The sequence below is a fragment of the Thrips palmi genome, unplaced genomic scaffold (genome assembly GCF_012932325.1).
Source record: "Thrips palmi isolate BJ-2018 unplaced genomic scaffold, TpBJ-2018v1 HiC_scaffold_16, whole genome shotgun sequence".
Lineage (NCBI taxonomy): Eukaryota > Metazoa > Arthropoda > Insecta > Thysanoptera > Thripidae > Thrips > Thrips palmi.
In genome coordinates this window covers 6,835,625-6,971,714 of record NW_023144625.1, presented here as the reverse complement: position 1 = coordinate 6,971,714, position 136,090 = coordinate 6,835,625, and the positions used below count along the sequence as shown (strand labels likewise).

At 59.3% G+C, this 136,090-nt stretch overlaps 9 protein-coding genes across 13 annotated transcripts; 4 read left to right on the top strand and 5 right to left on the bottom strand.

Annotated features, from left to right (window-relative positions):
• Nucleotides 1-64,652: 64,652 nt before the first annotated feature.
• Nucleotides 64,653-90,970, top strand: LOC117642956 (protein prickle-like). Its single transcript, XM_034381592.1, has 6 exons — nucleotides 64,653-64,905; nucleotides 79,986-80,228; nucleotides 87,408-87,611; nucleotides 88,170-88,533; nucleotides 89,090-89,687; nucleotides 89,772-90,970. The coding sequence occupies exons 1-6, from the start codon at nucleotides 64,654-64,656 to the stop codon at nucleotides 90,346-90,348; spliced, it is 2,238 nt and encodes a 745-aa protein (XP_034237483.1). The 5' UTR covers nucleotide 64,653; the 3' UTR covers nucleotides 90,349-90,970.
• A 765-nt stretch (nucleotides 90,971-91,735) lies between these two features.
• Nucleotides 91,736-93,037, bottom strand: LOC117642330. The gene is made up of 3 exons (XM_034380411.1): nucleotides 92,753-93,037; nucleotides 92,457-92,650; nucleotides 91,736-92,367 (listed from the first exon to the last, which is right to left on the bottom strand). Exons 1-3 carry the CDS (start codon nucleotides 92,939-92,941, stop codon nucleotides 92,022-92,024), a joined length of 729 nt encoding a protein of 242 aa, XP_034236302.1. The 5' UTR covers nucleotides 92,942-93,037; the 3' UTR covers nucleotides 91,736-92,021.
• Nucleotides 93,038-93,208: 171 nt separating this feature from the next.
• Nucleotides 93,209-96,623, top strand: LOC117642328 (BRCA1-associated protein). Of its 2 annotated transcripts, XM_034380405.1 has the most exons (11): nucleotides 93,210-93,439; nucleotides 93,626-93,892; nucleotides 93,974-94,133; nucleotides 94,209-94,398; nucleotides 94,484-94,737; nucleotides 94,825-94,968; nucleotides 95,052-95,199; nucleotides 95,281-95,406; nucleotides 95,488-95,592; nucleotides 95,661-95,816; nucleotides 95,887-96,623. In XM_034380405.1, exons 1-11 carry the CDS (start codon nucleotides 93,358-93,360, stop codon nucleotides 96,052-96,054), a joined length of 1,800 nt encoding a protein of 599 aa, XP_034236296.1. In that variant the 5' UTR covers nucleotides 93,210-93,357; the 3' UTR covers nucleotides 96,055-96,623. The 2 variants fall into 2 exon arrangements, with proteins under 2 accessions (XP_034236295.1, XP_034236296.1); XM_034380404.1 differs by having other exon boundaries at nucleotides 93,209-93,439; nucleotides 95,281-95,592.
• Nucleotides 96,537-100,574, bottom strand: LOC117642329 (D-2-hydroxyglutarate dehydrogenase, mitochondrial-like). Of its 4 annotated transcripts, none has more exons than XM_034380407.1 (9): nucleotides 100,553-100,574; nucleotides 99,198-99,275; nucleotides 98,945-99,121; nucleotides 98,657-98,854; nucleotides 98,388-98,581; nucleotides 98,142-98,310; nucleotides 97,780-98,066; nucleotides 97,492-97,663; nucleotides 96,537-96,886 (listed from the first exon to the last, which is right to left on the bottom strand). In XM_034380407.1, the coding sequence occupies exons 2-9, from the start codon at nucleotides 99,265-99,267 to the stop codon at nucleotides 96,621-96,623; spliced, it is 1,533 nt and encodes a 510-aa protein (XP_034236298.1). In that variant the 5' UTR covers nucleotides 99,268-99,275; nucleotides 100,553-100,574; the 3' UTR covers nucleotides 96,537-96,620. The 4 variants fall into 4 exon arrangements, with proteins under 4 accessions (XP_034236298.1, XP_034236297.1, XP_034236299.1 ...); XM_034380406.1 differs by lacking the exon at nucleotides 100,553-100,574 and adding an exon at nucleotides 99,705-99,915; XM_034380408.1 differs by lacking the exons at nucleotides 97,492-97,663; nucleotides 100,553-100,574 and adding exons at nucleotides 97,079-97,247; nucleotides 99,705-99,915.
• Nucleotides 99,382-120,492, top strand: LOC117642955. The gene is made up of 10 exons (XM_034381591.1): nucleotides 99,382-99,390; nucleotides 102,334-102,864; nucleotides 102,929-103,175; nucleotides 113,363-113,579; nucleotides 113,674-113,808; nucleotides 114,142-114,296; nucleotides 117,558-117,638; nucleotides 117,887-118,096; nucleotides 118,434-118,987; nucleotides 120,357-120,492. The coding sequence occupies exons 1-9, from the start codon at nucleotides 99,382-99,384 to the stop codon at nucleotides 118,961-118,963; spliced, it is 2,115 nt and encodes a 704-aa protein (XP_034237482.1). The 3' UTR covers nucleotides 118,964-118,987; nucleotides 120,357-120,492.
• LOC117642447 (superoxide dismutase [Cu-Zn]-like) lies at nucleotides 109,307-112,152 on the bottom strand. The gene is made up of 5 exons (XM_034380684.1): nucleotides 112,048-112,152; nucleotides 110,443-110,509; nucleotides 110,307-110,355; nucleotides 109,959-110,122; nucleotides 109,307-109,752 (listed from the first exon to the last, which is right to left on the bottom strand). The coding sequence occupies exons 1-5, from the start codon at nucleotides 112,059-112,061 to the stop codon at nucleotides 109,483-109,485; spliced, it is 564 nt and encodes a 187-aa protein (XP_034236575.1). The 5' UTR covers nucleotides 112,062-112,152; the 3' UTR covers nucleotides 109,307-109,482.
• LOC117642954 (bifunctional endo-1,4-beta-xylanase XylA-like) lies at nucleotides 119,673-121,328 on the top strand. Its single transcript, XM_034381590.1, has 2 exons — nucleotides 119,673-119,693; nucleotides 120,357-121,328. Exons 1-2 carry the CDS (start codon nucleotides 119,673-119,675, stop codon nucleotides 121,326-121,328), a joined length of 993 nt encoding a protein of 330 aa, XP_034237481.1.
• A 587-nt stretch (nucleotides 121,329-121,915) lies between these two features.
• LOC117642446 lies at nucleotides 121,916-123,998 on the bottom strand. Its single transcript, XM_034380683.1, has 2 exons — nucleotides 123,788-123,998; nucleotides 121,916-122,894 (listed from the first exon to the last, which is right to left on the bottom strand). The coding sequence occupies exons 1-2, from the start codon at nucleotides 123,929-123,931 to the stop codon at nucleotides 122,463-122,465; spliced, it is 576 nt and encodes a 191-aa protein (XP_034236574.1). The 5' UTR covers nucleotides 123,932-123,998; the 3' UTR covers nucleotides 121,916-122,462.
• Nucleotides 123,999-125,016: 1,018 nt separating this feature from the next.
• Nucleotides 125,017-130,924, bottom strand: LOC117642952 (YLP motif-containing protein 1-like; the record flags this gene model as incomplete). Its single annotated transcript, XM_034381589.1, has 10 exons — nucleotides 125,017-125,764; nucleotides 125,903-126,037; nucleotides 126,307-126,340; nucleotides 126,752-126,852; nucleotides 126,935-127,068; nucleotides 127,424-127,614; nucleotides 127,700-127,842; nucleotides 129,761-129,929; nucleotides 130,388-130,647; nucleotides 130,730-130,924. Coding segments are annotated over 10 exons (1,545 nt in total), but the record flags the coding sequence as incomplete, so codon positions are not given.
• Between the last annotated feature and the right edge of the window lie 5,166 nt (nucleotides 130,925-136,090).

The window sequence follows — 136,090 nt, the reverse complement described above, 5'->3', positions numbered from 1 at the left end:
CCACGCTCAGGGTCCAGGAGCTCCGACCAGCCTCCCTGGAATGCGTCTGGAGTGTCTGTCCAGCGACCTTCCGGGCCCGCTGCTGGACTCCGGGGAAGTTTCGAAAACAGTTGTCGGTTCGAGAGGTGGAAATAAACATCCCTCTTAAAGGTGTAACCTCACAGACACGACAGACAAAGTTTTTAGAAAAATCAAAAGCAGGAAAACTTGTTGAAAATGATACGCGTACATGCCAATATCTAAATAACTTTTAAAAACCTACACAAAACAAAAATTTGTTTTCCTCCAGAGTGAAACCGTTGAGACACCCTGACCTGACTGCCTCGACCTGGAATCGGTTATCCTGTTTATGCATATTCTTCCAGAGTGGCCTTGCAAGGACCTCCCATCCGGCTGCTCGAGTTAAAAATGGCTGCCGTGGCACCTCATCCCAATAACTAGCAGCATATCTCGCATTCCACCACTCCCCGACAAATTACATGCAGTTTTGTGTCGCTGCCGTGTGGGCCCCGTGCGGGGCTGGCCCCTCGCGGCGCTCCTCGGCGGCCCCGTCTGCGGGGGCCTGCAGGGGCCACTTTAGTGGACCGGAATGCGCACGCCCCGGGGCCGGTGGCGCGGCACGCACGCCGTTGCGTGGGCTACACTACGGGGCCCAAATGTTTACGTTGGTTGTTGTTGTTGCTGCTCTGGACCACACGCCGCCAGAGGGCAGCACAGCGCGTGCGGCACGGCAAGCTGTTCGTTCAACTGTGGCAAATAAACACAGCGGCCATGGTGAATATCTCGCGTCAGTAGTATGGACGCCCCATCGTTATCCTCCGCCATATTTCCTACTCGCATCAGTCGTATGGACGCCCCATCGTCACCTTCCGCCATCCTTGCTTCTCGCGTCAGTGGTATGGACACCCTAGAGTCACCTGCCATCATCTATGCTGATGCTGCTCGCGCGCTAGAAGTATGGACCCAACGTCTCCCATGTTACTTGCGGGTCAGTAGTAGGGACGCCCCATTGTCGCCATCCCTGCTCGCAAGGTGATTCACCGGCCGGTCGCGCCCACGCCCGGCCGAATGTGACAGCAACAGGGCCTGCCGGTCTGCCACCGCCTTCTCGGAACGAGAGAAACGTGTCGACGCATCGCGCTGCTCCGCTGCCTCCGCCTTGCACAAGTTAACGAAGCACACGCCGCTCGTCCTGGACAACGGCGAGGACCTTGGATCCGGCCGTCCGGCCGACGACAGGCGACAGGGCGCGCTCCGGACGGCTAGGACCGGCTGGCAGTGACTCTGAGAGGCCGGTGTCAAGCCGCCGACTGGTTCCAGTCGAGCTATTCCCAGCGATAAGCAAATGTAGGCCGATGGCAGCTCCAGGAAACAGCGACCGATAGGCTCCGTGATGAAGTCATTCGCTAGGCCCGCAGGCCCGCGGGACGACGAGTCACTGCCACGGTGCAGGTAGCTTGCTCAAGAAGCGTCCCTTTCAATCCACACGCCGACTTCCTTCATTTCCCCCGCACGGCGGAGATAAGGCAGATAAAGGCGACCACCCCGGAGCGCGTCGCCCGCCCGCAGTTTGGAGGAAGAACCGCGCAGCTCGCACCGCCGAGTCTCCAGTTGCGGCAGTTCCAGTCGGCAGTAATTCGCGCAGTAATGACGCTCCTCGCCCAACAGGTCCTCTGTTTTGTTCACGTGAACCGCGGCCATCACGCCGGACGCAACCTCCCGGCACGAAGGTTGCCGAAGGCGCCCGGAGGAACCCGAAGGCACCCGAAGTTCCCACATACCGGTTTATTCGGCAGTGCGGGGCAGGGCTCGCCCCTGGTGCCTGCTTATCGGACGGGCTCTGTGTTGCACCGTGGGTCCTCTTCGGGTTATAATTGCGTGAGCTTGTTTGTCGGGGAGCAGATCTGCCCTGTTTGTGTGTGTGTGTGTGTGTGTGTGTGTGTGTGAATAAGCGCCGCCTTCACCGTTTACCTCGATCCCCGCATTCTTTTGCGCGGCGTATACTCCAATCCTTTCCCTGCCCCTGCCTTTGATAAAGGCACGACGAAAAAAGGAGAAAGAAGGAGTTAAAAGCCACCTTCTCTACGTGGATCGCGGAGAGATCTCCCCAGAATCTCGCCGATCGTATCTCTGTGTGTGTTGTTGAACCGGCCGAGGCTTATCCAGCCTCGCGGTTTGAGGAATGGTTCAATGCGGCACCGCCATGCTCCGCGGCGTGGAGACATGGCGGTCTAGATGAACATGGAGCTGTAGGACACGGCGTGACATGACAGGAAGACATGAATCTATCCTGCTGCCGCCGTCCATCCCGTCCTTCATCCTTCTCCCTCTTCATAAAGGGTGTCCGAAGATGACTAATCTAACGTTGCCTTTGTCTGTCTGCAGGTGAGCTGGACCTCCGGCTGGATGCTTGCACCATCGCGGTGAGCCAATCTGATGCAGGACACGTTCGCGTTTACCGGTTATGAATGAAGGCACCCCTCTTTGTACGGGATGCCTTGACACACACAAACACACACACACACACACACAAACGAACACAAACACACATACACAGACGTTGTGCGAGTGTGTTTGTGTCGCGATATGAGATCTGGTTGGTGGCGCGAGCCAATGCCGCGCATGGCAATGTGCAGGTGGCTCCATTCGTGTCATAAACGGCGACCGATATGGCGCTGACCCACTGACAGAATGGAAACCGGAAAACCCGCTTGCATAGATACTGTCTCCTCTTAGGCCCGCCGTATCGGCCTGTGCCGTGGCGTTGGCCGCTGTTTTCAGCCCTTCACGACCGGCTGCAACGACGGCGTCTCCAAGAACGAACGGTAATGGCGACGATTTGAGTCTGTTTTAACGGCCAAAGCGCCCCGTCTGATTACCGTCGCTCATCCTCCGGCATGGTTATAGCCCTGACGAATTGTCGGCGCCGGGACCTTTTCCCAATTAGAGGAGGGCCTTGAGGAACCCGCGGGACCCCCAGTGAACCTCAGGGACCCCCAGCGGAACGCGCGGGGGAGGCAGAGCAGCGCGACCCAACGGGGTTCCCCAACGGGGTTCCCCAACGGGGTTCCTGAGGGACCCCCACTGGGACCGATGCTGTTCGGGTATCGACCTCCTACTGCCCACGGGCCGCAGTGGTGCGTTCCGAAGGGCGCATGCGTCATTCTTTTGTGTTTATCCTCTACATTTTCTCGTAAAACAAGCGAGAAATATTCTGAATGTATTTTCGCCACTTTCCCTGGAGCTGCTCCTCCTCGGCTGCAGTCCCTTGTTGCTGTCGAGCCGTAAAGTCCGCCTTGGTAGCGCCCTGCAAATAAAGCACCCGGACGATAATTGCAGGAGGCTCGGCTATCGGCAGATCCACACGAGTGCAACAACACGGCCGGTTGGGTAACACCGCGGAGACTTGAACGCTGGTGGCAGGCGGAGCGGCGGAGCGGGGAGGGGCCCAGGCCCGGCCCCAGCGTCGTGCCGTGCGCGCTTCGGCCTCGGCGCTGGTGTCCTTTCGAAAACGTTCTTGTCCGCCGCGCATTTTGCAAGTGTAGGCCCCGAGGAATGCTATAACGCCTCCCAAAGGGCTCCGTGATGATTGCTGCGCCACGCCGCGCCACGCCGCACCACGCCGCCCAGGGACCAGGGCCCCGGGCCCCAGGGAGGGGCGCCCGTCATAAACTGACCGACCGAGGGCTCCGGCCGAGCGCGGCCGCCGGGCCGCTGCTCCCGGCGTTGTCCGGAGCGTCTTCCGCGAATGCCAAGTGAACTGCAATGTGAATCTGACGCTCCGCGGGGGTCGCAGGTGCGACAGCTGCGCGCCCACTTCGCGAACAGGTCGCTGACGACGGCGCTAGAGCTGGCTCAGCAAATGGGCGTTCGGGGAAGCGAAGCGACCCTGCGGGCGATCTGAATTTGGCGACCGGCGGCCGTTACGGTTACGCTATCGCGGCGACGCAGGCAGGTAGGCAGGTAGAAGGACAGGTGAGGGGAGGGGCTGGAGTGCACGGCGGTGTGCGTGGCCCCCTCCAGGACCCCGGCACCTCGGCGGCGGCTCAGCGCCGCGCCAGCCGCGCCAGTCGGCTGCGAGCCTCCGCCTGGCCACGATCGCCGCCGTGTCCGTGCACGTCGACAGCGTGCTCCGCGAGTTGCCGCCGCGAGTGCCGCACCTGTGGAGGTGTCCGTCCCAAAGTGTCGCGTGTGTTTGTGTGTGAAGTGTGTAGCACCGCAATCGGATTACGTTCCTGTGGCGGCGCCCCAAACGGATTACTCTTTGACACGGGATTACCTGGCGATTGCGCCAAGATGAGCGTAAGTGGCTCGGATTACGACACCCCGGGGACGCGCTGGAGCGTCAAAGGGCGACCCAGTCCACCCTGCCGGGGGACACGGCCTCAACTGCGCAAGGATTTCCTCCTCAGTTGCGGCCTCCTCCTTCGGCACGGTGCTGTGCGCCTCCTCGGGGTGGCCGCCAGACCGGAGTCCGGGCGACGACGACGGCACGCTCGGGGTGTGCTTGTGCAGGAATAAATTCCCACCACTTGCCTGCCGTCGGTTTCGAGCCGGTCCGGTCCACGAGGTGCGGGAGCAAGTGCGACGGGTACACGGTGCCGGCCGGCGTGTTGTGTGCTTCTTTATTTATGCACGCCGCGCGGCGCTGCGTGCGAGACCGGGCTGGGCTCAGTATTTCAGCGCCTCTCGTGCCAAAAGCGTAATTGGATGTGTTCCTGTTCCGGCCGGCATCGTAACTCGCTCGCCCTAGCCACAATGAGTTGCGGGGAATTTGGGAGCAGATTTGCGAGAGCAAAAGAAAATAAAAATGAGATCATTCATTAAAAGTTACTCTGCAAACTGAACAGAGAATACGGTTGACTCCTCTGGAGAGAAGTGAACCTTGAGGTTGACTCCAATTATTGCCTTGCCAAGCATGCTGTAAAAATATTTACATGGCATGTCCACACTAACGCGCCTCTGTTATTGTATTTGAAAGGATGGTTGCAAATTAGAGAGTACTTTCCATGTACACACTTATTTACAGCACGCCTGTCAAGTAGACGTCAACCTTCTGGTTCACCCTCCGTGTTCACCCTTCAGTTTGCAGAGTACGTTTCTTGTTACATTTTACGTGTAACCAACTTTGAGAGCGCACTTACTGGATATTGGAGTTAGTGCGCCCTTCATTGGCTCGCCTGAATTTCTAGCGAAGTCATTTTCCTCCTCGAAGCCCGAGTCCGGCTGCTTTCCATTTGTAAAGCTAGATTTTTCCCGGCTCGCCTCGGGCGCTGGAGGGAGAGGCGCGCCTTCCAGGGCCCTTCCAGTAATTGCTGTCCAGAGATAATGTAAAACAGCTCTCCGCGACTCACTGGGGCTAAGATGAGTAACTTGTCCCGTCAGCTCATGCGGCGGTTGCCTCTCTCAGATTATGATTGTTATTACGATTTGTGTGTCGGCTGTGCAGTAGAGACCAATTCGTAGAGACCATGGGACGACTCTGGCGTGACGAAAGTCACATGTTGGAACTGTTGCGCACGCGTGTGGATAGCACTTCCCATATCAACATTACCATGAACATGGGACTGGCTTCGCACCTCGGCAGATAAACAGAAGCCTCGTTGGGCCCGGCCCTTAAAAATCTCGGCCAGGTCGTTTAAATGTTGGCGCGATAAGCCGTCCAAATGCAAATGTGTCAGTGCCCGCCTTTTTCATAGCAAGGGAATCTGCGGGTTTATGCATCCATCTCACTCGCTCTCGCGAGGCGTGTGGGAAGCCACTCTCCGGCCCCACATTAGTGTCAGCGGTGTCATTCTTCCAGAGCATAACGTAAAAAAGTCTCGCAAACTTCCAAACCAAACGATCGAAAAAGCCAGTCATGCAGTTTGAAACAAGAAACCGTTCCCGTTGTAAATCTGTTCCATACTTTAAGAGTGCCGCCATAAATGAGTGGCGAAAATGTGCAAACGTCAGGCTGTCGCGTTGTAAAATACTCATTGAATTATATTGATTGAAAGCGACAGGGACGAGGGGACTACCGCCGCATTTTGAAGCCGAGCCAGGGCGCCCGTTCCGTTAGAGTACCTACGCGGTGTCCCGCGTGGTACGAGCCGCAGCGATGCTCCTCAAACACACGACACAGCGTGCGGCGCGCGCAGTGGCGTGCCGGGGCGCCACAAAAAAGGCAGTCATGTTTTTGCGCGGGCTGCATGCACACTGCAGCTGCTTTCTCCGCGAGCTGCGCCAAGCTGCGGCGGGCTTCGTCGCCAGGCCGCGCTGGCTGGTGACTCGCCGCTGTGCCTCGCCACCGTGATAGGCAGGGCTAGGAAGGCCGTGACAGTCACGTGTGCGAGAGAGAAAGGGCCATTCCGAAGAACGGGCAAAATTTGGCAGTACTGTACTTTTTGTCATGACTGAAATTTTTCGTTCTGCATTATTTGTTTAATTTTGGGAAAACAATTCAAAAACTTAGGGTTGAAAGAGATTTTTCACGCTTTTTTTTTACAGACTTACCCTTTGAACTGAGGGCTAAAAGAGTTTTCCTTGGGCTTTTGTTTTTGTTTCTACGGACTTGTCCTTTGAACTGGCGGAAGTATGAAAAGGGTGGGAGGTTGGCATGCGCTGATAATTCAAGAACAAAGTGCAAAATTAGCGTCCCGTTTAGTGCTTGCCGCGCGCCGCCTCCGCCAAGTAGGGCTGCCTGCAAGATGACCGTCCTTCATACGGCTGCCCGCGCGCGGTCCCGTTGCCCCACTGTAGGGGGAAACCTGAGGGGGAAACCTCCGCCGCTGATTATCTTCACTATACTGGCCTTTGCAGCGGCGCTAGCGCTAACAGCGCATGGCTTACAGTAGCAGACTCGCCGCCCCGGGGACTGCTTGCTTTCTCTGCGTCGGCCTGCCGGCCCGCGGCGACCGGCCGCTTTGATTTTGAGCGAGCAAACCCTCGCTTGCTGCAGTGCAGACTGTCTCCGAAAGTCGTTTTCGTCGCGCTCTCTCTCTCTCGCACCCGTACGGGACGCCCCATGAGTGCGAGAGAGAGAGAGAGACAGCGACTCTCGGAATACCAGAGTGCTGCGGAGGAGAAAGGTGCCGTGCGGCCAAATCGACCGCTCGATGTCGTCCTCGGGGACGAGGGGGCCTTTGTAGGGGACGGTTGCGTCCGTTTGGCTCGATGGAGCGAGGATGTATCCGCCGCACAAGCAGCATAGCTTACTCCGCCGAGCAGCGTGCGGTTGCCAAGGCTTTGCTTTCGAGTGCGGCAGCCAAAGTCCTCTCCTCGGCGCCCAGCCACGCTGCAAAAGATGATGTCCCTTGGCTGTGTGTGTGTGTGTGTGTGTGTGTGTGTGTGTGTGTGTGTGTGTGTGTGTGTGTGTGTGTGTGTGTGTGTGTGTGTGCGTGTGTGTTGGGAAGTGGCTACGCCCCTCCTCCTCCTGCGCGCGTGAATTCGCGTGTCCGGGGCCCGGCCGCCTGCACACTGATTCCGACAGCCGTCTCTCTCGCTCTCTTGGGGCGTGCCGTCGTACGCGAGGGAGACAGAGCGGCGATAACGACTCTCGGAATCAGTCTGCGCTGCTGGCCGCTTGGCCGGGCGCGGCTGCGAGCCCTAACTACGTGCACCCGCTCATACATATGCTTGATGAAGTGTATCCTGTGCTCGCTGGCCGGGCCTTGCGCCGTGCCGCCGTGTCCCGCTCAAGTGGAACAGTGAAAGTCACTGGCCGCGCCACCGCCGCGCCCGCAGTGCCTGCAAGTGGCCGGACTGCACTGCACTGCACTGCACGCCCCCGGGGCCCTCGGGGGTGTCGCTAATCTGCGGGGCACTAATCAGATTGACGTCGCGGAGTGCACCAGTGCGCCGGGCCGGAGGCAGAGCGTGTCTGTGCCTCTGTGTGTGTGTGTGGAGGGGGGAGGGGCATGTCCGAGGGGGGAACAGCTTTCCACATTCGTCGTACAAAATTTGACCACATTCCACATTCAGGAGGCAAAAACGCCTGTAAGTAGGCAACATGTGTGGCAAAAACGCAAGAAATCTTGCACATTCTTGCACATTCACACAATCATTGTACACAAAATTTTACAGTGGGTCACCCCTCGGGCATGTCCAATATTTAGTCACTCCCTGGCAGAAACGCCTTTCCCCGCCTTTCTCCTCAAATATGGCAAAAAAATAAAATTTGCAAACCGAAATGCAGAAGGAATATTTAGTAGAAAATTAAACTTAAGAGCCCCTCCGCCCCCTCAAAGAGAATTCACATCAAAAAGGGCAAATTTGGCATGCCTAAATGCTGAAATTTCCATGTGTTTACACCCCTGACCACGCTCGTTCTTTTTTCTCATCGATTGCCTTGCGATTGCCGCGGGTTAGTCATACAGTCCTTGCATTATTTACTTGGCGTGAAGTGGGGGCCCCGTGCTAGTATCCATCATGGACAGCGAAAATATGGGCGTCGGGCCCGCGCGTGTCGGAGAGTGTTACAGTGTCACAGAGTTACATTGTCACTGTGTCACAGTCCGGTGTTAGATTGTCACTGGGTCACTGCGTCGCAGTGTTACATTGTCACTGTGTCACAGAGTTACATTGTCACTGTGTCACAGTGTTACATTGTCACTGCGTCACAGTGTTACATTGTCACAGAGCTACAATGTAATTGAGTTACAGTGTCACAGTTGTCTCAGTGTTACAGGGTCACAGTTGTACACTGTTGCAGTGTTGCGCCACACGGTATGAAGCCCGGAAAGCGAGAGTCCGTTTTGCGTGGCGATAAGAATTTACAGCGCGACACGGAGAACACGCGTCGCGACGCGGTGGGCAGGTGGAGTTGGAGTGCGTGCCAGCACGATGAGGCGAGGGTTCGATTCCTCGTCGATCCGGTTTCGCGTCGACATTTTTTTTTAGCGGCGTTTTCCGGCCCTTTTGTTGCATCCGATCCCACTCACCCCAAACCCTGCCGCAATCCCTAACGCGCTCCCCGGAGGAAACAGCACGGCGAAAATTTAAATTTTGTCGTGTTGCGCCGCCCCCCGGGGCCGTCGGCCGCGCCGTCCCCCCCTTCCCCCCTTTTCTTTCCTTCCCCCCTTTAATTTTGGGGCCGTTCCCGGACGCACGCCTGGCCCCAAAAAAACGAAAAAAACGCGAAAAAGGGGGGGGGACCCAGGGCCCCGACAACGACACGCAAAGCGACACGCATCCCGGCTCTGTTATGCGCGCCGCGGACACGTCGCGGACACGTCGCAGACACGCGCGTGACATCGGCGCGACGCGACTCCTGTAAAACCGCGCCGCTCGGCATCGCAACGGGAATCATTTCCGTTTTATTTAGATGTTGTGACCGACCGGGCCGGGACTCGAACCATTACCTCTCGCCGGGGGTTCGCTTGCTCGCGCCGCCTCGCCGTGCTGTGCCTTGCGAGGTGTAAATCACGCCCCACACCGTAAATCACAATTTAGCATCGGGAATGCGGGTCGCACTTTTGGCAGCGGCTTCTAGGGACGACGGAACGAAAAACAGAACCGAAGGCGTCGACGAGAGAAAAAACGGGCCTGCTGTTGTGTTGTGGACGCTTCGCTACTGGAAGGGGGCGCATCAGGTGTCTGTGCTGCGCGGTGTGCTGCGCGGTGTGCGGTGGTGACACCCGGAATTTCATTTCATTCATCACGAGGGGCGATTTGTAAGGGAAAAGCGCGGCGCTGAATGGAGGAAGCATTGAGACATCCATCAAGCGATGACGTGAAAGGCGACATCTTCCTTCTGGGAGAGCCTCCTCGTGACGCGGGCACCGGCCTGCCCGGCCACTGCCAAGAGGTGCGCAAAGGGCTGCCTGTCGCCATTCGTCTCGGGCGCAAGAGGTATAAAAAAACCATAAAGAAACAAAAAAAAACATAGCCTCAAAAAACAGCACAAATTGAACTTAAGAATCGAATTTATACGATTACTTGTAGTCACACATTATTTTTAAAGGCGTGCTTTTTTTGCAGTAGTATTCTGATGTTTGCACTTTGCTTTTATCTCATTTTTTTTAGTTTTTCGTTGGGGATTGCGGTGCTGTGAAGTTTAGGGCACTCTTCGCAGAGCGGCTGAGGGTTCTCCTGGGTGAACTCCTCCGCGGAGAGACGACTGGGCCCCGCGTCGCTACGCCCCGCCTAGATCCGGCGGTCTAAAACCTTTTAAATCTTGTGGCGCGTCCAGCCCAGGGAAGACGCCTTTCCTCCCGAAGGCCTTCCCCATTACTTTTAGAGAGAAGGCCGGCAGAACACCTGGCGAAGGAAAGGTCAGCATATAACGTAACGTGCACACACAACAGGCACACCAACAGGAACCCCAATACCACGAACGCCGTAAGGCCTCGGGGCCGGACTTGGGCGGCCGGTGTTCCACATTAAACGCACCAGTTTCCTTTTGAGTGTGCCTTGTGTCGGGTGTGTATGCGACCTTGCCTTCGACCAATGGTGTCATGCTAGTGTATCTGCCAGCATTGCTTTGATGGAATAGCGGAGGCGGTAGGAATCAAGGTAGACGGCAGTCATTTTGCGTATAAAGCCTAAGACCCCCTTATCGACACCTGATTTGAGTGTACGCGCCGCGCCGCGTTCTTTCGGCCCGGCCGGGTTGAAAATTCCTTTTAAATCTGGTGCGCGCGCGTCGCCGTCCCAGGGAAGACGCCTTCGCCTTCCCGAATGCCTTCCATTCCACTTATTATTATTTATGAGAGCAAGGCCGGCAGCCCTGCCGGACCAAGCGAGGGGTCATCAATATACAACGTAACGTGCTACACACACACACACACACACACACACACACACACACACACAAACACACACACACACACACACACACACACACACACCTACGCGCCGCCGTATGACCCCTGGCTGCCGGACTTGGAGCGCCCTGTGTTCCACGTCTAAACTGTATCAGTTTCGTTTTGTGTGTGTGTGTGTGTGTGTGTGTGTGTAGGCGCCAGCATTGTTCGGTTGAATGGGCGGAGGCGGGTACGGCCCCACATCAAGGTACGACGGCCGTCACTTTTACGTACAAAAAAATTAATGACCGCCTTATCGACTAGACTAAGTGTTACACTTTGGGAAAGCGTTTCTTCCGCGGCGCCGCGCGGTGTAAGAGTAGGCAGGACGATGAGGCATGTAATGCGCCGACTCATCGTCTTGCCGGGGTTCAAATACCGCGGCCACTTTTAATTTTTATTTTTTTTTGCTGGCGGAGGGGTCATGAATGTGTCCCTTGCCTTGTGCAATGCCACTACACCGCTTTGAAACGGCGTCTGCACGGTGCTGCGCCGTGTTGCAGTGGGGTGGGGCTTCGCCGGGCGTCGCTGCAGCAAAGTGAGGAGCATGTCGTGCAACAAGTGGCCCTCGCGCGGCGTGGCGCGGCGATCGGCGCCGCCTCGTGTCGCACCTGTTGCATTTTGCAAGGCGGCGCATGCATGCGCCTGCACTTTAAAGGCCCAATCGAACAAAACGCAATTATAATGCAGTGGAGGCAGGCCGAGCGAAGAGCGGGGTGCGGCCGCATGGAGCCGTTATCAGTGCGTGCGTGCCGAACCCTCTCGCACTCGCAGCAGTCGCAGCACAAGCAGAGAGGAAAAAGAGCTTCGAAACTGTTTAAATTTTGAATTTTTCTTGTTTTAAAATTTGTTTTGATCGCCATTTTATTGTCATTTCCCCTCCAAAAAAAATAAAGTTAAAAATGGCTTTCAAAAATTCTGGATTGATAGAAATAAATGCTGATTAATATTTATGTCTGATCATTATTTAAAAACTTTTATTTCTGTCTAGTCTATCCAGTCCTTTTTTTTTTTCGGAAAATTTGACGGGAGCTGAAGTTGTGGCGAAGCGAGGCAAACGAGGCTCGCGGCGTTTACGCGGCTTGAAATTGGTCGACGAGTCGCGGATGGGGCGGCGCGGCTCGCTTGATGCGTTTCAGAAATTAAAGAGTGCGCGGCGCGGCGGGCCCCTCGGCGACAGGCGGACTTGAGAGTCGTCTTCGTCGCTCCGTCTCTCTCGCACCCGCGCGGCACGCCCCATGAGTGCGAGGGAGACGGAGCGACGAGAACGACTTTCAGCCTGCTGGCTGGGTCCGTGCCAGGCGAGCGTCGCGCCGCTGCTGCCCGTGCTGCTGCCTCAAGCGGGGAAACAAAACACCGAGAGGACGCGAGGAAAAAGTCGTCCCTGGAGGAAACCCTCTCATCACGTGTAGCAACAGCGCGGAGAAGGCAGAAAAACGGCGGGAACAAACATTTTCCAGCGCCGAGGCGGGTATTTGAACCCATGACCATAACCATGCAGGGAACGGCTTAAGCGATGACGCGCCTGGCTTTCATTCCGCTCCGCTGCGCTCCGCGCTCCTGGGCAGTAGTTTAGCCTGCGAAAACAGCGAAAAAAGCACAATAAAGTCATCAAGCGAGGCGGCGGGATTCGAACCCACGACCATACGCTTTGGAAAGTGGCTCGCAGTGCACCTGCGGCGCGTCGCGTTATCGTCCGGGTGGACTCGGCTCGTTTGCGGTGACTTGTTAGGCGGCGAAACGGGATCCGGGCTGCCGTGCCGCGCGCCGTGTGTCTCTGACGTCTCTGCCCTCTGCGTGTTGGCTTCGTCTGTGTGCAAACCAACGTTTAGCACGCGGTCGCTCAAAAAAAAGGAGAGCACTTTAATTATTCCGATAATCGGCCCGGCTGGGCGTGGCCGGCCGCGTCACCTATGATGGGTTGGCAGCCCTGCCGGCCTGCAGGGCCCTGCCGCCTTGGCGCTCGGACACGCGAAGGTTGGCGGCGCTGGAATCCCTCTAGCAGTCCGTCTCCATGTTTGGCACTCCTTGCTTTATTGCCCGTTTCGAAATGACGTGGAGCAGCAGGCTGAAGTCGCTCCGTCTCTCTCGCACCCATACGGGGCGCCCCGTGAGTGCGAGAGAGACGGAGCGACGAAAACGACTCTCGGAATCAGCCTGCTGGGCTGCCACTCCGGCCACGCCGCGCCACGCCCACGCGGCCCGTGTCCGTCATGTGTCCGGCACGCTTGTGGCCAGCAGACCGATTCCGAGAGTCGTTTTCGTCGCTCTGTCCCTCTCGCATCTACACGGGGCGCCCCATGAGTGCGAGAGAGACAGAGCGACGAAAACGACTTTCAGAATCAGTGTGCCGCCTGGCGGCGCCTTTATGCCCTGTTTTGATCTGTTCGTAAGCCGCCCCGCCCCGCCCCGCCCCGCCCCGCCCCGCCCCGCCCCCCGCCCCGCCCCGCCCCCCCCGCCCCGCCCGCCCCGCCCCGCCTCGCCTCGCCACGCCCTCACGATGCACTTCTATCGAAATCCGCGGGGTATCACGACGCCGTCGACGGAAGCGGTTCCGCGGCGTTCTTCATACTATTTTTCCCCTCATTCTTATTTTTTCCCCGGCGCGTTGCGGTGGCGGCGGCCCTACGGTGTAGGCGGCTTATTGAGCGCTAATGCGATTGGCCGGCGCGGCTCGCCCTGCCCTGGCCGGCTCCTCAAGGCGTATCGGAAGCCACCACAAAACGGGCGGCGCGCCTTGAAAGCCCCGAAAGCCCGCGGCGGCCCGAAAGCGCCCGAAAGCGGCCGCACCGAAAGCCCAGCTTGTTAGGCCCCATTGAGCGTTTTCCGCCTCGTTGCCTCGTGTCGCCACGCCGCGCTGCGCCCATTGGCCGCGCCACGCCGATCCGTCCGCCCGACGGCCACTCCGGCGAGGAAGTCATATTTCTGGATTACGGCCGGGGTTTCGGTGGCCGCCGCCGCCGTCAAATTGTCACAGCGTAAAAATCGGCTCAAGTGAACAACCTCCTCCAGGGCCTGGAGCAGCTCGCTGGAAGTCCAGGACGACGCGGTCGGAGCGCGGAGACGCTGCTGCAGACTGACTCCGAGAGTCGTCTTCGTCGCTCTGTCTGTCTCGCACTCGGGGCGTATACCGTCGAGGTGCGAGGGGGACACAGCGACGAAAACGACTCTCGGAATCAGTCCACCGGTCGCATCCCGCTGCGCGCGCCGCGCCGAGCTGGTCTGATTTTGTTATTTATTCGAACTGGTGTGCGCGTTCGCTCTGCTCCTGCTCTGCTGGGGGTTCGGTCGGGCCGACTTTCGTTTTTACAGTGCCTGGAACAGCTGGATCGGCCGGAGATCTGGGGCAGGGGGGTGCGCGCACTGCGCACCTGCACTGCAGGCACTGCAGGTGTGGGGGCGATTCGCGCGGCGATAACGCGATAGCGCCGTGGCGGCCAAACAAATTAATTGATTAACTTTTCAGCCGCTTTTCTATTTCCGAGCGCCTCGCTTCCTCTCATCGACCCGTCCACCTGCCGTCGTCGGCTTCGCTCTTCGGAACGAGGATGGAACGAAGGGAGTCTTAAAAACTTTGGGGTGATGGTTTCCGAATTGCTGCGTGTCTGCTATCAGCTGGGACAGCGGTGCGACGCAGCAGTGGTGCGGACTGGGGCTCGCATTGAGTTTCGCCACCTGCCAGTAGCGAAGTCACATGACAGAATATCAATGTCAAGCAGCCTGCTGCTCCACGTCCACGGTCAATCAAATGCAAGGTCCACACCTTAAAGTTAATGTTTTTCTTTAGTTTTTAATTTCATTGACGGTGTGCTGCTAGTTTATTGCCGCAGCGGCGCCGTGCCCCCGTTCGCGGCCGCCAGAAGTAGAGGGCTCAGACGGTCGGACACTGCGGACGGTATTTCTAGTTCGCTTTGGAGCCGGTAGCAGCGCCACCTGTGTCAAACTGGCGGTCACCAAAGAGAGCTCGATGACAAATTAGTCGCAAACTGCCAAAACAAACGGCATTCTTCGAAAAGTAGTGCCTATCTGATGCGGCGGAAAATTATAGACATCCAAAGACCATGCGGTGAATCGGGAGGCACGCTTAGGCTCTCTTACTTCAAACTTTGTCCTGTGCGGACAGGCGGACAAGCCGTGTCCGCCCCGGCCCGCCCGACACAACTCGGGCCGGGCCGGGCCGGGCTCGGATCTGCTCCGTACGCGGGCTGGCAAAACGCGCCGATGTCCGACCGTCTGAGCCCTCTAGCCAGAAGTGACCCGTCCCCTTGGTCGTCGCGGCCGACGCAGCAGACTGATTCCGAGAGTCGTTTTTCGTCGCTCCGTCTCTCTCGCACCTACACGGGACGCGCCGTGAGTGCGAGAGAGACAGAGCGACGAAAACGCTCTCGGAATGAGTCCGCTGTGGCGGATTTCCTTTGCGCCCCTCGCGCCGTGCCGCGTCGCCTCGCGTGCAACCGGTTCATCCGCCGCCTGATTCTGGCGGATCGTTTCGTCGCTCCGTCTCTCTCGCACTCACGGGAGCGCTCCATGAGTGCGAGAGAGACAGAGCGTCGAAACGATCTTCCGGAATCTGACGGGCGCCGCTCTATTTCGCGTCATTTCTCGCGCTAATTCGCGCGTAAATCAAACGGGCCCTTCGCGCCGTGAGACGACTCGACGATGACGACGGCCGTCGCCTTCTTGACGTCGTCGTCGTCCCGGTTCTGCAGACTGACTCCGAGAGTCGTCGCCCTGTCTCTCTCGCACCTATGCGGGACGCCCCGTGAGTGCGAGAGAGACAGATAGCGACGAAACGACTCTTAGGATCAGTCTTCTGGTCGTAAAACCGCCGCACGCGCATTCCGCTGCACTGCAAGGCGAGAATATCGAGGCGGGTCGCCCTCGGGGCGGACGTGCCGCGCGACGCTTCGGACGCGAGCTGCCGGCCCTCTTGTCTCTCTCGCACTCATGGGGCTTTCCTATGGGTGCGAGAGGGACAGAGCGACGAAAACGACTCTCGGAATCAGACTGCTGGCCGGCCAAGGGCGAGGGCAGAGGGCCGCATCCTCGGCAGTGACATCCGAGCCCTGCGTGTCCCTGCTCCGGGCAGGCCGGGCCTAAGCGCGCGGAAAACAGCCAGTGCACTTGCGGGGCTTCAGGGCGGCGTTATGTCGGCGCGGCCGGGTCCGCCGGGTCTGGCCCAAAAGACGCACCGCCCACGCTCGGCCAGGGGGAAGTCCTTTGTCTCCACACGCACGCGAGGGGGGTGCAGGTGGCTTCACCTGTGGGCAGTGTCGGAGCACTTCCGCAGGGCCGACGGACAGGGACCAACAGACAGACGGCCATGCAGACAGACAGACAGACAGACAGACAGACAGACAGACAGACAGACAGGCATACAGACAGACAGACAGACAGACAGACAGACAGCCCGGGTGGAAGGATCTGCAGTTTAAACTATATTGAAAAAATATAGATTTTTTGTAATGTTCAACTTAATTTTTAAATACTTTTTTTCATACTTTAAATTACTGTAATGTATTGTGTAATTGCAGGTAAAGTGTAGTTCAACTACAGTTGAAGTGTAGTAAACTACAATTAAACTGCAAAAAAACTACCAGTTATTTCGGACAACTATAGTTTTTGACCCAGGTTGTCCTAGTCTTCAGATCAGTTGACTATAGTTCAAAGTACAGTTTTACTGTAGTTTAATTACACAGCCAGAGTTAGTTCAAAAGAGAAGACAATCTGCAGTTTCAAATTTTGGTTCAAAATTCAAAATTTTTAATTTTTGAACCTTGTTTTGAGGGGACTCTTCCTCCCTCTGACCCCTTAGGTGATTGACTTCATGTTAATTGTGTGTTTGGTTTGGATGTTGCCGGGAGTTGAACCTCGGACCCATGGCTTGTGAAGCAGAGGCCTTGACCACTGCACTACTGAGCTTCCTTGTGGATAGGGGCTTGGCTACTCGACCACATGGAAAGGCCGGCTTTCCTCAGGAACTAGAATTTAACTGCTAGAAAACTACAGTTTTACTGTAAGCCACTCTGTACTGGGAGTGAAATTCACTTGTCCTAAATGTAATTTATAATGAATTTGTCTCAGAAACCAAGACACCATGGAGTGATTTAATTCAGAGAGCCTTCAAGGTCTTAATTTTCAACGACTGGAGTCGTTACCTTTTTAACTTCTGAGACGCACTGTCCTATAATGCTTTCTAGTTTTACTTGTGTCTGACATTTTATCATCCGGTCATAATGAATTTGATGCCACTTAGTTTGACCTTGTTTGGCGTCAAGCTGGCTAAAATTTGTGGCTTGTTGATTTCCACGATACTTTGTCACATGCTACCTGACCAATACGGAACATTATAAAATAAGAAAACAGATAACCAGATAGTATTTTAAAAATTGGTTACATCCAGCCATATGGGTTTTTTTATATGAAGTTTAGTCGTGTCTTCTAAAAGTCTGCAACGTCAAGTATTTCAACGTAAACCTTTAAAAGAAATAACTGAAACTTCTAAGAGATATTTCCTTTTCAATCCTTATATTATTTTAATCACTCAATGTAATTGTTTTTGTTTCTTCATTTCAAGTTGCAGTGCTTGACATCTTAAACTATCCCTTTAAATTTAAAAAATTACTAAAAATTTGTTGTAAACATTCAACTAGTTTGTCATTGTGTAAAAAGGTATGAGCAGAAACTTTATTTCCTTTGTAGATCCTGCTGCAGATATAAGTGTAGGCGGATCTTCAGTAGTGGACTTTTAAAGTAGAGTAGTTTTAAAAAAACTTTTAACTTCACTTTTTAACTGCAGATAGTACTTAATACCTGGTCAATAAATAGCAGTTCAGTTAGAAAGCAGTTTGCATACACAGCAAACTACAGATCCATGAGCAAACTGAAACTGGACTTATTCTGCACTTTGTTCTTACCAAAAACTGCAGTTCAGGAACTGTAGTTTTGGCACTACAGTTTAAACTGCAGTTTCACTATAGATCCTTCCACCCGGGAGACAGACAGACAGACAGACCGGCGGCGAGGTGTACGTTTTGGACGGCGGCCCCCAATGGGCGTCCGCGGCCGGCGCGGCTGGCGTCGCGCTACCATGGCGCGGGTCAGCCTGCGGCCGCCCGCCGAGCGATTCGCTCTGTCTCTCTCGCACCCTGACGGGGAGCCCCGCGAGTGCGACAGAGACAGAGCGACGACGCTTCTGAACGGCTGCGGCTCGCGGCCTCTGCGGTGGCGGCACGGCGGCCGTTCATGCAGGCAGCGCTGCCCGCGGTTTCCGACCAATATGGCGCGCTCACGTGGGAATAACAGCAAAAACAACAACGTGCCCAGAGGGCGGCGGAGATGATGTGCGGGGGAATATTCGAAACGCTTTGTGTAACGCCGCGCTAGAGGGAAATTATCACCGTCACTCAGCCCGGCCGCCGCCATCGCAGAGAGAAAGAGAGAAAAAGATTGGAATTCAGCTTGTGGCGTATAGATCCGTTATTGTTGGCGGAATTTTGCTGTTCTGGATGTTTGTTTTTGATATTTTGGGGCGTGCCCCGCGCAAAGTGGATGATGAGTAGGGGCGACGTCGGCCTGATCGGTATCCCGACGATTTTGCCGCCTTTTCCGAACGTAACGCCTTGTTTGTGTTTTCGGATCGCAGTCATCCCTTGTTGATCCCTGCTCGCGAGCGGAGAGCGAAGGAGAGAAGGGGAGGGGACCTCATGTCGTGTTTGGCCCCTTGACCAATTAACGATATGGGGAGGGCACAAGGTGTGGCGGCATCGTCTCTCTCTCTCTCTCTCTCTCTCTCTCTCTCTCTCTCACTCTCTCTCACTCTCTCTCCCTCTCTCTTCTCTCTCCTCCTCTCTCTCTCTCTCCTCTCTCTCTTCTCCTCTCTCCTCTCTCTCTCTCTCTCTCTCTCTCTCTCTCTCCTCTCTCTCTCTCTCTCTCTCTCTCCTCTTCTTCCTCTTTCCTCTTCCCCCCCCTTTCCCTTCCCTCCTGCTGCCGGGGGGGGCCCCCTTCCGCGCCTGGCTCCCTGGCCGCCCTCCCGCGGTCCCGCCCAGGGGCCCCGTGACCCCACCCCCCCCCGGGCCCCCGAGGCCCCCGAGGCCCGGACCCCCCCCACCGGAAACCCCGGGCCCCGAGGAAAAACCCCCCGCCCCCAAGGCCGGGGCCGGGCCGCACCCGGAAGGAGGAAAATTGGGAACCCCCGCAAGTCCGGGGTGGCCCAATGGGGGTTTTTGGAGGAGGGGCCCCAAGTAAGTGGGGAACCCGCCCGCCGGATCCGGTTGGGCCCTTTCGGGTCGCCTTTTGTCCGGATTGGCCCCTGGGGACCTGTCCGGCCCAAGGCGGGGGGAAGGGGACCTGGGGGCCCCCGGCCCTTCGGGGGGGCCGGTTTTTGGGGGTCTCCCTCTGGGCCGGGGGGGGGGCCTCTCCCGGGGTCCCCGGGGGGGGCCGGGGGGGGCCGGGTCGGGGTTTTGGGGCCCCTGGGCCGGTTTCTCGGATCTGGGGTGCTGCGCGGCGCTGCGCGGGAACGTGGGAGCGGAGCTAAAAACCGAGGCAATCTCATTTCTTTCCTCGACGCTGTGCAAACTTGACCGAGTGTACAGTGGGGGCACGGTAGGTACCGGCTAAGGCGGACCGGGCGGTGTACAATCACAATCCGCGGCGCTGCTCGCCCGGCGGCTACCCTGGCTCGCTCGGTAGCCATTTTCCAAAGTGGTCCGATCAGATGACGTCACTTTTGCTTTTTGGCGACTCCTGGGAACGTACGCAATGGCATCTCGACGACCTCCGGGGATCTTTTTTCCCGGCGTCGATCTTGTAATGCCGCAGACGTCGGCCTGTCTCTCTCGCACCCGCACGGAGCGCGCCACGAGTGCGAGAGAGAGAGAGAGAGAGAGAGAGAGAGAGAGAGAGAGAGAGAGAGAGGACCTCCCTCTCGGAACGAGTCTGCTGCGCGTGTGGTTAGCCTCAGAAGTGACGCCGATGGACTGGGTGGCGGCACACTGTGGCGGCAGTGGTGGCGGCAGGACATCTGTGTTGCCTGCTCGTCAACTCGCGAGGAATCCTGTCCGAGGCAAGGTGGCCCACCGCCCGGTATCCTTCCTTTTTCCCTTGCCTTGCTGCGTTGGCAACACTGTTGCAGAAGTACTAAGCGGACTAAGCGCGCTTTGGCGGTCGTTGGCTGGGGTAGCCTGGGGTCGCCCGGTGTTACCAACCTTGTATAAATAATTCAGCGCGATTTAGCCCGGCGGCTGCATTAGGCTTATCGGCGCATCGGTTGGCAGCCCCGCCGCGAGGCTAGATAGCGCCAGATAGCGCCGCCCTTTGGAGACTGCCGACCCGATATGCGTCTTTGTCCGGTATGGGCGAAGCAGGCGAATGCGGGTAGCACTCAGCGTGGCTCTGGACCGCACAGTGGGCCAGAAGACCGGTGGAGGCGGACAAAACTCCAGACGCGTTTTGAGCTCCAGAGTCGCTAAGCAGGCCTCGAACCGAACGTGTGACCCCACCAATGGATCCCTTTTGGAGGGCAATCCCTTGGAGGGGGGACACGTACGGTTCGAGGCCTGTTTAGCGACTCTGGAGCTCAAAACGCGTCTAGAGTTTTGGCCGCCTCCACCGGTCTTCTGGCCCACTGTGGACCGTTCGCCTCGGCGCGCGGCCGCGCCCGGCTCGGCCGGGTCACGTTCACCCCGCCTGCAGACCGATTCCGAGAGTCGTTTTCGTCGCGCTGTCGCCCTCGCACTCATGGGGCGTGCCGTATAGGTGCGAGAGAGACACAGCGACGAGAACGACTCTCGGAATCAGTCTGCTGGACGCTCGCTCGGGTACATGGCGCCTCGGGCACCGGTGGTTTCATTATCCACGCATTTACCGGGCCGAGTTCGGGACGGGCGAGACAAGGCGCTCGGGATGGGTCGGCTCGGCTCAATTTCGTCTGGAACAGTCTGGGAAGGCGAGGCCGAGCCGAGGCCGTCTGACCGGCCAGCGGCCAGAGCTTGGTGGAGGCCGTGAACGTGGAGCCGAAGCCGCTTGTTGATTCATGGAGGCAACAATGGGCGCTCCGAATAGTCTCACCCGCCATGAGTGCCTATGCCTGCACCGCCCCTGCACTGTGTGTCTCTGCCTGGCTGGCCAGCAGAATGATTCCGAGAGTCGTTTTCCTCGCTCTGTCTTCCTCGCACTCGTGCGGCGTCCCGCCTAGGTGCGAGAGAGACAGAGCGACGATAACGACCCTCGGAATCAGTCTGCCCGGCTTCTGCCCTCCGAACGGCACAAAGACGCCAGAAGCGGGGCTGGCGCAACGCCCTGGCGTAACGCCCCGCTGCAGATGGACGGACTGATGTGTCCACCTCGTCGATTTTATCGCACCGCTCCTCTGTGTGTGCGTGTGTGTGTTTTGGTCGTGTGTTGTGTGTGGGGTGTTTTTCTGTTGTTTATGTGTGTGTGTGTCTGTATTTTGTGTGTGTGTGTGTGTGTGTGTGTGTGTGTTGTGTGTGTGTGTGTGTGTGTGTGTGTCTGTGTGTGTGTGTGTGTGTGTGTGTGTGTGTGTGTCTGTGTGAGTGAGACTGAATGGACAGCTTCACTGTGCTGGGTCACGGGCGCGCTTTCCCACGAGCGCACGCACACACCGACACGCACGGCGAGCGAGGCAGGTAACTCAGCCAGAGACGCGCCTCGGAAAAGCACTTTTACTTGATGCTCCGGAAGAGGCGTTGCTTTTCCTCAGTGTCTGCCAGGAAGAGAGGCAAAAAGGATCACATACACACCGGTGTTCGGCGGGCTGCATTTCCCCCTGTTTGCTAAACAGAAGCAGCCACTCCACAGTAGAGTCCACTACAGCTGTGGCGAAGTTGCCTAGTAGGCAGGAGGAGATGCACCCATCCTAAGCACGCGTACAACTGTGCTGTGCTTGTGTTTGTGGTTGTTGTTGTTGTGGTGATGTTTGGTGTTGGTGTGCGTGTGTGTGTATGTGTGTGTGTGTGTGTGTGTGTGTGTGTGTGTGTGTGTGTGTGTGTTTGTGCTAATTTTTGCCTGCTCCAGCGGCGTTGGTGATGGTGGTTTTCCTTTTGGACCCGGCAGTCACATGAACAGTCGGCAGGTTATGGCCGTGCCGAGTCGCCCCGCGGGAGGAGAAAAAGTGTCTTTGCGCACCGCCTGCAAGACCGCCGTGCTCTCTTTGCACCTGCATGAGCGCAGCCCGCTTTTTGCAGTCGATATTACTTACGTTGCCATCATCATGCCCGGCGATTAAGATGTCTGATGCCTGGCGGCCTGTCAGGACGGTCGCGCCGCCGGGGCCGCCGCCGACTAGAGCGTCGCTGGTTGGTTGGACTTTCGAAAAACCCGGCGGATATGAATTTGCGGGCCGCGTGAGTAGGGAAAGGATAGTGTGACCGGAAACGGCGGACTGATTCCGAAAGTCGTTTTCTTCGCTGTCTCTCTCTCTCGCACGCATACGGGACGCCCCATGAGTGCGAGCGAGACAGAGCGACGGAAACGGCCCTCGGAATGAGTCTGCAGGGAATTGCCGAAGGGAGCGTCCGTCCGCTGTCCTGACGCGGCCACTCTTTTAATCAAGCCGTGGGAACTGGACAGGTGCTGCAGCAGGTGCCTGCGCAGGTGTGCCACCCCGCCCCGCCCCACCACGCCCCACCCCGCCACGCCCCGCCCCGCCCCGCCTCACCCCGCCTCACCCCGCCCCGCCCCGCCGTGCGGAGCGCGGACCGATGCGACACCTTCGGAGACATCTTGATACCATTGTCTCTCGCGGTGTCCGCGTGGGCCGTGGGAGCGGGGAGGCGGCGCGGCGGTCCGTCAGAAAGCAAGTTCGGAGCTCGCGGCCACGGACTCGGTGGACAGGAGGAGCGCGATAGCATCAGCAGACTGAGAGTCGTTTTCGTCGCTCTGTCTCTAACGCACTCATGGGACGTCCCGTGTAGGTGCGAGAGAGACAGAGCGACGAGTGCCCCGCCACGAGGAGGGACTCCCCGCCCCGCTCTCAACACCTACAATTCGTTCCGGCAGCGCCTCGCCGCGCCTCGCGCCTCCACTGGAGGGGATTATGCGCGAGGCTCCGTGCGCGTTCGGCCTGACATGATGTGGAAAATATTTGGAGGTGTTGAAACGGGGCGCCGCCGTCCCGGGAGAACTAGCGAGAACGGGCGCCTTGTTCTAGTCCCGGGCGACGTGTCCGCGGCTTCCCGTCCCGGGCGGACCGGACGGCCGGGAAACACGTGTAGCGGACTCTCACGCGCGCTTTTGCGCGACTGTACAGCACCGCCTTGCCATAACTTGGTGGAGGCGGCCGTCATGCGAGGCCTGCAGGGCGGTGCGCATTCCGGCCGGCACCATCGGCACCCGGCCAGCTGTCACCAGGGAATGCACGCGCCAGGCACGGCCACGGCACGGCCACGCAGGACGGGCCGCACTTCATCTTTACGACCCACCGCCGGCCCTGGTGGACGTGGAGGCCGTGGAGGCCCAGGTGGACATGGATATCCTGGTGGCCGTGGAGGACGTGGAGGACGTGGAGGCCGTGGTGGTCCTGGTGGACGTGGAGGCCGTGGAGGCCCAGGTGGACGTGGAGGTCCTGGTGGCCGTGGAGGCCGTGGAGGCCCTGGTGGTCGTGGAGGCCGTGGAGGGCGTGGAGGCGCTGGTGGCCGTGGAGGCCGTGGTGGTCCTGGTGGACGTGGAGGCCGTGGAGGCCCAGGTGGACGTGGAGGCCTTGCTGGACGTGGAGGCCCTGGTGGCCGAAGCATAGTGACAGTGGGCCGAAAGACTGCTGGGGGCGGTCAAAATCCTAGGCGCGTTTTGAGCTTCCGGACTGGGAAGGACTGTGTGACCCCACCAATGGATTGCACTTCGAAAGAGGAATCCATTGGTGAGGTCGCCCGCTTTGTTCGAGTTCCATATGGCGATTCACGAGCTCAAAACGCGTCTAGAGTTTTGGCCACCTCCACCGGTCCTCTGGCCCACTGAGCGTGGTGCCACGGTGGCCGTGCTGGCCGAGGTGGCCAGGCGATAGTGCGCCGTGACAGGTGCGTTGCTTCGCGTCGCTTCGCGTTGCGTCGCTTTGTGTGGTCCGCCGCACCGCGGCGCTGCGGCCGGCGTCCCATTCCGAACCGCGCCGTCCCTCTCGCTCTCGCGGGGCGTGCCGCGGGGCACCGCGAGGCACCGTGGGGGTGCGAGAGAGACAGCGGCCGTCGGCGTGCCGCGCGTTCCAGGCCGTCCGGAGCGCGCTAATGGTGTGACCGGCCAGGGCGCCTCGGAGCTTGCCTCGCTTGTCGCGTCGGATTCTCGGAAATTTGGCGGCAAAATTTATGAATGAGCGCGATGCCGGGCAGGCATGAGGCTCCAATTAAAAACTGGAGCGGCCGTCTGTTCGGTGTGGGCTGGCTGCTGTGCGGCCGCCTCGCGTGGGGGCACACTAGCAGCGCAGCAGCGTCGGCGAGTAGGGAAATTTGTCGCGCAGGACCACACACCGGCCAGCGGCGTCCGTCTCAACGAATGAGAGCTTCAATAAAAATCTCCACCGCATTCCGGGTCGCCCTGCTTGTCTGCCTTGACCAAAAAAAAAATCCTAAATAAAAGTCGAAAAATAGCCGGCAGGCCCGGCGGCCGGGATTCCTTGGCTGCCTCGGAATGGGGCATCGACTACCGGACGTCCTTGAGGAGGCAACCCTTCGGGCAACCCTTCGGGCCCTCCTCGGCGTTCCTCGGCGGCATTGGCAGTGCAGTCGCAGGGGGTTGCTTATCGGGCCGCCCCGCAGTCCTGCCTTTATCGGCAGGTATGTATGGCTCCCCAGAGGCGCCACGGCCGGGCACGCCGACGGCACGCCGACGGCACGCGGGCCATGAAACGGGCCGCCGGCGCCAAGACGTCGCCTGCGAAAAAGATGGAGTGCTTGTCCGGCCCCGGGAGCGCGCTCTGCAGCAGACTGCCTCCGAGAGTCGTCGCTCTGTCTCTCTCGCACCCATACGGGACGCCCCGTGAGTGCGACGACTCTCGCAGACAGTCTGCCGGGGATGTGCTCTGCAGCCTCCTCTAGCTTGCGCTAGCTTCCTTCCCCTAGGAGAGGACCGACCGACCGGTCCGGCACACAGTGGGCCAGAAGACCGGTGGAGGTGGCCAAAACTCTAGACGCGTTTTGAGCTCCAGAGTCGCTAAATGGGACTCGAACCAAACGTGTGACCCCACCAATGGATTCCTCGTTCGGAGAGCAATCCATTGGTGGGGTCACACGTTCGGTGCGAGTCCCATTCAGCGACTCTGGCGCTCAAAACGCGTCTACAGTATTGGCCGCCTCCACCGGTCTTCTGGCCCACTGTGCGGCACGCCGAGGCGACAAATTTATTTATATTTGAAACTGGCGCGCGCTGCTGCGGCACATGGCGCTGACTTCGGCGGGCTTTACGACCGCCCTGCCTATAACGGGAAGGATAGCTTATTCCCAGTTCGCCATCGCATTGGGCGCACTAATTTGTCGCGACGACGCCTCGGCGGACTGCGAGTCGTCGCTCTGTCTCCGTCGCACCTTTACGGGGCGTCCCGCGAGTGCGAGAGAGACAGAGCGACGAAAAGGACCCTCGGAATCAGTCTGCCGAGGCGCGGCGCTAATCCCAGGATCGCCTTGGCCGCGGCAAAGCCGAAGGCAAAGCAAAGTACGAGTTACGATCCGCCGAACCGCCACTGTGAAACCCGAATGTTTTCAACGGCAGAGGCGGGCAGAGGCGGGCAGAGGCTGCCCCTGCTTGCTGCTGACTTTTGACAATGCGACGCGCACCTCCATTGTGAGGCGACGGGAGTGCGGTGCGTTCTCGTGGGAGGTGTGGCACTTGTGTGGCACCGGAGGTCGCTCTGTCTCTGTCGCGCTCGTGGTCCTCTCCGCAAGGGTGCGAGAGAGACAGCGACAAACCGATGTTCTGAATCGGCCGGCAGGTAGGCGGGCCGAAGCGCTGGCCGCCCAAGTGCCCAAATGGACTGCTGATGCATTCAGTGGCAGCCTGTGGCAGTGACACTATCTGAGCCGCCAACTTATAGACGCCTTTTTTTCCGCCCCGCGCCGCTAAAAGCCTCAGTAGGTGGAGACGGATTTTCGCCCACGGACACGGCAGTGCCTGGCAGCCTGACCGCCGCTAACCGGTGTGGAATTAAATGCCGCAGGCCGACACGACGGGCTGCATGGCGGCATGGCGGCGGCGGGGAGCTTCCTTCAAAATTTACGCCTTCTAGGATGACGAGCGACGGCACGGCCGCGCGGCAGAATGATTCCGAGAGTCGTTGTCGTCGCTCTGTCTCTCTCGCACGTTTGCGGGGTGCCCCGTGGGTGCGAGAGAGACAGAGGACGTCCTGGACGCGAGGAACCGGTCCCGCCGAATAAAAGTGTCGCGCGGACACTGATCCCTATCGTCGCCAAGCAGGCCGTCTCGCTGGCTGTCGAGCGTCGCGGCGACGCGGCCGCGGCTCGCGCCTCCTTCACCATCACCGAGTGGCATCCCCAAGGGCATCCCAGGCCAGCAGACCGACCCGGACAGTCGTCGCTCTGTCTCTCTCGCACTCATGAGGCGTCCCTTACAGGTGCGAGAGAGACAGGGCGACAAGTCTGGTAGGAACCCGCCATCGTGTTAGTATGTATCGTTTCCGCCCCGTTTTCACCAGCGGGTCACCAGAGCGCTCCAGGCTGTCGGTGTCACCGTGTCTGCTGCACTTCACCTGCAGTGCAGTGCACCCGGTCATCAAGGCTCGCCTCTCCCTCCCTCCCACTGGAAGCGATCAATCAGCAAACTTGATCCCGCTAATTTGGCCGTTCTGTCGGTGGTGTGTGTGTGTGTGTGTGTGTGTGTGTGTGTGTGTGTGTGTGGGAGGAGAGAGAGAGAGAGAGAGAGAGAGAGAGAGAGAGAGAGAGAGAGAGAGAGAGAGAGGTGAGTGTGTGGTGTGGGGGTGAGTGAGAGAGAGAGAGAGAGAGAGAGAGAGAGAGATCCTCGCGAGTCTCCGTGTGTGAGAGCACCGCGCATCCACACGGGTCCGTGCGTGTGTAGGGCACCGCGTTTCCAGCGGTGTGTCTCCAGAAGAAATCCAGGCCCCGTAAATCATACGCTGATATGTTTTAATTGATCTCCTAGCAGCCCGGCCGGCTGGCCTGGCCGGCACGCTACGCCTCGGCATACCAGGACGAGGGTCTGGCCTAGCCGTCCCAGCCGGGCACGCGGCCCGTCTGGAGTCTCCAGCCGTCCAGCGAGCCTCGCGCTCCGGCCCCTCCAGCGGGCAGCTGGCTCCACTGACACAGAATTCATTTATTGTGCAAAAGCTCGGCGGTCTTGATGAGGGAAGGGGTCGCAAAAAAGTCCGTTCCTCGAGGCACTAATGCGCACGGCCTGCTCGAGGCTGCTGCCGAGCGGTTTGGAACAGCAGTTTGTCGCTCTGTCTCTCTCGCGCCCTTATGGAGAGGCCCATGAGTGCGACAGAGACAGAGCGACGAAACGCCGCTTCTGAATCGCTTCGCCTGCTGGAGGCTGCCGCCGAGCGGTTCAGAGCAGCGGTTTGTCGCTGTCTCCCTCGCACCCTTATGGAGAGTCCAATGAGTGCGACAGAGACAGCGACTAAACGACGCCTGGTGGAGGCAGCTGCTGGGGCGTGCCGGAGTCGCGCTATGAATGCACTCACACGTCTAATGGATTCAACGGGACCGAAAGCAAATACCGGCCGTGTCTTCGATTACCATTCGCAAACGCCTTTCATTGGCGGGATAATTCGCATAGCCTCGCGCCAGGCCTTGCGCGCGTGCCGCGATAAGGATCTGTTTCTAGTGCGCCAGCATGCGCCGTCGGCGGCGACAGTGTGCCTTCCTGCCTGCCGACGCCTGCCGCACGCAAAGGTGGGCGCGTTCGTCCCGCGCCGCCCCCGCGCTCCAGCGCGCCCCGCCCCGCCGCGCCCCGCCCCGCCCTCGCCCTTTGACATCTCGGACAGGGCGGGCAGGGCTCGCTGCCAAGGCGAAGGCCACCAGCGCAGTGGAGTACACTCCGTGCAAAAATCTCCTTCAACTCGTGCGTGTGCCGCCGCACGGTGGGCCAGAAGACCGAGTGGAGGCGGTCAAAATCCCGGTTGCGTTTTGAGCTCCAGAGTCGCTAAATAGGACTCGAATCGAACGTGTGACCCCACCAATGGATTGCTCTCAGGACGAGCAATCCATTGGTGGGGTCACACGCTCGGTTCGAGCCCTGTTTAGCGACTGTAGAGCTCAAAACGCGTCTGTAGAGTTTTGGGCCGCCTCCACCGGTCTTCTGGCCCACCGTGCGCCGCGGGCCGATGCGGGGCGGTGCGTGCATTCCCGATTGAGAGCTCTCACGCGGACGCAGCGCGCAGCGAGTGATAACAATTTGTAGACGGCCTCCGGGAAAGTGCGTGGGAAAGCGCGGCGCGGCGTGGCGGCGCGTGTTCCGCTCGGCGACGCGCGCTAAGAGTCCGTGCCGCGCACTCGCGCACGCAGACGCCGTGTCTGTGTGTGTGTGTGTTGGTGTGTGTGCGTGTGTGTGTGTGTGTGTGTGTGTGTGGTGTGTGTGTGTGTGTGTGCTTGTGTGTGTGTGTGTTTGTGTGTGTGTGCGTGTGTGTGTGTGTTGGTGTGTGTGCGTGTGTGTGTGCGCGTGTGCTTGTGTGTGTGTGTGTGTTTGCCTCATTCCTGCTTTCGATCCCAGGCGCCTCTAATGACGGCAACTGGCTCTGCATGACCGCCCCGCGGAGTGCGCCGCGACGCCGCGTCGTCGGGGAGGTTGGCCGGAGGTTTCGTCCGAGAGTCGTGTCTCTCTCGCACCTACACGGCACGCCCCGTGAGTGCGAGGGAGACAGAGCGACGAAAACGACTCTCGCGGAATTGGTTGGCAGGGCGGCTAGGACGGCCTGGAAAAGGCGTTTCGCGCGGCCGGGCCGCCGTCTCACAGTGGGCCAGAAGCCGGTGGAGGCGGCCAAAACTCTAGATGCGTTTTGAGCTCCAGAGTTGCTGAATGGGACTCGAAACGAACGTGTGACCCCACCAATGGATTGCTCTCCGAACGAGGAATTCATTGGTGGGGTCACACGTTCGGTTCGAGTCCCATTTAGCGACTCTGGAGCTCGAAACGCGTCTGGAGTTTTGGCCGCCTCCACCGGCTTCTGGCCCACTGTGCGTCTCCCTGCCGCCTTGCCGACGCTCTTGGCGATGTGGAGCAGGACGTCCGCCACCATTAGCGCTCTCCCACACTCGGGGCGGGGAGCGAAGGTCGCGGCCTGGACTCGGGCGGCCGGCTGGACCCGCGCGTGTGATCGGACGACGGGGTGCGTCCACTGCGAGTTGCGAGTAGCGCCACCCGAGAGTCGTCGCTCTGTCTCTCTCGCACTCGCGGGGCGTGCCATGTAGGTGCGAGAGAGACAGAGCGACGACTCTCGGAATCAGTCTGCAGAGGGCGCGGCGGTCCATACGCCCCACGTGGGCGGGCAAGGCAGGCACCTGCACTGCCCGCGCCCACCACCTCCGTTGCTCACTTTCGCCGCGCTGCCCTGCGGGTCCCTGCGGCCGAGCGGCAAACCGAATGAATCATGAATCGGCGGCCCTAGGCAGCCCTAGCGCCCAATCCCGAACTGCCCGGGACGCCCCGTGAGTGCGAGAGAGACGACGCTGTGTTGGGCTTGAGACTGCCGCTGGGCTGGACGTCGGGAGATTTAGGGGCAGCCGCGTGTTGTCCTTGTTGTTGCCCGGCGCGTCTCGACACTCGGCGGCGCTGCCCTGCGGACTGATTCCGAGAGTCGTTATCTCCGTCGCTCTGTCGCTCTCGCACGTATATGGGACGCCCCATGAGTGCGAGAGAGACAGAGCGACGGAGGCGACTGCCCCGCGGCGGCGCGACGCGGCGGGTCAAAGGAGCGCACGGACTGGCCGTGGCGTCCGCAGCGTCTGTCCCGACTCCGACGTCCCGACGTCCACGCCCGACTGCATTCTGGGCCGCAGGAAGGAAGACGGGGAAGCTGTGGGAACGGCTAGGCCGGCGTGGCGTGGAGCAGCCCAGCCGCCCTGACCCCGGCAATACCCCCACAAACACGCCTCGCCCGAGCCAGGGTCATTTGAAGCAAGGGGTATCGGTGGCTGTTTTCTCCGTGTTTCCGCCCGGAGCAGCCTACTCCCACTGCAGTGCGCCTGTTGTAAAGCCAACTTGGGAAGGGCACACCTTTCTCCGTCTCTCTCTCCCTCTGCCTCTCTCGCTCTGTGTCTTCTAACACACACACACACACACACACACACACCACACACACACACACACACACACGTGCACTGCATACCTGGCTAAGTACGTCTCTTGTAAGGTTTACAGCGTGCGATGGCATCTCATTGTCCGTAACTACCGTCTTGTTTGTGATGGATCGCGGTTGATGTGGCACACGTCCTGCCAATGCGCCCCGGCCGCCCCGGCGGCCGCCCCGGCCATGCTGGCAGCCACTCGCCGGCCGGCAGCCGCGCTGGCAGCAGGGCGCGATCGCCGGGAAACGCATCAGACTCGTTAGCGTCACTTCGTGGGACTTCCCTCGTCCGTCGTGCCGCCGGCGCACAGTGCGCCAGATCGAGGACCGGTGGAGGCGGCCAAAATTCTAGACGCGTTTTGAGCTCCAGAGTCGCTGAACAGGACTCGAACCGAACGTGCGATCCCACCAATGGATTGCTCTCTGGACGAGGAATCCATCGGCGGGGTCACACGCTCGGTTCGAGTCCTGTTTGAGCGACTCTGCGGAGCTCAAAACGCGTCCGGGATTTCGAGTACCTCCGTCCCACTGTGTTGCAGGGTGTGGGGTGGAGCGATCTAACAGTGCAGTAGCATGGGTTTCGTCGTCTGGGGTCCTCGGGGTGCAACGGTCAGCCCGTGGGCGTCGGGCTGCACCCCGCCCCGCCACGCCACGCCGCCCACCTGTGCCTCTTGAACTTTCGAGGGCGCTGCCGAGGCACTGGAAGGCACTGCCGAGGGCGGAAGGGCCTAAGCTGCGGCGGCGTCATTAGAAGCTGGCCGAGGCGAGGGCAGGCGAGGCTTGGCGGCGAGGCCTGCCGCGTCAGGCCCTCCGAGGCCGAGGCCAATCCGGAGCCCTGCTGACGGTGTGGTGAATTGATGAAGTGGTCTGCCCTGCCGCGCCTCGCCGCGCCGTTCTTCCTCCTGACCCCGGAGAGCACCGCTGCCGCTCTGTCTCTCTCGCACTCATGGGGCGTCCCGTAGAGGTGCGAGAGAGACAGAGCGACGAGAACGACTCTCGGAATCAGTCTGCTGGCGGAGGGAGCCGCTGCGATCCAATCGAACAGCGCGATCGGCGTGGAGCCCAGGCGAGCCCAGGCGAGCCGAGGCCTCGGCAGGTCGTTTGGGAATGACTAACGAGACGCCGCTGTGTGCTGTATTGACCGGGAATCGTGTTTTGTCGACACGGGAACGCTTTGATGAACTGTCATGTTCGTCCGAGTCATTAATGGGACGCGACCAGCCACCGAAACGGCCGGCAGTTCTGTGCAGGCCTGTACGCGTTTTGAGCTCCAGGGCCTCTCGAATCGAACGTGTGGCCCGACCGATGGATTGCTCTCCGAACGAGGAATCCATTGGTGGGGTCGCACGTTCGGTTCGAGTCCTGTTTCGCAACTCTGGAGCTCAAAACGCGTCTATAGTTTTGGCCGGCTCCATCGTTCTTCCAGCCCCACTGTGTTGGCTGGAGAAAATTATTGGACACTGAAGTAGGCAAACCGTAGCCAAGGACGCACCCAGAAGCGAATTCCTCGCTCCGGCCCCTCCTTGAGGGGGACAGGTGACGCGAACGCGCTCCGGGCATGTCCAGTGTCCAGACCCAGGCGGACAGCCAGTCCAGCCGGAACATCCGGATGTGTGTCAGGCTGCGCTCCGCGGGACACCTGACACCCAGCTCTGACGCCCAGCCTGACACCCGGCAGCATCCTGCTGGCGCTTCCTCTTGAATCCCAGTTATGAGCTTTTTCCCCTTCGCCTTCGCACCGCACGGGGCTCGCCAGCAGACTGATTCCGAGAGTCGTTTTCGTCGCTCTGTCTCTCTCGCACCCACAGGGGCACGCCCCACGAGTGCGAGAGAGACAGAGCGACGAAAGCGACTCTGCAGTGGCAGGGCGGAGGAGGGCGGACGGAGAAAAACTCGTGTCCTCCATTCTCCGCGCTGGAATTACTCTATCGCGCGCGGGAAAAGGACGACTCGCGGGCTGATGAGTAGTTGGCGCATTGTGGTCGCCCGGTGCAGTACACTGGCGGTGGCGGGGCCCTCTAGGCCAGCCGGCTCGGGCAGCACGTGTCGCCGGAACAATGAGCTTTCACGTGTCGGGGCGTTGAAAACGGCCCTAGATCATGTTCGCCCGCGGACTGATTCCGAGAGTCGCTTTCGTCGCCCTGTCTCTCGCGCACACGCGGGGCGCCCCGTACAGGTGCGGGAGAGACAGGGCGACGAAAACGACTCTCGGAACCAGTGCGCCGCGCGCAGTGCTTGCAACGCGCGCTCGTTCTTGCAACACTGCTTGCTTCGGCGGCGCGGCGGTGCTTTGTCATTGCGACGATAAGTTGCTTTTCTCTCTGGCGAGGAAAGGGGTCCGTCGTGAGCGCTTTCGCAGTGTGGGCCGCCTGGCCGGGCACACGGGGCCAGGAGGCCGGTGGAGGCGGCCAAAATCCTAGACGCGTTTTGAGCTACAGAGTCGTTATACCAATGGATTGCTCGTTAGGAGAGCAACCCAATGGTGGGGTCACACATTCGGTTCTAGTCCCATTTAGAGACTCTGGTGCTCAAAACGCGTCTGGGATTTTGGCCACCTCCACCGGTCTTATGGCCCACTGAGGGCTGGCCTTTGACCACGCTCAGGTTGTTCATAACAAAATCCACACCGCCTTGCGGTTTTGCCTATTTGTTCTATTTCCCGCGACGCGCCTGCTGCGAGGCCCGACAAGCCCTCGCCGTGTTCGCGCTGCAGTACAGTTACCGCGCGCGTGACACCGTCGTCGCCGTGTTGGCGGATCAGTAACTTGTGGCATCAGTGCGAGCAGGGAAGGCCGCTCCGGGGTGGAGTATTGCCGGCTGCTAAAGTGCCTCACACTCTAATCCTGACTCACTTTTCGGTCACTAGCGTTTAACAATAGTTGAATTTTGAACGGTATGGTAAGCGGTTTGTTCAAGGTGCAATCAGCTCGCTTGCCACGCCTCTCTAAATTGGACGGTTCAGTCGTTGCTGGGACCGAAAAAAACCGGCCATAGTGTCAGATACTTTCCGTCAGGTACGGTGCGAGAGAGACAGAGCGACGAAAACCGATTTTCTGAACCGCTCGGCTACACTCTAAATATGGGGTGCCCAGAAACTGGGCGCCTTTGTCGCCCGCCCCACTTTTTAGGGTGCCAAATGTCGCCCAGTTCCTGGGCACCTTTGTCACCCATGGCTCAGCAGCGACTGACGTGCCGAAGGTGCCCAGAATCTAGGCACCTTAGTCGCCCAGGATCTTGACACCTGAGCATGCTCCACCATGGGAGAGGGCCGGTTACTGTATGATTTGTCCACCCCGAGACTGGGTGACAAAGGTGCCCAGAAACTGGGCGACATTTGGCACCCTAAAAAGTGGGGCGGGCGACAAAGGCGCCCTATATTTAGAGTGTACTTATCTCCCTCCGGTTCGCGGTGCCGCGGTGCAGGGGTTGGCAACGCCTTGCACTGCCTTGGCCCTCGCGCTGGCCGCCGTAAACTAGACGCCTGTGCCGAACCACTCTGTCTCTGTCCAACGCGAGCAAGCCGCGGAACCGCCGCTAATGCGTCGTGCGCCGCGCTCAACGCCGCCGAACTCGTCCCAGTCCATGGTCTCTCTGCACAGCCGGCGCCGTGGCTCGGCCCGCTGTCAACACGTCCTGCATGTCCTCCAACAGGAATAGCCGCCATGTGCGACCGGTCCGGAGGGCCTCGCCGCCAGCCGGGCGCACGCCGTGCACCGAGCACCTCGCCGCCGACCGCCATGTGACGCCGCCGCCGCCGACATGTCCGTCAAGTTCCACTCGCCGCTGTCCCCCACGACGGTGGGGGGCGGGCACGGCGCGGGCACGGGGGGCATCGTCATGTGCCGGCAGTGGTGGCGGGTGTGCTGGATCTACGGCGACCAGGAGAAGTACTACCGCCAGCTGTACGGCGCGGCCAAGCGCCACCACGACAAGAGCGTCAAGCAGGAGGCGCTGGCGGTGACCACCACCACGGCCTCCTCCAAGCAGCTGGACGCCTACACCACCACCACCACCACGACCACCACCACGGCCTCCCTGTTCGCCGCCTCGCTGGACCGGCCGCCGCGCCTGCACTTGCAGGGCCACGAGATGCAGCAGCTGCGGCAACACCTGCAGAGCAGGGTGCAGCCCGAGTGAGTAGCCGCCTTGTCTTGCAGTGCAGCGCCTTGCAGTGCAGTGCCAGCGCGCGGCGCCCGCAGCCCGAAAAGGCGCGAGGAGCGGTTTGTCGCTCTGTCTCCCTCGCACCCGCATGGAGAGCCCCGCGAGTGCGACAGAGACAGCGACGAAACGACGCGCGGCATGAGCGATGGCCGACCGCGAGGGCCACTGCCACGGCCGCACTCCCTCGCATCGCGTCTCTATTAGCCCCGGGCGGGCTCCAGATGAATGTGGGGGCCTGTGTGTGTGCCTGTCCGTCTGCCTGTGTGTGTCTAGATCGAGTACGTGTAGCGTTGCCAACATCACACTACACGGCTGTGTGTGTGTGCCGTGTCATCACTTCCATTTGTTTATCTGCCAGGCAGACTGGTGCCTTTGTCTGTGTGTGTCTGTGTGTGCCTGTATGGGTCTGCGTGCTCTAGTACTGCCCTGTCGGCCCGTCCAGGTAATCAGCGTGCAAACTTGTACAGTGCCGTGTACAGAGCGTCCCGCTCCATTCGTTTGGAACGTCGCCAAGAGACGGGGTCGCGATGGGGGCGCGATCGGCGCGACGACGGCGACCCTGCGCACAGTGGGCCAGAAGACCGGTGGAGGCGGCCAAAACTCTCGACGCGTTTTGAGCTCCAGAGTCGCTAAACACGACTCGAACTGAACGTGTGACCCCACCAATGAATTCCTCGTTCGGAGAGCAATCCATTGGTGGGGCCACACGTTCGGTTTGAGTCCTATTTAGCGACTCCGGAGCTCAAAACGTGTCTGGGATTTTGACCGCCTCCACCAGTCTTCTGGCTGGCCCACTGTTGGGTGTCCCTCTCGGAAACAAGATGGCGGCCGTTGACTGGAGCGCGTCGTCGGTTCGGCGAGTGCGCCATTATTAATTTGGCCGTTTGGCATAATGGGCGAAACGCGACGACGGCAAGACTTATCGTTAAAATCTCATTACGGCCATAGGCGAGGGCCACCTCGTCCGCCGCGCAGCGCCGCGCAGCACGCCAAGGAGTAGTGTTATGTGATGACAGCCCCGCACGGCCAACCGGTATTCGGTGGGTCAATCTTTGCCGTCTTTTCCCGAGCCCCCAAAAGTGCCTAAAGCGCGAATCCCCCAAAGCGAAGGGGCCCCAGCCTGCCCGCCGCCGGGGCTTAAAAAACTTTGGTGGAACCCGTCGCCCCGGGGCCCCAAAAGGAAAGGTTGGCAAAGGGAGGGAGGCAAACCGCGTTTTTAAACGCCGGGGCGCGAGGGGACAGAAAAACCCGTTTGGTGGGCCCGGCCCGAGGGGCCCGGGGGGCCCCGGAGGGGCGAGAAGAGGAGCGATTAAACGCTCTTCTTCCGAATACACTAAGGTGGCGCGGGGCGGACGGGGCTGCTCTCGGCTCGGCCGGGCAGGGGCCCAGAGGGGCGTCAGGGCTGGGCGGGGCGGGCGGGGCGTGGCGGGGCGTTGCCGGGGTTGTCTGAGCGGGGCGGGCGTCGGCGTTGGGCGGGGCTAATGGCGGGGGGGGCGGGGCGTGGGGGTGGCGGGCGGGGCGGGGCGTGGCGGGGCGTGGCGGGGCGGGGCGGGGCGGGGGGGTGGCGGGGCGTGGCGGGGCGTGGCGGATCAGCCTGCACCCCGCTGCCGTGTGGCTGGACGCTGTCCGACGCTGTCCCGGCCGGTGGTCACTTCGTCTCTGTCCGTCTCCGCGTGACCCGTGTTACCTAGTGTTACCCATGCAGCCACCGCCGCCGCGCCGCTCGTGTCCGAAAAGGGCGGTTGCTCGCCGCTTTGCTAGTTCCACGCACACACTAAATCCTTGCGCACTATTTTGCAAATGCGTAAAATTATGCGTAACATAACGCTTCTACGTTTTTCTGATTTTCGTTTCGTGTGTACCGCCGAGCTGAGGCAGCCAAGAAGGAGCAGCCCGTCCCACCATTGCGCGGTCCCCTTGCTCGCTTCGCACAGTGGGCCAGAAGACCGGTGGAGGCGGCCAAAACTCCAGACGCGTTTTGAGCTCTAGAGTCGCTAAATGGGACTCGAACCGAACGTGTGACCCCACCAATGGATTGCTCTCCGAACGAGGAATCCATTGGTGGGGTCACACGTTTGGTTCGAGTCCCATTCAGCGACTCTGCAGCTCAACGCGTCTAGAGTTTTGTCCGCCTCCACCAGTCTTCTGGCCCACTGCTTCGCCGTGCTTCGCCCCGGCCGATTGGACGGGTGCGGGTTCGACACCCGTCCCGCTCCGAGTCCTGCTCCGCCCTCTCCTTGGCCTTCCCGGGCCCCGACGCCAGGGGGGCACCCGGGGGCCTGACCCCCCAAGTTTTGGTGCATGGGGGGGCGGGGGGCAAACATTTCGGGCAAAGCGAAAATAAATTAACGAGTTTTAAACGCGCCGCCGCAGTCCAGAGGACCACGACAAACACCCAACGCTTTTGGGACAGAGTCGCCCTTACTCCAACCAAAGTGTGACCCCAAACCCTGGATAGCTTTCGGACGAAGGAATTTATTTCCGAAGAGGTTCTTTGGCTCATACCCTTTTCCCCCCAAAAGCCTAGAGTTTTGGCCATTCTGGCGGCGTTTTGGCCCCAGGAGTTAGGTCTTTTGCCTTTCCAGGCCCTTTCATTCCCCTGACGGTCAAAACTTCAAATCGGTCCGAAGGGCCCGCCAACAAAATGGAATTCCTGTTAAGGACCGCTCCCCGGACCCCAAAAAAACTAATCAGGGGCTTTATTCAGCTGGGAAACGGCCTTTATTTGTTCCCATCCTTTTGGGGGTTTTGGTTTTGGCCGGTCAGAACGGTCAGGTTGCCAGGTCGGTCTAGGCGGCCGGGCATTTTGAGTGTTGCAAGACCTGCGTCTTTGTTGACATGCATGTTCACGTTGAGCAAATGACGCTACACAAAAACGCCTTAAGGTAGGCAACCCTCAATACAGAGCGCCGCTTGCACCCCCCTGGAATTCGAACGCGTCGACGCCCCTGCTTGGCCCTCTCCGCCCCCGCGCCGCCAACTTGGCAGCCTCGCTGACGGCCTGCCCGGCCTGCCCGGCCTGACGGTCGGCTGCCCAAGTATTTGCATGTTGCATGTAGATGCTTCCCGCCGCGGCGGCCCGCCGGGTCTAAGCCCAGTCAGCCTGCCCAGTCGGGACGATGCGAAGCGAAAATAAAATAAGACGAGTTGTGTGGGCGGCGCACGGCGCGCAGTGGGCCAGAGGACCGGTGGAGGCGGTCGAAATCCCGAACGCGTTTTGAGCGTACAGAGTCGCTAAGTGGGACTCGAACCAAACGTGTGACCCTACCGATGGATTGCTCTCGGAGCGAGGAATTCATTGGAAGGGTCACGCGTTCGGCTCGAGTTCTGTTTCGCGACTCTGGAGCTCAAAACGCGTCTAGAGTTTTGGCCACCTGCGCCGGTCTTCTGGCCCACTGTGCAGTCTCAGGTGCTTTTGCCTGTCTCGCAGGTCTTGCAGTGCCGCGCGCCCTCCTCGGGGCGCGGCGGGGTCAGCGTGTCGCTGCGGTCCGAGGCCGCGCCAGACACGTGTGGTTGCCATGGTTACCGCGGACCGCTACCCGCGGCACCACACTGGAAAGGGAAACCAATCAGGAAGCGACTTCATTCCGCTGGGAATCTTCACTGTTTGTTTTCCGATTTTCATTCTGCTTCCAATCCTTTTTTGCGGTGTACTGCGTTTGGATCCGTCCGAAGCGGTGGAGGCACTCGCTCCTCTGCATAGAGGACATCGGTGTGGCTCTGCAGCCCGCGCAGAGGACCGCGGTGGAGGCGGTCACACCTCTAGACGCGTTTTGAGCCACAGGGTCGCTAAATGGGATTGGAACCTGTGACCCACCAATGGATTGCTCTCCGAACAAGGAATCCATTGGTGGGGTCACAAGTTCGGTTCGAGTCCCACTTAGCGACTCTGGAGCTCGAAACGCGTTTTGGGCGCCGGCGCCAGTCTTCTGGCCCACTGTGCGCACCTCGCCGGGGGCTTCGGCCGGTCATCGCCGTGCTCGGACGCCGTGGGGCCCGCCTGCCTTGCCCGCCCGCCCTGGGGGGCACGGAGTTCAAAGTTAGTTCTCAGGGGCACTTGCCAACTTGCAGCTTCCCGGATGGAAAGACGGTAGCCCTCTTGTGTTCCGCACCGGCTCAGCAAAGAAGCCCGCGGTCGGAACTCAAGCGGCAGTCCTGCTCTCCGGGTCCCCGGGTCCCCAGGTCCCTGGACAGGACTTGGGCGGCGGCAGATCCTTCAAGTCGACATGTGCGGTGGTCCCGGCGGTCGCGGGGGTCGGGGCCATTAGAATGCCGATTCATAAACGTCACCGACTCACGACCCCTGCCTGCCCCTGACGCCGTACGACCCCGCGTGGACACGCCGGACACTCCCACCGACACACACACACCACACACACACACACACACACACACAAAAAAAAAAAAAAACACACACACACACACACTCGCGCACGACATACGAAAAAGTATGAAATAGCTCAAGTCCCATCAATCTGACGATTCTGTCCAGCTAGGCCTGTGCGTGTGTGTGTGTGTGTGTGTGTACTTTTTATGACGTCGTTATGACCAACCGCCCACTTGATGCACTCTATCGGCGAAATGACAGGTAAACGTCGTGCCCCACAGTAATGCGGCTCACACACACACACACAATTCGCATGCATACACATACACATTCTCAAACGACGAGAGGCATATAGAGAGAGAGGGACGGGGAGGGAATGAAAACTGGAACAAAGAAAGTTAGCCGTCATTTGTAAAAAAGCAAAAAAAAAAGTAGCAGCTTTGTTGCACGGATGAGTGCAGCATGGATGCGGGAACTGCGGCTCCTGCAATTGGCGCATTTTCCCACCCCATCCCATCCCGTCTGTGGTGTGTGTGTGTGTGTGTGTGTGTGTGTGTGTGTGTGTGTGTGTGTTCACCTGCCTCCCGCACGCGCATTTTAATTGCTTCATTACCGCAGCTGGAAAAAAAAGTGCGGGGAACTTTTGCAGCGGGGAAGTATCGCTAAACCTGTGGACCCCGTCACACTGCTAAAAGTCGGCGACATTTCTCTAACGGTACGCCGCGCGTATGCATGCATGCGTCCTTGCCCTACACTGTAAACTCAGGCCGGGAAACTTAAGCAAAGTGCTTGCTTGCTGTTCTTTTTATATTTTTTATTTTTCTGACGAGGCCGCCACATACAGTTCTTTGATTGCGCCGAAGCGAGGTTTAATTGCGCGGGCTTCCTGCCTTCGTTCGCCCCGCGGTCCTTTGGGGAATCTTAATTTGGAAAAGATGGTCCTCGCTGCCCAGTGAAGGGAATATGGGGCCCCATACAGAGCACAGCGAGGAAATTTCTAAAAAAAAATATTTTGTAGCACGTCACCGAACTTGGAGACTTTGTGAGCAGGCTATTTTCATACATTTTCGCCAAGTCGTAAACCTCGGGCGCTTTCCAATAATAAACCAGCTCACACACTCACACACTGGCAGTGTGCAGGCTGGTGCAGCCCATTTATCGATAATTAATTCGGCTTCATTCCCAGCCGTGCTTTATGGCCCGTGACCAGCTCAATATTGGTGTCCGCCGTTTCGGCGATTTACTGCGCGAGTTCTCCCCAATTTGTCTCCGTATTTATTTGTTGCTGCGCTGCCGGTGGCGCCAATACGACGCCAATGCCGGCCAGGTGGTGCTGGGTCAGTGCGGCTGGCTCCAGCTACACTGCTCCGACTATGGCTAACTTTTGATTTCGTGCCGTTCCACTTTTTTTTGACGTGGCGGAAAGTTTTGATGAATGTTGTCGGATTCCGATTCACCCCTTGCCTGTCATCGCGTCGCGCCTGATGGACCGCCGCCGTGGGTGACCGACCCTCCGCCGCAGGTGCCCGAGGATGCCCGAAGTGGTACCTCCGTAGTGGTACCCCCGAAGTGATACACCCGAAGTGGTGCACCCGAAGTAGTGCACCCGAAGTGGCGCACCCGAAATGGTGCACCCGATGTGGTGCACCCGATGTGGTGCACCCGATGTGGTGCACCTGAAGTGGTGCACCTGAAGTGGTGCACCCGAAGTGGTGCACCCGAAGTGGTGCACCCGAAGTGGTGCACCCGAAGTGGCACACCCGAAGTGGTACACCCGAAGTGGTACTCCCGAAGTGGTACTCCTGAAGTGGTGCACCCGAAGACACCCGAAGTGGTACTCCCGAAGTGGTGCACCCGAAGTGGTACCCTCGAAGAGGTACTCTCGCAGTGGCTCCCTCTGAGCGGTACCCCGAAGTGCGGCCGAGCGGCCGTGGTACCCCCGCCGGTCGGACCGGGTCCCGGCAAATAATCGACTGGATGGAGTCGTAAAAATATCGGATGCTAACCGCCACCTGCGCCGCTGCTGCAGAGCGCGCCAGAGCCCGAGACCAGGGCGGCCCAAATGATCAGTCAGACTGGCCCGATCGCTTCTGCCGGACTGGATTCTCGTTGCTGTTTGGCTGAAATCGATTTGGAAGGCGAGATTCTGACAATGATGATGATGGTGGCGTCCAATCGTTTCAATCAGAGACAGGTCCTGCCTGTTTTTACTTGTTTAATTTCCGTGGTGAAATGCGTTTGGCGGCCTCCCACGACGCGCTGCTGTTTTTGTAAGACAAAAACGAACTCGGCCTAGTTGCGCCCGTGAGCTTTTGCTTTCAGCAGCAGCCCATCATGCAAATTAAGTAGGCCTGGTGTGTTGTATAGTGTAGGCGGCGCGGGAAGGACGAGTGGAAAATTCAAAAGGGAGGAGCGAGTAGTAACCCGTCACCTGGTTGCTGTTTGTGAGGCAAACCTGGCTCGATGCACACGCGATACAGACGGAGGGCTTTTACTGCCTGCAGACTGAAGAGTGGTGGTTTCGTCGCTCTCGCACTCATGACGCGTTCCATGAGAGAGAGAAAGAGAGAGAGAGAGAGAGAGAGAGAGAGAGAGAGAGAGAGAGAGAGAGAGAGAGAGAGAGAGAGACCAACCGCGGTATGCCGCGTGCGCATACTGCCTGTAAATCAAGGTCCCGGTGCATTGTGGGACCGTCCCTTCTCGGCGCGCTGACTCAGCAAGCGATACATCGAACGAAAGCGTCTCGTAAGTGCGGCGCGAACGGCCCAAATCGGTGTCACTCCGGCAAGTGAGAGAGAGAGAGAGAGAGAGGGAGAGAGGGAGAGAGAGAGAGCATTGAAACTAACGTGCCTGATTTAGAAGGAAGGGTACACGTTTGGCCACGGGCCCTGTCCTCCCACAACCAAAAAATAAATAAAAGTTTGCAGTCCTTTCTGTTCGCTTTGCAGCTCAGGCGGTGTGGTCTATGATGGCTCTGGAACGGCCCCCTTGCGGGATTTTTGGCGCGGCGCCGCGGAGAGTGAAGAGAAAATGGGAGAGGCTGAAGAAAAAAAGTGGGCAGGTAGAAAATGAAGTTTTGGGCCGTCCTCTGCGTTTGGAGCAACGCGGTTGGCCACGCCTCGCCAGCAGGACGTGCTGCACCGTGCCGTCGGCTCATCCGGCCAGATTCGCAACACCCGGACGGACGAACAGACAGACAGACAGACAGACAGACAGACAGACAGACAGACAGACTTTGGCGGATTGAAGGCCACCTGTTTTGATTGCACAGATTTGCATGTCGGGGTGGCGACGCGCTTCGTCCCGCCGACGGACGACGTGGTTCGGCTTTCTTCGGGGACTTCCCTGGCGTCACTTTTTGTGTGACGGCGTCGTCACGCGGACGTGACGGGGGCGTGGCGTGACGGCCCTGTTTGTTTGGGCCGCGAAGGGGTAATTCCATCGGATGACTAAACACCACCTGACGCGGCCCCGCCGCGAGGGCCCCGCGCTACGCTACGCCCCGCCCGGCTCAGGCCGCCGCGCGCGCTCCTACAATAGACACTCTCGATTCCGGAAATTTGTACCCGTGCGCGGTTCGGCGCGGCTCGGCGCGGCTCGGCTCGGCGGCCCGAACGGGGTCACGATGGAGCCCCTCGGATTATAATTCGAGTCTATCATTTGGATGCGAGCCGCGCGCCGAATGGCCGCTTTCGAACGCAAAGTGACGGGCACGCCAGCCCGAAACCCGAAAACAGGATCGACGCCACGACACCCTAATAATTCCATTGTCTATTGTGGTGGCCGCGGTGGCCCTGGTGGCGGCTTTGCCCATGGCTTTGCCCGGCAGCCCGTGGCCGGCCCTTGTGCTGCCATTACCGGCCTGGACCACCGGGACCACCCAGACCACGCCGCCCACACCGCAAGGCCCGGCCCCGTCACGGGCGCCTTATTTTTAACACCCCACTGCCGCTCGGCACACAGTGGGTCAGAAGACCAGTGGCGGTGGTCAAAATCCCGGACGCGTTTTGAGCTCCAGAGTCGCTAAATGGGAATCGGACGTGTGACCCCATCAATGGAATCCTCGTTCAGAGAGCAATCCATTGGTAGGGTCACCCGTTCGGTTCGAGTCCTGTTTAGCGACTCTGGAGCTCAAAACGCGTCCAGAGTTTTTGCCGCCTCCACCGGCCTTCTGGCCCACTGTTCGGCGGTGGTTTTCGAAAACCGGTGCTGGTTCGCAGTGATGTGGGTCGCCGTTCCTGCTGCGAACCCTCCGCGCTCCGCCCTCCGCGCCGCCGAGCCCTGCACGATATGGGGCACTAAGCCATTATGCAAAGGGCTGGCCCTTTGTACTGCTCGCCGTGCCGGGGGATTCCATACGCAATCAATGCCTGCGTTATTCCCCGTGGAGGCGGTGTCGCGCGCGTGCGGAGCATGGCGAGTGCACGGCGCGGTGCATGGTGTGGTGCACGGTGAGGCGCATGCTGAGGTGCACGGTGAGGTGCACGGTGTGGTGCACGGTGACGCGCATGGTGAGGTGCACGGTGAGGCGCATGCTGAGGTGCACGGTGAGGTGCACGGTGTGGTGCACGGTGACGCGCATGGTGAGGTGCACGGTGAGGCGCACGGCGCGGTGCATGGTGAGGCGCCGCATGGTGAGGTGCACGACCAAGGGTCGCGTGCTGTCCGCCGAGTGCAAGTCACCCCGCGCCATTGTGCCCGACAACTCGTTGGAGCCCTACGCCCTGCCCAAGGGCCTCTCCTGGGTGGCTAGGCGCATGGCGTGGCCGTGGCGGGGCTTGGCCTTGACGAGCCCCGGTAGCATGGCCGCCCCGCCAGGCCGCCCCAGGGTAAAATACCTACAGTCCGGCCAGGCAGTACACTTCGATCTGAAAATCTCGCCGCATTATGTATTCTCTCTCTCGATCGACCAGTTTCAATTTTTTAAAGTTTTTTTTATGTCTTTATCATAGTTTTGCGGTCCAGTTAGAAGAGGATTTACGACTCTATCTAATGTAGTTTTTTTTATCAGATGCCCCGGTAGTCTGTTCACTCTGCTCCTCCGTGGTTTTTCTTTCGGCGGCTTTTTTTTTTTTCAGTGTGTCTGCCGGTCGTATTCTAATGGATTTTATCGTCATATCGTTCGGCCGGCCGCACGGAGGTAGCGCTGCCTGGGCTGCCTTGGCTGCGTTCGCTGCGGGCCAGATGGACGTGTCCGGAGCAAACCCCCTCATCTTTACACCATTTTAGCCCGACTTGCCCCCGCTGCTTGCTGCCGGACTTATCGCCGCATCGCATAAGAGCAGAGCCCGTCAGGGGGCGCACCCTGCCCCACCCCGCCCTGCCCCGCCCCGCCCCGCCGTCGTCGAATTTGTTGGGCAACGTTTGGCGAGCCTTCACATCGACACATCCGTAATGATACACATGCCGGTCCCTTTCACAAGCGGTACGTACGTCGCGGCACTGCGCGGTACGTGAGCCGCATTTGCATTCGAGAACAATCGCCGTCATAATCGATACTTCGAGATATCGAAAGCGCGCGCGCGCGCTCGGCGCAACAACGCTCTGCGTCGCCTCGCTCCGCCCGCCTCGGTTCGATTCCGGAGCGCGGCGGCCTGCCCCTCGCCTGCAGCTGGTTGCATTTGCGACTCGGACTCACTGGGACGGACGAGTGGAGGGGGAGCGGCACGGCACGCCACGGCAGCTTAATAAAGTAGTACCAACTAATTGCGTGAATGAGATGCACGTATGCATTGCTGCCAACCTGCTACCGTGCGGCTGGCCGCGTGTACAGAGGACGTTTGTTCATTTGTTTCTCGCTTCCAGCTGGCCAAGGAGGGGAGAGAGAGAGAGAGCGAGAGAGAGAGAGAGAGAGAGAGAGAGAGAGAGAGAGAGAGAGAGAGAGAGAGAGAGAGAGAGAGAGAGAGAGAGAGGCGCAATGTCGGGAAGCAAGAAAAATGGAGGTGGCAATGAATCCGGACGCTCGTCCGTTCGAGTGCCGAAAACGCGGCCCCGCAGATGAATGCCACGTAATTATATCGGCCCGTGTTAAGCTGCGGGGGTCATAATTGTTTACGATTCTCCCTCTCTGTCCGTTTGTCGCGACATTGGCGTGCGTGAGAGAGACGAGCGACGGGGAGCGGGGTCCGGGGACGCCCCGGACTGGTCCCTGTGGTCTCGGCCTTCGGGCGAGAGATGCAGGGGACGCGCCCAGCATTCTTGATAAATTACAGAGGGCGCCGAATGGAGACTGGAGGACTGGAGGGGCATGAGGCCGGCTGGAGTGGCTGGACGTGCCGGACTGTCTTCCGCGCCTCAAAACCGCTCAAAACGCTGGCGCGGTGCGGCGGGGCACAGTGGGCCAGAAGACCGGTGGAGGCGCGGCCAAAGTCCCAGACGCGTCTTGAGCTCCAGAGTCGCTAAACAGGCCTCGAACCGAACGTGTGACCCCACCAATGGATTCCTCGTTCGAAGAGCAATCCATTGGTGGGGTCACACGTTCGATTCGAGTCCCATTTAGCGTCTCTGGAGCTCAAAACGTGTCCGGAGTTTCGACCGCCTCCACCGGTCTTCTGGCCCACTGTAAGGCGCCCTTCCGCGGCCAGCTGGGTGGCTGCCTCATCTCCATACAGCCCCGCAGCCCCACGCCCTTCGCCCCGAGGCCCTCCGTCCCCCAAGGACACGCGGCCCCTGTTGCAAAGCCGGGCCGATTAGCCTGCTGGAGTCTAATAATCATAATCGAGCAGACGCCCTCCCGGCCTGGAGGCCTGGAGGAAGGAAGGTAGCCCGTGCCGCCACTGTGCCGCCGTGCGCCGCGCTAGGGTTGCCAACTAGAGGCAGGCCGGACGGCAACCCTAGGAAGGGCGTGCCGCGCGTCACTCGGATTGGATTCTGCTCTAATAAGCGGCCCTGTTCACTTAGGCTCCTACGCTGTGATTAGCACCGTGGAAGCGTCGCGGCACGGCGGGGGGGACTCACGACGTCCACGGCACCGGGCACCGGCACTGGAAAAAAAAGGGAGGTGGACAGTATTTTTTTTTTTTGGTGTTGTGTGTATTTTGGCTGGGATGCTGGCGCGGTGTTTTTAGTAGCACTTAGTGAACGGCGGGGCGGGCTGCCTGGCCGGGCTGCCTGGGACACGCCGGGGTGGGGGCTATTTCTCAACCTGTCCGATGCACAAGGTCTCGCCGCCACGCCCCGCCACGCCCCGTCCACTCCGGGTCCAGGCTGACCGTCGATACGGGACCGCGACGCGGAGCACCGAATTTCCACCCGCAGGCTGCCGGCGACGTTTCGGAGGTTCGGAGAGCCGCCCCCCAGTGGGCCAGAAGACCGGCGCAGGCGGCCAAAACTCCGGACACGTTTTGAGCTCCAGAGTCGCTAAATGGGACTCGAACCGCACGTGTGACCCCACCAATGGATTGCTCTCCGAACAAGGAATCCATTGGTGGGGTCACACGTTCGTTTCGAGTTACTCTGGAGCTCAAAACGCGTTTAGAGTTTTTGGCCGCCTCCACCCGTCTTCTGGCCCACTGTCCGGCCCAACCGAGCTGGCTGCCTGGGGACGACAGTGGCGCCACCTGTTGCGGCCCGCATTACCGCGGCCCTGGCTGCCAGCCCCGCCAGCCCCGCCGACCCCAGCATAATAACGGCCGACCGACACAGTTCACTTGGGGAGTCGGCCCGGCGGACTTCACCTATTACATTCTATCGTGCCGAACTTGCGCCGCCGAGCCAAGCGGCCCACAGTGGGCCAGAAGACCGGCGGAGGTGGCCAAAACTGCAGACGCGTTTTGAGGTTCAGAGTCGCTGAGCGGGACTCGAACCGAGCGCGTGACCCCACCAATGGATTCCTCGTTCGGAGAGCAGTCCATTGGTGGGGTCACACGTTCGGTTCGAGTCCCATTTAGCGACTCTGGAGCTCAAAAGGCGTCTAGAGTTTTGGCCGCCTCCACCGGTCTTCTGGCCCACTGTGCGGCCCCTAGCGGCGAGCACTGCGGAGTCGACGCAGTCGATGACGGCGGCCAGATACGGAAATATGGAGCGAGTTGGCGGCGAACTTTGGCTGAGGCAGAACGCGCCTCAATAGACCCTGGCTTGGGCCGTTTGGCTCGGAATGCCGGCAATAACCCACCATAACTGCAGTACTGACGTAACAAGCAAGCGAAGACACTCGTTTCGCAGTGGGCCAGAAGACCGGCGCCGCGGCGGTCAAAAAGCGCGTTTAGAGCTCCAGAGCTGCTGAACAGGACTCGAACCGATCTTGTGACCCCCACCACCAATGGCTTGCTCTCCGGACGAGGAGTCCATTGGTGGGGTCACGCACGTTCGGTTCGGGTCCTGTTTAGCGACTCTGGAGCTCAAAACGCGTCTAGAGTTTTGGCCGCCTCCACCGGTCTTCTGGCCCACTGTGCGTTTGCTGAGAGTCCGGCCTTGAACCTTTGAACCGGGTCCACGTTGTCCGCTCGCTTTCCGACGGTCGTGTAGCGGTCATTGTCGCAGGTGGCGTCCTCGGCGTCCTCATCATACGCGCGTTATTCTGAAATTCAAATGCGGCTTGCGTCCGTTTCGTCTTCTTGTTTTACGCCGGTGTAATTATTTTCTGGTGCGTGCGTGTGTGCGTGCGTGCGTGAGCGTGCCCCTGGGCCTATGTCGGGCCTACGCACGCGCGGTCGCTGCTGATGGAGGCCTCTGCGCTGTTCCCCCTTTACACACACCTTTTCCGGCCGTTCAAACCGGTCGCCCATCTCTCTCTTGCACAGGGTGGCTGCCCCCCCTCTCTCTCCCACTCCCTCTCCGTGTGTTCCCACAGGACTGAGGGAGAGAGAGAGAGAGAGAGAGAGAGAGAGAGAGAGAGAGAGAGAGAGAGAGGGAGAGAGGGGGGGGGGGGATTCCCACCTGACACCCCATCGATGCCCGTCGAAGCCACCGCCGCATCCATCATGATCTCCGCCACCAGCAGGCCGCATTCCCGGTTACTTCTGTCTCCCTTTTTTCGGAAACCCTAATGGCGTTTAACAGGCGGTGTAAGTGAGACAGCCGGAGGGAGGTCGGCCTGCATGTCGCCTGCATTTCCTGTTTCCCGTGTGCGGAATTTGTGTCGGTGGCCGAGCCGCCCGGAGGAAAACCGAGACTCCCTCGTGTGCATGCTGTGTGTGTGTGTTTATTCTGCGAGGGCTTTCGCGCTGGAGGGGGTCTTGTGGGTCGTGTAAGACGTGCGGACCTGGAGGTGCCCACTGCTACCGGCCACCACTATTGAAACACACGGATACATGCACACACACACACACACACACACACACACACACACACGGAGTGCAGGCGCTGCCCTGGTAACTGCACCCCTGCGGGGCGAATGCACTTATTTTCCGTCCCCGCGTGTAAACTGGACCGGTTGGCGAGCGGACTGCATGCACCTTGGGCTGCACTCGGCCGCGCCGTGCCCCGCCCTGGCGAGCCGGCCGCGAGGAGGGGCTAAGCCTGCACGGCCTGCACGGCGAGCACGGCGTCTTTGTCGTCGCGAAGCGGGAGCCAAAGGATCAAAGTCATCACGGCGCGGAAATTTATTGCTCGCTCTGATTGCACGCTTTGCTGCAGACTGCAGCCTTCTTCGTCGCTCTGTCTCTCTCGCACCTGTGCGGGGCGCCGTACGAGTGCGAGAGGGACCGAGCGACGAAGACGACTCTCGGAATCAGTCCGCTGGATGGATGAAGCTGGCTGATGCTGGCCTGCCGCGGGGAAGTGACCGAGGCTCGCGAGTTAGCCCCGCTCTAAACAAGTATAATCTAACGCAGGGGGGGGGAGGGGAGGGAGAGAGAGAGAGAGAGAGAGAGAGAGAGAGAGGAGAGAGAGAGAGAGAAACGAAAAAAGGCAGGAAACTCGTTGACTTTTGCAGTTGCTTTTCCTGGAGAGGCCTGTTTGTGTGTGTGTCTTTGTATGAGTATGTGTGTGTGTGCGGTTAGAGCGGTGCGTCTCTGCTGTTGACACGCAGCCCGCTGTTTGTTTGGCAGCGAGCGGTACCTCTTCCTTCTCTTCCCTCTCTCTCTCTCTCTCTCTCTCTCTCTCTCTCTCTCTCTCTCCTCTCTCCTCTCTTTTCTCTCTCTCTCTCTCTCCCCTGTCCTCCTCTTTTTCCTTGGCGCCTGCAGCTTGCGGTGTAGGCGCAGCGCTGCTCGGCGGCGCGGCCTACCCGGAAGGGGCCCCCTGTGACGCAGCCGGCCCGCCACACTCGCCTGCGCGGCGGGCCGGCCTACGCTGCAGGCGATTGCGATTGCGATTAATGCCTGGACCACAAGTGATCGTCTGGCTTTCGGGCCCGCCCGGTCATGTCGGTGATACACCAGCACGTGACGGGGCGTCCCTACTGAGAGGAGTGGTTTTCTAGGCGCTCTGGGCGGCCGCTCTGTCTCTCTCGCGCTCCTGCGGCGTTCCCTGGGGGTGCGAGAGAGACGGAGCGACTAGTCGCCGTCTCGTCGCCGTGGCAACGGCGTCGTAAAAGCCCCCGCGTCACGGCGCGGGCGGGCTGGCCAGACCAGGCCGGCTTGCAGTGGTGTGTATAAACCGTGAAAGCGAGCAGTGTGTGTGTTCGGAGCACCGCGGCTCCGCCACTGTGAGTCTGGAGCCGAGAGAAAGTGTCAACGGGAAGCTGGAAGTCGCAAACGCGGAAGGCCGGGATGACGCGCATACGGCACTGCCTGCAGTACTGCAGTGTGCCTGCAGTGTCGCGCGGGGAAAGTGAAGTGGCGTGTCTCGCGCGTCTCCACTGACAGAGTCCTCCTGGAAAAGCGGGTTTGGCGACGCACAGTGGGCCAGAAGACCGGTGGCGGCGGTCAGAATCCCTGACGCGTTCTGACCTCCAGAGCGCCGGTCTTGTAGGCCCCAGTGCGGCGCTCCAGCGACTGCCGATATCGTTGTGGCGGCCATGCTATCCGCAGGACGCTAAACCGCGCAACCTGCGGCCGGACTGCGAATAGCCAATATCGGCCGAGCGGCCGTAACCCGCCGATAACTTTCCTCGCCAATACCGAACGGACGGACGGACGGGGTGCATAACGCCAACGGGGAGGTGCACTGTAAGAAGACGCCCCCGCAGTGCGTTTCCGTAAGAAGAAGGAGAAGAAGAAGAGGAAGAAGCGGGGGAGGGGGAGAAGGAACCACTGCGTGTTTCCGGCAGCGTCTCCAAGCGAACTTCGGCGGTTAAGGGCGTAGGAGCGGGTGGCTACTCTGAGAATGGTAGCATCCGAGAGCGTTTTCGGGTGCATCCGCAATCGTCTGAGGCCGGGGCCCCGATGCCCCGTAGACCTGGTTCGCAGACAATGCACCCTCGGCCGGCTGTTTATGGCCGGCCTGCCGGAGTGCGGGTGAGTGACACCCCGGCACGGGGCTCGGCCTGGGCCGCACGGAGCAGATCGCCAGCTTTTCGTGAGCTCGGGGCCGGTCTTCAACTCCAAGTCCAAGTTTCAGGTCAAAATCAAAAGTTTTGACCAAATTTGACAAAATATTTTTTGAGAAGTACTGATTATTTCTATATAGCTAAAAAAGTTGTTTTCGTTGCTCTGTTAAAAGTGGCCGCAGAAACTTCATTTTTAGATGGAAAGATCAAAAATTTCATCCCGAGTACAATGGTGAACATCCCATGAGTGTCAAACGACGCGTTAGAAAAATTTTAGCTTTCAGGTAGCGAAAGGATCGCCTCCCTTTTGTGTGGAGAGGCCTGCTTCACAATGGGCTGCGCCGAGGCGACGATGATGACAGGCTGATTTATTACCCCCAGGCCCAAAATACAAATTTTCAAACGAGCCTTTTCGCGTTTTTGGAAAATGCGGCAATGGATTTGTCGTTGAAAGCTGGGTCTAATGGTGTTTGAATTTTTGTTCTACGATAATTTCTACCAAAATCGCGACGAAAATTGGCCAAAACTGGTCGGGGCCCGGTGCCGCCTGCCTTGCAGACGGCTCCTCGACGGCTCCCCTATTGTCCGCCCGGCGCGTCACCCCGGACCCCGACTACCTGCCCCGCGCTCCGCTGTGCGACAGAAACAACACATCGGCCGAAGCAGCCTGTCTCTCTCTACTGGTGCAGGACCTTCAAATCTGAGTGATTTTCTAGACCACACGACGCGAGTACCACACCTTCTAGAGGAATGGAAAAAACTTGCCCGTGCTGACAAAGGCATGGCCTAGGGGATGTGATGGTCCATTTTTTCGCCCTTTCATTAGATTCCGCTCGGGAGCTTCCTGAAAATCACTCATTTTCAAGGCGTTCCAGGTACGTTCCTAGACGATAGAGCGCAAATTGGAGTAGACCATCCCCTGCATACAGTCCCTGACAACATGTGTGCAAAGTTTCAAGACGCTGCGACCCTTGATTTCCCCGTCGTGTGGTCTGGAAAATGTAAAAAACCCCCAAAAATTTTCGAATTTTGGGGCGTCGCGACGCCGAAACTATGCGTCGCCGGGAAAAACGGTTTGACATGGTGCCTTACCACATCGATCACTATCAATTGGTGAAAAAAAAAATTTGCGCTCCTACGCCCTTAAAAACACCTCGCGTTGCCCGGCACCCTCCCCTCGCCCCTCCCCCTTTCTCGCCACCCATTCGCACTTTCGCGGCTCACGGCACAATCCTATCAACTTTTCAATTATCGTAAAACAACGCCGGCAGAGCAAGAGAGAGAGAGGGAGAGAGAGAGAGAGAGAGAGAGAGAGAGAGAGAGGAAAGGACACTGCGCGGCGCGGACGTGTTCTCTTTTGCGTTTTTCTTCTCAAAGAGACGGGCCCGGTGCGGCCGGCCGCCGAGATCGGAAGCGCGCGTAATGTATTCGTATTCAGATTGGGGTGATCAATACTTTGACGCGGCCGCGCCGCCTTGCTCGCAGTGCAGCGGTCTGGGCAGCGGCCGAGCGATATCATAAAAAAATCAAAGCGAACCGTAATTTGGGCTGGACGGCTGATAGGCTAGCGTATCGGGGGTTACTAATGAGGGGGGGGGTGGAGGGGATGCCCCCCCCCCCCCCCCCGCCTTTTATTTACCATTTCTGTGCTGCTCTTGTCTGCGGCCGATATGGCGTGGCTCTTTGAAAAGAAATACACTTGCCAACGCGTCCCGGAATCAATCCGCTCGATATCGAATCAACTCCATTTTTTTTTTCTCGAACGATTTTATCTCCTTTTTTTTCTTTGACCAGTGTCGTTCGTTGGCCTGCGTCTTTTTTTTTCTTCTCCCAGCGTGCATCTGCGCTGATCCTCGCTTTTATTATTGCACCCGCTATCTGCCGCGGCCTGCCTCGGAATCTAGTAGTAGTCGGGGGAGCGCGAGGAGGGCAGGGAGGAGGAGAAGAAGAAGGCCTTTATTTATGACACAATTCGTAAATCTGCCTGGGAGCGACCACACCATCACCACTACCACGGCCAGGGCACGGTCAGGGCACGGCCAGGGCACGGTCAGCCCAAGGCAGTCCACCTGTACGCCTGAGTGCTAATCCAGTGACATCACACACGCACACACACACACACACCACACTCTGCAGATGGTTCTCCCTCTCCCCCCTCCCTCTCACCCCCTCCCCCCTCTCTCTCTCTCTTCTCTCTCTCTCTCTCTCTCTTCTCTCTCTCTCTCACTCTTTTTCCCCTCTCTCTCTCTCACTCTCTCTCTCTCTTCTCTCCCCTCTCTCTCTCTCTCACTCTCTTCTCTCTCTCTCCCACTCTCTCTCTCTCTTTTCTCTCTCTCTCGCTCTCTCTCTACCTCTCTACCTCCAAGATACTGGCTGCCGGCCGACTCCATACCGCTCCCAAATTTGATCGCTCCAATTTGGTCCCGTGAGCCAATAAACAATCAATCACACGGCAGCGCTGCGTTGCGCTGTGTGGACCCACTCGCTCACACTGTGAAGTGAAGGCGGCAGTCGGCCTTTCTGGGAGCCGAAAAGGAGAGGGCTCCGGGCGCCGCCACGCCGCCGGCCTCTGTCTCTCTCGCACCTCCTACGGGACGCCCCGCGAGTGCGAGAGAGACAGAGCCACGGCTCTCGGAATGAGGCTGCCGCTCGCGTTGTTTGTGGAGCTATCCATTATTTTTGCCGCCGCTTTTCCTTACGGTCGAAGGTCGCCGCTGCTCTACATTTCATTGCGTAAGCGGCGCCGGCCGGCCGACCGCCGCACTGGAGAAATTGTGATTAGGCCGCTGCTGCTCATGAACCCCGTGTGGAAGCGACGAGGTGGCCATTCATCTCGCGGTCCCTCCGTCTCCCTCGCTCCGCCGCGCCCCTGCGGCGCGCCGCTGCGAGTGCGAGAGAGACGGAGCGACGCGACTAGCCCCGCCGCCGCCGGTCACGCGCACGACGAGGACGTAGGAGGAGAGCAGCACGGCGCACGCCACAATGCAGCAGCCGGCGTGTCTCATCAGCCCGCAATTTGGAAGTGAGATTGGCCGGCCTGGCGCTGCAGTCGTCTCTCTCGCGCCCGTGGGGCGTCCCGCGCGGGTGCGAGAGAGACAGAGCGACGAGAACGACTCTCGGAATCCAGTGTGCCGCCGGACGCCCGCTCGCCACTGGCCGCGGGGTTGGCACCACTGCTGCCTTGAGAATGCGCGGCCATTACGAATGCAAAGAAAGGGCGCCGAGAAAAATGACGAAGCTGGTGAACCGGGCATGCTAATGCCTCTGTGTGTGTGTGTGTGTGTGTGTGTGTGTGTGTGTGTGTGTGTGTGTGTGTGTGTGTGTGTGTGTGTACAAACACTGCGAGGATTTTGGAGCGAAAACCAGCGGCCGGCTGCTGGTAATAAGATGTAATGGAACACTTGATCCCGGCCGTGCGGTCGCCGAGCGAGCTTTGAAGCCGAGAGTCGGTTTCGTCGCTCTGTCTCTGTCGCACCCACACGGGACGCCCGACGAGTGCGAGAGGGACATGGCGACGAAAACGGCTCTCGTACTCAGCCTGGAGCAGGCGCCGCCGCCCTCCTGGACTGCCCCGGACTCGCCCCGCCCCGCCCCGCCCCGCCTCGCCCCGCCCCCCGCGCCCGCGCCCCGCCCCCCCGCCCCCCCGCCGTCGCACCGAGCAGGCCTCCAGCCAGGCCTGCCCGGGCCGCGCGGCTGGCCAGCCTGCCCGCAGCGAGATCAGTTTCTCTGTCGGCTCATGGCTTTCGCTTTGTGCGACAACATGAGGAACGCGCGCGCACAACGTGCAACGTGTGTGTTTCAAGCGCCGCCTACACCGCCAGGAAATAACGGGCTCACTACACTGCCAACTCGCAGTGGGCCAGAAGACCGGCGCAGGCGGCCGAAACTCCAGACGCGTTTTGAACTGCAGCGTCGCTAAGCAGGACTCTAAGCGAGTGGGTAGCCCACCAACCGATTCCTCGTTCGGAGAGCAATCCGTTGGTGGGGTCACACGTTCGGTTCGAGTCCCATTTAGCGACTCTGAAGCTTAAAACGCTTCCGGGATGTCGACCACCTCCACCGGTTCTTCTGGCCCACTGTGCGACTGCAAGGGCCGACATTTTTCAAAGTTTCTCGCGTCGAATGTGTGTGTTAGTGTTTGCGAGTGTTTGTGTGACTAACTGGCTGCGGTTTTGTTTGTTGCAGGTATGGGACGAACGTGTACCAGGACCCGGCCGCCATGGAGTGAGTACGCGGTGGCGATGGCGCGATCGGTGGCGCGATACACTGGCAATGACACGACGCGACACGCTACAGTGGGGCCGTGGGTGTCGCGACACTGTCGCCCCGCGACACGCCCCTGCCGCACGCCACTACACTCGACAGCTGACGACTGATTTCGTCGCTCTGTCTCTCTCGCGCCTATGGGGACACCCCATGAGTGCGAGAGAGACAGAGCGACCGGAGTCAGTCTACAGTGTGGCGGGGCTGCCTATCCCCGCGGCGGAACGTCCACTGAGGCCGACGTCGCCCACCGGCAGGCCGGCAGCACACTGACTCCGAGAGTCGTCGCTCTGTCTCTCTCGCACCCATACGGGAAGCCCCATGAGTGCGAGAGAGACAGAGCGACGACTCTCGGCGTCGGTCTGCAGGGCCCACATGTCGTCCGCGGGTCCCACGCAGCTCGGCCGGCAAGGCTCCGTTCCCGCAGGCTAGGAAACGGCGTCGGCGGCGCGAGCGGCTACTGCTGGAGACTCACTCCGTCTCTCTCTCTCCCTCTCTCTCTCTCTCTCTCTCTCTCTCTCTCTCCTCCCCTTTCTCTCTCTCTCTCTCTCTCTCTTTTTCTCTCTCTCTCTCTCTCTCTCTCTCTCTCTCTCTCTCTCTCGGCACGACCCGTGAGTGCGAGGGAGACGGAGCGACCCGCCGCGCTGCTGCTGCTCTGCTTCGCCTCCTCGCAAATTAAAACAATCGCCGGTGGGCGGGGCGGGGCGCGGGGCGGCCCTGCGGTGGGAAGCGGACGACGCGGCGGCGCGGCTCGGATTTCAAAATGTGGAATTGGCAGCGCATTCGCCGACACGTGTCCCACTGATTGGCCATGCAAATCAAGCAGGCGCACTGTGAAAAAAAAAGGACGGAAAAAGTACGGAACGTTCCGCACTTTTTTCCGTACCCTTTACAGGGGTTTCATAGGAGCAAGTAGGGAAACGTTCCGTCCCTTTTCCCCGTACCTCCGTACTAAATTTTTCTGTACCATTTTCGTACAAAAGTACGGAATTTTTTACAGTGCGGCCTGATTCCGGGAGTCCATCGCTCTGCCTCTCTCGCACTCATGGGGCGTTCCGTATGGGTGCGAGGGAGACAGAGCGACGAAAACGACTCTCGGAATGAGTGCGCTGCCGGTCGAGACTTCCGCCTGCCGCCCACGCCGCCGTCGACGGCCTAGCGCCGCCTAAGCGCCGCGGCGTGCGATACAAGAGCCTATTAACTGCCGCGCGAATTCTTTTCGCATGCTTTGCAAAGCGCCGCCAAGCGCCGCGGAGAAAGAATACAGCACGAGATGCATCAGGCCCAGCCACTTCCCACGACGCACAAAGGGGACGGACAGAGAGCGAGAGAGAGAGAGAGAGGGCAGAGAGGAGGGGGGAGGGAAAGAGAGAGAGGGAGAGGAGAGGGGGGGGGGGAAGAGCAGGGGTAAGTAGGGGAAGTGAAGGGCAGGGTCAGAAAATGACACACTCTCATCCTAAATTTGGCATTTTTTTAATATTCATTGACGATTGTGCACAAAAATGGATTTCTTTTAAAAGCTGAACAGATTTGTCAAGACAAAATTTGATTATTTTGTTAGTGAAACAAATAAAAATGTTAATGTGCGTATTAATGTGCACAATCGTCTTTACTTCATTAAAGAAAAACTCAGTACGAGTCTGAGAGTGCACCTCCCTGTGGCCCAGTGGCTGACACGAGGCTGACATTACGACATCCAGGGATTTCGTTCTCAGATTTTCATTATCGGTGGAATAACGGGTTGAGGAATGGCTCAAAGTCAATGTATCAACTCGACATAAGGATGTCAATTTTCTCACCCCGTGGACTCTTCTTCCCCGACTTACCCCTCCGTGTGTTAGGTATGGTTCGCCTGGTCACACAGTGGGCCAGAGGACCGGAGGAGGCGGAGGCGGCCAAAACTCTTGACGCGTTTTGAGCTGCAGAGTCGCCAAACAGGACTCGAACTGAACGTGTGACCCCACCAATGGAATCCTCGTTCGGAGAGCAATCCATTGGTGGGGTCACACGTTCGGTTCGAGTAGCGAGTAGCGACTCTGGAGCTCTAAACGCGTCTAGAGTTTTGGCCGCCTCCACCTGTCTTCTGGCCCACTGTGGGTCGCCTTCTCCGAGCGGCCAACGAGACGCTAGACTCTTGAAGGCGCCGGGGTCCGTCCGCCGCGCGTGGTTCCAAAGCGCGCCTCTCTCCTCCTTCTCGGCGGCCTGCTTTATGTCCGATGCCGATTGGCGATACTCCCAGTGCAGGCTGCAGCCTACAGGCGGCACCGCTGCGGGCACTGCGCGCCGTGGCTGCTGGCTGCGCGCCGCGCGCGCGGAGATCCGAGATCCAAATCCAGAGGCAACTGCGCGCAGTTCCGTTCATTGGGCCGCGCGGCCGCGAGGTGCTCTGCAGGCCGATTCGGGGAGTCGTTTTCGTCGCTCTGTCTCTCTCGCGCTCGCGGGGCGTCCGGGATGGGCGCGGGAGAGACAGAGCGACGACTCTCGGAATCAGTCTGCTGCAATCTGCAATGCCCATGTGGGCTGTGCTGGCCGACTGGACCGCGCAGTGCAGTGTGCAGGGCTGCCCATCTTGGGGCGCCGCGTGTGATAGCGCCCCCTGACCCTGAGTGGGGCTCCCCCGCCCCCCCCCCACCCCACCCCACCCCGCCCCCCCCCACCCCCCCCCAAACCCCCCCCCACCCCCCCACCCCACCCCACCCCGCCCCACCCCCCGCACCCCGCCCCGCCGTACTCCCGGGGAAGGTAATTACGTAGCCGGAGCCAAAGCGGTGTGGCGCAAAGGGAGGACTGCGAAGAGTTCTCTCTTGGACGGCACTCGAGTCGCGTGCGTGCGCGCGCGTGTGTGTGCGTGTGTGTGTGTGTGTGTGCGTGCGTGCGTGCGTGCGTGCGTGCGTGCGTGGTTTTGTGTGTGTGGTGTGTGTTTGCGCGTTTTAAACGCGGCGGAGTATCACTCCAGAGCGCAGAGCCACTGATCTGTCTCCCCGGCCACTTTACGGTCGTTCGTACTCGGGGCGCTCAAACGCCTCCGCGCGCCGTGCCCCTAGCAGCCAGCCGTCCAGCATGCGGTCCCCTTACAGAAATGGATTTGTGGAAGGGGGTCGATAAGTGGTACTGGGGACCACTTTTTCGCCCCTTTTCATCCCCCTTTTGACCAAAATCACCCACTGCGACCCTCTTCGTTCATTTTAACCCTTCGTGACCCCGTTTTCCCTCTCAAAGAGACGAGGGGCCCTTTCAGTACCCCTTTTTGCTGCTCAAGCTCAGGGGGCCCTCCAACGGACGTGGCCCCCTTTTTCTTCACGCGAAGGGGGTCCAAAAAGGGGTGCCTTTGACGCGACAGAACGGTGCAGGTGATGACTCTCCATGCACGCCACCAAGTTGCTATTCAGAGGAGTGACGGTCACGATGTCGCGGCTTTCCAAGTCCTGCAAAGTCCTGGTTTCTATGAGAGGATGGCGTTCATAATTAGAATCTGGTTCTAGCCTCAGGTCTATCGTAATTTTTATATTCGTGCGAATTATTGTTTCTGTAACGGGGAAAGAAAACCCCGGACCTGGACCCGGGGGAAAAGGGAAGGGGGGGGGGGGCGATGTCGCAATACTCTTTTTTTTCGTTTTCGGATACGCGCCCCGGGAAGGAAAACAAGCCCGGCGTTCTTAGTCCAGACTTGTAGAAGCATATGGGCGGCGCGCGGACCCTCTGACAAGAGAAGCGCTATGGCTCAGGTGTAAAGTGGAGGTCTCATAACAGAAAGGTCCGAGGATCGAATCCCGACCACAGCGTCGCTTCGCCTACGCGGAGCATGCCCCGCACACTTTTTTGGCACTTTCTTTGGAACCCACCTCAGACCCCCTTTTGGACCCCTTTCTCGCGGTTAAAAGGGTGTGTGCGGCTAGACACCTTTTAGTGGTGCATCTAGGAGGTACCGTGAGAACCCCTTTTTTGACACACTTTATCACCCACTTTTAGCACCCAACAACGACGTGATCCATTTCTGTAAGGGATCGTCTTATTCAACTGTCCGCGGTTCAAATACCCGCGTCGTCCCGTCTTTCTTTCTTTTTTTTTCGCGTCCCCCTTTTTTAACAACCGTCCGCAGACTGTCGCGCGGCGTGTCCTTCGTGGCAGACACCCTCCTCTCGGGCCGCTCCGCACAGTGGGCCATAAGACCGGTGGAGGCGGCCAAAACTCTAGACACGTTTTGAGCTTCAGAGTCGCTAGGAAGGCCTTGAACCGGACGTGTGGCCCTACCAATGGATTTCTCGTTCGGAGAGCAATTCATTGATGGGGTCACACGTTCGGTTCGACTCCCATTTAGCGACTCTGGAGCTCAAAACGCGTCTAGAGTTTTGGCCGCCTCCACCCGTCTTCTGGCCCACTGTGCTCCGCCCCCGTTAGCGTCCCCTCCGAGGGCGGCCCTTCGGAGCCCCGCCAGGGAGGCCCCCGCAGCCCCGTCAGCGCATTATGCAAATGAGCCGTGGGCCCCGCCGGGGCCCCGCGGGGGGTCAAGGCTTCTGTCAGCGCGCGAGGGAAGAAAAATCTGTGCGCCGTTGCTGGGCGGTCGCTCGGCAGTCGCTCAGCAGTCGCTCAGCGCGGCCTGGCCGACGCCGGCCGCCCGACCGCGACGACCACCAGCGTGCGGAGCCCGGCGAAGCCGCGCGGAGCCGCGGGGCGCCTCGAACCGCGGCCAGCGATCGCCCGCACCGCCAGCTAGCCTAACCAAACATTACCGAATCCTAACCTAACCTGCGCTCGCGTCCCGTCCCGTCTCTGCAGCCAGGCGCGGATCCTGGGTTTTTCCAAAAAGGAGGGTAATGGTGATTTTTGCCCGCATAGAGGAGCAAAGAGGCGCGTGTTGCCAACCTCCCAGGCGGCGGCCTATCCAGTACTCAAGGAGATGTGACTACCCCCATCACACACACACACACACACACACACACACACACACACACACACACACACACACACACACACACACACCATTAAATCCACGCCTGTCCTCAGCGCCAACAACGATAGGCGAATTTGTGTTGTCTGGACTGTCGTTGCAAAGCTTCGCACCAAGCTTCGCACCGCCACGCTGGATTCCCGAGGCTGGACTCTCGTCTTAACTCAAACGAGGCAAAACGGCGAGGTCCGCTACACCGTTAGCAACCAGGCACGCGTGGCGCCGCGCCGCCGCTGCTCCGGCGTCCTCCGGGATCGGATTTCGCAATGGCGTGTCACTCCGTGGGCTGTTCCCGCTGCACAGCGCCACTCCACTGGAGTGCCGCTCCGAGTCGGGTCCGCGCGCTGTGTGCTCCACCAGCAGACTGATTCCGAGAGTCGCTCTCGTCGCTCTGTCTCTCTCGCACGCACACGGGACGCCGCCGTGAGCGCGAGAGAGACAGAGCGACGAAAACGACTCTCTGAATCAGTGTGCTGGAGCAGTGGTCGATTGCTCGCCTGCATTCCGGTCGCGGTGCCGCGGTGCACGACCACAGGTGGGAACGAACGGCGCCCGCCACGCCTTTATCTAATCAGAGGCGTTATTCTCCGGGCGTCCGTGCCGCGCCGTGCCGTGCCGTGCCGTGCCGTGCCGTGCCGTGCCGTGCCGTGCCGCGCCGTGCCACGCCGTGCCACGCCGTGCCTTGCCGGCCGGGTCGTGCCGCCCTCCTCCTTGCCCTGCTCTCGCTCGCACTCAATTTACTCCGCAGCCTGTCAGTCGCACCATCAATACGCACTGCAGGACGACAAACGAGAAGTTGAGAGCGGGGTGGGGGGGGGGAGGTAGAAGTGGGAAGGGGGGTCTGAATGTGAACCTTGTGCGACGCAATGCAGAAACAGCAGCCCGGCGTAGTCATCATGGACCTCTGTGGCATTGAAAGATGACCGGGCGGAATGGCCCGTCGGGGCGGGGCGGGGCGGGGCGGGGTGGGGTGGGGCGGGGCGGGGCGGGGCGGGGTGGGGTGGGGCGGGGCGGGGCGGGGTGGGGCGGGTTGCGTAAGGGGAGTCATGACGTAGTGGACGCCGTCCTCCAGCAAGAAATTGCGTCCCAAATACCATAATCCCAACCAAAACCGTCTCGCAAATTTTCGTCCGCCGTTTCTCACGCTAGAAAGTCGCTCTATTTTTCCGCCCGGCCTCGCCCGCCCGTCTTGCTTATTCTGGGCCAAACTTGTTGTGCCCTGCCGGCAGTTTCACAGTGCTCGCTGCATTAGCGAGGGGCGCTTAGCAATTCATTGAATTTCGCCCCCCGGACGTTATTTATTCAATTTGGGCCGCGACTCCCACACTGTGGCGAGGCGGCGTGGCACCGAGCTTTCAGCGTGTAGCGGCGCGACGAGGCGCGGCAGCACCGCGTTGACGCGCGCCCGGGAACCTCGGAAATTGTTTCACAGAGCGGCAGCGCGGCGGCAGCGGGGCGTGTTTGTTCCGAAACTAGTGGCTGGCCAGTCAACGCCGTGTCCACCGGAATCCCTTACAGGGCCGCGCGCGTGAGAGCCCCGCCCCGCCCCGCCTGGGGGTCCTAATGTGGACAAACAATTCACATGGAAGGCCCTTGGCTGGCTGGGCCCTGCCTGCCCTGCCTGCGCGGCGCGGCCGGCCTCCTCGGCGTAATGTGTGTACTGCGGTGTACTGGACGTGTTTTCGAGGCATTATCATAACGCTAATTGTGCATGTTCGGTCGGACGTCCTGGCCACGTCGTCCCGCCTCACGCGGAACGCAAAGAAACGAGCCCCGTGCACACGTGCGTATACACTGCGTACCTCGCCGTGTGTGCCCGGGAAAGACAATAATTAGGCTAAGCAGTAAATTTAATTACGCCCCTAATAAACTTGTCGCGGTAATGAAACTTAATTTTTTTGTGGTGGCGTAAAAAGGGCGGGATTTCGGCGAGGAAAAGCAGCGCGCGGACTCGGGATTTGCCGGGGTGCAAAAACATGCGCTAGAGGGGGAGCGGGATGTAAGTCTTGTTGTTGTTGTTGTTGTTGTTGTTGTTGTTGTTGTTGTTTTCCCCTTTCCTCCGGAAAGCTCTTACACGCCTCGTCTAAACGGCAGACAGAAGCAGCAGCAGCAGCGGGGGCGCGATACCAATCAATGAGCTGCACTCGGCGCTCCTGAAAGGAGTCGGCCGGACGGACGGACGGACGGCAGACAGACAGACAGACAGACAGACAGACAGACAGACAGACAGACAGACAGACAGACAGACAGACAGACAGACAGACAGACGGGCGGACGGGCAGCTTCCTGGACGCCCCCGCGGCCCCGCGCTCACCGAGTTCGTCGTGGAGGCATCAGCACACAATGGCGAGCACGCCGCCAGCCGGTAGCGCGTGGCGCGGCGTGGCACGGCACGGCACGGTGTGGCACAGCCTAACACGGCACGGCACGGCACGGCCACTAGAAAGGCGCCAAGAAAAAGTCGCTCGACTCGACGGCGGCCAAGTTCACCTCGGTCACGTTGCCCCACTGGAAGGAAGGTGCGGGGGAGGGGCAGGGAAGGGGGGATGTTGCTGCTGATTCGGGTATTGAAATTTGGCGCGCGTAAAGAAGGAAGGAGGGGGCGTGTCTAGATTAGTCGCGTCTCCGCCTCGGAGACCTGAGAGGGGGAAGGGGGGGGACTGCAGAGTGACTCCGAGAGGCCTCTTCGTCGCTCTGTCTCTCTCGCACCTGCACGGCACGCCCCGTGAGTGCGAGAGAGACGGAGCGGCGGAATCAACCTGCTGCAGGTGGCATTATCATATTTGATGAACGGAAGGAAATGCGGTTAGGTCGGGCGGCGAGGCGGCGGCCGGGCCGCGGCGAGAGTCTGGGTCGCAGTGCGGAGCAGCCGAAGCAGGCGAAGCAGCCGAAGCAGCCGAAGCAGCCGAAGCAGCCGAAGCAGCCGAAGCAGCCGAAGCAGCCGAAGCAGCGAAGGCAAGCAGCCGAAGCAGCCGAAGCAGCCGAGCAGGCAGCAGCAGCCGAGCAGCCGAAGCAGCCGAAGCAGGCGAAGCAGCCGAAGCAGCCGAAGCAGCCGAAGCAGCCGAAGCAGGCGAAGCAGCCGAAGCAGCCGAAGCAGCCGAAGCAGCCGAAGCAGCCGAAGCAGCCGAAGCAGCCGAAGCAGCCGAAGCAGCCGAAGCAGCCGAAGCAGCCGAAGCAGCCGAAGCAGGCGAAGCAGCAGCCGAAGCAGCCGAAGCAGCCGAAGCAGGCGAAGCAGCCGAAGCAGCCGAAGCAGCCGAAGCAGCCGAAGCAGGCGAAGCAGCCGAAGCAGCCGAAGCAGCCGAAGCAGGCGAAGCAGTGGTGTAGAACAAAGCAGGCGAATGCAAAGCGAGAATTAATATGAAATGGGTCGGGTCGGTCTCGCTCGCTGACTTCAAGGGCACCGGCACGGCGGTCCGCTGAAGGGAAAGGGTTGGCGGAGAAACGAGGACAGTTTTCTTTTAGGGGCTGCCCCGTCGTTTTCGTTACTACACCGTGGGAAGGAAAAGCGACTGGAGGTCGCCGTTGGACCGCAGCCAGTTTTTGTCTCTCGTGTGACCGTATTTTGCAGTGTGGACATCGATTTCCGTGTCAAGCAGTGCGATGTGTCGGTGCACTGTGAAACCAAACGTGGACAACTCCACACTTCCTGGTGTGGAGTAAGTCTCCAAGTCTCCACACTTGGAAGTGCAGAGTTAGCAGCCTCCACACTTCAAGTGTGGAGCAGCTCACATGGCCCCTATCTCTTAGCATGGTGCAAACGTGGACAACTCCACGTTTGAAGTGTGGAGACTGCAAACTCTGCACTTCCAAGTGTGGAGACTGAAAATTCCGCTCCTCCGCATTTCAAATGTGGAGTTGTCCACGTTTGGTTTTACAGTGTGGGGAGCACCGAGACCGATGTCGGGGTCCTCCTCCAAAACGAGGACGATGACGGGGGATCTCTCCTCCAAGATGAGTCCGATGGCGGGGGTCTCTCCTCCAAGACGAAGGCCGTGGCCGAGGCCTAGCCGAAGGGTCGGCCAGTGTGCCGCCGAGTAAATGGATATAATTCCCGCTGTCCGCCCACCAGGCCAGGCCTCGGCCCTCGGCCAGCTCGGCCTCGGAAGCTTTGTGCCCTGGGCAGTCCTGGGCAGCCCTGGGCAAGCAATGCGGGCAGGCCCGGCCTCCGCTCGCCTCCGCCACCTCCGCCGCCTCGGCTTGCTGCCCCAGTCTTGTGTCAATATTGTTCGTGGTGGTCCCCGCGGGGGGACGCGGTGGGGGCCGTGGGGGAGGGGGTCTCGGAGTGGCCGGCCGACGTCCCACCGGATGCTGCGACGGACCTCGGCCACGCCGCCAGCCAGCCAGTGTACACAACACCCTGGCATCAATCCGCCGCCCGCCCAGAGCCAACACAACAACCCCGGGGTTTTTGAGGTCGCCTCGGCCGGCCCTGTCGGCCTCGGCCTCGGCGCGCCCTCCGCCACGGCCTCCTCCATGGCCTCGTCAAGCGCAGTGTCCTCGACAGACCGCCCCGGGGCGCCGGGCGTGCTCATCTAGAGGCCGCGGCGCTCCGCCCAGAGAGACGCTAAGATGATGAAGCCGACTTGAGGAGGCCCAATGGGCCGCCATCAGCATCGGCCACGGCCACTCCGTCGCCATGGCAACGCTTTTGTGGGATTGGGGCCCCGGAGCGGACGCTTATTCCGAGCGAGTCGAGCCACTACAGCGGGGCGCCGACAGGGTGACGTGTTGACGCGGTCAGCGCGCAGATTCACGAGGGAGGGGAGAGAGAGAGAGAGAGAGAGAGAGAGAGAGGAGAGAGGAGAGAGAGAGAGAGAGAGAGAGAGAGAGAGAGAGAGAGAGAGAGGAGAGAGAGGAGAGAGAGAGAGAGAGAGAGAAGAGAGAGAGAGAGAGAGAGAGAGAGAGAGAGAGAGAGAGAGAGGGAGAGAGAGAGAGAGAGAGAGAGAGAGAGAGAGAGGAGCGTGGCGTGGTGGAGCGCCCGGGGGGTAGGCAGTCCCGCTGCACGGGCGCGCATACGGGCGTGCCTAAGCGCTCGAGTCACGGCGCCGTGGGCCTCCACCGCCACCCCGGCGGGCTGGGGGCTGGGCTGCCCCGACTCGACTCCCGACCGCGGTGTGCCCGGCCCGGCCCGAGTTTGGCCAGTTTGCACAGCCATGCTGGCGCGCCGTGCCTGGCCCTGCCTTGTCCCCCGAGTGTGGACAGAAAGGGGAAAGGCGGAATGAAATGGTGTTGGAGTTGTTTCCGACAAAGCCTCTAGTTTCCTCTCTGTCTGTTCGCAGGAAGGCGTGTCGCAGCTGCCGGAGCTGCCAGTGCTCGACGCGCGAGGGCGGCGCGCCACTGCCGCCGCTGCCGCCGCCTCCGCTGCCGCCGTCCGTGGGGCTGCCTCTAGCGCCGCCGTTGGGGCTGCCGCCCCGGCACGCGCTGCCGCCGCCCCCGCCGCCCTCGACGCAGCACAAGCCGCCGCCGCCGTCGCCGCCGCCCATGCACACCCCGCCGAGCGTGCCGCTGCCCGCGCCGCCGCCGCCGCCGCCCCTGGCCGCCAACATGGTGCCCAACAACCTGGGGGCGCCGCCCCACGGCCACACCAGCGGCACGGGGCTGTCCATGGCGCAGCAAAACATCTCGACGCACCTGCCCGCGCTGCCCGCGCTGCCGGGGCTGGACCCCGCCAAGGGCCACCTCGGCCCGCCCGGCCACCTCGGCGCCGACCCCCAGCGCCACTCGCAGTCCGATGACGACTCGGGCTGCGCCCTGGAGGAGTACACCTGGGTGCCGCCCGGCCTGCGCCCCGACCAGGTAAGCAAGCACGACTCTCGCTCTCTCGCTCGCAGTGGGCCAGAAGACCGGCGCCGGCGGACAAAACTCCAGACGCGTCTTGAGCTCCAGCGTCGCTAAACAGGACTCGAACCCAGCGTGTGACCCCCACCAATGGATTCCTCGTTCGGAGAGCGATCCATCGGTGGGGTCACACGTTCGGTTCGAGTCCCACTTAGCGACTCTGGAGCTCAAAACGCGTCCGGGATTTGGAAAGCCTCTCAGGTCTTCTCGCCCACCCACTGTAAGACGGACACGGGCGTGATGTGCGCCTCGCCGCGCGCCACGCACGCCGCACGCTCCGGCGAGCGTGACATTGTGGCGTGTTGCGCGTTCCGCGCGATGCTCCGCGACGCGTCATCGGCTGCTCCCCGTGCTCTACATGCACGGCCAATGAGCGTTGCGCAACTTTATTGCCGCCGTTCTCATCGGGCCGCTCGCCGCGGCTTGCCGCTTTCGCCACGGACTGTGCGTCTCGGCGCGGGAATTATTTAGTAGTGGCGTGGCTCGCCGAGTCTTAGCAGGCCTCTCGGCCGAGGCCGCGTTATAGCGAGCTAGGCCAAGTCGGCCGGCTACTGTTCGGCCGGAGTACACGGCCTCATAAACGTAACAACAAATTATTTTTACTGCCGCGGCGTGGCGGGGCGGGGCGGGGCGGGGCGGGGCGGGGGCAACATGCGGACGCCAGGTGGGCTATGGGCCGAATAGCACCGCACTAGCACTGCCCTGCAGCTGCGGGCCGGCAGGTGCGGCTGGTGCGGTAGCGGCTGCGGCGGCTGCAGCCGTGCGAGGGTCAGTGTGCAGCACACTGTGAGCGGCCCGAGCAGCATGTGTAGCGGGGCTATAGCAGCGGGGCTGACGCGGTCCCTTCCTCCAAGCTAGCCCAACAGTCCGCCTTACAGTCGTCGCCTCCTGTGACTCTCGTGGAAAATGCCTCCAAATCCGAGAAGCAGGCCTGTCTCTACGATATGCGAAATGGGAATTGCATCTGTGCCCTATCTGCTCTGCTTATACACGATGATTATGATCCTTCCCCTCCTCAGAAGTAGGAGAAGACAGAGAGCATGCCGCGGGGCGGCGTCGGCGGGGCGTTCTGCTGGAACTGATCAGTCTCGCCGTTTTTAGAGATGGAGCGGGGTGCGGTGGGGCGGGGCGGGGCGGGGCGGGCGGGGCGGGGCGGGGCGGGGCGGGGCGGGGCGGGGCCTACAAACACTTAGTAGCACTGCTCCCGATGCGTCCGGCCGATAGGGCCTAGGCGTGACGGCAGCGGGAAGCCGAGTGGGCAGACCCGCCCCGCCCCGCCCCGCCCCGCCCTCCGCTGGACCCCTCCCGGACCAATCAGGACGTTATCAGTAATCAATCGGAGACTTGCTGATTCGTTTCGCTCCTGTAACTCGCGCGCGCGCGTGCGTGTGTGTCTGTGCGTCCGTGTGTGAGATGGGGGCGGCTTGTAGGGCAGCATTGCAACACCACACACACCAACGGAGACGGCCGCGCATGCCGCTTCCTCCTCGCACTAGTGTCCGGCGGCAGACTGATTCCGAGAGTCTTTTCCGTCTCTCTGTCTCTCTCGCACCTACATGCGGCGCCCCATGAGTGCGAGAGAGACAGAGCGACGAAAACGACTCTCGGAATGAGCCTGCAGAGCCAGTGCTCTCTTTACGTCGCCTCGCGGTCCGACGGCGCGTGATCGAACGCCTTCCTGAACGCCCTTGATCATGGGCGGGGCGAGGCTGCCCTGCCCTGCGAGCGGCCTCAGCAGCGGCAGCAGTTTCGAAACGGAAAACCGGCGCTATCATTGGAGATCGCACGGAGCACGCGTGTGCGGGCGCGCGGCGCACCAACACACACACATACACACTTACACACTTACTTACTTACACACACACATACACACACACTGTCAATCGGGGCCGGCGGCGGCAGTAAATAGTGACACTTTATGACCACCTGAGCCGTCTGCCGCCGCGGGGCCGCCTTCACCGCGCACGCCCGGAGCGTGGCGTGGTGTGGCGTGGCGTGGCGTGGCGTGGCGTGGTGTGGCGTGGTGTGGCGTGGCGTGGCGTGGCGTGGCGTGGTGTGTCGTGGCGTGGCGTGGTGTGGCGTGGCGTGGCGTGGCGTGGCGTGGCGTGGCGTGGCCCCCCCAGCAGACTGATTCCGAGAGTGTCGTTTTCGTCGTTCTGTCTCCCTCGCACTCATGAGGCGTCCCGTAAAGGTGGGAGAGAGACAGAGCGACGAAAACGACTCTCGGAACCAGCTCGCTGCTGCAACACACACGCGCGTTGCGCGTGCGCTCGTGCCTTGGCGCTCCGTGTAAGTAGTGCGAATGGACTCAGGCGGTCGTCGTCGCCCGGCCCTGCAGTGCCCTGCCTTGCAGTGCCCTGCCTTGCAGTGCCCTGCCCTGCGCAGTCCCTTCGCGTGATCAGCGACGCCGTCATCAAAAAGGCATCAGCCGCGCGGCTTTTCAACGCCTCGATTCATTTGGCGCGTCACGCATGCCGCCTGCAACAATAACAACAACAACAACAACAACAACAACATCGCTCCTCAGCGTAATTCCTGCATGGGGTACTCCATAGTTGTGATGCCACGGGGTGAACTGGAAAATCCTAAGTTCTGATCACGCGACTTGAGTCGCCCAAAAGTGTCCATTTCTCGATCGTTTTCTTAGAGGCTGTATTCGAACTTGGCGCGCGAACTTCGACCGTCGCCTGATCACAACACCGCGAGCAGCAGCAACTCCTGGTGGTGATGAGTGACAGCGAGGCAAGCCACCATAACAGAATCGCGCGACTCGGATTTCGGGGCTTTTGTTTACCTCCGTTTTCTTTTCTCTCTCACTCTCCTTAAATTCCCTTGCCCAAACAGAAATAGGCAACCGACGGACCGGCGACGTAACGCCTTATGGCGCGTACGGCCCTGCAGACTGATTCCGAGAGTCCTCTCCATCGCTCTGTCTCTCTCGCACCTACACGGGACGCCCCATGAGCGCGAGAGAGACAGAGCGACGAAAGCGACTCTCGGAATCAGTCTGCTGCTGCGCTGCCCCGGCCGGCCGGCCGGTCGCCCGGTAAGTCGATGATGGTTATAATAGAGCCCGATGGCCTCGCCATAAATTTACTGGCCATTGCATACAGATGTATCGCCCCGGACGGCTCCATCTCGTCGTCCCGCTGACTCGCGGACGCGCGGACACTACCCCCCCCCCTCCCCCATTCTGATTTATTCCAGTGGCGTATTACGCCCCGCGCGGTATGATCCGACCGACGCGTAATATAAGACAAGTCGGCGTCCCCGCGGCGCGGCTCGCGGCTTCGAATCCCCCCATTGCGTCATTCATTGTGGCCCCTGATGAAAACGGAGCGTAAACGAAGGATGAACGGGGAGGTAAAACGAAGCATAAACGAAGGACGAAAGTAAACGCTTGTTTCGGCGGAGCTTAAACGAAGCATAAGGCTTCGAGACCATCGGAGCATAAACGATGCTTGAACGAAGCATAAGGCTTCGAGACCATCGGAGCATAAACGAAGCTTGAACGAAGCATAATCGGAGTGGCAATAGGTAAAAGGAAACAGACCGGCGAGGCTACCTCCTGATGATTCTCCGAGCCTGGTGCCTCGTTTGACTCATCCACGCGCGGGAAGCGCCGAAAGTGATGCTTGTAGAAGTTTTGAACCCACGACGCCGCCTCGGTGCACCTCAAAGCTGAAGACGCTGCCAACTGCGCCACGGAGGATGTCTGGGGAGCTTCCTTTACACAGCACCTGACTATCTGAGCGAGAGTGTTCTCCGGGCCCACCCCCGGCTGGGGTCACTGGAGGGGGTACGGCTGCAACATGGTTCGGCCTCAGAGCCAACTCATTGCAATTTACTCTAAGTGTCGCCGGAAGCGTAAACGAGGAGGTATTGGGGCGTTGACGAAGAGGTCAGCCCACGGAGCGTAAACGAAGGAGAGCGCTCCCTTCGTTTCAGCTTCCCCGGTCGAAAGGAAGCATGAACGGAATGGTATCGGAGCGTAGGTGAAGATGTCGGCCGCGGAGCGGAAACGAAGAAAACGCCACCTTCGTTTAAGCTTGCCCTGAGAGGAGGGAAGCATGAACGGGGTGGTATCGAAGAGGAAACGAAGCGGTCAGGCACGGAGCGTAAACGAAGGAGGAACCACCTCCGTTTAGGCTTCCCCTGCCAGGAAGGAAGCATAAACGGAGTGGTATCGGAGCGTAGGTGAAGATGTCGGCCGCGGAGCGGAAACGAAGAAAACGCCACCTTCGTTTAAGCTTGCCCTGACAGGAGGGAAGCATGAACGGAGTGGTATCGAAGAGGAAACGAAGCGGTCAGGCACGGAGCGTAAACGAAGGAGGAACTACCTCCGTTTAGGCTTCCCCTGCCAGGAAGGAAGCATAAACGAAGAGATTGGAGCGTAAGCGGAGCACTACCTCTTCGTTCATGCTTCGCTCACGCTTCGTTCATGCTTCCAGGCTCCAAACGTTATCCTTCATTTTCATCAGGGGCAGTGTCCTGCCGGCTATTTTTCCTACTTTATCCTCGTTTCTCGGACGGCGCGTCCTTTTCTTTTCCTTTTTGCTTTTCCAGTGTGCGTGCCCCGCCGCTGTCGCGTCCTTTACGAAAGAGTTGTTAAGCGTGGTTTATGTCCCGCAGCGCCTCGCTTGTTTCCGTCGCTCTGTCTCTCTCGCACTCGTGGGGCGTCCCGTACAGGTGCGAGAGGGACAGAGCGAAGAGAACGACTCTCGGAATCAGTCTGCAGGCGGTGCGATGTACGTGTGGTTAGGCGGGGCTGCCAGCAGGCTCATTCCGAGAGTCGTTCTCGTCTCTCTCGCACCTACCCGGCACGCCCTGTGAGTGCGAGAGAGACAGAGCGACGAAAACGACTCTCGGAGTCAGTCTTCGGCGGGCCCCTGGACTGGGGCGATTCGTCAACGGCACGGTCGGAAGGCTCAGTGCGCTCAGTGTCCGGGATGACTCCACGATGACTCCACGATGACTCCAAGCCCTCGCCGGCAAGCGGCACAAGGCCCGTGCAAAGGGGGTTTGTTAGTGTCAGGGACTCGGTCAGGCTGCTCGAAAAACACAAATGCAAACCGAAACAAAATCCGTGTTTTCTCGTGTTTTATTTGCCATAAAAATCAACGCACTGTAAGAAACACATAGGGAATTTACGAAAGTACCTCTGGAAAAAAATGTTACTGAAGGAGCGCCTTTGTGAATTTTCTAAAATTCTTTGCGACACTACAAAGAATCTTCTGCAATTTACAGAAAATCTTCGCAAATTGAAGATGTTTCGTTCATTTACCAAACTCCCGTCGGCAAGCATTTTTCCAGAGGCACCTTCGCGAATACCCACCCGAGATTAACACCTTCGAAACCTTGACCTTGACTTTTCTATTCACTGTGCGTTATATAGTTTCGCCGCGGTGTTAATGACGCCCGACATTTCGTACGGCAGTAAAGCCAAACTTTGTGTACATTGGGGGGCCGAGGCACGAGGCGGGGCAGCGGGGGTAACGGGCGGCCCATGTTGATTACATGTGCCGCCTGCTAATACGACTGGCTGGGTAATCGCCGTGTTTCCACACACACGGCCCAATAACCACTATACGACCCCGCAAGCCCAACAGCCTAACACTACACACACACACACACGTACGCACACTTACACACACACGCGCGCGCGCACGCGGTGTGACAGCCTGACCCGTTACACGCGATTCCCCTGGTGCGGTAAACCCTCCCGTCCGGAGCGCGCTCGCGAACAGCACCGCCACTGTTGTTGTCGCCTGAGAGAGAGAGAGAGAGAGAGAGAGAGAGACGGAGAGAGGGAGAGGGAGAGAGAGAGAGAGAGAGAGAGAGAGAGAGAGAGAGAGAGAGAGAGAGAGAGAGAGAGAGAGAGGGAGGGAGTGTGTGTCCAGGTCGCCACCAGCTTTGAGCTAAACCGCCCCGACACAACGCAACAACGCGCAACAACGCCACCTGCAACCCGCACTGCTGCACCGCCACAATGGCACAATGGGTGCTGCGTGGCGCGTAGCGGATCGAAGCGCCAAGCCCGGCCAAACCCGGCAAGCGCGCCAAGCGCACAGGGCAGAGCCGGACAGAGCACCACAGGACAGGGCTGTCCGACGTGCGCGACGCGGCCGACGTCCGGCGAGCCCTTGACGGCGACCCTGCCCGGGCGTGGACGCGCGTCGAGGGGTGAATCACTGGTGTACTCATGTGTACAAATTAGCCTGTACTCAGTGTACTCACAAGTTTAAATTTAACGAAATTCGCTTGTTTGAAGTAAGGTCTGATGTTGCTAATTGTCTGAAACGCGAAATAAAGCCTTTAAATGTTTATAAATGTGAAATTTATGAGTTTCCTAAGGTGTACTCACCCGTACTCATGTACTCATGTGTACACCAGAACGCCGAGTGATTCACCCCTCGACGCGCGTGTGGGCAGTGGTGTAGGCGGAGTGGGGGAGGGAGGTCAGAGGGTCATGTGTCGCCCCCTCCCCTTTGGCACTAGACAGACGCCTGGAGGGTCGGCAAATCGCGGTAAATTAAGATGCATTCCGTCAGAGGCTAGGCTAGGGGCGTGACTTGACCACCCCTTTCGAACTTTCTGCGCACGCCACTGGGCGTGGACGGACTGCTCCAGCCCCGGGCGAAGCAGGTCAACCTGCGCCTTGGCCTTGAACCGGAGTCCCTTGGCGACGGCTGGCTGGCGTGGCCGTTTCGGCCGCCGGCCCGTAGACTGATTCCGAGAGTCGTTTTCGTCGCTCTGTCTCCCCCGCACTCATGCGCGCCCCCTGTAGGTGCGAGAGAGACAGGGCGACGAAAACGACCCTCGGAGTCAGTCTGGAGGGCGACGCGGCGACGCGGTGCGAACGATCCGATCTGGCGGCGCCTGTCCCGTCGGCTGCCGCATCTCCCGGCGCCAGGCTGCGCGCTGCGCCGGGCGTAGCCAGGCGGGCCGGCCGGCAGCGCGGCGCCGTCCCCCGCGGTGCCCCCCCCCCCCCCCAAGGGCCCCACCCCCGCCCCGGCGCCCGTCGCCCCAACCCCGGCTTGGACCAGCGCCCGGGCCGCCCGGGCCACAGTGGGCCAGAAGACCTGCGAAGGCGGCTAAAGCTCCAGACGCGTTTTGAGCTCCAGAGTCGCTAAATGGGACTCGAACCGAACGTGTGACCCCACCAATGGATTGCTCTCCAAACGAGCAATATATTGGTGGGGTCACACGCCGGTTCGAGTCCGACTCTGGAGCTCAAAACGCGTCTAGGGTTTTGGCCGCCTCCACCAGTCTTCTGGCCCACTGTGCGGGCCGCAGCGGCTTCGGATTCCAGCCCCAGCCCCGGATTCTTGGCTCCATGGCTCCATGGCGCCAGCCGCCCCGTGGCTCGGGCGGCGACAGACTCCTTTCGGTCCATTTCGAGTGGGGGTGTGTTTGCCTGTTTGACTCCGTTTGGCGCGCCATGGCGTCCCCGCAAGACGGCGAGGCAGCGAGTGGCTGGATGGGATGGCTTTGCATGCCGCGACTCGGCGCCTTACGGTCGGTGCGCGGGGATGAAAACAACAACAAACGCGAAAAAAACAAAACAGGAATGCACTTTCAGAATCTTGCACCCACGCCCTCGCCTCGCCTCCATATCGCCGGTCGTCGCTTTTTATTCGACTCTGTCTTTTCCTTCATCTCTCTCTATCTCTCTTTCTCTCTCTCTCTCTCTCTCTCTCTCTCTCTCTCTCTCTCTCTCTCTCTCTCTCTCTCTCTCTCTCTCTCTCCAGAGGGCGCGGCCGTTGTCACAAGGCCCTGCAGTGCGGCGGGGGAGGCGGGGGATCGCGGTGGCATAAGTGGCTGGGCCTGCTGGGCCGGGTCGCGCGGCCTGGCCTCGCCTCTCGCCTCCCACACACTGCGAATCCATTCCCCCGCCCCTCCATGAGCGCCCTCTCCCGCACGAGGTGTTAATAACCCGCGGGGTGGATGCTACATCGCAGGGGAGGGGAGGGGGGGGGGATTGCAGCTTAGGAGAGCGGGAGGGGAGGGAGGGCCGGACTGCGGCCGCGTGTGACTTGCATCGCTAAGTCACTCCCTCCGACCTCTAACCTCTCCCTGCAGTGGCCTGGCTTGGCCGGGGCGGCTGCTGCAGGCGGACTCCACGCGCGCTTCGTCTCTGTCTGTCTCTCTCGCACTCGTGGCGCGGCCCGGCGGCCCGTCGGCGTGCGAGAGAGACAGAGAGAGGGACGGGGGCCGTCACGTCACCGCGGCGGCCAGATTGGCTCGGCCGGAGAGATATTTCCCGCACTTGCTTTTAATTCGCCGGGGGGAGTCGGGAGGTTCATTCCGAAGAGTATCGGCGCTCTGTCTCTCTCGCGGCCCCTCGGAACGCCCCTCGGAACGCCCCTCGGAACGCCCCTCGGAACGCCCCTCGGAACGCCCCTCGGAACGCCCCAGGAGTGCGAGAGAGGCAGAGCGAGGAAAGCACGGCAGCCCGCAGGAGGGCGGCGCGGCGTGCAGCGCACGCCAACGGCCCGGATTAGCAGCCCGAGTCCGAACTCGAGGTGCGCGCTGCGCGTCGAGTGTATTGAATTTGGCGCGGGACGTCGTCCACCCGTCGCACAGTGGGCCAGAAGACCGGTGGAGGCGGCCAAAACTCTAGACGCGTTTTGAGCTCCAGAGTCGCTGAATGGGGCTCGAACCGAACGAGTGACCCCACCAATGGATTGCTTTCCGAACGAGGAATCCATTGGTGGGGTCACACGTTCGGTTCGAGGCCTGTTTAGCGACTCTGCAGCTCAAAACGCGTCTAGAGTTTTGGCCGCCTCCACCGGCTTCTGGCCCACTGTGCGTCGGGCTCGGCGTCCGCCACGTCCACCCCGTCCATGCCCCGACGATACCCCGACAATGCAAATGGCAGCCACACCGCGCCACGCCCATCGGCACCGGTGTGGTCCTGGTCGCTCTGTCTCTCTCGCACTCATGGCGGCGTCCCGTACAGGTGCGAGAGAGACACGGCGGCGAAAACGACTCTCGGAATCAGGCTGCAGCCGCGGGGACAGGCGCGGTGCGTCGCGTGATAGCAGCCGACGAGCGTTGCGTGCGTGCGTGCGTGCGTGCGTGCGTCTGTGCGTGCGTGCGTGCGTGCGTGCTTGGACTGCAGCGTGCCGTTTGCGGTGTGGCTCGCGGCGTGTGGCGTGGCGGGGCGTGGCGGGGCGTGGCGGGGCGTGGCGGGGCGGGGCGCGACCAATATCAGGCCGGTTCGTTTGCTGCGGTCTAACTGCCGGCCTGCCAGCCCTGACTGCCGCAGGAGACCCGCCCTGCCCTTCGGCCCCTATGACAGTGTAGCGGCTAGGCAGGGCAGCCGAGGCAGCCGAGGATAGCGGCCCTGGTTCGGTTCGGGTTCGAGTCGGGTTCTGGTTTCGGCGTTTCGACGCGGCCGTGGCCGGTCGGCCTTCAGTCCGATTCGCCGCGGTGGTGTCCGCCCGGACGTCTTCCGGTTCGGCCAGCTCACGCACGCACACACACATGCACACACACACACACACACACACACACACACACTCGCAGACGCAGGCACGCACCGGATCCCTGGAAGAACGGGACTATTAGAACGCGTCTGCTAATAACTTTCTTTCTTCTGGTCCTGGCGGTCCTGGCCGGCGGTCCTGGTGATGATGATGCTGTTTTGATTCTCGGGCCGTGCCGCACCGTGGGCCAGAAGACCGGTGGAGGCGGCCAAAACTCTAGACGCGTTTTGAGCTCCAGAGTCGCTAAATGGGACTCGGAACCGAACGTGTGACCCCCACCAATGGATTGCTCTCGGAACGAGGAACCCATTAGTGGGGTCACACGTTCGGTTGGAGTCCTGTTTAGCGACTCTGGAGCTCAAAACGCGTCTAGAGTTTTGGCCGCCTCCACCGGTCTTCTGGCCCACTGTGTGCCGTGGCCCTGGCCGTGGCGCTCTTTCACGGGGAAGTCCTAAACCATGTGCCCCTTCCCCCCCCCCCACTCCAATTTCCCCGTCAGCGGACCCGTCGATTGAGCGGTATCGGATCCACGCAGGGCCGCCGCGCCGCTGCCACTCGGCCAATTAAGCATCAAGCGGACTTCCTAATATTCCCGCGCGACCCGCGGGATCCGCGCGAAACGCGATGCCCTGCGCTCGTGTGTGTGTGTGTGTGTGTGTGTGTGTCTGTGTGTGTGCATCTGTGTGTGTGTGTGTGTGTTTGTGTGTGTCTAGGTAGGTATGTGTGTGTGTGTAACTAGCCGACCTGCCTCCTGACTAATGACGATCGAACGGCACACACGGCGTTGAATTACGCGGACGTGCTCGCGCCTCGTGTGTGTGTGTGTGTGTGTGTGTGTGTGTGTGTGTGTGCACTCGGCGTGAAGTGCTATCCGCAGGAATGCACACATACCAGTGCCATAGAAGAAGAGCGTGCGGCTGGAACGAGCGAGCGAAAAGACGAGCAGAGAGAGGAGAGAGAGAGAGAGAGAGAGAGAGAGAGAGAGAGAGAGAGAGAGAGAGACGAACGCGTCTGCTTAGCCACGCGGCGGGTGGCGTCACCGTCGAATTAATTTTCCGTCCTCGCGTCGAACGTGTGCTTTTCGACGCGCGCGTGATGCTGTGTGTGTGTGAGAGAGAGAGAGAGAGAGAGAGAGAGAGAGAGAGAGAGAGAGAGAGAGAGAGAGCGGCCGCACCGTCATAATAAAGACACTGCGGTCGGGTCGCGACCCCCGCGGGGCGTGTGACCCCCCCAAGTCTCATGACGACGCCCCGCGACGCCCCCCAGACGCGCAGCCAGCCAGCCAGCCAGCCAGCCACTCGACGTCGTGCCAGACATAATAATTCCTTGCCGTTCGTTCGGACGTGGGGGCGTGGAGCGGCGAGTTCACCGTCACGGGGTGCGAGTGCGAGGGCACCAAGACGTCCTTCTCCTCGTCATGCTTCTTTTCGGCTTTCAATATGCACTGGACCGCGCCACGCGGTGACACGCCGCACAGTGGGCCAGAAGACCGGTGGAGGCGGCCAAAACTCTAGACGCGTTTTGAGCTCCAGAGTCGCTAAACAGGCCTCGAACCGAACGTGTGACCCCACCAATGGATTCCTCGTTCGGAGAGCAATCCATTGGTGGGGTCACTCGTTCGGTTCGAGCCCCATTTAGCGACTCTGGAGCTCAAAACGCGTCTAGAGTTCTGGCCGCCTCAATCGGCCTCCTGGCCCACTGTGCGCCGCCCGGCGGGTAGGCCGTCCGTGGCGGTGGTGCGCAGAGGTGCGGGCGAGTTGCCTACCCGCCAGGCGCTCGCCGCGCCTTGCACACTGATTCCGAGGGTCGTTTTCGTCGCGCTGTCTCTCTCGCTCTTATGGGCCGACCCGGCGATGGCGGTGGTTGTGGGTTCAAGCCTCTCTGATTGGTGAGGCGACCAAAAAACGTTAACGCTAACGCTAACGTGAAAGCAGATGATACTTATGAGAATGTTTATTGAAATGTATGAATGTGATATTTTGTCAATTTATTTCAAAGAGTAAACACTCGGAACTCTTTTTTTTGACAAATCTCTTACGCACGGTAATTCATGAAAATGACAATTTTAGTATAACTTTTGAATATCCTAACGTGCCATGTTCGCAATGACGGTGGGACACTCATATGTCCGATACCACTTGTGTTGGGTATCATTTTCGTTCTTTCAACGCGAAGATGCACAATTTGGTGGCTAATCACATAATACTCATACCATAAAGTTGTGTTCGGTACTAGGGCAAGGGCCTTGCGGCACGCGGCGTGTCAGCCACATCTCCAAGCGGGGCCGCCGGCCGGCGCGCCCCCCGAAAACCCCACCTCAAGATAGATAAGCAAGAGTGGCGCACACTGCCGACTGCCGACGCGCCGCTTCTCGAGAGGGGCAGGGGTTCGGGGGGGCGCTGCACCATGCGTTCTACGCACTCAAGGCTCAAGTGCGTGTGTGTGTGTGTTGTGTAGACTGCTGCGGGTGTGGCGGGGCGCGGCGGGACGTGGCGTCTCGGCAAGGGATGGGCGAGGGGGCAGCTACGCGATGCGTGCTAGCAGCGTCCCGTAACGACGCGCAACGCGAGGGACGCACTTTATAGTACTAGATAATGGGTGTCGAGGTTATACGCCGCGCGCGCAACCCGAGCCCCCCCAGCGCCCCCATTCATGGTGCGGCGCGCGACGGCGCGGGCGGCGCGGCACGCTGCGGGCCCTCCGCTCATAATCTTCTAGGCAGGCGAGCCAGCCGCTGCCTTGCCAGCGAGGCGCTCGGGCCCCCTTTTAGGCTTGCTAGTCAGGCAACGGCTACTGCTGCCTGGCTAGCCGGAAACTCGGTACTCTCTGCACGAGAGTACAAGCACGCTGATACGTGAACGTATCATCTGCTAAAAACGCTTGACGCGTTATGATTTCCAGAGTCGCGAAATAGGACTCGAACCCGACGTGTGGCCCCAATAATGGATTCCTCGTTCTGGGAGCGACCCATTGGTAGGGTCAGACGTTCGCTTCATGTCTCATTTAAGCGACTCTGGAGCTCAAAACCCGTCCGGGATTTTGGCCGCCGCCGCCGGTCTTCTGGCCCACTGTGCGCTCAAGCCCCGTCGGCGCGCCTCAACTTTTGCAGCAGGTCGTTGCTGCACAGTGGGCCAGAAGACCGTGGAGGCGGGCCCAAAAATCTAGACGCGTTTTGAGCTCCAGAGTCGCTAAATGGGGCTCGAACCGAACGAGTGACCCCACCAATGGATTGCTCTCCGAACGAGGGAAACATTTGGGGGGGTCACACGTTGGTTCGAGGCCTTTTAGCGACTCTGGAGCTCAAAACGCGTCTAGAGTTTTGGCCGCCTCCACCGGTCTTCTGGCCCACTCCACTGTGTGCTGGTGGCGTGGAGCGTGCGGCGGGCGACTCTTTTTAATTACGTTAACGTTTCCTGGCGCTGCGGCGCCGTCAGCGTCTGGGAGGTGTTATTGTTGTTTCGAGTTGAAGTGGCCCGGCCCGCTCCGCGCCGCTCCGCGCCCCACCTTGTAGTCACGTAGCTCCGCTCGGCGCTCTCGCGGCCTCGCCAGACGCCGCGCCGCTTCGTTCTCGGGGGCGCACATTTTCGTTTCACACTCAGTTTGTTTTGGCTGCTTTGGCGCTGCTTGTACACTGTGTAGCCGGGATGTAACGCAATGCAGCACTCCGGGGACGCGGCGGGACCAGGGCAAAGTTTGCTGGGCGCCGCCGGAAAAGGCAGCCCTTGTTACAAGGCTGGCCCATTACAGTGTGTTGGCCGTCAGAGACCGCGCCGCAGCCCTATGCACAGTGGGCCAGAACAGGGGTCTCAGACGGGCGGCCCGCGGGCCGCTCCGTCCCGGAGCTCGGGTGCCACACGGCCCGCAGCGGGCCGCAATGGGAATGTGGCGGCTGCTCGGCACACAGGTCCGGCTGGCTGGGCGGCGGCGCGCTGCCTCGTCGCCCGCTGTCAAACGTTCTGGCCCCGGCCGGCGCGCCGTGGCTGGCCGGCATTTTTCGCCTCAAAGGCCCAGGCCCGAGCAAGGCCAGACAGTCAGCCCGTCGGCCGAGGCAGCCCCGGGCGCTGGGTCGCCGCCGTCGCCGCTGTGTGCTGCTGGGTCGAGTCCGGGTGTCACACCTTCGCCGGGGCCCACTCATTTCATCTCTAAACGCTCTTTTTGCCTGTCTCCTCTCTATGTGGCCCGCAAGCCATGCTCACTCTGAGCCCCTGGGCCAGAAGACCGGTGGAGGCGGTCAAAATCCCGGACGCGTTTTGAGCTCCAGAGTCGCTAAATTGGACTCGAAGACTCGAACCGAACGTGTGACCCCATCAATGGATTGCTCTCCGAACGAGGAATCCTTTGGTGGGGTCACACGTTCGGTTCGAGTCCAATTTAGCGACTCTGGAGCTCAAAACGCGTCCGGGATTTTGACCGCCTCCACCGATCTTGCGGCTCTCTGGTCTGAGGTGCAGCAGCCTAGCCGGAGAGGGCAGTCGATCCCGGAGACTCAGTCCCTGTGCTTCCAATTCCTAATTTCACGCTGGCGCTTCCTTTCTTTAATTCTTTCCCAGCGTCGTTCCGTCGTTCCGTTCCCGCTGGCGTCCCCTCCGCGCTCCGCGTGGCTCCGCGTGGCTCGGCGGCGGCCGGGGAGTGCCCAAAACAAACAAACAAACGCACGTGAATTCCTCTAATTATGTTTTATCGGCGTACGTGAGGCGAGGCCCGGGCCGCGCTGGGCTTGGCCAGGCTGGGCGCTGGGCGGGCCACGAGGCGGGCCATGTTCCTGCACTACTTTATGGCGCCTGGGGGATAAAAGTGCAGTCAACGGGGAGGGCCAGGCCGCCGGGGCCGCGGGGCCCGGAAGGGCTCACGCGCACCTGGAACGCTGGAACACCGACATAGACAGGAAGACGCTCCCGAGGGAACGTTTGGCGAAACTGAGCCGGGCAGGGCGGGGCGGGGCAGGGCGGGGCGGGGCGGGGCGGGGCGGGGCAGGGCGGGGCGGGGGGGGGGGGCGGGGCGGGGTGCGGAGGGGCGGCCCCCATGGGCCATCCCGGCTCGGAGGGTCGTACGCCTCGCGCCTGTGCCTCCCCCAACCCGACTAACCCGACCCCGGCAGCGAACCAGCGAACACACTTGAAAGCTCCTGCAGCCAGCCATCAACTACCCTCTAGCCGCCAACCCGTCCGTCTCGCTGCCGCTCTCTCTCTCTCTCTCTCTCTCTCTCTCTCTCTCTCTCTCTCTCTCTCTCTCTCGCACCTGTTGATTCGCGCCATAGCGCGGTGGCTGCGGCGCGATTTCGACTCCGGCAGCGAGCGGCCGCGCTGCGGTGTCGCGCCAAGCGGCGCCAAGCTTCCCGTCTCCGCCGCGAGGGCGGTGGCGGCGCCACTGATCGACTTGGCCTGCCTTCTGCACACTGATTCCGAGAGTCGCTTTCGTCGCTCTGTCTCTCTCGCACTCATGGGGCGTGCCGTGTGGGTGCGAGAGGGACAGAGCGACGATACAACGACTCTCGGAATGAGCCTGCTGTCTTGCTGACCGTGCTGACCCGACCGCTCCTTGTTCCAGGTGCACCTGTACTTCTCGTGCCTGCCCGAGGAGCGCATCCCCTACGCGGGCTCGGCCGGCGAGCGCTACCGCGTCCGCCAGCTGCTGCAGCAACTGCCGCCGCACGACAACGAGGTGCGCTACTGCCGCGCGCTGTCCGACGAGGAGCGCAAGGAGCTGCGGCTCTTCTCGGCGCAGCGCAAGCGGGACGCCCTGGGCCGCGGCATGGTGCGCCAGCTCACCGCCACCCTCCCCTGCGAAGCGGTAAGTCTTGGGTCCCGGGTTCGAGTCCCCGCGCCGCCAGCTGCCTTTTTCTTGAGTCGCACAGTGGGCCAGAAGACCGCTGGAGGCGGCCAAAACTCTAAACGCGTTTTGAGCTGCAGAGACGGTAAACAGGCCCCGAACCGATCGTGTGACCCCACCAATGGATTCCTTCGTTCGAAGAGCAATCCATTGGTGGGGTCACACGTTCAGTTCGAACCCCGTTTAGCGTCTCTGTAGCTCAAGACGCGTCTAGATTTTTGGCCGCCTCCACCGCACAGGGGGAAAGAAACCCGAAAACGTGGCCAAAATTGATTTGCAGACGCATCTTAAACGGCAAATGCGTAATTTTTGGAGTGTAAGGGTTTTTGGGGTCAAGGTATTCAAATCTGCAATCAAAATTCAATTTTGAAAATATTCAGGGGCGGATCAGGGAGGGGGGCAAATTAAGAAATGCTCTAATGCATGTGCGATGCATCATTTCCTATTGATTGAGAGTCCAGGATTTCAAATCTGTAAAAAAAAATTTAATTTTGAAAATATCCAGGGGCGGATCAGGGGGGGGAAAATTTTTAAAAATGCTCATATACATGTGCGACGCATCTTTTCCTATAGATTGAGAGTCCAGGACTTCAAATCTGTAAACAAAATTAAATTTTTGAAAATATCCAGGGGCGGGTCAGGGGGGGGTAAATTTCAAAAAATGCCCAAAAATTGTCACGTGGCACAAAATTTCGTAGGTTTTGGGGGCAAAAAATTTCAATTCCGCTAACAAAATCCAATGTGACCCTCGTATTTGAGCTGGCCATGGAGACCTTGACCAACATAAAACGGCCCTGAAGACCGATTTTTCCTACGGCCACCAGTTTCCGAGATACGAGGACGTACCACGAGGTCGCCGACGAGGCCGACGAGGAAGTCGTACAATGTTTGGAGGCCAAAGAGGCTATGCCCGTGCCCGTGAACCCTTTTGGTGTCCGGGACTTTTGATGACGGTATTCTCTTCGTGGGTTCTTGAGCTCTCAGGAACTGGATGTTGGCCAAGATCTGCGCAGCCGTTTGTCCAGGATGGCGACGAACTAAAAAAAAAACACTTCAAATCGACCCACATCGAGATGTTCGTCGCCATCCTGGACAAACCGCTGCGCAGATCTTGGCCAGTATCGAGTTCCTGAGAGCTCAAGAACCCACGAAGAGAATTCCGTCATCAAAAGTCCCGGACTCCAAAGTGGGTCGCCGTTCGCCGTCATGGCCTCTTTGGACACCAAACATTGTACGACTTCCTCGTCGGCCTCGACGGCGACCTCGTGGTACGTCCTCGTATCTCGGAAACTGGGGGCCGCAGGAAAAAACGGTTTTCACACCCTATGCGGGTCCTGACGGTCTCGATGGCCAGCTCAAACGCAGGGGTCGTCATGGCGGACACGGAAGGACGTCGTCGGCAACCTCTCAAGGTGCCCCTCGACGTTATTAATACGGACGCAATAATGAATACAACTTCAGTTTCTTAATTTTTTTTTGAAGTGTTTGTTTTTATTGCAGAAATAAAAACTTAGTCAATTCTCGCGATTTACCCTTAATTAGCTCTACAATTTCGCACGGCATTCAAAATGGAGCACTTTGGAGCAAGATTTATCTTCTGCTACTTGTAGTCGACACATTGGTGCGTGATCTCCCGCAAACCGTTTCACCGTGAACCGCCGTTAAATTTAGTTATAGTCAATTCAATATATCTTGTCGATTTTTTTGAAATTAATGGAATGTTTTACTTAAATCGACTTTGTGAGGCGACCTTTGGGGGTACAGACTTTTTTGTTACGCCAAATTGTTCAGGAAGAAACGGACTTTAAACGGGATAAGTCGCTTTTTTTCGGGAAGGTGCAAACAGGTCATAAACAGTGCCTAAATAAAGCAATTTTTTCTTACTTTTCACAAAATTTTCGTTTAATTATTTATTCCTTTTCCGACGGCACTGGAAGCTCTATGGGTCGATTCCTATCTGAAATATTTTGGATATTGAAGTTTTGGGATATTAACATTGCACGCAGGCTGTTATGAGAGGCCTGGGACACGTTTCATTTTAGGGTATTTTGGCCACGTTTTCGGGTTTCTATCCCACTGTGCACCGGTCTTCTGGCCCACTGTGAGTCGTCGGCTGTTCGTAGAGCACGCAGCACCGCGTACGTCGGGGCCGTCCCGTCTGCTCGCGCCGATAATTTCAATCCCCTGGCGAATTTCCCCAAGGACTGGTTTGGTCTGGGTTTTGCGCGGTAACTGCGCGCCGCTCTCTCTCTCCCTCTCTCTCTCTCTCTCTCTCTCTCTCTCTCTCTCTCTCTCTCTCTCTCTCCTTTTTCTCTCCCTCTCTCTCTCTCTCTCTCGCTCGCTCGCTCGCACCCCAACTCTTTTGCCGTCTGTCTCCGTCTCCTCGTCTGCTCCTCCGCACTACCCTCATCTGCCTTTCTCAGGAAACAATCTGCCGGGGTGTGTTCCTGCGCCGTCGAGTCCATCATCCCCGAAGCCAAGAGAGAGAGAGGAGAGAAGAGAGAGGGGAGAGAGAGAGAGAGAGAGAGAGAAGAAGAGAGAGAGAGGGAGAGGGAGAGAGAGAGAAGGGGAGAGAGAGAGAGAGAGAGAGGAGAGAGAGAGAGAGACAGATAGGGCTGCGCCGGATCGGCGCGGGAGGTGAGGCAGGGGTCTCAGACGGGCGGCCCCCGGGCCGCTCCGGCCCGGAGCCTCGGGTGCCACCGGCCCGCAGCGAGCCGCAATGGGAAAGATAGGCGGGCCAGACTCGGGCCGCACAGGTCCAGGCTGGCGGGCGGCGGGCGCGCTGCCTCGTCGCCCCGCTGTCAAACGTGTCAACCGGCCGGCTCGCCGTGGCTGGCCGGGATCTCTCCGCATCACAAGGCCCCTATGGGGGAACAAGGCCCGGGCAGTCAGCCCGTGCGGGCCCAGGCAGCGCAGCGCTGGGTCCCCCCGTCGCCGCTGCCGTGCGGGGGGGGAGTCCGGCGTGTCCCCACCTTCGCCGCCTCACTCATTTTTATCTCCTATCTCTCTTTTGCCTTTCTCTCTCTCTATGCGGCCCGCAAGCCATGCTCACTCTGAGACCCCTGGGCTGAGGGAGCGAAAAAAAAATTGAGGGTCGAACGGAGGAACGGCTCGACTCGTCGTGTTGCCCCATTGCGAGAATGGATTCGACGCGAACCAACTTTTGAAATTGAAGCGTCATCCTCCCCTCTTTGCATAAAGAGAGGAGACGCGCGATGCCCCGCCCCACCACGCCACCACGCCACGCCACGCCACGCCCCGCCACGCCACGCCACGCCCTGCGCGCGCGACTTATAAATTTCCTGGCCAATCTCGGTGGCGGTAGCAGCCAGTGCAGAACGCTTTGCCAATCTGTTGAGACACGCTCCGCGTAAAAGAGGATGAAAACCCAAAAGGTTCTGGAGGTGGGGCGGGGGGCAGATCGTCGATGGAAAGCTGTTCGGAAATTGATTGCGCGAGAACAAAGATTCCCCGGCATAATATGCGCGGCCCGGCCGAGGGCACAGTGGGCCAGAAGGCCGGCGCTGGTGGCCAAACCTCTAGACGCGTTTTGAGCTCCAGATTCGCTAAATGGGACTCGAACCGAACATGTGATCCCGCCAATGGATTGCCCTCCGAACGAAGAATCCATTGGTGGGGTTACACGCTCGGTTCTAGTCCCATTTAGTGACTCAGGAGTTCAAAACGCGTCTACAGTTTCGGCAGCCAGCGCCGGTCTTCTGGCCCACTGTGGAGGGCCAAGGAGGCGCGGGAATGCCGAGGGCAGACCTCGCCTCGGTTCGGCGCGGCTCGCTGCCGGCGGCAACATTTTTATTTTTATCTAGGGCGAAATATAAAGTGCGCGGATGGTTCATTTCGGACTAGAAATTCGGCGAAGGCGAGGCGAGCCGCCGAAAATGAATCCCCGGAGCGGCGCGGCGCGGCTCGGCTCCGCTCGGCTCCGCTCGGCGCGGCAAAGGAGACGAGGAGGATGTCACGGGAATTCTCCCAAGATGCTTCGCAATTAACCGCCCCGAGAAAAGTGCGTATTTTATTCCGGTCGGACGACCACGGGGCCGTCTGCCCGCCTGCAGGCTGGTTCCGAGAGTCGCCCTCGTCGCTCTGTCTCTCTCGCACCCTTATGGAGCGCCCCACGAGTGCGAGAGAGACAGAGCGACGAAGACGACTCTCGGCTGCGTGGCCCGCCGTGCAATCCGCCGGTGGAGTTCAAAGAGGGCGAGGGTCTAGTCTACCTCGACGCGGCACTTTTAATTTTCGGCCCCGCGCCGACCCTCGCCACGCTGATACCGGCCCTTATCGCCCTCCCGGCGAGGAGGGCGAGGGCGAAGGGTGAGGGCGAAGGGCGAGGGCGAAGCGAAGGGCGAGGCGAAGGGCGAGGGCGAAGGGCGAGGGCGAGGGCGAAGGGCGAGGGCGAAGGGCGAGGGCGAAGGGCGAAGGGCGAGAGCGAGGGCGAAGGTGAAGGGCGAGGGCGAAGGGCGAAGGGCGAGGGCGAAGGGCGAGGCGAAGGGCGAGGGCGAAGGGCGAGGGCGAAGGGCGAGGGCGAAGGGCGAAGGGCGAAGGGCGGAGGGCGAGGGCGAAGGGCGAGGGCGAAGGGCGAAGGGCGGAGGGCGAGCGCGAAGGGCGAGGGCGGAGGGCGAGCGCCGCCCCAGGGCGCTCTGACCAGACGGCCACGGAAGGGCGGAGGGCCCCCGGGGCCCTGCGGGGATTAAAAGAAGAAGACATTATGCGCTGATTGGGGCCAGTGGGCCGTGGCTGCCTGCCTGCCTGCCTGTCCCAGGGGGCGCCGGCCGAAAGGGCTGTATTCAATGATGATTGCTCCTAAGCCAGTGGTGGCGCCGCCCCCGCCACGCCGCGCCGCGCCGGGGAAGTACTTCCGGCACTCAGCAGACGGCGGTGCCAGTTTCTCTCTCGCGCGCACGCACTGTCTGCCTCTGTTTCGCTCCCTCCTCTTTCTTTCGTTTGTCTGGCCGGGGTGGCCCGCCTTTTGTGTCCGTCGCCCGTCGCGTCACAACGTCTTCCACCAGGTCTGATGCCCTCGCCGGCGTCGCGTGGGTGCGCGGGTGCGTGGGTGTGTCGCCGCTCCGCCGCCACACAGTGGGCCAGAAGACCGGTGGAGGCGGCAGAAATTCTACACGCCTTTTGAGCTCCAGAGTCGCTAAACAGGCCTGAAACCAAAAGTGTGACCCCGCCTATGGATTCCCCGTTCGGAGAGCAATCCATAGGTGGGGCCACACGTTCGGTTCTAGTCCCATTCAGCGACTCTGGAGCTCAAAATCCGTGTGGGGTTTTGACCGCCTCCACCGGTCTTCCGGCCCACTGTGCGCCACCTCAAGCCGCAAGCACGGCCTCCAGCGCGCCGACGACGCGACGTACGGCGCCGAGTCCGTGGTGGCCGTTTTAGCTGGCATTTCTTTAATGCGTTTCGCGGGGTGGAGTTGAAGCGGGAACGAAACATCACCACCGCCGGGGCGGCATGGGCCATGGGGCGCGCGGAGCCTCACATCTTAGCGGGGCGCGTCTCTTTCACGACCAGAGCGAGGAAGCCAGCGACTCAGCGACCCGGAGAGGAGGAGGGCGAGGCCGAGATCATTTCGTTTGCAAACGTAGCCGTGTAGCCACGAGCCGTGGGCAAAGTAGATGACCGAGGGGGCTGCTCACCGCCCTCCCCCGGGACGCGCGGGACGGCCCAGCAGACTGATTCCGAGAGTCATCGCTCTGTCTCTCTCGCACCCATACGGAACGCCAAGGAGTGCGAGAGAGACGGGGCGACGAAGACGGCTCTCAGTCTGCAGACGGGGCGGCGGGCTGCTTCCTGTTCCACCCCTTGCAAGGGCCTGGCGGGGCCGTGCGGAGCCTTGCAGAGCCCCGCGGAGCACGCCGCCGAGAGATGTTTTCTCAATTGCTTTTAAATGGAACGTCCGGAAAAGTAATTAAGGCACGCGGGGTGCGCGCGGAGCCAGGCCGGGCCGCTGCAGTGTCCGATTCTCCAGCTCCGCCGAGCCCGGGCTTGGCGCTTCGCGGAGCTTCGCGGAGCTTCGCGGCGGCAGTGCCCTGCGCTGCGCGCCGCGCCCAGTCATTGTTCGTCATGAGGCTTGAGTGAAATTGTCCGTGGAGCCCCTCAGAAGTAAAACCCCCGCCGGCCCCGGCCGCCCCGGGCCACACTGCGCGGAAGTTCCTCGTCGAGAGCCTCGCCGCCCCGACAGCGGAGGACAATATTGCCGGAATGAAGGGGAGGGGGGGTCGCCGGGGGCGTCCGCCTGCGCCCAGGGTCACGTCAACGAGCTGGGGTTCAAGGCGGCCGTCGTCCGTGTCCAAGTGGAGGACGGACTCCGTGTCGGCGGCGCGCACCGCGCGCGCCGCTCTCGCTCCGCCTCGACAGTTGTTCCATGTCATTCCGGCATTTCCATGATTCCTCCCCGATAATCCGCAGGGGTCCGAAGGCCCGCGCGTGCGGCCGGCCGGCCTGCTTCTAGCCTTTCTGGCCGCGCCAGCCCCGCCCGCCGAGGGGCAAGATATTAAAAATGTGAAATATGAGGATAATTATTCCCGCCCTCTCTTTCGGCCTTTCGGCCCGAGCGCCGAAGAGCGGCAACGAAAAAATGCGCCTTATTTCTCATCCCGGAGGGCGAAACAATAACGCCAAGTCTCAAAGTGGCGGAGCGGGAACGGAACGCCCGCCGCCTTGCCGGCCGGGGAATGACTTAGTGGTCCTATGAGAAATCGCGCGGCGCCGCGCGGTAAGTTAATGGCGGCGCCGTTTTCTGGTTCGCGGAGAGCGCCTTGCCGCCCTGCAGCCCTGCGGTGCGTGGGTCACGCGTCACGTACACGCGCAGAAATTAGCGGTCCAGCGCTGCGGCGCGGGGTATCGCCGAGCCTTCCCTGTGGTAGAGTCCCCTCCTGTCGGGAGTATCGCCAGGCCTTCCCTGTGTGTGTAGATTCGCAGCGGACTGATTCCGAGAGTCGTTTTCGTCGTTCTGTCTGCCTTGCACTCATGGGGCGTCCCGTAAAGGTGCGAGAGTAACAAAGCGACGAAAACGACTCTCGGAATCAGTCTACAGGTCGCGGCGCTGTGATGCACCATGCCATGCTGATCAAAGTTGTCGTGCCCTTTCTCACTGTGCCTTCGCCCTCCTGTTACAGTGCACCGAGCCGCTGGGGGCCGGCGACATGGCCGTGTCCGCGTCCAGGGCGGGTTCCCAGGCCGCGTGGCACCCCGCCTGCTTCACGTGCTGCACGTGCCGCCACCTGCTCGTGGACCTCATCTACTTCTACAAGGACGGCCGGCTGTACTGCGGCCGCCACCACGCCGAGACCCTCAAGCCGCGGTGCTCGGCCTGCGACGAGGTGGGCTCCCAATTCCAAGCTTCTTTGGTTCAAGCCACGCACAGTGGGCCAGAAGACCCGTGGAGGCGGACCAAATTTTAGACGCCTTCAGAACTTATCAATACATTCAGTGCGCTCAATGGTTCTTTGGCAGAGGTACTACCGTGTGCGAAAGGATCCGACCGTCGCTACCCCGCGCGCAAGAGACCAACCATAAGGCTAGCGTTGTAAATCTCTGACGCGTGGAGTAGTGACGGTCTGATTCTTTTGCACACGGTAGTACAACACAAGTTCCACACCCGAAGCGAGTCAGGGAGAAGTAAATCGGGGCCATTTCCGATTACTCGCCTTCTGCTCCTGGGGATGTGTCCGCTGACGTGAGAGGCACTGATGTGTCGCCTTAACGCTCGTAGTTTCCTCAACAGTTCTTTACTTACCTCACGTTCGATTCGAATGCCATTCAAAGAGCGCGAAACGCGTCTAGAATTTTGTCCACCTCTCGGTCTTCTGTTCGATACTGTGCCGCGGTGGCGGACGCATTTCATAAAGCTAATGAGCTAATGAGTTCCCGCTTTGCAGATCATCCTGGCGGACGAGTGCACCGAGGCGGAGGGGCGCGCGTGGCACCTGAAGCACTTCGCGTGCGCCGAGTGCCAGGCGCAGCTGGGCGGCCAGAGGTACATCATGAGGGACACGCGGCCCTACTGCCTGCACTGCTTCGACGCCATGTTCGCCGAGTACTGCGACTCGTGCGGCGAGCAGATCGGCGTGGACCAGGGCCAGATGAGCCACGACGGCCAGCACTGGCACGCCACGGAGCAGTGCTTCTGCTGCAACACGTGCAGGGGCAGCCTGCTGGGCCGGCCGTTCCTGCCCAGGCGAGGCGCCATCTACTGCTCCATCGCCTGCTCCAAGGGCGAGCCGCCCACCCCCAGCGACGGCAGCGCGCCGCCCTCGGCCTCGCCCGCGCCGCCGCCCCTGGGCGCGCCGCCCCCGCTGCCGCCCTCCAACGGCAGGAGGCCGCCCCGCAGCCGCGCCTCCGCGCACCGGCCGCCGTCGGACGCGGGGTCCTCCACGCCGCCGGCGTCGCCCAGCCGGACGCGGCGAGGCCAGCAGCAGCAGCAGCACAGCCCCGCCAAGCTGCCGGTGCAGGCCCCCGCCGCGTCCCCCGCCACGTCCTCGGCGCCGTCCTCGCCGTCCGGGAACTTGAGCCCCGCCCACTCCCACGCGAGCCACCGCACGGACTCGCCGGCCGGCAAAGTCACCAGGAACCTCAGGTAAGTCGTTGGCTTGGTGGAAGTCACCGCCGTCGTGCGCTGCGCGCTGCGTGATGGTGCTAACCGCGTGTCTTGTCCACAGCGTCCAGCACCCGCTGCCTCCCAGCACGTCCCCGGGCGGTTCCTCCAGCGGCCCCCGCAGCCCCCTGGGCAGCCTGCCGCCGCCGTCGCCGCGCAGCTCGCCGTCGCACTCGCTGAACGCGGCGCCGGCCGCGGCCTCAGCCAACACGGGGTCGCTGCTCATGCCGTACCAGCCGGGCCTGCACGTGATGCCCGTGGCGCCGGGAGGGCCCGCGGGGCCCACGCCGCAGCTCAGCCCGCAGCCCAGCCGCTCGCCCAAGATGGGGCGGCGCGCGCTGCAGCAGAGGTCCCCGCACCACAAGGCCTCGGCCAGCAGCAGCGAGGCGGCCAGCCCCAGCCCGGAGCTGGTGACGGAGACCGTGACCACGGTCGTGGAGGAGCTGGTGGTGCGCGGCCTGCCCGGCGCGGCCAACGGCGCCTCCCCCAAGGGCCTGGACAGGGTGCTGCTGGAGCGCAACCTGGAGAGGCTGCTGTCCGACCACAACGGCGGCGCCGTCAACCTGGAGCAGCTCGCCGCGCTGGGCAGCATGGCCATGGGGGGCATGGGCATGGGCTCGCTCGGCTCGCTGTCCCCCGACCTGGAGAGGCTGCTGAGCGCGCGGGACCGATGCAGGCAACCGCTGCACCTCGCCAACCTGGCCGAGCTGAGCTTGTCACTGGACTCGTGGCAGCCCTTCAGCGAGGCGCTGCACTCGCAGCGGCACGACGGCACCGCGTCCATGCCCGAGCTGGACGCCCCGTCCGCGGCGTCGCTGCCCCCGCCGCTACCGCCGCCGCCGCCTCCCCCGCACGGCCACACCAGCTCGCCCGTGTCGCCCTGCAGCCCCGACACGCCGGACGGGCCCAGCCACAGCCCCAGCCACAGCCCCGCGCACGCCAGCAGCTCCACGCCGTCGCCCACGGCGCCGCAGACCCCGCAGGCGTCCGCGTCCACGTCGCGGGGGAAGAGCCGCGGCCAGCTGAGCGTGCGCTTCGAGGACCGCAACGACTGCAACAGCCCCGCGGGCGAGGGAAGGCCCTCCACGTCCACGAGGGAGTCCAGGGACGCGGCGCGCGAGGCGCGCGAGCGCAGGGCCGAGTCACGGCGAGCGCGGCGCGCGCGGCACAGTCGCGACTACGACGAGGACAGCTACTGCTCCACGTGCTCGTCCAGCTCCTCCAGCGACGAGTCCGAGGCGTACCAGCTGCCGCCGCGGCGCGCGTACGGCGGCGTGCGGATCTCGTACGTCCCCAACGACGCCCTGGCGTGCGCCAGGCAGCGCCAGCAGCAGCACACCACCATGCCGCGGTCCCCCGTCAAGAAGCCCAGCCAGAGCGTCACCCTGCCCGCCAACGCCGCCAACCCCGCGGGCCACCCGCACGCCATCGGCGCGCACGACAAGAACTGTGTCATCTCCTGATGCGCCGCCCTGTCGGGCGCCTGACGTGGTTGGGGCGATCTAGTGTTAGACTGTGTGAACTTTCTCGGTGATCGGAGAACTGACTGTACGTGCCAAAATGAAGACAGGGCTTTTTAGGAGTTTGAGAATTTTTTATACGACACTGTGATTGTATAATTTACCTTCTGACTCGGCGCCTTTTTTCAGAGCTGGAAAAGAGACTGCCGTAGTTAGTTCAGTCTAATTCCAAAAACGGCCATGTGACCACCATACTACATTCGATTGTATGGCAAACAGGGTTCACCTTAATTTATCGTAGAAGTGCTACGCCAGTGTTGTCTTCCGTGCTCTTACTATGAGTGTGTTTTGATAATGTTGCCCAAGCGTTTATCCATGAGACAGGTCCACCATCTTGTAGGTGGACTTGTTTCATGGGTAAATCAAAGAACTGATTTATGTATTTAAAGCTTATTTCAGAGTTTTACCAGATGAAATTCATGTAAATTGCATGCTTACATATTTATGTATTTCCCTTCCAAAGATGTCAACAAATGTATTTTTCTCGTAGAAGTTAAAGTTGTAATGTGACTATTGTCGTCTTTGTGTAAAAAGTGTAAATAAAATACTGGAAAGGCAACTCAAACGGAATCACTACTGTTCCTCTTTACTGCAATTAAATTAGCTCTGGGTTGGTACACAGTGGGCCAGCAGACCGGTGGAGGCGGCCAAAACTCTTAGACGCGTTTTGAGCTCCAGAGTCGCTAAATGGGCCTCGAACCGAAAGTGTGACCCCACCAATGGATTCCTCGTTCGGAGAGCAATCCATCTGGCGGGCCGCCCGAATATCGGTGAAACAGCAAAAAAAAGGCATGTTTGAGAAAAATGGAGGCCTCTGATTGGTCGAGACCTGTCACGTGACCGTTCACGTGACCAAAATTTCGATCGGCAGCCAGTTCCCCTGGGGAAGCCCGACGACCGCTCTACAGCATAGAATGAATACGGGACTAGGAGCAGGGGCAACCAGCGTGACCAACTTGAAAAGCTGTAGTCAAACGGCTCAACGCGCTCGTCGTGGTTCCCACAAAACACCAGATGACGCTGATGTGTCAAAATTTTCGGAAGATCAATGATGAAGTGGGCCCACATTGGCGACTGAAGACGATGCACGCTGACAGACTAGTCAAAGCGGCGAGAGACACTGCCCGCGCGAGAGAACGTTCGTGTAGAGCATCTCAAACACCATACCACTCTGAGATTGATCACACAGGCCAGCACCTCGGTTTGGATGGCAGTAAACTAGCACCGCTTTGACACGTGTTTGGACAAAAAATTTAATGTTCCAAATTGAAATATGTTAAAATGGAGCATTAATAGGGAAGAGCAAAGGGTTAAAAAAAAGCACTGCAAATTTTCTGTACTACCTTTTTTGACCTCTTCATTAATAATAAGTTGTCTACAAGGAAGGAAAGTCTCACATAAATTTACAAAACCAGATGATATTCTATCAAGGCTTGGAAAGGTAGTATACCGTGTTTCTAAAACTCAACAAAAGCGATAGATTCTGTACTGTAGCACATGATTGTGGGAGGAAAATCTTATAACGGCTAAAGTCTAAAAAAGATAGCAAACAATTAAGGCAAGTTTATCATGCCATTGCATTTCCCTTTTATAAAAATCTTTTGGTGGAATTTTTACTAGTAATTCAAACTTAAGACAGGTCGTTCTGGCTTCTGTAATAGTTTCTTTGACAGCTGATTTGATTCCTTTTTTTCTTGTATTGCATTATTTTCATACTTGATAATGGGGACGCAAGTTACAGGCACACTGGTTTGTTTGAAACAAGGAAGAGGGGTTGTGCCGGTAGATGAAGCACTGTTGTGAGAGTTCTTGCGACTTTTTCCTGAGAGAAGCATTGGAGTGATCTCTACACCCAAGAGAGATTCGCTCATGGCCTCTATTTCTCGTCCAGGTGAAAGGGGGACTTCATCGTCTGCCTCATCTTTGACCTCTTCCACTGAAGATTCGCTGTCCTCTATAATGCTGCAATGGGATAGTTTTTAAATTTTTTTTATCAAAAGATGGTTAGAACAGAAAGCATCGCACTGAAAATAGCAACTAAATCAACATACCTTCCATTCTCTTCCATCTCTTCAGGGATTAATTCAGGCATGTTAGAACTGTCGTACCCATAGTTCCTTAATGTATCTTCGATCTGATTAATGCCATCCTGCATAGATTTAATTGCTACATCAGCTTTGTCATTCTCTTCTTTAGTAGCTTCGAACAACGATTTATAAATGTTTGTTAACTGTTCAATGTTTACCTGTCAGGTTGAGAGGACGATTAAGGGCGGAATGACAGTTCAGCAAAAGTGCAGGGACAGACACACAATGTACAATTAATTGGTGAAACATGGGTAGCTCACCTCAACATCTTTAACCTCTTGAAATAAACTACTTGCTGCCTCAAGAGCTGCTTCTTTGTTGCTCTCATCAGGCATCAAGCCCTCTATTGACATTAGCATCTTCTCCAGTTCGACCAAACCTGTGTCAACACATCGAGCGGCCAATAGCATATCCCGCAAACGTCCTCCAGTTTCGACCGGCTTCTCCATATCTATGAAACAAATATATTCGGAATAAAGGACAACTGTAATAAATCGCACGCACTTGCCGAGTGTTTGGCCTGTTTTTGAACTGGAGAGCAGGGTTGGTACATCATGCCAAAAACACATGGCACAACAAGAAAAACATTTTTCCTTGAACACAAACAATTATCTTGTTTCGTTGGATAAATTAGTCTCTCATTCGCTTTTATACCTCAACATAAAAGCGAAAAACTGTTTGGCAGAGACCACATGGTTTCTTACATATATTTTAGGTTGGTAGTTGTTTCCGCTCGCAACGGACAAGGATGTCTGCTGCAGTTTTCAAAGTGTCATCTGTCGATCGAACCTTTTATTCGCAGCCCCGTGATTCGTGATGGTGGATTCCTTTGATTGCGTAATTTGTCTTCCTGCTTCCTCTGGGGATGTCTATAGCTGTGTCCTTGTGTGTGATTCGCATTGAACTGGGTGACGATAGCGATACGGAGTCGTCTGCTACGGGATCAGGTGCGTAGGTTATGTTTTGGCCTTTGTTATCATTGTGAGTGTTTTCATTGGGTTCCCTAATTCAGACAACATTTTATAGTTTGACGTAAATTCTGCTTTACAAACGTGTTGTTTGTTGAGATTTTTTGCCATGTTTACTTTTCCACAGTGTCTTTACCACTATGAAATTCTCATTGTGTTTTACAGGCGCTTCTGGTGCAATGGCTGCTAAGAATGTGAAACCGAATGCTCGTCGGGGCAGAAGAGAAATGCGGGACATAACGGTGGAGACTTACTCTCGGGCAGGAGAGGAAGTGACTCCGGCCCTTCCCAATGCGTCTGTGTGGGACAGTGGCCAGACTGCCATAACTCTGTTCCCATCGGCACCAGTCCATGGCGACTCGCACGCTGTTGGAAAATCAAGTGAATCATCTGTCAAACACCCTGTCGCTAGCCAGTCTTCCATATCTGAGGGTTAGAATTCTCACAAACTAAATAATTTGCCAGCTCAGGTTTAGAACAAGAGCACTCAGAATAATTATAATTTTCTTTCAGATGATATGCCTCCATCAAGGCGATCAATTGATTTGGATGAAGCTGATCCCATGCTGAGAGGCGAGCGGGAAAGAGTTGGAGATCCTTCACTCATCCCCTTTGTGTCAGGAAATCCTTTTGTTGAAGTTACCAAAGGAATTCTTCATTTATACAAAGAAAAGTAAGTCATCATTCAAATCTTTTTGTGTGAAGTTGCCTAATAGCTCAGTATATTTCAATGAAACAAATTTTTCAGTTCCCTCACTGAAATGGAAAGCACATCTGAGCTGAGCCAAACGGTTTGTCTTCTTGCTGTACCAGCAACCATGACATGCCACGATCTGCTAACATTTACCGCTGCATGCCATGAAGACATACAGCATGTACGGGTAATAAGAGATGGTACACCGAATCAGTACATGGTTCTTTTAACCTTCCGCACTCAGGTTAGTTAGGAAGACTGTAGAATTGAACTTTCAAAATAAATTGCTATGTTTTGGTCTATTCTAATTTTTAAAATATGTGTTTCAGCAAGCTGCAACTGAATTTTATAAAACATTTAACGGTGCTGCATACAATTCTCTTGAACCCGATGTTTGCTGCCATTTGGTGTTCGTGTCAAAAGTTGAGTTGACAAGAGAAGATGTCCCCCCACCACACCACACAGAGCTACCCACGTGCCCAGTGTGCCTGGAAAGGATGGATGAGTCTGTAGATGGCATTCTCACAATTCTTTGTAATCATGCTTTTCACACCAGCTGTCTGGCAAAGTGGGGAGATACAAGGTAACTTAAACAATTTATTAAACATTGTGATACTTCTATACAGTATTTTTAAATTGTGTTGATCTAATTATTGATCTCTTTCTTTAGCTGTCCAGTCTGCCGATATGTACAGACTCCAGAGCTAGTTGCAGATAACAAATGCTTAGAGTGCCACTCCTCTGATCAACTTTGGATTTGTTTGATTTGTGGGCATGTTGGATGTGGCCGCTATGTCCATGGTCATGCATACGAGTAGGTTCATCCATTTCATTTGTGAAAGCAGTGTCTTTCAAGGAAATATAATCAATCTCACTAAGCTCATCATTATTTTGCAGGCATTACTTGCAAACTCAGCACTGTTACTCAATGCAACTAGGCAGCAATCGGGTGTGGGACTATGTGGGAGACAACTTTGTTCACCGCCTGTTGCAAAATAAAGGAGATGGTAAACTTGTTGAAGGAAGTGCCCCTGGCAAACAAGATGTGAGTGTTTGAAGGGCCTCTTATGTTTCCTTTCAGGATCAATAACACATTGCTAACAGTTAATGTCTGTTTCCATTGCAGGTTACCGACGAAAAATTAGATTCAGTCCAGTTAGAGTTCACATATATGTTAACATCACAGCTTGATTCACAACGCATGTACTTTGAGGATCAACTTCTGCGACTAGACCAACAAACACTAGCCGAGGTGAGTGAAAATGAAATATCTTTATTAGTGCATGTCCATTTTGTTCTGTTTCTTTGTAGTATTAATTTATTTTTATTTCAGCGCACTGAGCTAAAAGAGAAACTTCAAAAGCTACGAGAAGATAACAAGGCTTTGGAAAGTAAAGTGTCATCTCTTAGCAGGGAGAAGCAAATAGCTGACAAGAAGGTTTGTGTCTAAGAACTTAAAGAGTACAATATCACCATAGATTCAATTACTAAATTTCTTGTATTCAGTTGCAGCAAATGTCAGAACGTTTGAATGCCACTCAAAAAGAACTTCAAGAAGAAAAGCAGCTGAGTGGAGCACTAACTCAGAATCAAGGCGGCTGGCAGAATAAGTTCACTGCTTTGGAAGGCCAGTTTAAACAATATCAATCAGAAAAAGATAAGGTAAGCTTGAGTTTGATAAATATTTTCATTTTATAGCCAGCATATTCTGACTGATTAAACTTTAATTTAGGAAATAAATGAACTGAAGGAACAGCTGCGTGATGTCATGTTCTTCTTGGAAGCTCAAAAGCAGATATCTGAAAGTGCTGATCGTGAGGAAATTGCTCAAGGCATTGTCACTATTGGGGAAGGCCCCTCTTCTTCAAAGCCATCAAGACGAGGCAAGAAGCAGAGGTGATTCCTGTACATGATCCATAGATATTTTGTCATTTTATGTATTTTCATTTATATTGGAAGATTCATAAAAGTTTTCATGATGGTCCGTGCAGTAAGCTACTTTAAGTCGATTCCAAAATCTTGCTTGCTCAACCAGTTTTTAGTTAGCATTTCAATGTTCTATGTATCGCCTGTCTTTATCATCTCTAGAGTTTTTTGATGTTTCTAGTTAAGGGGCTACTCTATTCTAGTAGAAATGAGCCATTTTCAAGGAGACGAAATTTGTCTGTGCAGACTGTATGTGATAAATGTGCTATAGATCTTGTAGTTTACTGTGATATTTAAGGTATTTTCTTACTTTTCATTATGTTATCATAGTTTTCTCTTTGTAATTCAGTTTAATGATGCTGAAATCTCCAAGTTTACTTACAATCTTCTTCACTCCTTCACTATAAGAAGTGCATATTTCAAAGTCTTAGAATGTAAAATAATTTTTTTTAAAAGTTAATCATGATGGCACAACTTTAATATAATATTTGATTTCATTTGCTTTGTTCTATGATACTTAAAGAATAAACAAACTGAAACTTATGCTGAGTTTATTGCTGGGAGAACCTTGTAAGGATTCATGATGCCATTTGGATCCATGACATTTTTAATTTGATGCATGAGCTGTATAGCTTGAGGAGGTTTGCAGAAGTGGACAGCTCCTGTTTTCTTCAGACCGATGCCATGCTCTGCACTAACACTGCCTCCAAATTTTGATGTCCATTCATACACGAATGGTTCGATATTGTTCATGATTTCTTTGCTGTACTCTTTTGATGTGATGTTGAGGTGGATATTGCCATCACCTGTTTCACAACACAGAGCAGAAAAAATTAAAATTGCACAGATAGGTACATTGCATGTAATTGAAAAAATACCAGGTAAGAAAAGAGCCCAAAGCATTATAAGCAAAAGAGCCCCTGATGTAAGAGGAAAATGTTGAAGGAGAGAAACCACAAATGCAACTACTACACCAAAATGCAAGGCAAGATTCTTACCAATATGCCCATATCCAGCCACACGAAGAACAGGCAAAGAGGACAGTCGACTACGCATTACTTCAACTATATTGTAAAATCTATCTTGTGGCAGAGATACATCATATTTATACGTGTATCCATCCCTTGCCAAACCCTGTGTGATACTTTCACGTAATTCCCACAAATTCTAGATCAGAAGTAAAACAAAACAAAAATTATTTTAATTGCCTTTCTGGCCCTATTAAGTGAAAATGAAAGAGGGTGTGTCTATGATTATTTTAAATCAAATAAGATTAAAGGGGGTTAGCATGTTAGCATGTCAAACACCAAGAGCAGTCAACGGTCAAGGATAATCAGAGGCAAAGCAGCAGTGACATCTTTAAATGAGCAAGCTACAATACACATTAAAAAGAAGTCAATAAATTCCGTACCAAAATGTCCAAATCCAGTTACTCTCATTACACCTGGCACATTTTTTAAGTGTTCTCTCGTAGTAGGTACAATTGAATAGAAATCTTGAGGCTTTAAGGAAACATCATATGTATAAAGAAAGCCATCCAAAAGCAGTGCTTCTGCCATCCTTTCCCGCACTTCAAAAAGTTGCTGCAATACAGTTAATCTTTCTTTATAAAGGGAAGCACTATTATTGGTATCTCTTGTTAGAGATGAGACTTCTCAATTATTTAGAGAAAATTTATATGGGTATCAGGAGGACTCACCTTTATGCGAGATGGTTCACTTGCTTGTATTCCATCCACAATAATATTTTTCTCAAGAGCATTTTCAAGAAACTGAGATAGTTTCTCTTCATCATGATCACTATTACTGCCTGATGTCTCAATCAGCATATAGAATGGGCAGTCTTTTATGGGAACACGGAGTTTCAAGTTTTCCTCCACAGCTTGTATTGAAGTCCTGTCCATCAACTCACAGGAAGATAGAATCTCCCCCAGATCCTTCTTACTTGATTTTAAGGCTTCCAATACTTTCTCATAGCTGTCAAGACCTGATTAATTCAGTTTTCTTAATGCATGGTAAAATAATAAATGTTAACAATTTGAAAAGGTACACACTCACTTACCTAAAAATGCAACATTCAATGATTTTGGACTAACAGGACAATGTATTGCAACTTGAGTTACTAAGCCCAGAGTTCCTTCAGAGCCAATAAAAAGATGTTTCAAATGATATCCAGTATTATCTTTTTTCATTTTGTTTAAACAGTTGATAACTTCTCCATTAGCTAAAACCTGTAGGAAATTAGCTTTAAAAAAAATATAAATTCAAGGACAAATATTGTAGTTTTAAAAAATTTAAATATACAAACCGCTTCAATGCCGAGGACAGTGCCATGCAGACTGCCATACCTAACAAGACGGAGGCCTCCTGCATTTGTAGAAACATTACCCCCAATTTGGCAGCTACCTTTGGCTCCCAAGTCCAGTGGCATCAAGAAGCCTTGCTCTAGCAAATAAGATTCTAACTGCTCCAGTACACACCCAGCCTGGCATGTTAATACACCTAGAAAATATTGGTAAAGAATATTCAAGCACAAATCATTCAGACATTGATTTTTTTAAAAATGCGACAACAAACCTGAGAGACTGTCAAAACTAATAATCTTATTCATGAGGCTTGTGGAAATTACCACTTCATCAAAGACTGGATTGCTACCACCAGCCAAACCTGTGTTCCCGCCTTGAGGACATACTGCCAAACGGCGTTCATTGCAGTGTTTCAATATGGCAGAAACCTCCTCAGTTGTCTTAGGTTTGAGGACACATTGGCTGCTCCCTAGAAGATAAAACACAGTTAAGTAAAGCAGTTCATAATAACGGATTTTGAGCTTTCCCAGAACTAATTAAGAGGGAATGGACAACGAACCTCTAACCGAGTGAAGCCAATCAACATTATATGCCTCTACATCTGAAACGTCAGTTAACATTCGAGTCTTGCCAACAATTCCTTCAAAAACATTTATATCCTTGTCAGTGAGGGAAGCAAAATTTCCTCTCTTGATCTTGTAGGTATCCTTACTTAATGGAGGGGTACTATATTTAGCTGGAACAGAGGAAAATGTTAAAGCAATCACCGTACAGGATTCACAGCTCATCAACTGAAGAATTAATATCAATACCTGTTCTAATCTTTAACGGCCAATGTCGCTGTGTGACTGAGTGCAAGACGTTTGAAGTGGCCTTCCGCATGTTTCACACTGAAAAAAAATATAATTAAAGCAAGCTTTAAGAATCTTTAAAAAGAATAAGCTCAGCACTACGATAAACTCAATCAGGAGGTGATGGGTATGAGCGGTATGAGCAATGTCTGGAGTGAGCTATTTCTTTGCAAACAGAGGAGAGTAGAGGAGAGTAGAGGAGAGCAGAGGAGAGTAGAGGAAGGGGAGGAGGGGAGGGGCGGGGCGGGGCGGGAGGGTGTTTACTTTGTAAACAAGACTGATAAGACTGATACCAGAGGAACATTTTGAAAAAGAGAGTTTGACGAAATGCGGAAAGAAAAGTCAAGATTCGATCAAATGAGTACCGAAAGGCTGTCACGGTGAAAATATTTCGGCATCACGAAATCAAACACATCAGCGGTTGCAGCCTGCTGTCAGCAGAAAGGGGTCGGGCGAAAACAAACTTACCCTGAGGGAAACTTCTTACGACAGTGAGGATGCGGGAGGGAATGCCAAACTATTGAAATGTGTAGAAAAGCTGGAGAGAAAAGACACTGACGAACAGGAACCCGCAAGAGTAAGTAAACAGGTGTCTTCTTTATGACATTGAGTCAGCAGACTGCGGCTCGGAGCAGAGGTTGTCACTGTCACACTCGCTTGGACTTGGACCTACTCGCGACTCATTTGTCTCTCTCTATTTTTCTTAATAGCACCAACCTTTGGGCACCTTTGGGTTGACGAAATGAGCAGACTCGGATGAGATACCCATGTGTCCGCGTCATTGGGGCGATGCTTTTGGTTCTGTCCGTCTCAATAAATGAATTCACATAAATTTTTGCCCACACACGGAAAAAAGACATCTTGACGCTCCGCTACCGAGTAGTGGTGCATGTGGCAGCACTGCTGCGACTGCTTCCCGTGGACGGCGGCCTGTTTGAAAGTGGCGCGGAGCCGGCTACCGACCTCTCGCCCTCTCGGCCTCGGCCACACAACGGATTCGTGTTGACAAAGTCCCTGCGTCCCTCCGTCGATCTGTTTCCTCAAAGAAAAGGAAAAGCGGGGGTGTGTCGAAGGGGTGAGAGAGACGGAGAAACGAAACGACTGCTCGATCGCTCGGTTGTCCCCGCTGTCCAGTATGCATTCTCAGCCACTACATTGGCACCGACAGCAGACGAGTCTCTCGTAGAGTCTCTCGGTGCCCTGCTCCATAAGTGAGACGTTGCAAAGTGTTACACTGAAATGGAACATTGCCGTCACGTGGCGTGAGGTTCGACGGATGACCTCATACTGGGGTGCATGGGGCGGTGGTACTATACCTTCTGAGAGAGTGGCCCAGGCCGGACGACGAGCAGCAGTTGAATTCCGAGCAGAGCCCTCGTCGCTCTGCCTCTCTCGCACCCCTACGCGAGGCCACGCGAGGCACCATGAGTGCGAGAGAGACAGAGCGACGATCTGCAGCCGCGGCGGCGTGGTCGTTGTTTGCCACAGCGGCCACAGTACGGCACAACCCCGGGGGGATGCGTGCCAGAGAAGTTGAGTGAACTTGCAGCGCGGCGGGCATGTTGTCGTTGCTGGTGTTGTTGTTGATGTTGGAAAATGCCGGGTGCGAGCCGCGGCTGGGAGGACGGCTCGGCGGCACGGCGCAGAGAGACTCTCCTACACCGTGGGCACCGTGGGCGACGGGGAGGGGAACGAGCTAGGCAGAAGCCGCCGCCGAGAGTGCTGCAGTGATTCCGAACTTGCTCCGTCGTTCTGCCTCTCTCGCGCCCCAACGGACGCCCCACGAGTGCGAGAGAGACAGAGCGGCGAAAGCACTGCTCGGCCTGCTGGTGGACCAAAAGACGTGGTTTCCATTATTACGTCAGTGTGCGCCAGACTGCGGAGGGCGCCATCTAAAAATAGCATCTCTTGAAACAGTGACGCCGCCGCCGCGCCCGCCACGCCTCGGGGCCTCGGGGCGGCGGACAGGAGGGCGAGCAGGTTGCGGGCGGGGGCGGGGGGGGCGGGGCGGGGCAGGAGAAGGGGTAGCACGCGGACAAAACGTCTCGGGCCTAGAAGAAAACACGTTGCGTTCTGAGACAGGCCGCGCCGCGCCGAGTGCGTACCGCCGCGCAGCCCGCGTAGTGTGTTTGGGGGAGGTTGGCGAGGCCGCTGCACGCCGCGACGCGCGAACGGGCGCCCCACGCACCGCGCACCGCGCAGCACGGCGACCGAGGCCCTCTCCGTGGAGGCGGGCAGCAGCAGGGCGCCATGCTGGGCGCCGCGGTGGGCCCCTGCGCCACGGGCCGGCCGGCACCACCAGGTCCGCTCCTCCTGCTTCGCCTGCTTCGCGACCGCCCCGACGACCGCCTTGACGTCCGGTGAGCGCGGTGGCCGCCCAGGGCCGCAGCCGCTTCGCCACGGGGCCGACCTCCGGGCCACCACGGCCGCACCGAGTGAGTACCGACGGTCGGGATGAGAGTCCGAAACCACGAACCACGTCGAATCACTGGGGCTAAGTGGCGGGCTGGCGGTGGCAAGTCAAGGCCCTAGTTTGCACCCTGTGCCGCCGGCCGCCAGGACGCCAGGACGCCGGGCCAGGGGCATCAACGGGGGCCTTTCAGCCTCGCAGTGATCGCCCTTGCATCCGGTGAGTGAGGCTCATAGTCCCGCCATCCCGCCACACCTTGTTGAACACCCCGAGCACCGCGCCGTGCCAACTATACTTCACATTGGTCCACGGGAGGAAGTCCTCCCTATAGGCCTCACATTTCTGACTGGGACAGTGCGTGCCGTCGGCGTGCCGTCGGCGTGCCACGGGGCGACTGGCCTCCTGGACGCTGGCCGGCTTGGTGGCGGCGGTTTGAACGCCTGCCAGACGCTTCATCAGGATCGCGTCGAGAGATTGGATTGGCAGCTTCCGCTGCACCGACGCGCCGGACTTGGCCAAGGAGGGCGTCTGGGCGGGCAGCAACGCCAACGCCACCACTGTGAAAATGACTTTCCGATGCTCCCAACCAGGAAGGAACCCCGAAAGTGGTTGTCCGCAACCGCAAACCGCGCGCCTGGTGACCAATCCGGCGCCACTGTTAATAGGACGTTTTTGTGTCTCGGACAGGGTAGCGTCGGCGCGGTGGCGGGGGGCCGCGGGCCTCGGGCGGGGCGGGGCCCGCTGTCCCGGTCCCGCAGCTTCGACCCGGACCCCGACATGCACCCCGACATGCACCCCGACATGCGCCAGCCGTACCCCGGACACATGGGTCACCTCGGGCACCCCGGACCGTACGGCTCGCTGGGGCCGCCGGGCGCGGGGCCGGGCATGGCGGCGGCCGGCGCCGGCTACGCCCCTGCCTACGGCCCGCCGTACGGCTACGGCGGCTACAGGGGTGGCTACGATCCCGGCTACGCCGGCGGCGGCCCCGGCTACGCCTACCAGCACCACCAGCAGCTGGTGCACCGGCCCAACGCGAACGCCCTGGCCGTGGGCCACGCCGAGTCCGAGCGCTCCAAGTGCGGCATGTTCTGGCGCTACGTCTGGAAGCTCAGCTCCTGCCTCTGCTCCCACGTCACCCTCGTGTCGCTGGTCGTCGCCTACTGCCTGCTCGGCGCCATGACCTTCGAGATGCTGGAGAAGGACCACGAGGTGGAGGTGCGTGTTGGTTGGGTTGCCTACCGTGGGCTGCGCGGGCGCTCTGCAGCACTTCTCTGCGCAGGTCAAGAAGAACGTGACGCTGAGGAGGTCCAACGTGACGCAGTGGCTGTGGACCATGACCTCGGACACGGCCGTGCTGCACCAGGAGAACTGGACGCACTCCGCCATCGAGCGGCTCAAGCTGTTCGAGAAGGAGCTGGTGTGGGCCATGCGCAGCCAGGGCTGGGACGGCTCCGAGGACCTCAAGCTGGTGCAGTGGACCTTCGCGGGGGCGCTGTTCTACTCCATCATCGTCATCACCACAATCGGTGAGCTGGCCGCAGGACCGCACTGGGTGCAGTAAAAACACCACATTGTTTCAAAAATTTATTACGTTACTTAGTCTTATTCATAAGCTACAGCGTTACTCATAAACATCTCAAAATAATCACAAAGGCAATGTGTTGATGAAAAAACCAGGCGCTCCCAGGTTTTACAATCAAACTCGCTGGGAACAATGATGTTGAGATCGTAATGGATACAATGTGAAAATAAATAATTGAACGAGAGTGAATGGCGAGAAGCAGGCGTCGGGGGCTGAAGGCTCGTCGCACTCGTCGGAGACTGGTAACTTGACGTGGGTCTTGGACTAGACTGGGCGGCACAGAGGGCTGTGCCTAGGAAGGTGGCTGCCTGACGAGGCTCACGAGCGGCCCAGACCGTAGCCGCGGTTGTAGCTGTCGTAGTCCCGGTAAGGGCCGTCACCCGGCCTGGTGGCGAAGCCGGCGGCGGGGTCGGGCTTGTAGTACGTCGGCCTGGGCCCCACCAGCAGTCCCGGCGACGAACCGGGGAAGCCGCCGCCGACGGGGTAGCGGTCGCCACGGGGTAGCGGTCGCCACCGGGGTAGCGGTCGCCAGAGGGGTAGCGGTCGTAGTCACCCTGTGCAGGAGAACAACGCGGCTGAGAGGGAGGATCGGAAACGGGGGCAGTGCGACGCCAGGGTGATTCCGAACAGTGCTTTAGTCGCCCCTTTTCTCTCTCTCTCTCTCTCTCTCTCTCTCTCTCTCTCTCTCTCTCTCTCTCTCTCTCTCTCTCTCTCTCTCTCTCTCTCTCTCTCTCTCGCACTTGTGGGGCGTCCCCTCCGGGCGTGGGAGAGACAGAGCAGTAAAGAAACACGATGTCGGTAATTTTTCGCGTTATTCATTCAGCCTTTAGTTGTCTCGGAAACGATCAGTTCATTTCTGTCTAATTATTTCTCAAGGTAATGTACAGTACGCTCCACCCCCCTCCCCCGAAACATACACTTACAAAGTGTCTAATTTTCGGTTTTGTTAGCTATCGCAAAGTGCGCGCTGGGATCATGAGGAAGCGACTGCTGGCCGTTGCCCATGCGGAGCATGACGTGCGTGACGACATGGGCATGGCGTGTGTGTGTGTGGTGTGTGTGTGTGTGTGTGTGTGTGTGTGTGTCTCTCTCTCTCTCTCTCTCTCTCTCTCTCTCCCTCCCTCTCTCTCTCTCTCTCTCTCTCTCTCTCTCTCTCTCTCTCTCTCTCTCTCTCTCTCTGTGTGAGTGCGTGCGTGTGTGTGAGTGTGTGTGAGTGAGTGAGTGTGTGCGTGAGTGTGTGTGAGTGTGTGCGTGTGTGCGAGCGCACGCACATCAGGTGCACTCCATGCTACTCATCTGCCGACCTTGCTGCCGGGTCCGCCGGGCCCGGTCAGGATGGCGGGCCTGCCTCCGAAGCCGCCGCCGTAGCCCGGGCCGCCGCGGGGTCCTCCGGGAGTGGCGCCGTAGCCGCCGGGGCGCGGCGCTCCCAGGCCGCGGGGCTCCTTGGTGCAGCAGTAGCGCTTGCCCGCGTCGCAGGAGCCCTGGAACGCGTGGAACGCGCCTCGTTAGCCGGAAGCACACGTCGCGCCACCTTCAGGGGAAATGCATACTCACAAACTGCAGCGCGTTGCCCTCGCAGTTGAAGGCGTGCACGCACTTGCACTTGGACACGCTGGTGGGGTCGTAGCGGTCGCCGCCGCCCAGCGGCCGGTTCACCTCGACGGGGCCGACGTTGGGCAGCAGAGGCCGCGGCGGCCGGTACCCCGGGTTGGGGCTGCCGAGGGGGTAGTCGGGCTCGTTGGGGAACGGCCTCTGCGGCGCGAAGGGCGGACGGGACTGAGGGCGGCCGGGGGCGAGGTCCTCAGGGTGCGGCAGGGTGAAGTCGTCGCTGTCCGGGTCCACGATCTCGTAGCGAGGCCTGCGCAGCGCGGCAACGCGACACGCGACCGTCAGCGTGCTAGGGCCGCAAGGGCCGCTAGGGCAGGGACGGAGATCGACGCCGTGGGCGCTACTCACCTGTTGCCGCCGAAGAACCTCCTGCCCTCGCTCCTCCCCGACGCCACGGGGGTGTCTCTGGCGGCAGAGGCCGGGGCGGCCGAGGACGGCGTCGAGCCGCGCCGCTGCTGGCCGTCGGGCCAGCTCCAGGTGTCGGCCGCCTTGGCGGAGGCCAGCGCCGAGGCCAGCGCGGCCAGCACCAGCACGTAGCGGCTCATTATGCGAAGATGGTGGTAGGAGACGCGGTCGGAGTCTCCGCAGCACTCTGGTGCGGCACTAGTGCTTCGCTGCTTCGCTGCTCGCTGCTTCTCGCTGGACGGCCGCAACAATACTAGGACCTTGCGCGCGGGCTCCAGTGGTTTTTATGGCAGCGCCTCCTGCAGGCCGGGCGCAGCCGCGGCGCAGCGCAGCCAGGCGGCCCGGTCCACCTGCCCGTCCGCTCGCCCCGCCCGACGCCCCGCTCACGCGCCTCGCCCGGCACGCCCATCTTGTGCGGCAGGGCGGCAGGGCCGTCAGCCCTCCGCGAGCTGCGCCCTGCTGCGCCCCTGCACAGTGGGCCAGAAGACCGGTGGAGGCGGCCAAAACTCTAGACGCGTTTTGAGCTCCAGAGTCGCCAAACGGAACTCGAACCGAACGTGTGACCCCCACCAATGGATTCCTCGTTCGGAGAGCAATCCATTGGTGGGGTCACACGTTCGGTACCAGTCCCATTTAGCGACTCTGGAGCCCAAATCGCGTCTATAGTTTTGGCCGCCTCCACCGGTCTCCTGGCCCACTGTGTGGCCCCTGCGAACTGGAGGGTCGGCAGTACCGCACCACACTGCGGCTCGGCAGCGCGGCCCACGCGCCGGGCCATTGCCATTAAGGGCTAGACCACACATGATCGTATGCCATTGCCGACCGCGCCGGGCGCTATGGACGGCATGCCTCGGGTCCACGGTGTAGAGAGTCTAGTCCGTGCTTGGGTCTGAATGAGAGCACCACCAAGTTTCTCGTTTCATTAGTAAGTCATCGAGCTTTGCGTTGCGGTCCCAATTCCGCCCGTGGCCGCGGTATCCGTTGACCGCCACTTCGAGGGTCGACGAGGATCGGCGAGACCCCGGTGCGGGCGGGCCATGGCATTGCGGTCGCAGCCGTTGACACATCACTCCACACCTCGAGGAAGCGTCAAGGCGCTCTGCAGACTGATTCCGAATCTCGCTTTTCCCTCTCTCTCTCTCTCTCTCTCTCTCTCTCTCTCTCTCTCTCTCTCTCTCTCTCTCTCTCTCTCTCTCTCTCTCTCTCGGAGCGTCTCGGAGGGGTGCGAGAGAGACAGAGCGACGAAACGAGCCTGCTGCCGGCGGCCGAGGCAGCCTTGTTGTGGTCTCGCTGAGGACGCGTTTAGTCTCGCGTGCAGGGCAACGAGTCTACGAGAGGGCTCCAGTGCGGCCAGTCCAATCGAGACGCTGCGTTTCAACGTCGATTCGACTCAACCTTAGCCGGAGTTTCGATCGTCGGCTGCTGGTTCGCCGCGTCGATCGTTTAAATCAAACCGACGGCGTCCTTTGGCACGGCTGGCACGGCCTGCAGCCGTGGGGGAACTGGGGGAAATCCACACCGGAAACGCGCGAGCGCTCGCCGGCCATCCTAGCATTATTCCTTCATGCCGGTCCGTCCGTCCGTCCGTCCGTCCGTCTGTCCGTCCGCCTGTCCGTCCGCCTGTCTGGCAGGGAGAAGCGGCCTTGAGGGGCCGCTGTCCGCGCTGTCCGCCGCAGAAGACGCGCGCGGCGCCTGGACTCTTATGCAGATCCGCTGTAGGGAAGGGGAGGGGGGGCAGCAAAGGATCATCAACCTGCGCGGTTCGAGCGCGCCCAGGAATGACTCGGCACTGGAATGCAAGCCAGGTTGGCCGGCGCACCTCGCCTGGCATCGCCCCGTCTCCCTCGCACGCATGGGGCTTCCCTCTCGCGCGCGAGAGAGACAGACAGAGCGGCGGGTATCAGTGCCTGCCGGGCAAACCAAATTAAGTTGGATTTGCGGAGGTTCGACACTGGAAGTGTTTGTCGCAACGGCCGCTCGGCTCGGCGTCTTGGCGCTGGCCGTGCTGGCCGAGGTGCCAAACGGCGTGCTGGCCGTCGAGCGCGGCTTCCGGAGTGCGAGGCGTGCCGCGGTGCGCCGCCGCCCCGCCGCCCCGACCGAGAGGCCCTGACCCCGGGCTGGCGGGCACGATCCGATCCGCGCCCCGGTTGCCTTTGTGGAGCGCGAGGCGAGGCGGGGCGGGGCGGGGCGGGGGAATCCCAGAGGGATTAATTACCGTCGCCGCCTTTTCACGGACACTGCCGTTTTATGGAAAGTTCCGCGGAGTGTGGGCGATGGGGACCGATATGCTAAACAGTCCGTGGCCGTCGTAGCGCCACCGCACGCAGTCGTCCAATCGTTAGGCAATCCAACTAGCGGGTGCGTACCGTTGTTTTCGAGCCGAGTCCCATTGAGACACAGTCGGCGCTCGGCGCGCTGCTCCGCGACGCCACGGCGACGCCCCGCCCGGCACGCGTTTAGGGCATTCCGGTGCGGGCCCTGCTGGCCTAGGTCAAGACACAGGTCAAGACGCGGGCCGCCTGGCCCCGGCCCAAATGCCACACCTGCTGGGCGGCGCAGCGCGGTGGGACCTTTCGAAAGCGATTTCTCATGTCCGAAACGGCCGGACTGCACCTGTCGCCAAGGACGCCGCCGCTCGGCTGCTCTCGTCTCCGTTTGGACTCCATTTGGATTCGGACGCTGTTGACACGCCGCCGAGTGCAGCCAAGGACGCCCCGTGACCGCCACCGCCTCGACCGGCCCGACCCGGCCCGGCCGGACAGAAAGAGACGACAACCGTAACTTTGTCGGTCTTCCCTCGCCGTTTGGATTCTTTGTTCGGGCAGGTCACCGTGTCCGAGGACGCCGAGGCCGCCGAGGCCGCAGGGCAGGACCGCTGAGGACGCCGTTGTGGAGCGCAGCAGGCTGCTCCGTAGCTCTGTCTCTCTCGCACCGCTACGCGCTACGGAACGCCCACGAGTGCGAGAGAGACAGAGCCAGCCTGCAGCGGCATCGCCGTACTTAATCCCCGCGACCGAAAGCGAAACGCGAGCGTGGGATGGCGGAAGCTAACTGAGAGCGCTCCATCTCCGCACAGCGCAGCACAGCGGTGTCGCGGTTCACAGTGGGCCAGAAGACCGGTGGAGGCGGCCAAAACTCTAGACGCGTTTTGAGCTCCAGAGTCGCTAAATGGGACTCGAACCGAACGTGTGACCCCACCAATGGTTTGCTCTCCGAACGAGGAATCCATTGGTGGGGTCACACGTTCGGTTCGAGTCCCATTTAGCGGCTCTGGAGCTCAAAACGCGTCTAGAGTTTTGGCCGCCTCCACCGGTCTTCTGGCCCACTGTGCGGTTCTGTCTCTCTCGCTCTCATGGGGTGGCCCGGTGGTCCGCTGGGGTGCGAGAGAGACGGACGCCGTGTGGAATGAGTGTGCTTGCTCCGCAGTGCTCCGCAGCCCCAGTTGCAGAGCGAGGCAGTGACCGCGGCCGTCGCCGCCCCGGTCACGGCCGGTCAGGGCCGGTCGGTCACAAAGACCGACGCCCCCACTCGCCGCGTCGCCGCCACTGCCCGCCACTGCCCGCCGAGCGGCGCCACGCGGACGCGCGAACACGCCCCCCGGGGGCCTCGCCGGCCTTGTCCCTCCCCGCCCCCGTGGCCCCCGCGGTCCCATAGTCCGCCCAATGCCGGGCCACAGGACGGAGCAAACCGCCGAAATACAGAAAACGGGCAGATGTGTGTTCTCGTCCGGGAAAGGGTAACGGAGCCCATGCCCGCCAAATGGCTTCCGAGGTGTTGGTGTACGCGTGGTGTCTGCGTGAGTGTGCGTGTGTGAGTGGTGTGCGTGTGTGGGCGCGAGAAGAGAGGTGTGTAAGTGCGTCTGTTTTCGACGGGGAAGCTGTGGGTCAGGCCGGACTGTCGGCCTGCCTCTCCTCAGGTCGATGTTTACCGCCGAGCGACTTTTAGTGTTGACAGCATTTCCGAGTCCGCGGTTAGTTTCAGTGCCCCGAACCTCGTGTGCGCAGATCTCGAGTGAGAGAGAGAAAGAGAAAGAGGGCGGATTGGGGAAAGAACTCGCTCATCTCCATGACACAAATAAATATTCGTTTTATTCAGTGACTGAATTAAAGACTAATAAAAATGTAACGAAGGAGGGCGATGAGAGACTAGGCACTTATTTTCCGCGGCGTGGACATGCTGGTCTGGAAGGCTGGTGGGTGAGGACAGCGATGGGGGATGGTGTGGTGGGTGGGTGTCGCCTAGGCCGAGTAGGCCTGGGTGACGATGCAGCACGCGACGCGCGCGCCGGCGGACCCCGTCTTGGTGGACTCCTCGGTGTTGCCGCGGCCGAGGTCGTCGGGCAGGGCGTGCACCACGAAGGCGCGTCCCAGGGCGCCGTTGACCGCGTTGGGCTCCAGCGACACCTGCGGCGTCTGGAACTCGACGGTCGCGACGCCCTGGTCCGAGGCCACGATGTTGCCGAAGTCGCCGGCGTGCTGGGACGCGTCCGAGGGGGAGCCGTGGCGGACCTGCAGGCAAACAAGGCCGTCAGTGACGAGGGCGACGGTTTCGTCGCTCTGTCTCTCTCGCACTCGTGAGACGTGCCGCGGCGGCGCGGGAGGGACAGAGCGACGGAGTGCTGTTCAAAGCCAGCCCGCCACACAGGCCGCACGCGGCACGCCGGCGCGCGATGGGTTGCCTGCGCGGCACGGCGCGGCACGGCGCCGCGACGCACCTTGGCCGGGTTGAAGTGGGGGCCGGCGGCCTTGCAGTCGTCGCCGAGGTTGCCTTCCTGGTGGAGGTGGAAGCCGTGCTCGCCGGGGCCCAGGCCGTGGATCAGGCCGGACACCCTGACGGGGGAGCCGGGGGACGACTGCAGCAGCTGCACCTGGCCGCTAACTGTGGGAAGGAAAGAGGGTCGCACGATCAGTCCGGCGAACGAGAACGCGGACGTGCACATGCCACATGCCTCCGGCCTCCGGTTCACGCGTCTAACGATAAGTCCGCGGCCAAACAACACGCTCCCCCCGCAAGATGGTCCCGTGCTGCCTGCGCTGTCGCCGCTGTCCCTACAGGGCCTTACCGGTCGAACCTGTGGCGGCCTTGAGCTCGCACACCGCGGCCAGGGTTGCCTGCAGACAAACAAACGAAACAAGTGAATTAGAATCGGCCGATCGGCGTGCGCGATGCGGGTCAAGGCAGGGATGTGGACGACTCACCTGGACGGCGGTGTACTGGGGGTACGCCAGGGCCGCGGCCGCGAGGCTCAGGGTCAGCACGCAAATCCTGAGGCGAAACAAAGACAACGAGAGTTATTACGCGAAGCGGCCCGGACTTAGCTCATTGCCCGCGAGCGGTTGTTCCCAAGGTCGCTGCGTCTCATCACGACCTTGGGTTTTCCCAAAGTGTAGGTGCGTAAACAAGGTTGCCGCCAATGACAGAATGCGAAGTTGGAAGCAGCGTTTTCTCGTTTTCAAGCCACATATGGGTTCGGCGAGGTATTGTCGCGTAAACAAATAAAGATGCGAGCGTGGTACTTGAACCCGAGACGGTGACAGGGGCAGGGCATTACGCAACCCGGGATGGCGGAGCGGAACGCGGACCGGTCCGGCAGAAGCTGCAGCGGGTCCAAGCCGCCAAGTCACCACGCGGAGGGAGGGGCGAGCAGGGGCAAGCAGGTACGCTGGAGGTCTCGGTCACCCAGGCCGCTCGGCTCGGCTAGGCCTAAGCCCAGGCCTAAGGCCAGGCTCGGTCCGGAACGAAGGAATATCACACTTGCACTTGCATCCCGCACTGCACTTCCTGCGGTGTATCTACCATAGTGGTGCCCACCATGGCGACACCCACCACGCGTGGCGCCCACACCAAAAATTTGAAGTGGGGCTCTCCCCTCGCCTGCCGGGGCCTTGATTCGTCGATTCGTCACGCCGGATGCAGGCGGGCTAGCAAGGCAAAAATAATCACTATCTCTCCCCGGTTCCGGTTTGGCAAAAACGACATTCCTCTCGTCGTCGCAACAAGTGTTCTTCCAAGCGCCTTGATATTGCGAGTTGTCGCCTAGCCTGGCCTAGCGTGGCGCGTTGCATGTGGTGGTCGCAGGAAGCATGACGCGCTGGGTCCTCGACCTCTGCGCGCTGTCTCTCTCTCTCTCTTTCTCTCTCTCTCTCTCTCTCTCTCTCTCTCTCTCTCTCTCTCTCTCTCTCTCTCCCTCTCTCTCTCCGGACCAGGAGGAAGAGAGAGAAAGAAGTGAGGCAGCACTGCGACGTCGCGTGGCGCGTGCGGCTGCCCTGCCCAATTGCTGGCTGCAAGCTCCCTGCAATCATTCCGAACAGGGCTTTCGTCGCTCTGTCTCTCTCACACTCACAGCGCTTTCCGCGGGAGTTGCGAGGGAGACAGAGCGAGCTCGCTCAGTTCGGAATCAGTCGACGCCGAGAGGCAACTGGAGGCCCCCGTTGGCGCCGGCCGTGTGGAGTCCAAGGGACTACGGCGAACGCGAGCGTGAACGCGAACCCGGCGCACAGTGGGCCAGAAACCGGCGGAGGCGGCCAAAATTCTAGACGCGTTTTGAGCTCCAGAGTCGCTAAATGGGACTCGAACCGACCGTGTGACCCCACCAATGGATAGCTCTCAGGACGAGGAACCCATTGGTGGGGTCACACGGTCGGTTCGAGTCCCATTTAGCGACTCTGGAGCTCAAAACGCGTCTAGAATTTTGGCCGCCTCCGCCGGTTTCTGGCCCACTGTGCGGCGGCCTGAAGGTGCCTTTAGCCTGCCTTTGGCTTTGGATCCCGGCGGCTCGCGCACATCCACACACAAAGCCTCACCTGAGAGTGTTCATGGTGGAGTCTGGAGTGTCGTTGTGTGACCGGGTCGGCAGAGCGTGGACGGCGGACTGGCGCGCGGGCCGTGCGCGTCTCTACCTATGCAGTCCCCGGCGGCCATCTCCAAGCCGCGCCCCCCCCCCCCCCGCCCCACCGCGGGGTGCCTCGTGGAACCAGTTTACCGCGCATCGCCGAGCAAAACACGGCGAATCGTGGTACGGCGGGGCGGGGCGGGGCGGGGCGGGCGGGGCGGGCGCGGCGCGGCGCGGCGGGGTGCTCCGCGGGGTCACAGCGACCGGAGGGCAGCGGCTGCAGAGAGCGCGCGAACCTGGCCCCGGTGTCATCCATCTTCCGACTGATTGGAATAAAAGGAAGCACGGCGGCACTGCGTGGCATCGCTCGCCGGCAGACTCATTCCGAGAGTTGTTTTCGTCGCTCTGTCTCTCTCGCACCCATGGGGCGTCCCGTACAGATGTGACAGAGACAGAGCGACCGTCTCAGACAGCAGCTGCAATACACTGAGTGGGGGAAATATCATTTTGAAATTTGGGCCTGAGCTTTCGGTGATTTTCGAGTGAAACTTTATGAATTGGGGTCCAGCTCGTCCCGTAAGCCTCAATTTCGGCGAAAAAATACGACGGAGCGAATTTTTTGGCGCAGTGGCGGAGTTTAGGTACCGGCGGCGACATTTCCGGTGTTTTGAACGCGACTTCGGGTGTTTTGAACGCGACTTCGGGTCGGGCGTCTCGGCGCAGACGATGCCGCGGCGTCCGGTGGGCACGGCCAGGACTTCCCGGTCGGTGACAGGGACAGGCGGGACAGGCGGGACAGACGCAAGGACGACCGCCCAGCGCCCAGCCGCGCACGCGTGAACCGGCCAGAGCAGAGATTCGGCTCGGGGTCTCTAGGTCAGTGGTGCCTTTCCTCCAGTTGCCCATGATGAGCACGCGTGAAATTCGGAAGGATGGGCCACGTGGAACGCGGCGGGAAGACAAATAAAACAGGTGTATTTTCAAAGAACCGCGGTTGACATGCCAATGGTGGTCAAGCGCGGATCGGGGGAAAGGGGGGGAGGCAAAAGGACAATCCCCCCCCCCCCCTTGCTTGACCCCTAGATAGCCGCCTGAAAGATAGGCAAAAAGCACCACTTTGCCCCTGTAAGTAGGCAAAAAGTGCTACTTTGCCCCCCCCCCCCCCCTTTGGGTTGACTCTGGATCCGCCACTGATGGTGGTTACAACAGACTCTTCAACGGATCCGATGCTTTCATAGTTGGTAAAGGCTTGACTTGACAGCAAGTATAGAAAAGATCTTCTTCAGGGTACGGCCACATCGCGCCCAAGACGCACATCGGCAAGGTGGTGACCATCTTCTACGCCATCCTGGGCATCCCGCTCATGCTGCTGTGCCTGTCCAACATCGGCGACGTGATGGCACAGTCGTTCCGCTTCCTGTACTGGAGGGTGTGCTGCTACGTGTGTACCCGCAAGCCGCAGCCTCAGAGCCCCCAGCCGCGGCGCGGCACCCGCATCGCGAGGTGAGCAGCAAGGGGTATCGCCGCCGCGCGAACCGCGCGAGCCTTCCCGGCGCAGGGCGCAGGGGGTATCTTCACTCTGGTCCACTGTCAACAGGTCGCGCCCGGCGTCCTCCAGGTCGCGGCTGGCCTCCACGCGGCGGTCGGGGCGCGTGTCCACGCGGTCGGCCGACGCCGTGCTGCACTCGGTGCACGGCGTGGTCCGCGCCTCGCACTCCGACACCGAGTGCAGGTAGGTCAGCACCAGCAGTCGGCCATCGCCGAACCGCATACTCTACAAACTGGTGTGTACACAGTATGCATCTACAGATGCATACTTGCAAGTACATACCTACAGACGCATACTTATCTGAGTACACATCTACAGATGCATACTTGGCTGAGTACACACCTACAGATGCATACCTAACATCTCCAAGTATGCATCTGCAGATGTGTACTCAGCTGAGTATGCATCTGTAGGTGTGTACTTGCAAGTATGCATCTGTAGATGCATCTGTAGATGCATACTGAGTACACACTTCAGTTTGTAGAGTAGCAGCCTAACGGGTGATTTGTTGGCCAGGTACCCGGACGAGGACCACGACGTGGGCTACCGTGACGGGGGCTACCGCGACGCGGGGTACCGCGACTACCGAGGCGCGTCGCTGGGCCCGCCGATGACCGCCGCCCCCATGGCCGCGCCGCGCTACGCGGACGCAGAGCCGCGCCTGCCCGGAGGTAAGGCCCCGACCGCATCTTCGTCTCTCCGTCTCTCTCGCACTCGTGGGGCGCTCCCCGTAGGTGGGCGCGACGAAAGCGGAGCCCTACGAGCGCCTGCGGAGTAGGCCGCGCCGTGTGTTGCGGGATTGCCCGTCCCCCCATTACCACTACCACTAAAGGCTAGACCACACATGATCGTATGCCGCTCGCAGGCGCTGTCCCATTCGACTGCCGCTTCTTTTTGGAGGAAGGAAGGAGAGAGTCTTTATTAAAGTAACCGAATTTCTTCCATTTTGTTTCTACTAACGAAGCTTGCGTTTTTCAAAATGTATTGGTTACAATATTGGCCGCCGCCACCGGGAGAAGAGCGCCTGTGAACTGTCGGGTAGGCAGGCCCGCCACACACTCCAGCGCAACGGTGCGGCCCACCCTCCATCATCATCATCATCATCAAGGGCTGGACCACATATGATCGTATGCCATTTCGGGCCCGACACATGCCCGCCTGCACTGCAAAACGGGACAAGGTCGTCCTTACTAAGGTGGTACTTTACCTCGGCGGAGGGAACCTCAGCGGCTGCACGCTCCGGCTCGCAGTACCAGTCCTTGGGGTTGGGGGCCTATGTTCCCCCGAAAGGGGTCGCGTAGACCTCCGCCCCGGAACAGCCTCTTTGAGCACTACCGAGTCCGGTACCCCCCTGCTTCGTCCCATAGTTCTTGGGAACAGAGAAGGTTTCTTCTTTGTCTTCTGTCGTGGTGCGTTGGCGATATGTTTTTAAGTTTTGTTCTTCGCCCTTCTCCTTTCTTCATGCGACCTTGCTGCCGCCGGTACGGCGCCGACAGGCTAGCCAGCCGTAGGTACACCGACCGATTGCACCCCAACGCCGAGCACGCCGAGCTGCCAGCTACACTCCTGGTTGTATACCTGCAATATTCGCGAAAAATAACCGTCGCTTTGACCCTCCCTGCCGCCTCCCCCGCAGCAGAACTCGGCCGGGTCGTTGCCCGAGCAGCAACCTACGCCACGTGCTGGCCAGACCAGCAGGCCCAGGCTTGCCGAAACCTCGGCGGCATTCGCGTCTGAAAGGAGCAGCGGACAAACAATGCGGCTGGGGAACACCTGTATACTGTAAAGTTGTCATATCCTCCGGCAGCCAGGCCCAGGTCGGCCCGGCTCCGGCTCCGCGCCGTCGGCTGCACTTCGTGGGATCGGGCAGGCCACCGGCCCGCCCCGCCGGCCCCCTCCCCTCCCCTCCCCTTCCCGGTAGTTGGCATGGTGGGCGCGAAACGGCGGACACACTGCTAGCGACCGCTGTTGGGGACCGTCCGTAAGCGCCCCCGCCGCTGCTTCGTCTGGACACAAATCGCGGATTTTGGTCTTCGGTCGCAAGGAGTCGGGCTGGGCTGTTGTCCGTATGGTGGCGGTCGCGCTGTTGGTCTCGCGGTGACTGCAAGGCCCGCCCCTGGGTCGCGCTGGAGCCTCTTCCGACCGCGTCTCGCGGAGAACTCTAGAAGGGAAAGCGGATATGGACAGAACCGAGATAGGGTTATGTTGTTGGGGCGCGCGGATACAGCAACCGTGTAGCACTGCCGGAGGTGCACCGCCTGTGTTGCCAAAACGCGGCGCCGGGAATCCCTCGATGACGTCGACACGGCGCAGGGATTCGGGCCCGCGCCCCGCCCTCTCTCCGCACGCCACTGTCCGCCGCAGCTCGCCCTTGACCGATACAACATAATCAGCCCTTCTGCCTGAGCTCCAGCGACAGCTGACTCCTGTCGGTCCGACCACTTCGTCGACACACTCTGCCCTGGGACTATCGCGTGCCGGTGCTGAAACTGAAGTGTCCCATTGCTTTCAAGACCGGAACCTGGTAGGCCCGGCACTGCCGCGCGCCTGGAGCAGTCAGTGCCTGCCGCAGCACACAGCGACGACCACACAAACGCACTACCGTCGCCGCGAGGATAAGCGAGCAAGCTGGAACCTCGAACTTCAAACCGGAAACTTGGAGGACGATGGAGGCGCCACTCGCCAGCACGCCGCACCTGAAAACACTCTGGGGGGCCTTCCCCCGGGTGACCGACGGTCACCCCAGACCTTGCGCTGGAGGGGGCGGGGAGGCCCCTCCCCCCCTTCACTCCCTCTCGCTGGGGCCCGCGCGCTGCGTTGGATGCACTGGCTGGGCTGGTTGGTGTCCCTCTCTCCTCGCGTTGCGTCGTCCTCGGCGTTGGGGCGGGCGATGCGGCGCGGCGACGGCGTCTCTCGGTGCTGAGTTTGTGGTATCCTCAGGATGTGGGCGGTAGCACGGCACTAGTTCTAACCCTACCGATAGATAGACTCGCGGCACCCTACAACACTGGCTAGCCCGGCGGGCGGCTGCCTGGCTCGGCTCGGCTCGGTCCTCGCCTCGCACCAACGCGCTGCGCACCGAGCGCAGTTTGCCTGAAACGACGGCCGTCCCAGCCAAGGGAGGCCGATTTCGCGTCCCTTTGCCAGGTACGCTACGCGCCGCGTGCAGTTTTGCCTGCTTCGACGGTCGTCCCAGCGGAGGAAGACCGATTTCGCGTCCCTTTGCCAGGTAGCCGGAGGACGGTGCGCTCGCGACCGCTGCCTCCAGGCAACTCCTCCGGCCCACCCTCCGGTTCGCAGGCGCTCTTGACCTGCCTTGAGAAGCTGACTTGAGGGCACTGCCAAGCGCTCTGCTCCTGAAAAGAGTCTGATTTTCACAAACAATTTCAAATTTTGAATTTTGAATTGCATAAGCCGTTACGAGCAAAAACAAAGTGGAGACAGCATAGTAAATAAACTAAGATTCCCCCCCCCCCAATAAAAAAACAAACAAAAAAACGGTTGTCGAATAGGACCAAACGTCCCACTTGCACTGTAGTATGCGCGGCGGTATGCGTCTTATCGTGGGAGAAACAGAAACACGTGTGGAGGCGCTCAGTTGCCATGCACGGACCGTGACTCACGACGCCCAGAGATTAATTGTTTCCTTTCTTTTTGTCGGTTTTTGTCTCACTTGCGTAGATTGATAATAAAGTTCCTTGCGCTTTCACTCATTGGCGCGACTTTGGCGCCGCTTCCTCCCTTACGCGTGCACACTTCACGCACTTGCACCTTGCAGTGCGGTAACACTTGGCGAGTGAGACTGACTCTTAGTTAAGTTGATGAATTTCATTCGTTTCAAGATGCCGATTTCGAGTGTAGTGGTCAATTTTCATGTGTGCCAAACAAACTAAGTTGACATTCGCGAAGTAAAGTTTGCTCGACTTGTCCAGGTGGAGGCGCAGGTGGCCCCGGCGGCCCCGGTCCCGTGCTCTACAACAAGTACGCCCTGGACAGGGAGGAGTCGGGCAGGGGTAAGGCAGACTTCCATCTCTCTCTATCAAACTACGCGGTCATCCCCTGCTGCCTGCCTGTTCCCACCGACACATTGGTCGAGCGGACAAAGAAATCGAACTTGGCATAAAATCAAAGTGGAGACCGTCAATTAAAAATGCTACATCATACTCCCGTGCTTAAATATGCAAGCAGCCTGCACTATGCATTATTGGAGAGGCGGGAAACCCAGCGTAATCTTGCTTTTCCATTTTCCCGGCTTTTCCAGCCCGGGAAGGACAGCGCCGTCTGCGAGCCCAGTCCGTGGGCCGCGAGGGCGGCAGGGAGGGGCGTCGACGCGGACCCTCGGTGGGCCCCGGGGGCTCCCTGCCCAGGCAGCACCGCCTCGCCGAGCGCCACGACTTCGAGCGGGGGCCGCCCGTCAGGGGCCCGCCCGTCCGGGACTCGCTCAAGAGTTCCCAGAGGAGCAGCGGATACGGTAACGCCTCCAGGATGACGATGTCGCGGTGCTCGAGGGTGGTTTTCCGAGCCGCACAGTGGGCCAGAAGACCGGCGGAGGCGGCCAAAACTCTAGACGCGTTTTGAGCTCCAGAGTCGCTAAATAGGACTCGAACCGAACGTGTGACCCCACCAATGGCCTGCTCTCGGAACGAGGAATCCATTGGTGGGGTCACACGTTCGGTTCCAGTCCTGCTTAGCGACTCTGGAGCTCAAAACGCGTCTACAGTTTTGGCCTCCTCCACCGGTCTTCTGGCCCACTGTGAGCCGCCCTCGCCGCCACCGCGACCGTGGTCATGACCCCCACGTGCTTGCAGGCTCCGCGTCGCACCGCCGCCACCACTCGGAGCTGGCGCCATCGCCGCGCATCATGTCCCCGATGGGCTTCGGCATCAACCGCAACCTGTTCCGGGCGGTGCACGGCGTCGACGACGGCCTCGGCATGGACGCGGACCTGGAGCTGGGCGGCTGGGAGGCGGCGTCCAGCGCGGGGCCGGGCGGCCCGGGCCAGATCCGGCCCGTGCCCATCTGGCTGTGCGTGTTCCTGGTCGTCAGCTACATCTTCGGCGGCGCCTTCCTCTTCTCCAACTGGGAGAAGTGGCACTTCCTGGACTCGGCGTACTTCTGCTTCATCACCCTGACGACCATCGGCTTCGGCGACTTCGTGCCCGCGCAGCGCGTCGAGTCCAACGCCGAGGTGTCCATCGCCCTGTGCTCGCTGTACCTCCTGTTCGGCATCGCGCTGCTCGCCATGAGTTTCAACCTGGTGCAGGAGGAGGTCATCAGCTCGGTGCGCGCCGTGGCGCGCCGCCTGGGCATCATCAAGGCCGAGCCTGAGGACGACTAGGCGCGACTAGGTGCGTCTCACCAGGTGAGGGCGGCGCGGGAAAAAGTGCGGCGTTTTTAAAAGTTTCTAAGACATTTTAGAAATGTTTTCGGGACGCGCGACCCGACCGCGACCCCGCGCAATCGGTCCGCGGTGCCTCCCTCCTCCCTCCCCCCTCCCCTCCCTCGCGGCCCCGGCATTGTCGCCAGGCCGATTGAAGCACGAAGGCGCGGTGCGAGAGGGCCGCCAGGGCCGGGTTAAGCTAGAGCTAAAACAGACCGCGTCAAGAGGCGCCACTGCGTCGAGCTCGCTAGACGCTCGCGCTGCCGCCGTGTGTGGGGTGCAGACGGCGGCGTTGCACGCGATTTCCGGAACGCGGAAGAAGCATCCGCTTTGCGGTCGGAAGGAAGGCAATGCGCCGTCAAGCTGTCATCCTGGCCGACTAGTGCCGCCAGTCCGTCCGCCGAGTGCAATTGGCCTCTCGTGCGAGGTGGACGGCCTCCTCTCCGCGGCCCCCGCGCTTTCGGACCGGGCCCTCCGTGCCTTCGGCGCTCTGTCTCTCTCGCACTCGAAGGGCGGCCCGCGTGAGTGCGAGAGAGACACGGCGAGGAGGCGCTGCGCGGAATCGCCCCGCCGGCGATACGGGCCCGTCGTATCACACGGCACCCTGGTTATAAAGAGAGGCACCTTGGCCCTGGTGACATTCGTGATCCACGAGTCCCTCGACAACATGGACCGCAAGCTCTTGGTGGTAAGTTGTGCGCCGCGGGCAGGCCGAGGGCGCCGCACAGTGGGCCAGAAGACCAGTGCAGGCGGCCAAAACACTAGACGCGTTTTGAGCTCCAGAGTCGCTAAGTGGGACTCGAACCGATCGTGTGATCCCACCAATGGATTGCTCTCCGAACGAGGAATCCATTGGTGGGGTCACACGTTCGGTTCGACGCCTGTTTAGCGACTCTGGAGCTCAAAACGCGTCTGTAATTTTGGCCGCCTCCGCTGGTCTTCTGGCCCACTGTGCGCCGAGGGCACGCGTAGCTTCCTTTCGTCTGACTGGTCGCCATTCTGTTGGGCCCGAAGTAGCCTTTCGTGTAAGCAATATCGGTCCTAACGAACCTGTGTTTTCGACGGACTAGACCGCGGTGTTTCGTTGGTTGCTTGTGATGAAAATGATTTGTCTCGGCAACGAAGTCTCAGTGGAATAAAGTGGGCATTATAATAAGGGCCCGTACATAAGTATTAAGGTATAACAAACAACGTTTTCGAAGTTTTGAGCCCGTTTTTGACTCGCATCTGAGGTTGCGGAGAGGCCGCGCGAGGTTGGAGATGCCTTGCTGTCTCGAACCGCTAAAGGTCTGCGCAGGCCTAACAGCGTTGATGATGATGATGATGATGTTGTGTGTCTGTCTGGTTGCAGGTGACAATCGTGCTGGCCTGCGTGGCGTCATGCCTCGCGCGGCCCAAGTGGGGCGACGCCCCACGCCACGGGGAGGTCGGGCAGGGCCTCGGGCAGGGCCAGGGGCAGGGCCCCCAGCGAGGCAGTGGAAGCCACGGCCTGACCTGGACCGCCTGGACCAGTGACGACAGCAAGAGCGGCAGCAGCTGGAACAGCGGAAGCAACCACAACAGCAACGACCCCTGGAACAGCGACAGCTCCTACGGCCACACCAACGCCTGGAACAGCGGCAGCAACCAGAACAGCGGCAACCACCATGGGCAGACCAACGGCAACACCAACGCCTGGAACAGCGGCAGCCACCATGGGCAGACCAACGCTAACGCCTGGAACAGCGACAGCAACCAGAACAGCGGCAACCACCAAGGCCAGACCAACGCCAACGCCTGGAACAGCGGCAGCCCCTATGGCCAGAACGGTGGTAGCACCAACGCCTGGAACAGCCACGGCAACCAGAACAGCGGCAGCTCGTTCAGCAAGAACGGTGCCAGCAGCCAGGGCAGCACCAACGCCTGGAACAGCGGCGTGAACCAGGGGCACAACAGCGGCAGCACCTTGGACAGCAGCCGTCACCACTACGACGACCAGGACCAGGTCGACCAGGTCGGCGGGGACAGCACTTGGGACAGCAGCTCAGGAAGCGGGCGCAACAGGTGGTCGGCTCGCAGCCAGCCGGCTAGCCAGGCCCGCCAGGTCGGCGTCGTCGTCGGCCGCAGCACCGGCGGCAGCTCTGCCGCCAGCACCCACGGCCAGGACGCCGACAGCTACGGCCAGGAGAGCCAGTGGCAGTGGAGCGACGGCAGTGCCGGCAGCACAGCCCAGCAACAGCAGCACCCCGCCGGACGCCCCCGACAGGGCGCCGCCGTCGCATCCCCTCGCCCAGACCGTCACCACGACCAGGAGGACGACTTCTACGGCCGCCGCGAGTACTAACATCCGCGCCGCGGAGAAAAGTGATTAGAAACAACAAATAAACAGACTTTTTCCACTCTGGTTCGTTTTGCTCTCGGTTATCACCTCCCGGCCACTGCACTGTACAAGTGTGCGTGCGTGAAGTCGGTCGCGGGCAGCGCCAAGGCAGTGCAGGCGTCGAGACTCCGCGCTCGCCACTCCTGCTCAAGGCCATGCGACTTGCGTAGGTCACGGCTCCCCCCCCCCCCCTTTCCCCCCTCCTTGGACCATCAACCAGGGTACAGTGCTCTTACGTCAGTCGAATGGGTGGCCTAGTCTCACGGCGCAGCGACTGCTTGGCGGAAATTGAGCACTTCGTGTTCACGCACACACTGACAACAAGCCTACGAGGGAATCTCAGCGAACTGGTTACTTTGACAGACGAAATAACTTGCTACTAAGCGAACCAAGAATTTCCTTCTGAAGCAAATTAAGTTTTTGCAGCACTTTCTGCAGGCTCAGAGATTTTAAAACCCTACCATATTTTTTCGTGCGTTTTTTAAAAGACACTTCTGGAAAGGTAATCTGATTTATGGTGTTGTGAATAAAAGAGAAGTCTGGGTGTCGGAAATGCAAAATTCTCAATGCGTAAAGATACAATCTAAAAACAATTTCACATAATCACATTTCATTTGAGCACTGATAATATCAATCAAAATGGTACACTGGTTACATTGAGTTAAAAAAGACATCGTTTCAGGAGGAAAAGTCCGTCACAGTAGATGGGCTTTTTGACAGGTTCGAGATGCACTCCTGCTGTTGGTGCTTCGAATCCACCTGTGCACAAATTAATAAATACCTAAATACTAAGAAATAAATTAAGAAATAAATAATTGGAACAATACACGATGGTGGTTTAGGCAACCAGCATTTAAGAAATGGCCAGTCTTCAAAGTACAAGATCATTGGACAATGATATTTCCCTACGAATTGAAGTGACAGTTTTAAAGTCTTGTGACTCGCGAACGTGTGCAAAGTGCCTCGTCGCTCCAGCATTCGTCCTCAGTTCGTCCGAAAAAATTAACCTTTCATTGATAAAACGTAACATTCATGGTAATCATATGGGCAACGAGCGTGAAATACTGCCGCAGGGTTGAGAAAAGTCTTCTTTAAACTTCAGACGTCGTTCTCGTGGTTCCTCTTCTTCTCCGCGACGCAGGTCGTGCTCAAGACGTGGAGGTAGAGGTGAGGCGTTCCCTTGGCCGTGTTGTTCACGACGAGGACCGCCTGGTCCCAGACGGGGTCGGTGCGGTCGACGCAGTGGTCGTGCCTCCGGCTCCGAGCGCAGGACCGCAGCCGGTGCTGGTGAACGACGAGGCCGCCGGTCACCGGGTCCTGGACCTCGATGGTCTGCAGCCGGATGCACACCGGGCACTGCAGGGTCTCGCCCTCCACGCTGTCCTCGACTTGCCGGAGGAACGGGGTGCTGCACACCCTCGCCGGGTGCACAACTACACGCGACCCGTTTCGAACCTTGATGTAGGCCAGGGTCCGCGCATGGGCTTCACCATCCTTCCTCCTGAGGGTGTTGTGTAGATCGTGGCGAGTCTGAAAAATTAAACGAACTTATGGAGCGAAGCTCGGAAAAGAGGGAGAAGGATTCCGATGATGACCACTTAGTGACACACGAATGCGCCTAACCGCGCCTAACTCACGAAAGCCACCGCGCCGCTGGACGCAAACGACACGATATTGTATTACACTAATTTCTGTAGCAAGCAATTCGTGCAAATAGTCTAATCAGCCAAATACAGCGAGAAGTGTCATCCGCAACAAAACTTTTGAGATGCGTGATGTCTATGTTATGCGGCACGGACATGACGACCATGCAGAAATCCTACGCATCTGAGGTTGCGGAGCGGGGGGCGGAGTGTCTTGCTGACTCGAACCGCTAAAGGTCTGCATAGGCCTAGCAGCGCTTATGATGATGGTGATGCAGAATGAGTGCGCCATGACGCAATCGAAAGCCCCGTATTGGGACGTTGCAGTTCAACGGGCCTAAACCAAATTTAAAGAAACAGAAAAAGTAGGAAAAACTCCTTGTCCTGCTACCGTAGTGTTTGCGCCTAGACCGCCATCCCCAATCTACCCCACCTCCAGTGGGGGCGTATTTCAAGAGAGGCCTTGAGGCGGAAGAACGACCACACGGAACGTCAGAAATGACGGATTCTATGAAATATTGGCGCGGTCAATGCACGGTAAAAACGGTTCCTGGTTTTCCCAGGAACACCCTGGAAATCGCCCATGTCTCTACCATAGGCTTCCTGGGAAAACCAGGTACCGTTTTTACCGTGTGAGCTCCAGGAGTTCCAGGGCGCGACACCATTTTTGAAAGGCCGGTCCGTCTGCGACTGCGGGCTTCCCGGTCACACTCCAGGCCGAAAATCAGCGACGCATTTCAAGGCACTCACAGACTGTGCCCTTTTGGGGTTGCAGCTTACCAGGTCACTCTCCGAGTAGGTCCAGCAGCCCTCGGTGATCGGCGGGCACCAAGGCGAGGAGGGAGCCAAGGGGGCCGCTCGGGCCACGGCGGCCAGGACCGCCAGCACGGCCAAGTTGGCCAAGATGTGCCTAGAGGCTTCCATGTTGATCGACAGAATGGTACTGTTGCATGTTTAGGCCCGCGACTGCACATTTAAACAACCAGATCGCTTGAACAGTGCGCACCAACTGGGCTAACCCGCCGGGGCTCCTCGGAGGAGCAGAGCGGAGTGGGGGCGGTCCGGCCCCGCGCCTGCGCAAACCGCGAGCCACGCGAGGGATGTCCCCTCTGGGGTGTCCTGGCGGCTGATTACAGGCAGCGTAGAACACCGATGAACAGAGGCAGCCGGGCGCGGTGTTGCCCGGCAGGTGAGTCAGCGCGCGCGAGACGTCGGCGAGACGGAGGGAGAGGAGGGGAGGGGAGGGCACAGTGGGCCAGAAGACCGGTGGAGGCGGCCAAAACTCTCGACGCGTTTTGAGCTCCAGAGTCGCTAAATGGGACTCGAACCGAACGTGTGACCCCACCAATGGATTGCTCTCCGAATGAGGAATCCATTGGTGGGGTCACACGTTCGGTTCGAGTCCTGTTTGGCGACTCTGGAGCTCAAAACGCGTCTAGAGTTTTGGCCGCCCCCACCGGTCTTCTGGCCCACTGTGGAAGGGGGGGGCGGCACTCGCGGGCGAGCCCGCTGGGTAGCCTACCAGGGGATGCACGCAGGCGAGGCTCAGGACCGCCATACCTCGTTTTCGGTTTTGCAAGGACCACGGACCACGGCGCGCGCGATAAGCGGCCCTTCCTGGGCCTCGCCCTAAAAAGTGCGAGTGAAGTTGGACTCTAAATTTAGAAATGACGACCAGCGCGCAGCTGGAGTAACGGCGATAGCCGGGCGGACGCCTTGCAGCGCAGCGAGAACTTCCGAAGATAAGCAAATCAGACAGCCTAATACGGCCGCCGCGCCCAAAGGTGTTCATTCCTTTAAACAGTCTACACAACTGCTACCTTTTCATCAGTCCCAATATTTTCACCTGGGATGGATCTCGCTTGCGTTTGTAGGAACAAAGTCGTGTGGATGAAAAAAGCACACATCTGTGCGTGATTGCATGCCAGAAAAATGGCATTTGGTGTGTCTGAGTTTTCTTTGCTATGAATTACGGAAATAAGAGTGTATCGTAAAAGAGAAGAAGTAAGTCTTTTTCGATTCAGTCGCACCACTTTGTGCGAATTTATTTGGTTACAAAACATTTCTCCATACAAGAGGTTATTAATAAATAAGAAACGGGCTCTCACATTCACACACGTATGTACAAGGCGATAAAAATAAGTTACACATTCATTCCATCCCTTAAGGCACACGAGAAAAAAATCACACGACTTCTCAAAGTAACAAAGGAACAGGGATCGGCGTCTCGGCGCTACGCTCCATGGCTGAGCCTTCTCCCCGTCACGTATGGCAATCGTTTTTGGAAAATAAAATATTCGCTGTGGCAACGGGCATTACACGGTAAAAACGGTTCCTGGTTTTCCCAGGAACTCCCTGGAAATCACCTATGTCTCTACCATAGGCTTCCTGGGAAAACCAGGTACCGTTTTTACCGTGTATTGTTGCTTCGAGTTTGGCCCCGGTTTTAGTTACTTCACTCAAAATCCAAGTGCAAGTTTGTCTTCGTTGGGGGAGAAATAACAATCATGTCCGTTGCCAGAGCGATACCATTTTTTTTAACGTTCCACCAGCTGTTGGCCTTGAAGAACGACGCTACTCCTCGGCGACCCTCTTGGGCCGGATCCTCGCGCCGTACGGCAGGGGCTTGGCGTCGGACACCACCTTGGTCTCTGACACCTGCACCGAGTTAGGCTGCCGCCGGAACGGTGTCACGAGGCTGGGGTCGGAAGCGTACGAGCCGGCTTCCTCCACGACCTGCTGCTGCAGCGAGTCGTCCTGGAAGAGGAGATGGAATGAGCTAGCATCCTCGCTGCCGCCACTGGGTTGGGTCGGGTTGGGTAAGGTTAGGTTAGGTTAGGTTAGGTTCGGTTTGGTTCGGTTAGGTTAGGTTATCCGCTGACGCTCGACGCGTACCTCTGAGCCACTGGAGGCCTGCGGTGCGGGGGTGGCGGCGGCCTGCTTGGCCTGCTTGTCGCTGGAAGGCACGTCGTCGTACTCCTCGTCGTCGTCGGCCTCGTCGTTGGCCTCGTCGTCGACGGTACGCTCAGCCTGGAGGCCTGCGGCGGGGTGGCGGCGGCCGTGCTTTGCTGATGTGGTGCTGGCACCGTGTAATTCGCGTCACCTCGTGGAGCTGTCTGAAACGGCCTGAGCGGTCCTGGTCACGCGTCATGAATGTAGCTTCAACTGTTGTTGACAGTCAACAGGTTTGACGCAAGACTCTTACACGCAGTGAAACCTGTACTTGTCGCCCCACCCAAGTACACAGAGTGCATTCGGGAGAAATAGAGTGTGCGCGCCTCAGGCGACTGGCGGCTTACCTGTGCAACAGGGTCCGGTCTCTGCACACTGGGCCTGGAACATGAAGCAGAAGAGCACGTCTCATGAGACAACAAAACAAAAAGGGCAACAAGAGGCACCCCGAAAAGGCAAATTCATCATCCCCCGTCCCCCTCTTTTTATCTGTTTGTTTGTCAGATGGTTGGTTGAAAGTGTCCGTTGTCTCCGTTGTAATGCGCGCCACGCCGAGGCACGCCGAGCCTTTTGCTGAGAGTTTCATCGGCGCTGCACCGCCACAGAAGGCTGTGCGGTTAACTGGACGGGGTTCGCCGCACGGTGCGCTCTGTCTCTCTCGCACTTACGGTGCCCGCCGTGCCCGCCGCCCAGGTGCGAGAGAGACAGAGCGACAGGGGAATCAGTCCGCAGGGAAAAGCGCCTCTCTCTTCGACCGGCGCTGCAATAGCTGCGACTCGCTGGCGGACTCACCGGGGAGCGTCTTCGGACACCTCGTGGTCCTGGCCGCCCTGACCGCCCTCCTGGAAAAGGCTCTTCTGGTAGCTCTGCTCGTCGAAGTCGAAGCTCTGGTACTGTAGGTAGGAAGGGTTGGACACAGGCTCTTGTCAGTCTTGAAACATGAAGACTTTTGAAATGAGGGTTTTCCATTTCTACCTGGGGCGAGTGGAAGTCGGCGGGCTGCAGCTGGCGGAGGGACTGCGCCGCCTGCACTTGCTGCTGGTACTGCTGCTGCTGGAGGTACTGCTGCTGCTGCTGATGGACGGCAGCCAGCGTGTCCCCGGTCAGCCCTGCGGACGGGACAACGTGGAGGTTGAGAGGCTGTCGCGAGGGAGCCCGTTGCGCTGTCCCTCTCGCACCCGACGGCACGGTGGCGTGCCCTATGAGTGCGAGAGGGGCAGCACAGTGGGCCAGAAGACCGGTGGAGGCGGCTAAAACTCTAGACGCGTTTTGAGCTCCAGAGTCGCTCAACAGGGCTCGAAGCGAGCGTGTGACCCCACCAACGGATTCCTCGTTCGGAGAGCAATCCATTGGTGGGGTCACACGTTCGATTCGAGTCCCATTTTGCGACTCTGGAGCTCAAAACGCGTCTAGAGTTTTGGCCGCCTCACCGGTCGTCTGGCCCACTGTGGGCAGGGAGCGTACCGTGCGGCATGATCTGGATGTGCGGCTGCACGCCCTGCACGCCGTGCACGTCCTGCTGGAGGGGCTGCAGGCCCTGGAGGCCCTGGAGCGGGAAACCGTTGAGAAGGTGGAACAAATCCTGCGGTGAGAGGCTGGCGGACGCGGACATGTAGCCGGGCTGGGACGACACCGCGCCGAACTGGGGGTCGATGCTGAAAAAAAGTCATCCATGTTAACTCAAGTGTCTTTCATAATTTTTTTCTTTTTTTCTTTTTTTAAAGGCGGCCCTCTGCTTACCTGAAGTGTGGGCCGCGGCCCTCGCTGGGCAGCGAGTAGGGGTCGGTGGTGGGCCGCACCTTGGGGGTGGGGCGGCTGGGGTCAGGGTCCGGAGCGAAGAAGTTGGCCACCCCTTCCTGGGACGCGGTGGACGGCTCGGACACCTAGGGCATCGGCAATCGTGAGGTCACTGTCTGACCGGAGCCCGCGGAGCACCCACTGGGAGTCCTGGCAGGGAAGTCCCGGTGAGGGAGTCCGGCCGGGGCGTCCTGGCGAGGCGGCCCTCTCGGGAAGCACCAAATTCGCTCGGCATGCCGCAAGTGCCGCTACAAGTCGACTCGTTGACTCACTCCCGCCGCGGCGATAAGCCAGGCTGTCTCTCTCACACGCGCTCCATGAGTGAATGGAGCGGGAACTCGAATGGGACACTGGCGGACACTGCCGAGTTTGGCGGGACGAGAGAGGGAGAGAGAGAAAGAGAGAGCGTGGGTGGGTCGGGAAAAAGGCTTTTTGGACGCGGCTGCAGGGCCCGCCCTCAGACCGGCCGGACAGTGCTCGGCAGTGGCGTGGCGTGGCGCGACGCACCGAGCTTCGCGTCTCCGGCCAAAAGTTTTAGTTGTCAACTAACATGTTATTGAAAAGCGTCCAAAAGGTTGATTCCACGACTAAAAGTCCTGCTCGAAGCATTTCATTGGAACGACTCAAAGCTACAGGGTTTGCTCGACAAGGTTGATCGTGGGTGCGCTGTTAGTTGTGAGGCCTAAGAGCGTCAAGAGAAAAGAAGCTTCCTTAAGAAAACCTTCAAAGGTATCGACGCGGCTAAAGATCCGGGAGAGGGTGAGGGATCCAGTACAATGGGGAGCTGATAGCAGGGGGCACGCCATGCGCTGATAAGAATGCCGAGTAGGGGCAAGCGACGACTTAAAGGCTCCAAAGAAGCGGATCCTAAGCATGTCCGCGCGCAGTGGGCAGCGCGATTACAAGCGCAGGTCCGAAGCTTCGATCCCGGCCAGAATTTTCTGTGCTGTTTATTTTCTCCGGACGTCGGTCTAATCCTCACAACTAACATAGTGTAGGCACAATCAACTTTATCCTTGAGCCAACTGTAGTTTTTTAGTCGTTCCAACTTATAAATTCGTTCGAGCAGCAAACTTTTAGTCGTGGAAACTAAAATCTTCTTTGGACGCTTTTCAACTAACATGTTAGTTGTCACAACTAATCCTTTTTTTCCGTGCTGCCGCGCCCTACGAGTTTCTACCCTCGGCTAATTGTGTCCACCACAGACAGCTACGTGGTCCACAGGGCGACGACCACGTCGTCCCGACCCCGCCTACGCGAGCACGGTCACGGTCAGCACGGCCTCTTAGGCGCGGTTACTTCGCCACGGTCCGCGCTGGGTGCGGCGCGGGACTCTCCCCGGCGAGGCCCTTAGGGGGATCCCCACTGGTGGTTCCCTTCCCGCCGCGACAAATGCTTGCAAGTGCGAGCTAAAAGATTGCCCGGGAGAGGGGGAAGGGGGGCAGTACAATGTTGCTAAAGGCAGCACAGCGGCTCGCTGCGGTTTGGTTAGATATGCATGAGTGGGACTGTCGCCTCGACTCGGCTTGCCAAGTCAAGAAGCGCAAAGTGCTTCACCTGTCGACGCGTCGAAAGCACGAGCAGCGATTACAAGCGCAGTGAATTCGGAAGCCTGATCGATGCATCCGGTCAGAAACGGCTGATCTACGGAGCGCCCGACCACAATGTCCGGTCTGCAGAGCGCTCGACTTAAACGTCCGATCTACATAGGTGCAGTTGAAAACGTCTAAATAGTTTATCTAGGAGCAAAACTAAAACCCTGCCAAAAATGCAGGATCGGCCGTTTTTAACTGCACCTATGTAGATCGGACGTTCTTGTCGAGCGCTCTGCAGATCGGACATTGTAGTCAAGCACTCTGCAAATCGGCCATTTCTGACCGGACGACGCATCGTGATGATTAATTACTACTCGTTGACTCGTATCAATGGATGATCGGGGTTGGGTTGAGGAGCTTGCACAGGCCCATGGAGCTAGCCAACGACCGGCATGCGTGCGGCGCTCACCTGGTAGCCCTGCGTGTGGTGCGAGACGGGCGCGACGGTGGTGGGCCCGGTGGGCCTGGCGGCCTGCGCCGCGCTGAGCTGGCTGAGAGCGGACTGGATGGCCTGGCGCTGCAGGGAGTGCTGCAGAGCCTGCTGCAGGACGTGCTGCTCGCCGCCGTACGCCGGGCTCCTGCAAGCAACACACCGTCACCTCGAGGACCTCGTGGAGGGCCTCTTGGAGATCCTCGTGGAGGTCCTCGTGGAGGTCCTCGTGGAGGTCCTCGTGGAGGTCCTCGTGGAGGTCCTCGTGGAGGTCCTCGTGGAGGTCCTCGTGGAGGTCCTCGTGGAGGTCCTTGTGGAGGTCCTCATGGAGGTCCTCGTGGAGGTCCTCGTGGAGGTCCTCGTGGAGGTCCTCGTGGAGGTCCTCGTGGAGGTCCTCGTGGAGGTCCTCGTGGAGGTCCTCGTGGAGGTCCTCGTGGAGGTCCTCGTGGAGGTCCTCGTGGAGGTCCTCGTGGAGGTCCTCGTGGAGGCCCTCGTGGAGGTCCTCGTGGAGGTCCTCGTGGAGGTCCTCGTGGAGGGCCTCGTGGAGGTCCTCGTGGAGGTCCTCGTGGAGGGCCTCGTGGGGTACGCAACGAAGTGGCGACGTACTCGGCGAGGTGGCTGGGCCGGTCCGCGGGACTGAGCTGAGGTGCCGGGATGGTGTGGATGGGGCCGCGGTCGTCGCTCACGACGTTGTACGAGTGCAGGCCGTGCAGGCCGTGGAGGCTCGGTCGGGAGCTGGACACGCTGAGAAGCGGGCTGGTGCTGCTGGTGATGGAGGTGAGCGGCGTGCCGGCCGTCTTGGTGGCGGACAGCACGGCGGCCTGGCTGCCGAAGTCCGCGTCAGAGCCATGCAGAAGGAACGGCTCCTGCGGACACAAGAGCTTAGCAACGGTGGCCCGATCCGCGGTGCCGTCCGGGCGGCGGCCTGGCGGCGGGTCACTGGCTCACCTTGGTGGTCTTGTAGGGCGCCGGCTTGTACGACGTGGTCTTCCAGGGGCTGGCGGCGGACAGCGGCGGCGGCGGCGCCTTCCTGGGCCGGTGGTGAGGCCGGCCGTGGTAGTGCGGTGGCGGCGGCAGGCGCGGGGGCGGGTGCTTGCCGACGCCGCCCCCGGGGCCCTTGGAGGCGTAGGGCAGGTGCTTGTGGGGGCCGTGGGGGCCGTGCGGGCCGTGGCCGTGCATCAGGTGGGGCGGGCCGTGCGCCGGCCGGTACATGTACTCGGCGGCGACGACGGCCACCTCCAGCGCGACGCACGCGCACAGCAGCGCCAGCGGCGTCGTGGAGACCTGGAAGCACAACGACGCACGGCCGTGTAGCGGGCTGCCTGCTGCCTCCGCCGACTGCTCCTCTTTGCTTTGAAGCACGCCCCATGAGTGCGAGAGAGACCGAGCGACAACAGTCGGCTGCCGCGTCGCCGGCGGCGCAGCGCGCCTGCGAGCTGTCGGGTAGGCAGGCCCGCAACACACTCCAGCTCGACGGTGCGGCCCACCCCGAAGTTCGCAGGCGCTTAGTTTGGAAAGGAACGCGATTGGAATGTCCGCTCGGGATCGCACCTCCAGTCGTCTTTTCTTTTCCCTTCATTTTATTGGGCTCCGTGCTCGCCTTGTGGCCAATACGGGCTTGGCTGGCCCTCGGATGGATGCAAATGCGATCCCGCTCGTGCTCGAGCAGGCCCTGTCGGCCCTGTCCCTGGCCGCGCGCCGCCTCCCTCCCCGCTCGACCAACAGGACGCGAGCACCGAGGAAAGCTCCCCGCAACGAGCCAGCAACAACAACATGATAAAAACTTGCACTGCCCTTTCGGGGAAAGATCAAATGAACGCGCGGGGTAAAAACAAAGAAGCCACACACGGTGGCATCGCGGCATCGCGGCACCGAGCGGACGGGACGGAACACCTCTCTTTCTCTATGTCTACCTGTCTGTCTGTCTGTCTGCCTGTCTGTCTGTCTGTCTGTCTGTCTGTCTGCCTGCCTGCCGCTGCATGTGCAGGCAGTGCAGGCAGGCAGGCGTCGCGCCGCAGGCTGCAGGCTGCCGCGGGACAGGCTGCCGCGGCTGGCGGACGAGCGAAAAGAAAGCTGCACGGCGTGGCCATGCAGTGGCCATGCAGTGGCCCGCCGAGGACCGCGCCTCAGCGCTTTCGTCGCTCCGTCTCTCTCGCACTCGCGGCACGCTCCGTAAGAGTGCGATAGAGACAGGGCCACTGCCCCTGCGCACCTCCAGTGTGTCTGGCCGGCGGCCACGGCCGGCGAAACCCCTCCGAAAACGAGGTGTTGCGTGTGGACTGATGAGGAAAAGGCCCTGTCTCTGTTTGGAACTTCCTTCGCAGTGAGCCTCCTTTCCTCCGGGCCACACGGCAGGCCACGGAGACAGGGGTCTCCTTGTGCGCGGCCCGGTCGACGCCGACACTGCTATCATTACCCTGTCTCTCTCGCTCTCGTGGGGCGTCCCGTGCGGCGCGACAGAGACAGAGCGACGGCCTGCCACACTGTGCGGAGTGGCCCGTTGCGCAACGCGCACTGCACTGTATTAGAGCAGCGGTTCCAGCGCCTTCGCCTTGCCTCGCGGCGTCGACTCGCACTTGTTGCGGAAGCCCGTGCCCCCTCGAAGAACTGTGCCGTTTTCTCAGTGATGAGACTGAAACTAGTGACCCTTGTAGTGACCTGTCCAAGCGCAGTGCGGCACCTGGGCTCTGTCAGTGACCTGTCCAAGCGCAGTGCGGCACCTGGGCTCCGTCAGTGACCTGTCCAAGCGCAGTGCGGCACCTGGGCTCTGTCAGTGACCCCCAACAAGGTTTGGCAGCCGCCAACCTTCTCCCCCCCCCTTCCCCCTGACAGACCACGCCCTCCCCCGCACTGTGACCCGGTACACGCACGCGGCGCGTGACGGCCCGCGCGCCCCCCCGCCCCGCCCCGCCCCGCCCCGCCCGCCCTGCCCCGCCCCGCCCCGCGCAACCATCACGGCCACGGTCATGGCTTGACGCCACAGAAGGACACTGCGGCCTCCGCTTTCTATGTCGTTCATGTCGAGTGTGGGGAAGGGACAGGATGAGCCGGGGTGGACACTGCTGGGAAGCCGCACGCCACTGCACTGCGAGCCGCCATGGGGAGCCCATGGGATGCCATGGTGTGGGTGGCCACCGTCGAGGCCACGCAGCTCTTCACGCTCATGGACGGCGAAATTTGGAACGTTGGAGGTTGGGCACACCAGGACGTGGACAACTTGGCGGCCTCCTCGCCCGTGGCTGCCCGGTCGGGTACCCCGTCCAGCACGGCCAGCACGCACAGTGGGCCAGAAGACCGGTGGAGGCGGCCAAAACTCCAGACGCGTTTGGAGCTCCAGAGTCGCTAAACAGGCCTCGAACCAAACGTGTGACCCCATCAATGGACTCCTCGTTCGGGGAGCAATCCATTGGTGGGGTCACACGTTCGCTTCGAGACCCATTTAGCAACTCTGGAGCTCAAAACGCGTCCAGAGTTTTGGCCGCCTCCACCGGTCTTCTGTCCCACTGTGGCACGGCGGCAGCACTCCCTGGGGAACTCCTGGGCAGAAGCACTGAGCAGCGCGAGGTGGGAATGGCCAGCACGCCGTCGGCACGCCGCCGGCACGGGCAGGACGTCACCGCGTTCCCCTGCACGTCAGCCGCAGCACTCCGGCCAGATGGGAAAACGGCAGCGCCGGCGAGACGGCGAGACGGCGCTCGGGATTCGAACCCGCGACCGCCCGCGAGCCGCGACCGCCTCGCGACTGCACGCATCATTGTGTGGCGCTCCGCGGACCCGAGAGAGGGAGGCAGAGAGAGACGCCGTCGTTTGTTTCGCACGAGTTTTCTCGTCGCGACCGCGCCGGAATAACCCGCCCCGCCCCGCCCCGCCCCGCCCCGCCAAGACACACGCACTCGCCCGGGACGCGGCCGAGTATTGTGGCGATTAGACGAAAAAAAACGAGACAAAGACAAATTAAAGGCGCTTGTGAAAGACAGGTACAATATACCTGTTTGAGGAAAGGGGCCGCATAAAAAACACACACACATCAACAGGAACAAAGTAACGAAATCGGGTTATTTCGTGCAGAACTCGCTGCCAGGCCGCTATGGCCGAAAAATAATTAATCGCTTCCGGAGTAATCAAACTCTTTTTCGGAGAAAGTTTTAAACCGAGTGAATGTTGCGAATGAATGAAGGTGGACGAATGCGCGAATGAACGAAAAAACGAACGACGAATGAAGTGAAATACATATCTTAGTACGCGGCTGCTTTAGAGTCCGAAGCAAATGATTGAGCGACTTTTTCGATCCCCGTCTGACAACTCCAATGCTCCCCCTCCCTCTCCCAATTTCCTAGCCCCGAGGAATTAGTGGAGATGGCGGGTTTCACTGCCACGCCCCGCCCTGCCCCGCCCCGCCACGCCCCGCCACGCCCCGCCACGCCCCGCCACGCCCCGCCCCGCCGCGCCATGCCCCGGCCTGACCTGGCCACCGCACGCCAGCGGCAAAACGGCCGGAAACTGAATGGAGGCATTATAAAAATTAGAATCGGATCGAGGGAAAGTCTCATTTTGCGCTGGCCGGCCGTCGGCCGCCGTGGGGTCGATTATTAGTTTTGAGAGCAGCCCACACATGCAGAGCGGATTTCACAGCTTCTCGAGGTTAAAGTGCGAGGCGCACACGCACGGTCCGTGTGGGTGGACACCAAGGTGGACACCAAGGTGGACACCAAGGTGGACACCAAGGTGGACACCAAGGTGGACACCAAGGTGGACACCAAGGTGGACACCAAGGTGGACACCAAGGTGGACACCAAGGTGGCCCCAGCGTGGAAACCGGTACACGGTGAAGCATGCAAGGTTTCGGTCCCAGGTGGACACTATGTAGGTCACACGGGCCACTCCAAGCTTGGAGGAGGCGAGGGGGAACCAAGTCAGAGGTCGGGCCCGTTTGGGAACCGCTCACCAAGTGCCCCGTATGCAAATGCACACCTGGACACGGTACCAACACCAACGTGGCCGTCTGGACTTTCCAGTGGCCCGCTGGGGGCACAGGTGGACGCCAAACAAAACTTCCGTCTGTGGCTAGCCCGTACACTGGGAAACAGTTGCGGGGCCCAGGCGGCGGGCTTTTTAGTCGGGCGGCCAAAACGCTTGGTCCGGGCGGTGCGTCGCAGAGGGGGACCTCTGAAAGTCCAGAAGTGCCGCCGTATGCAAATCACGCCTCCGAGACACGCGTACCAACACCACACCCTGGCCGCCTCTCGGTCTTTCTCTCTGCCGTCGCTGGGAGCGCATTGGAGCGCCAAACGAAACCACTTCCAGTCTCGGCTGCCGTGCACTGCCGAAACAGGGCGGGGCCCCGCGCGGCGGGCTGGGGCGGGCGGGCCAACAACAGGTTGTTGTCCGGGCGGTCCTCGCAGAAAGCGAACGCTGGCTGACGTCAAGGTCGGCCGGAAGAAAGAAGAAAGCAGTGAAGCAGCGACGTGACAACCGTACTCTTGTTTCATCGAGTTATTGCCTTTTTCTTGCGACGCGAATGCCGATTTTGGTTTGGTCGTGTGGCGCCGCTACAACAAAGAACTCCTGGCACAATGTTATATCCTTTGTTGAAAACCACCTGGTTGGCGCTGCACTCATAAATTGAACTTTGGATCCTCCACCCTCGTCAAAGCGCTTCTCCTTCACTCATTGCGTTTCGGTTTTGCCGCTGTCCAGTCCACTGGCGAGCGATCCCGAAGCATTGTGTCTCTCTCGCACTTATACGGGACACCCCATGAGTGCGAGAGAGACAGAGCGAGTCAGTCTGCTGGGACGAGTGCCCCGATGCAGTCAGGATCACGCGGGGCCGTGCGGCCGCGCCGGACTTGCCTCCGCTGGGCCAGTCGACTCATTCCGAGGGTCGCCGTCGTCGCGCTGTCTCTCTCGCACTCGTGGGGCGTCCCGTATAAGTGCGAGAGAGACAGAGCGACGAAGGCGGCCCTCGGAGTCAGTTGACAGGGGCGGCCAGGGGCGGCCATGGCGCCTGGCACGGTGCCTCACTGCCCGGCTGCCTGACCGGCGAGGGAGCGAGGAAGCGCGGACAGGTGCGCCTTGGTGCGCCTGCAGAAAGGGGACGCGCTATACGCGGTGCCACGCCGTGCCACGCGGTGCTTCAGGGCAGAGGCGCCGTGCGAGCCTCACGTGCAAAACGTGCACGGGACGAGGAGGGGTGACCCACAGTAAAATTTTGCGTACAATGCGATTGTAGGAATGTGTTGGAACGTTCAAGATTTCTAGCGTATTTGCAACACATTTTGCCCACTTACAGGCGTTTTTGACACCTGAATG

Excerpts from the sequence above, each read along its gene's own strand:
- LOC117642956 (XM_034381592.1), top strand. The coding sequence starts at position 64,654 with ATGGTGCCCAACAACCTGGGGGCGCCGCCCCACGGCCACACCAGCGGC. Across the intron at positions 87,612-88,169 it reads GGTGCTCGGCCTGCGACGAG|ATCATCCTGGCGGACGAGTG; the intron begins GTGGGCTCCCAA and ends CCCGCTTTGCAG. Across the intron at positions 89,688-89,771 it reads ATGCCCGAGCTGGACGCCCC|CCCCGACACGCCGGACGGGC; the intron begins GTCCGCGGCGTC and ends GTCGCCCTGCAG.
- LOC117642330 (XM_034380411.1), bottom strand. The coding sequence starts at position 92,941 with ATGGAGAAGCCGGTCGAAACTGGAGGACGTTTGCGGGATATGCTATTG. Across the intron at positions 92,651-92,752 it reads AAGAGGTTAAAGATGTTGAG|GTAAACATTGAACAGTTAAC; the intron begins GTGAGCTACCCA and ends TCAACCTGACAG. Across the intron at positions 92,368-92,456 it reads GAGATGGAAGAGAATGGAAG|CATTATAGAGGACAGCGAAT; the intron begins GTATGTTGATTT and ends ATCCCATTGCAG.
- LOC117642328 (XM_034380404.1), top strand. The coding sequence starts at position 93,358 with ATGTCTATAGCTGTGTCCTTGTGTGTGATTCGCATTGAACTGGGTGAC. Across the intron at positions 93,893-93,973 it reads CCAGTCTTCCATATCTGAGG|ATGATATGCCTCCATCAAGG; the intron begins GTTAGAATTCTC and ends ATTTTCTTTCAG. Across the intron at positions 94,969-95,051 it reads GTCCATGGTCATGCATACGA|GCATTACTTGCAAACTCAGC; the intron begins GTAGGTTCATCC and ends ATTATTTTGCAG.
- LOC117642329 (XM_034380407.1), bottom strand. The coding sequence starts at position 99,267 with ATGCGGAAGGCCACTTCAAACGTCTTGCACTCAGTCACACAGCGACAT. Across the intron at positions 98,855-98,944 it reads TTGGCTTCACTCGGTTAGAG|GGAGCAGCCAATGTGTCCTC; the intron begins GTTCGTTGTCCA and ends TTTATCTTCTAG. Across the intron at positions 97,664-97,779 it reads GTGAACCATCTCGCATAAAG|CAACTTTTTGAAGTGCGGGA; the intron begins GTGAGTCCTCCT and ends ACTGTATTGCAG.
- LOC117642955 (XM_034381591.1), top strand. Across the intron at positions 113,809-114,141 it reads CACTCCGACACCGAGTGCAG|GTACCCGGACGAGGACCACG; the intron begins GTAGGTCAGCAC and ends TTTGTTGGCCAG. Across the intron at positions 118,097-118,433 it reads CCAGAGGAGCAGCGGATACG|GCTCCGCGTCGCACCGCCGC; the intron begins GTAACGCCTCCA and ends ACGTGCTTGCAG.
- LOC117642447 (XM_034380684.1), bottom strand. Across the intron at positions 110,356-110,442 it reads CCCAGTACACCGCCGTCCAG|GCAACCCTGGCCGCGGTGTG; the intron begins GTGAGTCGTCCA and ends GTTTGTCTGCAG. Across the intron at positions 109,753-109,958 it reads CCCACTTCAACCCGGCCAAG|GTCCGCCACGGCTCCCCCTC; the intron begins GTGCGTCGCGGC and ends GTTTGCCTGCAG.
- LOC117642954 (XM_034381590.1), top strand. The coding sequence starts at position 119,673 with ATGGACCGCAAGCTCTTGGTG. Across the intron at positions 119,694-120,356 it reads TGGACCGCAAGCTCTTGGTG|GTGACAATCGTGCTGGCCTG; the intron begins GTAAGTTGTGCG and ends GTCTGGTTGCAG.
- LOC117642446 (XM_034380683.1), bottom strand. The coding sequence starts at position 123,931 with ATGGAAGCCTCTAGGCACATCTTGGCCAACTTGGCCGTGCTGGCGGTC. Across the intron at positions 122,895-123,787 it reads CCTACTCGGAGAGTGACCTG|ACTCGCCACGATCTACACAA; the intron begins GTAAGCTGCAAC and ends TTAATTTTTCAG.